This window comes from Protopterus annectens, chromosome 6.part0 (assembly GCF_019279795.1).
Source record: "Protopterus annectens isolate FY-2018-M chromosome 6.part0, PAN1.0, whole genome shotgun sequence".
NCBI classification, from domain to species: Eukaryota; Metazoa; Chordata; order Ceratodontiformes; family Protopteridae; genus Protopterus; species Protopterus annectens.
The window spans coordinates 247,262,623-247,406,801 of record NC_056737.1 but is presented as its reverse complement, the minus strand read 5'-3'; the positions used below and the strand labels follow the sequence as shown (position 1 = coordinate 247,406,801).

Below are 144,179 nucleotides of genomic sequence, written 5' to 3'. Positions count from 1 at the left end.
TTTAAAAATATATACTAGGAAATTAAATTTAAATTGCTTTTTTTCAGAAGAATGATACTATGAACCAGTTAAGGGTTGTACAAGAATGAGTACATTCAACCCTCCAACCCACCCTAGTATTCATTTATTTGAAAATATGTGTATGAATGATATCAGAATGTTGTTAAACAAATCCAAAATTACTACATTTAATTTAACAGAGTGTGAAACAAGACTTTTCCAGAGTATTTGTTCCAATAAATCCATTAGAATTATGAAACCTGATAAGGGGGGAGGTTTGGTGGTCATGGACCAACAAATGTACATAGATAAAATGTTGGGGATTCTATATGGAGACTGTTATTTGGAAAACTCTCTAAATGAGTTTAATATAGCTAACAGAAATATTAATGTCACTTTGAATGATTTATTATTTAAATATCAGATAACACAGGAAGAACATAGCTTTCTAACACAAATGTACCCCAAAACTTGGAATCCCCAAGATACATAAAAGGATGAGAACCCCCCCAAAGCCTATTGTTGATGCAATAGCATGAAAAAGAACACCTTTAGCCAAATTTCTTGATTTTCATTTAAAATCTACTCTTCTTGATTACCAACATATACTCAAGGATTCGTGGGCTTGTTTGAAGAAAATCAAGAAAGAATTATATAGTAATAAATTAATTTTGGCTACCATTGATATAAACGATTTATTTAGCGTAATACCACATGAAGAGCGCCTTTTTTTGGATATATTTATTATCAAAAATGAAGTAGAACAGAACTTTAAAACCACAATATACAGAAAACCCACATATTCTAATACCCTCTTACACTATGAGAGTGGACACCCTGACTTTCAAAAAAGTCACTTGTCAAAGGCCAATGTGTTAGATTGGCATGTATGATCAGTGACATAGAAATGTTCTATGAAGAGAGGGACAAGTTGAGGGTTAGGTTACCACAAAGAGGGTGTCCTAACAATTTTATTGAACCAATTCTTAATGAGGTCATGGAAAAAAAGGGTATGTGGACACTTTTTTCCATTATTAGGGACGGATACATCTGGTATTGTTACCTCTAATATTAACATTTTGAGTGCAGATACAAATATGACCCAAGATTTCAGCAAGGCCCTTATTTTAACTTATAACCTATTATTTTATGATATCAAGGACATATTAAATAAGAATTGGTTTATTTTTAGAGAAGATCAAGAATTGTTAAAAAATGTGGGGGAAAAGCCATGTGTTGTATATATAAAAGATGTTTGTTTTAAAAATTTACTTGAACAAAACACAGAGGGTTATAAAACCTATGGAAAAGGATGGATGACCAAATGTGGTCATTGTACAGAGTTTTCCAGTATTTTTGAAACGGACACCATAGGTTGAATTGTAACAGCACTTTTGTAGTTTATGCAGCCATATGTCAATCCTGTGAAGGATTTTATATAGGGAAGACTAAAAAGGCTTTCAAAGTGCATGTATACCAACACAATTATGATATTAAAAAAGCCAATGAAAAAAATGCATTGGCATTGCACATCAAGGAAAATCCTGATCATAGGTTTAAATTTATTGCCTTTGACCAAGTTGTTCTTAACAACAGGGGGGGTCCACGAGAATTGTTTCTCGAATTGAGAGAATGTATGTGGCAGTTAAGATTTAATGCCAACAACCCCCCTGGGTTGAATGATATTATTTACCTCTCTAGTTATTGAAAACTGAAAGCTGAATTTTATCTTTGATAATTTTGTAATGTTTTAACTTGCAGAGCAAATAAGGAAAGTAGGGGAAAATGTGATCAATGTATGTTTATAATACATCTTTTTATACTGTCTTAATGTATCAACAGTATGCTGGATTAATGTTTGTTATTTATTTATACATATGGGTTACTGTGAAGAACAAACACTATTGTAGTTTGTTTTGTCTTGCAATTTTTTATTATTATTTCTTAATCAAGTTTCACATACATACCTATCAAGTGTACCTCATTATGAGGAACGTACCTCATTTGGGGTCTTAAAAAGTTCATGTTCCTCGAAATTCCTCAAATTCCACAATGAAAGAGTCTGTCACACATTCAGTGTTAGGATTTTTTTAAGTGAAATCCATGGTAAATTGAAATTATTCATATTAGTTCATTAAAGGATCTTCTTTATAAGTAAAACCAGCATATTTTAACCATCCTATGACCTTCCTAGTTGAAGTTGTTAGTACGCCATTAGTATGTGTTCCACATTTTGCCCATTTGTTCCACATTATGAAGGCGAGTGTTCCTCATTTTGGCGATTGAAGGTTGAGAGCTATGTTCACATATATTTCAATGTTTAGTTTTAAAACATAGTGTTGCAATACAACCTGAATCCTGTAGAGGCAATATAGCTTGAGAAACAGTGTTGCAATAGAATTTGAATCCTGTTGAGGAAATTAATTGTGGTCATGTGGTGGTGCCTGGCTTTTAAAAGGAAGTGATGTCAATGTTTTATGTAATCTGTTGAAGTCAAGTGTATCTACTGACGAAAGCGCTCATTAAAAGAGTATTTGTCTTCATATTTGTGGCGGTTTTTCTTATTTTCATTCAACATAGCAGGGTAATAACATCTGTAATAAGTGTATGTAATGCCACTTACAGTACATTTGTCTATGTACTGTCATTACAGTAGCAAGGGGTGTGAGTGAGTGTCATGTCAGGGACATACAAGTATATAAGACCTGTACAGCACTGTTATCTGTGTGAATGTGTTACATACAAGGGTAGTAACCCAGGTTACGTGCTGTCACACTGGTATGTAGTGTATCATGGCAGCACTACTGTTGACAGTGCTTTCCCAGGTAACAGAAGAGTGCTAAATTTAGTACTGACAACAAGCACACCTGCAGGCATAGCTGGACTCTGAGGCCTCACTGTCATGTTCCTTATGTGTGATCTGTGTCACAGTGTATATCCCCTACTGGATAATGATCTGACATGTGGAAAATAACTGTAGACTACCGTTTGTACAGCACATGTCAGTGAGGGCTTCCAACATGTAGTAATGACATACATATTGTTGTCAGATGTCTATCTGTCAACACATTCATCCTACTGCATAGCTACTTGCCAAGCTGATGTCTGTCAGTCCCTGTACAGATGTGCAGATGGCTGGTATCAAGCTTGGATACATACAGGCAACCTATGCTTGACTGACACTGACATGTCTGCCCATCTGTGTTATAACTGGCACATATAGGAGACAACACCCTGTATGCACCACATGCCACGGGTACCTCCACTATACTACCACAGTCAACAGAATATGCTTGGGTACAGGTCTCTATCACAGACACTAGCCATGCGTTGTAATACATGTTGCATACATGTCAACTGGATCACCTCAGTGGCCATTTGCAGAAGGCACCCAGAGGATTGGCTGATGCATGTCACCCTCACCTTGAGGGTCACCACAGTGGTGTCTGTTGATAGATTGCTTGCTGACACATGGCAGGTGGCATGATACCACTGTACACACATTCCCTACACTACCCATCTCTCCATGGACAATAGCCAGGTACACACCTATGACCACCTGCAGTGATGCACCCCAGTACTGACACATTTGTATGTGTGCATTACTGAGGATAGTAGTGTCTGTGTGTAAGCACACCTGTAGTAGGGAATACCATGAGGGAATTCACAACCACTGCAACACCTATTGCCATAGTAAGATGTGGCTGCTGCTGTATCAGACATTACATGTACCCTGTTATGCTCCTCTTCCTAACGGCTACATGAGCCTTGCAATACCAGAACAACAGTGTTGTACAAATGGGTCGATAGGCAAGTGTTACCCATTGAGTTCTGGCAAGTGTATGTGTGCATGTCTGTATATCTGTAGGGTACAGCATTCCGAGGCTACATACTTCTATTACAATATGCATTGTCACACAGTAGTACGGATAGTGTTGTTGCTGCCCATAGATGAGGCATGACAATGCAACTCCCTACTATGCCTGTGGCACATGCATTAGATGCATATCCCTGTAGTATCACTTTTGGGATGTACAATGGGTTGTATCGCAGTCGTTAGCAATGTGTGATGGTGGGTATGTCAGAGTGTCACCATGGATTCCATTGAGCACAATATCCACTGTGGGATGTGGGTGCTGTGTACACTGTCATCACACATTGGTGCACCTGGTATATGTCCCATGCACCACTGTATGGTGACCACTGTCACCATCAACCATACAGGTAAATGATACCACAATCCAACCCACTTATGCATGTGCTGTGTGCAGCCTACCTGTAACACATTGGACACATTGACAAGTTAGCACTGATGGGCCCAGGTCTCTCGGATGTGTGTCTGCCTGCTATGTGTCTGTTAGTGTGTATATGATGGTATGTCACACTGTATATTGTCCATATACAACCATTACATCCCCCATTATCATACTGTACATGTCTGAGGATGTTCTGCATGTAACATGTAACATGTATCCTGGTACACACCTCACCCTAAATGCTGTGTGGTGTGTGCAATGAAACCCACACACTTCAGTAGCACTACATACCTAGGTAGTGGTCTAGTCCCAGTGTTGCTACGTAAGAGTGTGCATGTATGTGGATGGGTCTACATCAGGTTGCTGATTATACATGTCCCAGCAGGTCACCTGTCCATGTGACACAGACAATAACTGTTATACAAACCTGTGACATGTGTTCAACTGTGCCCAGGATATGTCACAGCCATGGTGTCACCACAGTGCCATACCCCTTGTGAAATATGACTGCAGACCATCCTCCTGCTGACACACATACACCTACAACACAAATGGATAACATTATATAGACCACAATCACTCAGTGTTACTAACAGCTATAATGCATCATGGCTGGACAGCTACACTACCTGACATGTATGCATTAAACATAATTCCTGACAACATGTTACACTGTAGTACATTGGTACACTGTAGTACAGTCACTGTATGCATCAGAACCATATTAGCCTGTCCCTGCCTCGATGTTATGGATGGCAGGGATGTGGCACAGGTATCATCATATGCATAGAGTGTGTTATTGGTTTGCCAGAGACTGAGGGTGGGCCATACATTTGACACCATGTGTGTGGGTGATGGGTGTAATTAGTTGAAATGGGCGTGGTGATGTGGTGTGTGTAAGCATGGGGTTGCCCTAGGTGTGTTCGTATAGTGTGTCGGTATGCATGCGCACAGCTCTGCCATGTGGCTGCCCTATACAGGTGTTTTTTGGACAGCTGCAGACCATACCTGGCAGGGTGTGCAGTTCGCTGTCTCCGGGCATGGACACGTGGACTGTGCCTGCCAGGGGTCAATGGGAACATTCAGGTACAGGCCCCGATGTGCTGCTCTCTCCTGATGATGACAGATGTCGGCTGAAACCAGGTCCCTACTGGGACTGGCCAGGCCCATGTGCACATGGCCTGCTGTGGTGTGATGTGGACAGCGCCTCCCCCTGCAGTGCTGAGGCTGGTCCTCCACTATGGGAGCATCTTGGTGTCCTAGCACATCCACGTCGACCTCCAGCTGTTAGTATTGCTGGCCTATGTCCACGTGACCATCGCCGCACTCCCACCACATGTTCAAGCATGGAGAAACCACAGTCAGTGAGTCCCACCATCTCACCCAACTGTCTATCCATGACCTCGGTATAATCATGGAGGGCAACAGACAGTTCATGGAAGTTGTCACTTGCAGATGTGAGAGCAGCCCTCTGCAGCCTCAGGCCCTGTCTGATGTACAGTTCCATACATTCCTTCGCCCCCATGACAGTCTGAAACATGTGCCTGGTGGTTCCAGTTGTGGCACTTCTGCCTGGGGCATGATAACCAGTGGCCCTGCAAGGAGCACCCCGGTACATCAGCCTATGTGGTGCCCTGCTGGACATCCGGCTATGCCTGCTGTGACCAGACACAATAGGCATAGATACCATACTCTCCTGTGCACTGCCACCAACCGCCAACTGTCCCTCTGCTATGGCCACTGGTGATAGGGTATGTATAGACACTGTAACTGTGTGCGGGATTGGGGTGACTAAGAGGTGGATGTCAAATGATGGCAAAGTTTCGGCCCCTAACAACCCTGCCTGTGCCTCAACAGTACTATCATCATCTTCAGTGTCTGTATGTTCACCAACATCAGATTGCATGCAGGCGGGACCCTGACCCACCTTACCACCTATGGGGAAAACAGGAAATTCACTTTAAGACCTGTAAAGCATTGCATAACAGTACACACACACACACACACACACACACACACACACACACACATTCCACCTTAATACCTACCTGTCCCTGATTTTACAGACAGTCCCACATTTATTCACACAAGTTCCCCATCCTGCATCACACTTGGTAACATACACTCATTAATACCACTCATTAACGTATCATTCCTCTAAATGCCTAGACAAGTGATCACAACACAAGACCTGTTACTTCATTACCTCCTTGGCTTGAGTGGAATAGGTGTTACATGGCCTCACTGCTGTCATCCAGTATTCACCCTGTGTATGTCCAGACATTGTGAACATGGCCCCTATATGTTAGGGGCTACAACATGTACTCCATAATGTCATGCACTACAATGTCATATGTAAGTATAGCTCAGTACATGCTAGATCTGCTGCTCAATCTACTTATCATGTGGACAACAGTAATATATGGTTACACTCCCTGGTGTTGTCTAGTAATTCCCCAATGCATCTGTAGTGCTGCATATGTGAGTAGTCATTCACCTCTCTGCTGATTGAAATATTAAGGGAATACCTGGTGTCTACTTCCCCTCTCAATGCATGTTCCATGCTACAGACCTTATTATACTATCAGCTGTCCTGTGATTACATATCAGGCAAGTATTCCTGGTGTCTCATGTGTCAGTCCATGTCCATGTACTGCATGATCCCAAAGGGAAGTACTGCCGTATGAACAACCCCACAATCACACATGTGCATACATGGACACCCACATAAACACACACACATGCACACACGCATCCTACATGCATCAACCCCCCCCCTCAACTTCACCAGATTGCACTTACAGACAAAATACCCCCCCCACAAACACACACACACACACACACACACACACACACACACACACATACAGGTGAGATTGCACAAATATAGTACACACAGTCCTCCCATTGCCCATCTGTCAACATGCATAACATATGGTACTCAACAGCATGCAGTGCAGCTATAGTCAATCCATGCTAGCAACAGTATACATGTGTGGGATGCATGGGCTGTGTTAGTAGGTGATGCCCCTTCCCCCGGAAACACTGCACCTATGTACACAGTATTGATGTGCACCTGTTCTGCACCTTGCCATGTATTCTGCACCAAACCTCACAGGTGTACAAACCATTGCTGAATGTGTATTACTTTGTCAGTTATGTCTGCTCTAATGCTCACAGCTCCCATGTGTTTGAGTGACACATACCTGGGATGATATGTGGACAGATGTCATATGTGAATGCTTGGGGTCTGGTTTACAGATCTCAGCATCAGCGGTGCATGTATGACCAATCCGATACTATTACACTGACAACCGTCAGACCTTACCATGGCTATGGGGAGTGTATGCACCCTAACTAGTATGACGCACTCTTCCTTGATCTGCCATGGGACCACATCACCACATATATTAACAGTATATAAGATTGTAATCTTATATATGTATGTATCTTATATATATATATATAAGGGCTGATTGTAATACCCAGAATCTAATATATATGGCGAATTGCGATTCATGTCCAGCCTTTTATATTGGCCTCACGAAGAGGAGATTTAGAGAACGCATTTATAACCATATATACGACATACGGAAACATCTAGAACTGAATGCATTAGCTAAACACATTAATTCTAATCCAACACATTGTTTTAAATTTAGGATTCTACAAGTAGTACCTATCAGCTCTAGGATGGGAGACAATATTAATCGTCGTCGTCTTCTTTCGGCTTTATCCCGGTTAGGGGTCGCCACAGCGGATCACCTGTCCGCACATTGAATGGCAGTGGAGTTTTACGGTGTCGAGTTGCCAGCCCGGCGCCCAACCTTCCACAGAAGGCACACTCACACGCACACCTAGGGCCAATTTAGAGTGTCCAATCCACCTGCAGCATGTCTTTGGGATGTGGGAGGAAACCGGAGCACCCGGAGGAAACCCACGCAACCACAGGGAGGACATGCAGACTCCGCACAGAAGGCACCCCAGCCGAGGATCGAACCAGAGAACCTCTTGCTGTGAGGCGGCAATGCTAACCACTGCACCACCGTGGCCGCCCTATGGGAGACAGTATTAATAACTTGGCCAAATTGGAGATGGAATGGATTTTGAGGGCGGGAGCACATAGAGAACCTGGCATTAACAGCTATGTTAGTATCAAACCATTCATAAAATGAAATTAAAGTAAAATTATAACATTATATCTTGGGATCCTCTCAAGGAAAGGGATCTACGAGGTTTTGTCTATGGGTGTATTCTGTAATGGTAAATAGAGAAAAGAACAAGCAAATAGAGAGCAAGACAGAAGTAATGATATATATATATATATACATAATAAGCTAATAGAAAAGTGATATTGAAAAGATGGCTTTGCTCTTTGTATATAGTTGAACATATATTGTGGCTGAGGCTTTACTAAATTTATCTAACATAAGATACTATTAAAGTTTGTTTGCCACTGCTACTAGTTATATATTACATCAATTTATATTTAGACAGATTGACTAGATAGTGTTGAATACTGTTTGAATTGAGTAGACATACATTTGAACACCAGAGGGCACTATAATTTGAATTCAAATGTTAATTTCAATTTTAAATCAAGTTGTAATATGAAATACGATGTGAATCATCTGTTTTATTCATTGTTTTATTCATCGTATTTATCCAGCTATTGAATTGTTATAATATAATAACACTTATCTATACGAAGATGAGTTACATAGAGTTAGTTCCACTTTGAATGAGAAGTAGCGACTTTTTATGATTGTCATCTCAGTGATATATTGAAACAAGTCAGATAAATAAGACATGATAGTGTCACTTTTTGTTATATATATTAGATCTATATATATATATTTTTCTGAATAACATACAGATATGACGAAACTACGTCGTATTCTGTTAAATGCAGTCAGTACTCTCATGAACACTAGGTGGCGATATACTTTGAATGTATGAATAATAGGAAGTTTCACTCTAAGTTTCAGTCACTTAAACGAAGAACACTATATGTTTAGTTTTTTAGTTATCTAAATTGATGTTCCACTTCAAGTAGGATAAACGACATTCCACCCCTATATTGGTTTGTAGACGATTCTATGAATTACAAGCGTTTACATCGAGACATTCTCGTCAGTTGCTTAAGGTAGGGTTAGTTGTTTACTTGACTACTTCCTCGTGGAAGCTCACATACTAATGTTTATTCAGGATGGGATTTTTATGATGGGATTTTCATGTATTATATACACATTCATATCAATAAGTGTTGCTCAGTTGTAATATCCATTGGGATTTAAACAAGGTGAATATACATAGATATTTTAAACATTGAACCAACACATGGGTTCATGCACTCAGATAGAATGTTTATAAGGAGATTATTATTGCATGATGTCTATTTGCTATGACGCTTTTTGAACATTTTTGTATGCTTTATACATGATATGATTGATGTGATGTTTTTATGATATGAGTTTTAAAGTAACTAAATGAGTTTGACATAATCTTTTCAAGATTATAAATAGAGATTTTTCAAGATTTGGAAGATTCTCCTATAAGTCTGTGATTAACTCTGTTTATAAATGTTATTAAATGATTAGTATAAACAGATTTTTAGATTTTTATATATATATTTATCAGACATTTTTATTAGAGATTTTCATTAATTATATTATATATGAGGAACGGTTTTTAGTGATATGATCCAATTTTCAGCGCTTTGAAGCATGTAAGAATCTTGAGTCAGTTTGAATATCCACATATTTATTTACTGCGGTCCTAAAAACAATGATGAATTCTTTTGACACTCTAATTAATTGATTGACCAATTGAATACTTAATTATGTAATTATTCAATTCTGATGGGAGTATAAAACAGTTTGGGTTTTGATAGAGTAATTTATATCTGAAGAAGCGTGCTAGAGGCATGCGAAAGCGCTCATTTCTGTCATCTTGTTGAATAAAAGAAACGTTGGAAATATCTCGTGTTCTCGTGGTGTGTCCTGTTAGGTTGGTTTTTGTAATTTTGCTGCTGTTCGTTTGCCACAGGACACTTTGGGAGTAAGAAGCAATTTTGCTATTTTTTGGTACTGTTTGATTTGTTGCTGCTCGCTCCACGCTATGGAGAACACTACCATAGAATTGGACTACAACCCCACTAATCGGGTGGGTTCCCCTGGATTAGAAGCATTTTTACCCAGTAGAGGTAATCCTTTATTGACACTTGACTTTCCTGACACCTCTGATAATATCCATAGAAGAAGCGATACTGAAAATAATATGTATGAATTTTACAATTTGTTGAGAAATCTAGAGAATAATCTGTATAAGATACAAAGACTGTCTTGGCAACGCAAGCACTTACAGGCATGCCTCAACTTCAAGGTCATTCCGAGGGGGATGCGCGTGCTTTGCATGCCTACCTACGGTCAGCAATACCCTGACCTCTTGAAAAAGTGGCAAGATTTGAATTTAGAGCTCAGTAACAAATATATACACTTGCTACTTGAATATTTCGAGCCGATAGAGACAGCACTTCAGGAAGAAATAGATGCTGCGTACCGAGTGATAACGGACAGGTTTCACTCTGATACGTTCAACAGGAAGCTTCAAGATGTATCTGTTCAGGTCAACTTATTTAGCGAAAAGCTTAGAGGCATAAAACAAAAAAAGTTAACAAGAGATGTGCATGATTTCAGAAATGCGAACATTTTTGTTTGGCCCAAGACCAGTGAGAATAATATGACATCTACACAACGTCACTACCGCACAAATCAGAGGCGACCGGAAGACAGTGAAGCAAGCACTTCAGATGGAGGGTTGATGGCTAGAGACACCAGCGATACAAGGGAGGCTCCGAGTCACCGGATGGAAAGATCAAACGTGAATGTAGACGAATCCACACCACCCCCAAATCAACTAGCACTGCAACAACCTGATGATTCCAGGAGAACAGGAACCATTAGGAAATCTGCAGCTACACATACCACTGATGTGAATGCTCCTTTTCCGATAAGAATAAACACTTACTCCAGAGGAAGATCCATGAGTCGTGGCCCCAGGAAACGCAAATTTTCGACGGACAGGGGAGACAGACAGCAGAAGAAGCATTGGAACTGACTTCCATGGTATTTAACTTTTCTGGCCATGTTTTATCTATATCTGACATTTCGCTCTTAAACAGAGGGCTAAACTTTGTACCGTCTCAAAATAGTAAATTAGCTGAAACGTTAATTGATATCAGGCTATTTGCCAGGAAAGTAGCCTTAAAATTGTTTTTTAACAATCAGACACAGCAGATACAGACTAACTACACATTTAAACGAAAAAGTTGTTTTTCTCCAAATTTACCCTCTAACATTGAATGTTTTGTGAAAAGCTGTGAGAGAGACTTATACAGTCTCCACACCACCAGACGTATTAGAAACAGATATTTTAACCTGGAGAAAGACGAATATAAATCTTTTATAAATTTGAGACATAATAAAGATATAGTAATTACTAATGCCGATAAAGGGGGTGGAGTAGTTGTGTTAGATAGAATGAATTACATCAGTATAATAGAAGAGTCTTTAAACAGTAATGAAACATATAAAGAGTTAAAAATAGAAGAAATAATGAAAGTCATTGATACTGTAAGGAATGAATTGTATGACTATTTGATGTGTAGGCAAATAAGTAAAGAGATGTACGATTTTCTTTTGATAGAAGAACCTCTTATACCGACACTTAAAGGTCTGCCAAAAATACATAAGCAGGTGGAACCTATACCCATGCGTCCCATAGTCTCAGGGAGAGACTGGGTGACTTACAACATATCCATATTCCTAGAGAAAATGCTAAGGCCAATTGTCAACGAGGTCACTACCATTCTCAGAGACACACAACATTTATTAACAGATTTAGAGAACTTTGATCAGTTAGAGAAAGATAATGAGAAATTATTACTGGTCACATTGGATGTTCGTGATCTGTTTACTTGTATTCCCAACGAATACGGTGTTCAATCAATAAGAGAGATAATGGTTACACACAGTAACTTCTCTAGAGATAGACAGATCCTTATAGGGCAGCTGTTAGAATTAGTTTTAACATGTAATGTATTTATGTTCCATGAAAAATATTATCTTCAAACATGGGGTGTCGCCATGGGCACCCCATGTGCAAATTCATTTGCGAATTTAGTCATGCACAACTGGGAACAGAAACATATTTTTGAGAGTCACTGGAAAGGGAAAATACGTATATATAGGAGATTTGTGGATGACATTCTTTTGGCATGGGACGGTACTATAGAAGAACTACACAACTTTATAGAATATATAGAGTCCACAACCACATTCCTGAGGTTCACTTATGAACACTCATATAATGAGATTAATTTCTTAGATTTGACCATATATTATGACAAAGATGATAGATTATCCTATAAGATTTACCGAAAAACCTGTTGGAAGAACAACATGTTAGAATATAGAAGCATGCACCCCAGATTTATGTTTCAGGGTATATTGAATGGACAGTTCTGGAGGCTTAGGAGAATATGTAAAAATCCAGCTATACTGAATATTGAAGCTGACAAAATGGAAGAGTTGTTTATAGCTAGAGGCTACAATACTCGAATAGTACAAGCAACAAGACACAGAATTATACCTCAAGAATCAAGAGAAATTGAGTCATATAATAGATTTAATAGGAATAAAGCTATAGACAACACTTTAGCAGGAAGACCAGCTACGACTTATAACCATAGTAACAACAAAGTTAAGGTTATCCTGAAATATACTAATGACATTAATGAGATTAAAAGCATTATAGCAAGACATTGGAACATCCTAACGACAGCAGATGACACTAGGATGATAGTAGGAGAGAGCCCTGGATTTGTATATCGAACATGTGATAATCTGAAAACTATTTTTTCAAGTCAGTTAAAATATAATATGTCTGACGATTTGAGTTCTACACAAACCCCAGGGACATTCCCATGTGAACACTGTAGTATGTGCTCATACATAAATTCGATACAAGAATATCAACATCCTAATGGACATTTTGTGTTCTCTCCTAAGAAACGGGCTGATTGTAATACCCAGAATCTAATATATATGGCGAATTGCGATTCATGTCCAGCCTTTTATATTGGCCTCACGAAGAGGAGATTTAGAGAACGCATTTATAACCATATATACGACATACGGAAACATCTAGAACTGAATGCATTAGCTAAACACATTAATTCTAATCCAACACATTGTTTTAAATTTAGGATTCTACAAGTAGTACCTATCAGCTCTAGGATGGGAGACAATATTAATAACTTGGCCAAATTGGAGATGGAATGGATTTTGAGGGCGGGAGCACATAGAGAACCTGGCATTAACAGCTATGTTAGTATCAAACCATTCATAAAATGAAATTGAAGTAAAATTATAACATTATATCTTGGGATCCTCTCAAGGAAAGGGATCTACGAGGTTTTGTCTATGGGTGTATTCTGTAATGGTAAATAGAGAAAAGAACAAGCAAATAGAGAGCAAGACAGAAGTAATGATATATATATATATATATACATAATAAGCTAATAGAAAAGTGATATTGAAAAGATGGCTTTGCTCTTTGTATATAGTTGAACATATATTGTGGCTGAGGCTTTACTAAATTTATCTAACATAAGATACTATTAAAGTTTGTTTGCCACTGCTACTAGTTATATATTACATCAATTTATATTTAGACAGATCGACTAGATAGTGTTGAATACTGTTTGAATTGAGTAGACATACATTTGAACACCAGAGGGCACTATAATTTGAATTCAAATGTTAATTTCAATTTTAAATCAAGTTGTAATATGAAATACGTTGTGAATCATCTGTTTTATTCATTGTTTTATTCATCGTATTTATCCAGCTATTGAATTGTTATAATATAATAACACTTATCTACACGAAGATGAGTTACATAGAGTTAGTTCCACTTTGAATGAGAAGTAGCGACTTTTTATGATTGTCATCTCAGTGATATATTGAAACAAGTCAGATAAATAAGACATGATAGTGTCACTTTTTGTTATATATATTAGATCTATATATATATATTTTTCTGAATAACATACAGATATGACGAAACTACGTCGTATTCTGTTAAATGCAGTCAGTACTCTCATGAACACTAGGTGGCGATATACTTTGAATGTATGAATAATAGGAAGTTTCACTCTAAGTTTCAGTCACTTAAACGAAGAACACTATATGTTTAGTTTTTTAGTTATCTAAATTGATGTTTCACCTCAAGTAGGATAAACGACATTCCACCCTATATTGGTTTGTAGACGATTCTATGAATTACAAGCGTTTACATCAAGACATTCTCGTCAGTTGCTTAAGGTAGGGTTAGTTGTTTACTTGACTACTTCCCCGTGGAAGCTCACATACTAATGTTTATTCAGGATGGGATTTTTATGATGGGATTTTCATGTATTATATACACATTCATATCAATAAGTGTTGCTCAGTTGTAATATCCATTGGGATTTAAACAAGGTGAATATACATAGATATTTTAAACATTGAACCAACACATGGGTTCATGCACTCAGATAGAATGTTTATAAGGAGATTATTATTGCATGATGTCTATTTGCTATGATGCTTTTTGAACATTTTTGTATGCTTTATACATGATATGATTGATGTGATGTTTTTATGATATGAGTTTTAAAGTAACTAAATGAGTTTGACATAATCTTTTCAAGATTATAAATAGAGATTTTTCAAGATTTGGAAGATTCTCCTATAAGTCTGTGATTAACTCTGTTTATAAATGTTATTAAATGATTAGTATAGACAGATTTTTAGATTTTTATATATATATTTATCAGACATTTTTATTAGAGATTTTCATTAATTATATTATATATGAGGAACGGTTTTTAGTGATATGATCCAATTTTCAGCGCTTTGAAGCATGTAAGAATCTTGAGTCAGTTTGAATATCCACATATTTATTTACTGCGGTCCTAAAAACAATGATGAATTCTTTTGACACTCTAATTAATTGATTGACCAATTGAATACTTAATTATGTAATTATTCAATTCTGATGGGAGTATAAAACAGTTTGGGTTTTGATAGAGTAATTTATATCTGAAGAAGCGTGCTAGAGGCATGCGAAAGCGCTCATTTCTGTCATCTTGTTGAATAAAAGAAACGTTGGAAATATCTCGTGTTCTCGTGGTGTGTCCTGTTAGGTTGGTTTTTGTAACAGTATATAAGCCTGATATGTGACATATGTCCTGTAAATTTGCATGCATTGTCTAAGAAATGTGTTAGGTGTGCAGATCCTGACCTCAATGCATACACTCCATGGGTGCATATATGTGTATGCTCTTATCATGATGGTTTGTTGCACTATTGTTATGTGTACTACAGCAGTCACTATTCCTGGTAGGGGTATACTAGCATGGGCCATCTGCATTTGCCAATATATGGTCCATCTGCCCTACACATGCCCCCCAACTCTGCTTGATTTCAAGGTCTACTCATGTGCACAACTCTTAGAGTTCACACACTGCCGTCACTATTGCTGTGGAGTTATGGTTACATCTGCAACAGTTCCTGAACCTGACTGTGTGGAGATACAGCCATTCTTAGCATCCTTAGGATCCGTGCTGCAGTGCACTGGTGTGTCATGCTGACACACACTCCCCACCTTCAGCCTTTTTGCAGATGCTTGACAAGTATGGCCTACACATGTGTGTCAGTTTGCAGTGTCCCATACACTGAATACCATGTGTAACAACCTAGTCCCAGCTACTAATGTGGACCACAGTATTATGTTATGCCATAGTGTAGATCTATAACAGTTGCCATTGTAATATTGGTATATACACTGTTATTGCACTGTATAAGGGTGATGTTTCACACATGTCCCTACTGTAGGCCATGTGTCCCACCATTATGTTCATCCCTGTGGAGACATTTCGCAATGAAAGGATGTTAGTTATCTTGCAGGTGTCTGACATACCCTTCAGATACCCCATCATGGTCACCACTGTGATGCAGTGCATTTAACAGCAGCAATCCATGAACATGTACAGCATGCATTATGGGTAGGTGTGTTAGATGTGTGCATGGAATATACCATAGCCATTACATGCCCGGTGTATTGGCAAGCATGAACATAAACCATACTCACCAGCTACAGGCTGCTGCCTTGGTGGTATAACAGAAAGACCTACATAAGAACGTGACAGATGTGATGTCACTGGCCACAGCTGTGGTATTGCTACAGGGTGGGTGCAGCATTACAGTACATCAACCGTGCAAGTCTACAATACTACCGCTTATGCACAGTTGTTTATTACTACTACGCAGCAAGAGACGATATATATGACATCTCACATATGCATGAGCTACCTGTACAGATGCAGATGCATACACAACAGTGGTCTACTGATGTGCCCTGTGGCCTTACTTACATGCTCCTCAGCCGGTGTGTGGTTAGCACCCACCTCCACAATGGTCTCTGCCAGTTGTTGGGTGTGCGGGTGGGCAGGTGCCATGAGGTTGGCGAGGAGCTCCTCAATATGTGTCGTGGATGGACGGCATGACCCCGCCATTGCGAGGTAAATGCCCTGAACTACAGCAGCATGCCGATGGGCATTGCAAAGCAGGTCAGTAATATGATGCCAGACCTGCTCATAACTGCAGTTATGCAGGCCGACTTCATTGACCCTGTGGACTAGATCATTCCACAAAGCGGTCCACTCCTGCTGCTCATGGGCGGCCCTGCCAAACAGAACCTGATAATGCTGTATAAGGTGGTTCAAGATTACCTCATTTTCCGCCGCTGAATACCCTGGCAAATGGCCGTGGGACATCTTGCCTGAAAGACATAAAGATTGAAACAGGTCTGAGCAACTCATAGAGCAAGTCTATCATAGTTCTTAATACACATCTCTGTCACCCCACCACCATATCAGTGACAACAAACTGTTCATACAACTCAATAGGTATGGCTACAGCTTACCTACCATTGGGACATATATTATATTGTACCACACATTGTGCTACGTGTTTGTAGCCATGTTCCCTGTGTGGACACTATCATAGCTGGCCTGTTATGGACTATTTCACTGCATGCCATTGTCAGGGCCACTATGGTTCCATATATGCATGTGGTATGCTTGCTATGTGATTGCTGCACATCTGTCTCTCTGTGTTGTTGGGGATATCTATGCATGCTTTTGGACATGTTCCAGGATTGTGTGGACTATTACTACCCACATATGTTCTATAACAGTGACACACAAGCATGTTTAGGGAATAGTTGCCAGCAGAACCACCTCTCCCACCTCATTTGGCCATGTTATCAAGCCACATCACATTTGGGACCCACCCTGGGACTTCATCATCTACTGGTCCAGCACTATCTTCAGGCGGATCCACCTCAGTGGATGTTGTCCCCCCACTGGGGACACACACAGACATGATTCTGTCACTCGAGGTCAGGCCCAGGGTCTGTTCCTTAGGGGGATCCACAGAAACTTGTGGGATGTGCTACAGCACCTAGTGGCACAAAGTACACAATCACAGGGTCCACATGCTCCTCCTGCTCAGCCTCCAGGCCAGGCACATTCAGGGCCATGGAACTGCTGTTGTGACTAGCAATGGGTGGGGGCCTTGTTCCCATTGTTTCCATATGGAGGCTCATGGGGCTTCCACATCGCAGACCACGCACACCATCCAGGATGCTTACCCACCACATATGTCATATACCACCCCTGTAGGCTGTCCCCAATATCACCCAACCTGAACCACCTCCACAAATATACCTGCTATCCTTCCCCATATTCCCATTCACTACTTCACAGACGAGGGCAATGTTGTCCCAACAAGGGGTTCACATGTGACATACCCGTCCATGTTGCACACACTTACAGCTGTATATACCTGTGTGTATTGCTATTTGTGATGTTCCCTCACACATAGCATGCAACATTGTGGTGGTAATATAGGGGACAATTATTTACATACATATGTATGTGTGTGTTTGTATATATGTAGACATACGCATATATATATATATATATATATATATATATATATATGTGTGTGTGTGTGTGTGTGTGTGTGTAGATATATTTGATGTTGTATATATGTGTTTATATATATGTCTACATATGGGTATCTGTATATCTGTAGACGTACATGTATATATATATATATATATATATATATATATATATATATATATATATGGACACAGACATATATATCTATAGATGTACGCATATGTGTATATATATATATATATATATATATATATATATATATATATATATACACAAATGTAGGTATGTGTGTATGGATTCACTTCAGAAGTTCGAAATACTGAAATCTCGAATTTCTGTATCTCGAGCCCAAGAAGTGGAATCCACAAAACAACGAAAACTAAAAACTGTGAAATTCAAAACCTCAAATACCAGAAGTTTTGAATTTCATGGTTTTACTACACACACACATACACACACACACACACACACACACACACACACACACACACACACACACACACACACACACCATCCACCATACAAACACACACAATCACTCTACCTCCGGTATTCGAGGTTTTAAATTTCGCACTTCTCAACTTTCGCTATTATGGGGATTTGGCTTTTTGGGCTCAAAATACTGACATTCGAGATTTCAGTATTTCGAGCTTCTGAACGGGACCCATGTGTGTGTATATATATGTATATATATAAATGTATGTATATATATATTATATATATATATATATATATATATATATATATATATATATATATATATATATATATATAGATAGCTATATAGATAGTTATATATCTATATAGATGTAAATATATATATATATATATATATATCTATATATATATATATATATATATATATATATATATATATATATATATACACATATATACACACATACACACGTGCTATTGTAACCTGATAGTAACTTATTTGCTGAATGTAATGAGACTTTGTTACATTTTATTCATGGAGGAGCTTTTCTCCCCATTTCTCTGCCGAAAATGAGCCAAAAGCTCAGTCAGACTACCACAGTTAACACATGTAAAATAAATAAATACATAAATACATATATACATATACATGTTTAAATACATTTCCTGTACTGTCGAATGACTTTGCTGGATGATATGTTTGTGAAAACATCAGGGTTATATCTATCTGACATGGCTTAGTGGTAAATCACTTTGGGTATGGTGTGTATGGTCCAGGGTTCAAGCTTTGCAGAGGCTGTTTATTTTGTTGCTGGGCAGAACAAGGGCCGCTGGATACAAAGTGATTAAGGCACTTTTAACCAGTTGTAAGCAGGTTTGCGCGGGTTTGCTCAGAGGTAAGCACTGCTAACTTCTGGTTACAGTTTCCTATACTCAGTTAGCTTCTAAATTGCTTTACCTGGGTAGGCATTACTTACCCCCATGCAAACAAGCTTAAACCCTCTTACTGCTGCTTAAAATTGCTTACTACCATTTAGCCCTGTGCTTCTTCTTCTTCTTCTTTCGGCTGCTCCCGTTGGGGGTCGCCACAGTGGACCAACTGTTTCCATTTCTTCCTGTCCTCTGCATCTTGCTGTGTCACACCAGCCACCTGCATGTCCTCTCTCACCACATCCATAAACCTTATCTTAGGCCTTCCTCTTTTCCTGTTACCTGGCAGCTTCTTCCTTAGCATCTTTTTCCCAATATACTCTACATCCCTCCTCAGCACATGTCCAAACCAACGTAATCTTGCCTGTCTGGCTTTGTCTCCAAACCTTCCAACCTGGACTGACCTGCTAATATACTTATTCCTAATCCTGTCCATCCTCGTCACACCCAGTGTAAATCTTAACATCTTCAACTCTGCCACATCAAGCTCTGAATCCTGCCTTTTTGTCAATGCCACTGTCTCCAACCCATATAACATAGCTGGTCTCACTACCCTCTTGGAGACCTTCCCTTTCACTCTTACTGGTACTCATCTGTCACAAATCACTCCTGACACTCTTCTCCATCCACTCCATCCTGCCTGTACTCTCTTCTTCACCTCTCTTCCACATTCACCATTACTCTGAGCTGTTGATCCCAAGTATTTAAACTCATCCACCTTCGCCGCCTCTACTCCCTGCATCCTCACTATTCCTCTATCCTCCCTCTCATTCACACGCACATATTCTGTCTTAGTCCTGCTGACCGTCATTCCTCTTCTCTCTAGAGCATATTTCCACCTCTCCAGGGTCTTTTCCACCTGTCTCCTACTCTCACTACAGATGACAATGTCATCTGCAAACATCATAATCCACGGGGACTCCTGTATGATCTCGTCTGTGAACCTGTCCATCACCATTGCAAATAAGAAAGGGCTCAGATCTGATCCTTGATGTAATCCCACCTCCACCTTAAATGCATCCTTCACTCCCACTGCAGACCTCACCGCTGTCACACTACCCTCGTACATATCCTGTACCACTCTTGCATACTTCTCTGACACTCCCAAATTCCTCATACAATACCACAACTCCTCTCTATGCACCCTGTCATATGCTTTCTCTAAGTCCACTAAGACACAATGCAACTCCTTCTGACCTTCTCTATACTTCTCCATCAACACTCTCAGAGCAAACATTGCATCTGTAGTGCTCTTTCCTGGCATGAAACCATACTGCTGATCACTAATCATCACCTCCCTTCTTAACCTAGATTCCACTACTCTTTCCCATAACTTCATGCTGTGGCTGATCAATTTAATCCCTCTGTAGTTACTACAGCTCTGCACATCACGCTTATATCTAAAAATTGGTATCAAACCACTTTTCTCCATTCCTCAGGCATCCTCTCACTTTCCAAGATTTCATTAAACAATCTAGTTAAAAACTCCACTGCCATTTCACCTAAACACCTCCATGCTTCCACAGGTATGTCATCTGGACCAACAACCTTTCCATTCTCCATCCTCTTCATAGCTATCCTTACTTCTTCCTTGCTAATCCACTGCACTTCATGATTCACTATCTGCACATCATCCAACCTTCTCTCCCTCTCATTCTCTTCATTCATCAGCCCCTCAAAGTACTCTTTCCATCTGCTCAACACACTCTCCTCACTTGTGAGTACATTTCCCTCATTATCTTTTATCACCCTTACCTGCTGCACATCTTTACTAGCTCGGTCCCTCTGTCTAGCCAATCAGTACACATCCTTTTCTCCCTCCTTAGTGTCCAACCTTTTATACAACTCTTCATATGCCTTATCCTTAGCCTTCACACCTCTCTCTTTGTCATGCACCTCATCTCCTTATACTCTTGTCTACTTTCTTCATCTCTCTGACAATCCCACTTCTTCTTCACCAGCCTCTTTCTCTGTATACTCTCCTGTAATTCTTCATTCCACCACCAGGTCTCCTTGTCTTCCTTCCTCTTTCCAGATGTCAAACCAAGCACCTTTCTAGCCATGTGCTAATTTCTTTAAAAGAAATGAAAAAGGGTTGCTAGGAAAGTGGTTAAAAAGGAGCACAAAGAGGGAAGGACGGTAGGAAAAATAGCTAGGGATGTGCAGGAAGGGTGTAGGGAAGGTCCTTAGCTGCCCATTTCTTCTATAGCAACAGCTGTGCATATACACTGAATTTGGAGGTAGATTTGGACACTCATATCCCTGAGAGAGGGGTGAGGACAACAGTAATATGTTGTTAAGCCAATTAGACAGATTACATGTGTCCAGTGGACATGTGTGCAAAATGGACAGCTATGTATGGGGTGAGATTTTGTTGGGGGAACAGATTGCCCTTTTTTTTTCAGGTGAGAGTGGGATGTTGGGGAGGGATAGTAGGTATATTTGGGGAGGTAGGTTGGGTAGGTTAACAGACAAGACAAACAAGATAAATACAGGGGTGGTATATGACACATGTAAGTGGTAAATACCTTGATGGGGAGGGGTGTTGGGAAATAGGAAGCCCATGAGCCCTCTAGTGGAAACAGTGGGAGTGAGGTCCCCACCCATGGGCAGTCACCTCTGCACCTTCACAGCCCAAAAGATGGCTGTGCTGGGGGCTGAGTAGGAGAGCCAGGCCGACCCTCTATTTGTGACACATGGCCCTCAAGCTGGCATAGCAGATCTCTGACCTCCCTGCGGAGCTTGCTACACACCACGACCTGGACCTGGTGATGGATGACAGGTTCCTGTCCATGCCCACTCCCAGGGGGGATGAGCCCCATCCCCTGAGGTGGTTCCACCCGACAGTGGTGCAGGACCAACGGATGAGGAGATCCTGGTTTGGGCCCCAGACATGCTGCTGCCTGGTGCCACAGCCCTATGAGGTGGGACAGGTGGGTCTGCCAGGACCGGCCTTCCTCAAACGTGCTATGGTGTTTAAATTTTATCAACATATGTGGGTTAGTAATAGTCAACACTTTTCAGGATTAGGTATAACAGCATGCATAGATATTCCCATTAACCCAAACACCAGATATGGAACAGTTGCATAGCAAACAGAACACATCCATATATGGGACCACAGTGGTCATTACAACAGCATGCAGGTACATTGATGGCAACATGCTACCAGTGTGGGAATATTTCAACATAGCACATGCATAGAAACAGATTTAAATAATTATTAAACAATAGGACCTATGTCCCAACAGTAGAGGCAAGTCAGCGCATACCAATTGAGTTGTGTATTTAGTTTATTGTTGCAGATATGGTGGGGGATGTCAATTAACAACTAGTATATTCCTGTAGTTTGCATTACTTTCCCAGTCAGTGCTGTAATCTGTACCTTACAAGTATTAGTACACTACCCTATTGCCTTAGTTTGGACAGTGGTATGGCTGTCGACAACTATATACATGAACTGGTTTTACCTACAATAAACACCTTTTACCTGGTATACCTGTGGAGGTATGTTAACACTACTTAACTGTTTCTACACATACTCCCTGATTCCAGGTTGATGTTATGCACATACCTGTCCATCTCTTTTTGCACACACTCTAGGCATGTCTTCACCACATGCAGGTGAACCGGGACATATTTCTACTATTGCCCTCTTAAATCTTTAGTGACTTGTACAATGACAGGTTTGTTTTATTTGACATTTTCCAAATATGTACAGGTCTGACAGTCAGTTATATGACATGGAATGTTGCCTACATGTCAGACATTGACACACTGATATGGCAGGGGGCAGGGTAACAGCCAGCAGATATGGGCCACATAACTGGGCATTCTGGACATTTCTGTACACTTGTGGGGTATGACTCTGCATACAGCTTACTACCACTCCCAGGCTTTGAACCATGGCTGTGTCTGCTAAAAATAAGACACTGTCCATCACAGTTGAGTGTGCTATATAGGTATTGCTGTGTATTTCTTGTCTGATTTCTGTCTATAATTCTCCTGTGGTTTTACATTCTGACCTTGTAATTACAACACTCATATAGGATTTCCTAGACAGTTGTATTATGTAGTACAGTGTGGGTGACAGTGATGAGTAATACCTTATTATTCTGAGCAACTGCAAAACTAACAATGCCATACAATACCAGACTAAACAGTACCAGTACAGGATCAATCTTTTATTTATAGGCACAGTGTTCATATTTGACATACCTGTGGGAGCAATGTTTGTTAGCACTGCATGCATGTTGCCACACAAATTACCAGTTTCCACATTAGTATTATGCACATACGTCTCACTCTGTTACTGTACACACTCTGGTCACAGCTTGACAAAATGCGGTTGGAGATGGGACATAATTGGCTACTTACTCTCATAACATTTTGGGGGGGTTACTAGAGTGACAGGTTTATTGTTATAGATGTTTGACAATCAGTTGTATGTCTTGTTTGCTGTCTAAACATCTGGGATCATCCCACTGATTTGCCAGGGGGACAGGGTGACAGGCAGCAGCTATGGTTCAATTTACTGGACATTCTGGACATTTCTGTACACTTGTGGGGTATGATTCTGCATACAGCCTACTTATCACTCCCAGGATTCTTACAATGGCTGTGTGTGCAAAAAATGCAACAGTTCACATCACAGTTGAGTGTGCTATTTGGATTTTGTTGGCTGTCTTTTCAGAGTTTTCTGTCTAAGTCTCTCTCAGTTGTACTATTTGACCTATTGGGATTACAACAGTTATATACAGACATTCCTACACAATTTATTTATGTAGCACAGTGTGGGTAACACTGCTTGCTACAACAGTACTATTAGTTGATTGCAACTCTACATTACCATATGATACCAGAGTGCACACATGCAGTCCAGCAGTTAGACCTTAATTGTTATGTTATTATGCTTTTATTTACATACAACCTATATGAGACTCTTCCTACCCTATTCTCTGGTGTATGCAGTACATGCCTTAAACAATACAGGTTTTATACAGGCAATTAACTTACTACTACTTTTAGATTTATTTCCTATGACAGTACATTCAAGAGTATTACTAACCTGCCTCACGTCACAACTGCTACAGTCTACAGCCATAGACTTCCTGGTTCATAGCCAGCTCACCTGCCGCTGTGAAAGACATAAGAGGAATATTTAGCCATACCTATCCATAATATACATGAGCTGGCAATTATTAAACAGGTAGTGGACTGATACATACACACATCTGGGACTTCCCCTGTCCTCCAAGCCTCTTGGATTCACTGACCCAAGATATCCCCCTTTCTCCGCTTCAGGTCGGCATAGTGATGCCTGACCTGCTCACCAGTTTGGGGTATGCCAGTGGCACTGGCAAGATGGTCCCAGGCTTCTGCTTTGTATTGAGAACCCTGGTTCTAGCCCTGCTGCAGTCTCTGGTCATGGTCTTTCACAAGGAGTCCTGCCATGACTCTGCACTTCTGGATGCCCCAGCATTGTACCCGAAAGCACACACCTTCTCCCATTCCAGACATAGTGCCTACAAAGGGAAGCTACAACCAGTTATGAGATGTATTCCCACCTGTTGGATTTAAATAGGGCCAGTTTCCTGTACTTTGCCATGATCGGACGGTTTTGAAAAGGCTAAACTATGGGCAAATCTGCTTACCTAAGGTTGGCATTGCTTAAAGGGGTATACCAATGGGCAGACTGAGTTAGCTGGCCTACATACTGCTTACACCTAGTAAGCAGGGCTGTGCAAAGCTTAGTGTTGCTTAAATTTTAATTTGCATACTATTTGCTGTTTGGCATTGATTTATTATTCATTACATGTTATATATGTGTTTGGTATCCATGATTCATGTGTACGTACACTGTATGGGGCCCTTGTGTTTATTAGGGGATTTCAACACTTTATCACAATGACACTTCACATCTGGACTTAATGCAGTAGTCCAGTTCACATATTTATGTTATGTAGTAGGTTGTACAACATAAACTGTAGATACATTCCTTTCGCATGTTAAGTTTAATATTCCTATAGTGAGGATCTGTTTGGTGATACCTCAATCTTATGTATTACTGTGATGGCTTAGTGGTTAACTACTGTGACTATAGTGTACAGGGTCCTGGGATCAAGACCTGCAAGGGCTGTTTATTTTGTTTCTGGACAGAACAGTGGCTGTTGCATACAGAGTGATTAAGGCACTTTTAAGCAATTGTAAGTGGGTTTCCATGGGTTTGCGTGAAGGTAAGCAATGCTAACTTCCGGTTAAATATGCTTACAGAGAGTTGGCTTCAATATTGCTTAACCTGTGTGCGTATTGCTTACCCTCATGCAAATGGGCTTAAATCCACTTACTACTGCTTAAATATGCTTCTTCTTGCTTACTAGTGCTTAAACCCGCTTACCACTGCACTAATTTAGACAGTAATGTCTAATGGTTCTTGGGAAGGTGGTGGATTTGGCAACTGTATGGATTTATTATTCATTACACATTTTACCTTCCTTTTGTATCCTGATTCATGTGTACATGTACTGTATAGGGCTCTTATGATCATCTGAGGACTTTGCAACATTATGACAATGACACCTCACATCTGCATTTAATGCAGTACTCCAGTTCACAAATACATGTTATGTTGTAGGTTATGCAACAAAATAAATTGATCATAAAGTGATTTGGCATGGAAAATGGATTGTACTGGAGTGGGACTCGCACCGGGAATGACTGCTCGTAAGCTGAATGCTCTGCCAACTACACCATTGCTGTACTGCTTCATTTGCATATATCTTGCTTTTTATCCTCTTGTGCCATTTAAGCTGCATTAACCGTAGCTAAGCAATGGGCAACCCCAAACAACTATTGTTAAATTTAATCTGTTTTATAAAAAAAGACTTCTTTATCTTTACTATTTTAGATAGTGCTCTTGTACACTTGGGGGGACGTTGCTGGGGGTATGCATACACCTATGAGCGGTCTCGCTCATTCTTACACATACACTGCTGTTCTTCATTGCAGAGGCGTGTATATTCTGAGAGTTCTGCTCTCAGACATGCCCCCTGCACTTGTACATGCTTTGTGTCAGTTTAAGAGCTCAGGCAGCATGCCTTCATTAATATAGGTTCATAGGTTCATAGGTAAGTACTAGGCTATCTGCCCGAGGGCATCTATAAGCCTAACCAGAATGTGTTGGCTTTCACCACCCCCCCTAGATTAGTTCCCTGTGCGTCGGTCCAGCAGAGCCATTAGTTTCCTGTGCCTCTGTCCAGCAGAGCCACTGCAGTGATCCCCAGGGTAAATTTTCTGTTTCCTATCCACTCATCAAGGTTTCTCTTGAAGAGTGTTAGTGAGGGGCTCTGCCTAATGTAGATTGCAATCCTGTTCCAAAGCATGAAGAGTCTCTGGGATAGGAATCTATCCCTCCAGCATGTCCTATTTATCATTGTGGTGAGGTTTAGATCCCTAGAGCATGTGGCTCTTGGGGATTTGTTTTTTTAGGTGGAGCATGTCCATCAATTCTGAGTTGGACATTGCCTTGTATGTCAGGCAGAGATCACCTATGAGTAAGCGGTATGCAACTGAGTACAGCTGGAGTTTCTTCAGTCGGGCTGCATAGGGCATATGTTTGAGGCCAGTAATCCTCTTGGTGAGGTACTTCTGTGGTCTTTCCAGCTGTTGCAGGTGTCTTGTAAGGTACATCCCAAATGGGGCGTTGTACTCTATGATGGGACTGATGAGTAATGAGTAGAGGGGCACAATAACCTCTTTTGTTCTAGATGTGAACCCTTTTGTGATTAGGTGGGCCACATAGAAGGATTTTCTAAGCACCTTGTCAATATGATTATTAAAGGAGAGATTACTATCTACTTGGGTCCCCAGATCCTTTATTACATTTTCTGTACGTAGGGGACTACCACGTATGTGGTAGTTCACGGGTACTCTGTTTTTTCCAAAGGGGATGACTATGCACTTTTTGGCATTTAGCTTGAGGCCATGATTTTGACACCAGGTATCCATCTTAATGAGACCCTTCTGGAGGATGTCTATATTAGCTGGAGAGCCAATTATGGCCCCCAGTTTGCAGTTGTCTGCAAACTTGTTCAACCATAGTCCTCCTATGCTTGCCTGTACCTCTGAGAAGTATATACCAAACAGGAAGGGTCCCAGGATTGAGCCCTGGGGGACGCCACTTGTAACTGGTTTAGAGTCGGACCTAGAGCATGCAACTCTCACCATGTGGGTTCTATCTATGAGCCATTTGGTAACCCATCTCATGATGTAGGGGTTTATGTTCAGGCTGGTGAGAATGGGGAATGGTGTCGAAAGCCTTTGTGAGGAGTAGGTAGGCTGTGTGGACCACCTTTCCCTCATCTAAATCCTTGGTAACTGTCTCAAAGAAGTCCACCAGGTTTAGGAGGCATGATCTGTCCTTAACAAAGCCAAACTGGGTAGGGTCCAATGTTTGAAGGTTCCCAATGTCTCTGTTAATGAATTCCATGATGATGCGCTCCATAGCCTTGCAGACCAGGCTAGTCAGGCTTATAGGGCGATAGTTCCCAGGGTCCATTGTGGCTCCACCTTTGTGGAGCTGGATAACTGTTGCTGTTCACCACTCTATGGTTACGTAGCCTGTAGAGAGGCTGAGTTTGAACAGTGTGTTTAGATGAGGGGTGAGTTCATTTTGGAGCTTGTGTAAGTCACAGCCTTGGACACCATCTGGTCCCATTGAAGCTGTATTTTTGGCTTTGGATAGGGCTGTTTTAACCTGTGTGTCAGTGATTGTCAGGGCACTACATTCTTCTGGTATGGTTATGGACCCTTTAGGGGGTGAAAGGGGGGTGAAGTTTGCACTAAACCTGTCTGCCAGAATGTAGGCAATATCAGTCTGTTCAGTGTATTTTGTGCCATTCTGCACTAACTCAGAGCAGATCTGAGAGTTTCCACTTAGGTTCTTGACATAGCTAAATAATGCTTTGTGGTTATCTTTGGAGTCCTTGGCAATTTTTCTTTTGAAGCTAGCCTTGGATGATTTTATGAGGGATCATAGTTTCTTGCTGATACTAAGGGATGTCTTGCCTTATTGGGATTTTACTCTTTTCTGCACTAGTTTCCTCCTTCTATTGTATAGCTTGTTTATGGCAGGGGTCCACCAGACTGGTTTCCTTTTTTTGGAGGAGTGAGTCTTGGTTTTGCTTGGGATAGCACAATCTATGCATTTTTGCAGGTGCTCATAGAGTGCCTTTGTAAGAGATTCAGCAGCTTGGATAGCATTGTCCTTTGGCATGGGGCCTGTGAACCTTTCCACCTCAGGCTTAAGTAACATGAAGTTTGCTTTCAAAAAGTTTTTCCAGGTTGTTTCCTTGTTTGGGGGTTAGGGTGGAATGTGGATATCCAGAGTGATTAGTCTATGGTCTGATCTAACCAGTGAGGGTTTGACCTCTGGTGTAGAACACTGGTCACCCATGCTGGTGATGACCAGGTCCAATAGGTTGTCACCTCTTGTGGGGGTGTTGACCAGTTGAGCCAGGGCATTCAAGTTTATAAATTCTAGGAAGTGTTGGGCAAGGGATTTAGTACTTGAGTAGTTCTCCCAGTTAATGTTTGGGTAATTGAAATCACCCAATATTTGGGCATTTGGTAGGACCTTCATATTTTCCAGTGTCTCCAGAAATGCAAAATGGGGGTCCTGGGTCATGGTTGGTGATCTGTAGCAAGCTAGAATTTGAATTGCAGTTTTGCCCATTGTTAGTTGCACATGGATGATCTCTGAGGCATTGTGCTGTGCCACTAACCTGGAGGTGTGGGTATCCTTGATGAATATGGATACACTCCCACCTTTTGTGTTTTGGTTCTGTGGCCGAAAAGTATGGTATGAGTTATAGCCTGGTAATGCTGGGGTGATCTCTGGAGCCTTAAACCAGGTTTCTGTTACTGCACAGATATTGATGTTCTCCATACTGAGGAGTGCCTTGAGTGGATGCATTTTGAGGTTTAGACTTCTGGCGTTGAGTAGCATTACCCTCAGTTTTTGATTACTTGTGCTATTTATAGTGGTGGGTTTGTCTTTTGAGCCTTGCCTAGAAAAGGCACTATGGGGGCGGCAAAAGCCTTGGCCAGTATTCAAAAGCCTAAGAGTGACAGGTTCAAGCCATCTCTTGTGAAGTAACATGGCTTATCGAGCATGTCATGCCAGGTGGACAGATACTGGATCCCCTTTGAATGACACCAGAAACTTAGCCAATTGTTGAAACTGATATTTTTTTCTTTATACTGTAGCATCATTCTTGGTGAGGGCAGGATGCTACCCAGGGTCAGGGTCATATCGGCTTGGGCTACATGATTAGAGAGCTCTTCTATGTCTCTTTTCATGTAGTCAGGTCAATCACACCAACATGGACAATGACAGAGTTGTATTTGTACTTGTTCAGAAGTAACCTGAGAGCTTGTGTTATGTGGCGGATCCTGGCAACTGACAGGCAGCTAACTAACCTTCTCCTTGTCCAGCTTAGTTAGTGGGACATCAGTGTGCCTGACTATAGAGTCGCCTATTACTAGTGTGTTGGGTATGTTATTTTGCCTTAAGGGCTGTGATTGCGTGGCACACTGATTATGTGAAGTATGTGTTTCATGGTTTGTGATGGGGTGTGGAGGTTGCTTGGGTGTTTGCTTTGGAGGGCTCTGTTGCTTTTGCAGATTTTTATTTAGAGCCTCTGAGTATGGTTTTGTGTATTTATGTGTGTTATTTGCCGGAGTTGGTTTAGTAGGTCTATGTGAGACTGGTAGTGTGTTGCAAGTATTTTCCTTCTCCTCTTGACTGTCAGTTCCAGTCTTGGGTAGAGAGAGCTTTGCCTCCAGTTTGGCTGTATAATTGCATCTCTCGCATATATTAGTGTTTGGTGGTAGGAGGAGAGGGTTGTCTGTGTACATGAGGCAGTTGTAACATTGCCTCAAAATGCCCATATTCACCAGTTGGACTGGAGAGTACACCTGAAACTGCCCTTTGGACATGTCTGAATAGGTAAAGTGAGCTGTTTTACTGATTAGCTGGTAGAGACGAATAGAGAGCCTTGTCCTTCTGGACAGAATAGGGGGTCTAGTGCTAGGGTTAATTAGTGCTTGCTATGAGTATTGAGCAAGTGCTGAGCTGTGAAATGACTGGTTTGAGTGCTTAAGTTGAAAGTTTGTCTAGTTCCAAGGGAAAAATTGAAGAGCAGACTTCGTGGAGCCGGGAATAGTTTAACCCTACTTAATTGGCACTGCCCAGCACGCAAAACCATGCCAATGTGGTTTTTATAGCAGGGAAATGAAAGAGATAGAAATTAGCCCAAAATGGCCAATAAACTGCTAACGTCTGGGCTACAGCAAACAAGGCACACAAATTTCAGAAAGAAACAGATCAAATAAGCAGGCAAAATAAGCTTTAACCAGAAATTCCCAGCTCAGAAGGGTAGAATCTATCCTCTCCTCCCATAAGAGTGCAGACTACAAACCTTCTTAATGTAAAATAACTGGCCTGAAGTCAAAGTGCTTAAACCAGAACTGATGCGCTTTTAGAATAACAAACACTGAGCCTTCAATCAGCAATTCCCAACTTAGAAGGATGTAAGCTACCTGTCCTGCCACAACAATGCAGTCCGCAAACCTTCTTAATGTAAAACAACTGGTCTGAAGCCCAAGTGCTTAAACCAAAAGGCTTAGAATAACAGTTACAATTTAATCAGGCTACTACCAAGCAGTAATAACTGCAGCAGAATAATACAATTGAGTACTTTTAAGAAGAAGCACAAGCAAAATAAGGTAATAAAGTGGGAAGAACACAATTACAGTAAAAGCAGATGAATAAAGTGCAATTTTTTATATAACAATAGAAAATGAGCAAACTGATTTAAACAAATTACCCAATTAACCACTAAGAAAACTCAAAACAAACCCCTGTTCCAGCAGTCTTCAATTTGACAAATTCTAACCGTACACTCCTGCCATAATGGTGCAGGGGAACTTTCTCCAAAAAAGATGGCCTGGATCAGTGCTCAAGTTATACAAACAAAGCTAGATTCAGCAGGCCTGAATCTAGTCAAAGATGTACCAATATCAGCAAAAACAGTTCAAATGAGCAGGCACAGTAAGCCTTTAACCAAAAGTTCACAGCTCAGAAGGGTAGAATTTAGCCTCTCCTCCCAGAAGAGTGCAGACCACAAACCTTCTTAATGTAAAATAACTGGCCTGGAGCCCAAGCGCTTAAACCAGAACTAATAGACTTTTAGAATAACAGACACTGAGCTTTCAATCAGCATGGCGCGCTGCTGTCCTGCTCCTAAATGGCCACTTCTGTGCTGGACTAGGTAGTCCTGCACGGAAGGATAGTGAATATGGGGATTATGTATATTAATTTACATACAGATCATATCTTTAGCCATCAGAACTGTATTATCTGCATCATGAAGGTTTCTATGTATTTTAAATGGGACATGAATATCTGATTCTAGAAGTATTTAGTTCACTGTACTTTGTTTATTACTAATCAAGCTTGCTGAAGTACCATTCACTTAAAGTTTAATTCTTACTTTACCATTTTTATTGCGGCCAGAAAAAGGCCCTTGTGGTCGTTAGCCTAGTACATACTTTTGAACCTATGAACCTATTAATTTTACCCTCCTTACCTATGCCTTATCTGTCATACCTAATATCTGCTTGTCAGATATATTGCATATCAACTGTTTGCTTAGTAATGTTTTATACTTGGAATTTAATATCATGTATAATGTCACTATGTAAGAAATGCATTTTCTTTCTTTGTATAGTGTCAATCAGAACAATTATCAGGTTGTATCTAGATGCCTTAAGAACTATGTGTGTAAAATATATTTGCAAAAAAAAAAATTGTTTTTCATGAGTTTCTTAAATGTACTTGTTGGAATTTTTCACTCTGGGCTTCCAGTATAAATAGCCTTTGCCCAGTCAGACTTTCCCATTCAACAAAGACAAATTAATAAATGCATTTCTAAATTATATTTTATTGTGTGTGTGTGTGTGTGTGTGTGTGTGTGTGTGTGTGTGTGTGTATGTGTATATATATATATATATATATATATATATATATATATATATATATATATATATATAAAATATATATCTGTATATATATATATATATATATATATATATATATATATATATATATATATATAAAATGTAAGCTGTGAAGCACATTACTCTGTGCTCTAAATATGCAACCGCATTATATTAACAGATTCATATGTATACAATATATCCTGCAGATGGTATACACATACTGTAATAGGCTCATTCTCTTTTTCACAGATTGCTTAATCATGTTCTGCTGTATGTGTCAACATCATCATTTAATCAATATGCATTTCAGCCACAGCTTATGTTTAAATAGTTATGGTGCCTGAAATGGCACTGGAAATGGTACTGTAGTCTCCTTGTTACTGTTTGTAACTGGTAGACACGGGTGATTAACAATGACCATATATGTCACAGTGTTTCTCCACTGATAATTGTCAATGACTGCTAAACAAACTGCTATAACAGTGCAGTCAGAAGTGTTATAGTTTCAGTTAGGTAAATCCTATAATTCACAATCTCTGCCTTATTTCCAGTTAATCATAAATTATTTAAATCTACTATTGTAATGGAGATTTCCCCTGTGCAAACTTTTCTTTGGCAAGCAGCCTGGCCAATTTTCTTGTCAGATACTTCCTGTCTGATAATTAAATATACTTCTATGACAAAAGTCCTGGTTTATTATTGTCACTTCCGAGGCATTGTCTGCAGTGTCTGTATTATGCTGCTCCTCTCTTTGCCTTGCCTTATTATATAAGAGGGCTTCCTCCAATTAAAAAAGTTCTTCTTTTCCTTTCCTATGAATTGAAACACGAGTTTTGTTTCAATGACCTTTAAGTTTCAATGTTTTCTCTAGAGTCTGTCATATCTATCAAAGTGGTGTACAATATAGTTCTATTTAGAGGTTAGTATTCTGCTTAAAATGTGTATTTTTGCCCATCCCCTGCATTTGCCTAATATGTCACATTATTTTTCTACATAAAAATATTATTATTCCATGAAAATATCTGCAATACGATACACACATTTTTGAAAAAGTCTTGATACTATTATAAATAGGTATTTATTTATTGTAAAAGACCATCGCCTTGGACCAAATAATCCAGACCCCCACCAGGGGGTGCCCTATGCTGACTGCCTTAAGAAACTCCAGCTCTACAACATTGTATATCACCTACTCAGAGGTGATCTCTGCCTAACATACAAAGTCATGTCAAACCCAGAGCTGTTGGACATGCTACACTTAGAAAAATCCCAATCCCTGTGCACCACATGCTCCAGATAACTTAATCCAATCACCACAATAAGCAGAACTTGCTGGAGGGATAGGTTCCTGTTCCAGAGACTTCCCATACTCTGGAACAAGCTGCTCATTCATGCCAAACAGACAAACCTCATTGGCCCTGTTTAAGAAAAATCTGGACAACTGGATGGGGAATAGGAAATTTACCCCAGGTATCACTTCTGTGGCCCTGCTCGACAGGGGCATAGGTAAATACATTTCTGGGTAGCTAAAGCAAGGGAATCCTTATGCCTAGGCTTATATAAGCCCTGGGGTCATTAGCCTAGTACCTACCTATAAACTTTTGAACCAGCTACACTGTTTAATCTGAATAGACACTTTATGGCACTTTTTTAGTTATTCCATTTCATTATTATGATTTTGCTGTTACAGCAACAGTGTCCAGACCATGGAATGTTTCATAACATCTGTACCATTTATATTAAGACTACTTTCTTAAAAAGTACAGATTTCTCCTACACAGTGTTTTGTGGGCGCTGTCAGATTTGTGATGGTTTCCTTTAATTAAACAAATGTATTCATGCTTTTCTGCACTCGTAATTCAGGTGAATTAATATTGAATCTTTAATTGCTGAGTCTTTTCAGAAGACATACCCCAAGAATACTAGTTGTTCTTGGTTGTTTTTGTTCTTTGTATGTAAAATCCTGTGTCTCCTAAATGTTCAATATTTATACAGGAAATGTTCAGAAAATGTTTCTGGCACAAAATCCATTGGACTGGGCTCCTCTTCTCAAAGACAAAGGGGCATCTGCATTTTGAATTTTAATAAAAAAAATGTAATATTATTCCAGCCTATTTAAAGAATGAAAATATATTTTTTAGACAAAAACACACACTTCTATGACTGAAATCAAACAAATATTATATATTTATGTTGTCAATAGCTTTTCTTTTAATTTACTTTGAAGAAAATTGAAAGCTAAACATTTTGTTTTCAGCAGAGCTTTTTGTAAATTTTGTACCCTGTCAATATACAGAGGCTTTTCTGGACTGGATTTCACCCTAAATTTTAATTACAATTTCTTTCTAACGATCCTCAATTTTATGGAATGTGAAAGATATGCTCTCTGGGCTATTTCACTTTCATTTTGTTTTCTTCTGCTGAGTAGCTCTTAGGAAAAGTAATTAACAGAATCCCATATATGTGCATTCCTGTGTATTTTAGTCAGGAAAATAGAAACATTAAATATTATTTTTTCCTATAAATGAATGTCATTTTTCGTTATCACTTCATAAGAACACACCAGTGATGGGATTAAGATGTCAGGTTGAAAAGGATGTAAAATTTACACTTTAGAAAAAAACAAATGGCAAAACCAAAATACCCAAATGACTATATAAGATTAATTTAACTTTAGAAAATCTTGCTAATAGTATAACCTAAGATATCAAATACAGACAAATCAAGACGAAGTTAGAAGACAAAAATGGAAAGCAGTTTAGATCCAGTTAGACTCATTCACATTTGCTGAACAGTGAAACAAATGAAAGTGAGAAGACTGTGCCTATTAGTCGAGTTCAAAATGGAAAACTATAAATCGTCATTGAGCTAACAAATTCAACATGTCAAACTATTGCGTCCTCTTGCTGCAATCTTTCTTAGCATATTTCTGTTGCTGCTTGTGAATGAAATATCACCATTTTAACCTTTCTTTTTATACCAGAAACTCACAATATCTCCATTCTTGATTTCCTTTCTAAGTAATATTCCCTGTTTTTTTTTTTTTTTTGCTATTATTTTCATAAAATATTGTTTTCTTCATTATGTGAGATTTAACACATAGAAGTTTTTTGTCCTACCTACAGATAGGTTCATAGGTTCATAGATTAGTACTAGACTAACTGCCCTTGTGGGCCATTTTAAGCCTAGCCATTACCCCTTGTGAGACTCAAACCTTGCACCTTGTGTTTGTAAGGCAAACACCTTAACCATTAGGCCGCCCTCCCAACCCCCAAGTGCAGACTGAAAAGCTGTTTATCTGATTGAGCTCAATCCATCACTGTTGAGCATTCTGATCACTGTCTTCTACAGAAAATCACTTCAAATGTGGTTTCTAAGTATGCATCAGCAGTGATTCCATTCTGCTCTGTTTTGCCTTCACTTTTTGTTTGTGTTATGATGGAGTTTGTGTATATAAGTTCAAGGACTGTGAGAAGATTCGCCACCCACACAAGGGGTACAAAGGAGCCTGTTATCCCTCAGCAAATGCTTATTTTAAATTTTTGTCTCTAGTTAATTCTTTGACAGTCTAATTTACAGTTGTTTCCTTTCCTTTTTCTGAGTTAATCTTTGGGAACTCATCAAGGAGGCAAATTCCATCTAATATTTGTAGAAAGTCAGATCAGACTTTTATTTGGCTACTAAAAAAGTGACAATGAGGTGGAAGGGGAAGTGTTTTATATTTTAAAGGCAGTAGTTTCTTCAAAGTATACTGCTCTGAAGACTTTTTCCACAAGTGAACGGTAGAAACGAGCCACAGGTATGAGTCCAGTTTGACGGAATTAATATTTTAGTTGTAATGAAGGCCAAACTATATAGTGTTTTGCTTTTTGGCTTTTTGCAAACAAAGACAACATGAATGAAATGCAGTGCTGCTCATAGGATGTTAATGTCTCCAACAGGTAATGAAACACACTTTATTGTAAACAATATGAAAGGTTAACCACTTCATCCAACTCTCTTTAACATGGACTTCTTCAGAACCAACATTAAAATCAAAGTTACTAAACTTCCCTAGATATATATAACAATTTAATGAATTAAAATTTGAGTTTCTGGTAGTTATCATAAAGGGAAATATCCCAAAATAAAATAAAGCAATCCTTAATCCATTATGAACATATTACTTACATATTTTCTTTAAATAATAATAAAGAAATAATTCGACAAGCTTTATAATATTGCACCAAGCTTCACACGAATGAAGCTGAATCAGGTTATACTTTTATGTTAGTCTTTCTAGTATCTGAAATTAATTGTAATGTCTCAGTACACTAAGATTTATTAATTACACAGTCCTCCCAACAATGCATCCAGAAACTTATTTGCCCATATCCATGCTAACAAAGCAGAGGATAATTGGTATTCCTTATTGGTCCCCATAAAAGATACAGGTATACTTTTGGATTGAATAACCTGTTCCTGTGTGATATTATAGTTTTTATTCTTAACAATCTGTTCTTCCATTCCTTTATTGTTAGTTGCTTTTTTAAATCAAAGTGTAGGTTAGTTGAGGATGTTTGGACTGTTATTTGATTATCCTGAATTAAATTATGATAGATATTAATAAAACTTTCTCACTGGCTTGATTGGTAACCATATCTGGTACTAAGACAGGTTTTCTAGGTGACGTTTTATTAGTTTCATCAATATTAAAATAGCACTATATTAGTTCCAAAGAGAAAAACACCCTTGATGTTTTAAGCTTTACGTAAAGGTGTATGGTATTGTATAATGCTAGCTATTTCCTTTACAGTTATATCCCTGTTCAGAGGAGAGGTTTTAAATGTACTTATTGAATAGAGTCCAAACAGTAGGAATATTAAATATCTGATCACTACATTTCTGATATAAGCTAACTAATGACTTAATTTATGATGGTTAATATATTTTTGTTTTGTCCCTTTTTATATATAGCATTACAAGAAAGAACCAGATATTTGAAGTCCAGAATATTCTGGTAATGAAGATAGCTCTTGTTTCTCTCAAAAATATTTCCCCTTTGTTCATTAATGTCATATATTGGGGAATCAGTTTGTCTAATATATCAAATATTTGTTATGGAAGAAACCTCAATTTTATGATATGAATTCTTCTCACAAGAGAAATGTATAGACTAATTCTGAGTTACATCTGTATAATAGTTTATAATTTCATAACACTGTAGTATAGGAACTTGTATTTTATTTTAAAGAGACCAACTTCCAAAAATTGAGAGATTCTATAACTGCAAAATTGGTATAGAAATGTGCGGTGAGTCTGACATTAAAGAGTCTGACTTTTGTTTGACTACCTTATAGCCCATAATTAGACTTGTTTCAATATTTATTTGAATAAAAGACTGTACTGGCATACCCAAGGGTCCAGTTCTTGGGCCACACCTCTGTGACATTTACTTCTTATAGGTCAAACCTAATGTTAACGGTTTATGCCTGACCAAATTGCAGATGACTATAAACTTGGTGCCATCATAAACTCTCCAACAGGGCCTTTCCCAAACAAATAGCTGGTGTCATAAGCATGGACTAAAACTAAATGCCAAAAAAGGTATAATATTCTCCTTTAGCAAGAATGTTGCACCCTGTAATTCTCACATTCGCAACACACCCATGAAAATTAATCTGGTAGTTAGGGACCTGAAACCTACATGGACAATAAAACTGTCTTTCAATCAGCATGTATCCACTGTTGTAAGGAAGACCTTTTTCATTGGTCAGCATATTAGTAAGGGTATAGTCCATGGATGTGATCATTTTGTTATATACAGGACTTATTAGGGCAATCATTGATTATAATGCACCCTTCGGTATGTACTTGTGCAAACACTTAATACAGCTTGCACAACCACAAGAAAATCTAGAACCTAAATCATAAAACCTACACTTAGGGTTTCAAAGTATAATACATGCTACTGATAGGAGATCTCTGCCTCATATAATAGTCTCAATAGACAGTGTACAATGGTGATATAAACGCCTGCTCAAGAAATCTTAATCTCTTTGTACAACATAAATAGAGCATGTTGGTGGGATAGATATATATATCACAAAGAATACCACTTCTTTGGAATCATCTTCTTCTCCACATAAAACAAAGTACTTCCCTTAATCTATTTAGATTTAATCTGGATGAATGGATGGGAAACCCAAAATTCATCCCTGGTTTACAATCCTTGTCCCTATGGAGAGGGGTAACATGTAAATGTTCTGCCAGCTCTGGGTTATTCATTCTTACATTACAAAGACTAAAAATGTCATGGGAATTCAAGGCTGGGCTTCTGAAGATCATGAATCAATAGCCTAGTAATTACCCATGAACCTATGAAATGGCTGAAAGTTAAAAGTAAATCCTATGCATAAACAAGACATTGGTTTTGTGGAAACTTAGGCTTAATAGGATAAATCGTAGTATTCTTCTCTAGCATTCTTTCTTTTTGTCTAGTTTTGTTTTATATCCCATACCCCATCATTAGCCTCCCGAGCTGTCCCTTAATTGACCCATTTATTCCTCCTCCTCTAGGGCAACAGTCAGCCATTCCCCAGTCTGGCCCTATTCATTCTCTAACTGAGCAGATGCTTACCAGCTCATTTGTTGTCCTTCAGTGTATTCATTCACATTAAACTCCATTCCCTCCTCAGTAGACTACAATGGGGAGGAAACCCATTTAAGATGCTGCTTAGGATGTCCATACATATGCTTGCAAGTCCTCTTCAATGTGCTTTTAAAATATGCCTCAGCAAACTGATAGGTGTTACAAGCAAACCCTCAACTAAATACCACTGCTGGAGTCAGTGGTGCAGCAGACTACACACACACACACACACACACACACACACACACACACACACACACACACACACACACACAAACATGGGTGACCCAGTGTCAGTTGCTATCTTCTAACACCCATGATTTGGTCCTTAAAGATCCTTGGGTGCTGGTAGAACCTAGGTCAGCTGTGTCATAATCCAAGTTTTATCCTCTATAGCACTAGTGCAATGGTCTGTTTTTGGTCTTAGCAAGGCTTCATTTGAAATTATGAAAAAAAAGTTGAAGCATAAAAAACTGTATTCTACTCCAGTTTGAGAAAAGCTGTTTGAGATCCTTCCACTCAAAGAAAGGAAAGCCTCAGTTTGGGAAAATGTTTCATAAAATTAATTATCTCTTCGGAGAAGTGGAACGTATAAAGAACATTATATACACATTTCCAATTAATTAAAACAAAGACTTTGTGGGCATATTTTGCAGAAAGAACAACATTATGTTTCAAAGAAGCCTTTAGCATCTTGATCTGTAATATAATATTTTCAAGCATTTGCTGAACCTACTTTTGTCCATGAGCCAAAAGAAATGTGTAGACTAATGCTGCATTGCATCTGTCTAGTTGTATTTTGTATAAAGATAAAAGTATTGTAAGAATTTGGGTTATGAGAAAATTATTGACAAATGAAGGTAGAAATTTGTAGTCTGAATGTATTTGTGATTTTCAACTGCAACCTTTCTTGCTTCAGCAAAGTAACCAATTTCCAAATGAGAATTTTATAGACAAAGATTAAGAAAGGGGGCCAGTTGTTTAGAAAAAGATATTAATGTCTGCTGCAACATTTCCAGGCCCCAGAGCATTGTTAAATTTTAATTTTGATATTAATTGTTCTATAAATGCTAAGTGAACTTGGAAATCCATCACCACTAGAAAGTATATTTGAATATAATTTAGAAATTATTAGATTTTATGATCTTTTTGTTATAATTTTGATTTAAAAAACTGTTTGTTTATTTATTTACATTTGCCTGACTGGGCCAGTAGTCCATTTTCAGTGAAGACCTAGGGAGAAAAGTTCCAACAAGTAATTAACAGAAATAACAGAAGAAAAATCCATTAGAGTATTACATACAAGATAAGAATACAAATATCTGATTAAAAGTTATCAGGAAGCTAGTTCACAATATTCAAGTGAGTATACAAATCATGATAACAAGAGTAAACAAGCATTTTACTTTTTTATTTATTTTTTTTACATAATTGTTAGGTTAGGAGAAGGGGAACAAACAGACAAATAAAGCCAGCAGTTTCATAGGAGAGTATTAGTTGGTATGCAAACAAAGTTGGTGTAGTCAGAGTACGAGAACATCAAGTGGGTATAAATTAGCATTGAACTGTGCAGGAGCATAGCCAGTGATTAGTGAGGTGTTCTTTTAGGAGTAGTTTGAATTTCTGACTGCCTGGATTATTTAGGATGTGTTGGGGAAGTAAGTTCCAGATTTTGGATATTTTATTAGAGTAAAGAGAGTCTGCATAGTAGTTATGAGATCTCATTACCATTGGAATTAATTTGTTAGATGATCTAAGGGACTTGAGGTTTGTATTACTTTGAACTAGTCAATGAGAGCAGGGCAGTTGTTGGGAATGGATGACACTGTGGGCAATGGTGAGTTGGTTGATGGATAATAGGTTAGGTAGTTCAATCAAGTTGAGTTGGTGAAGTGCGGAGCTATAATGAGATTTATGAGGATGGCTTACAGCAAACTTAGCTATTTTGTTATAACAGGTCTCTAGGTTAGTCAGATCAGACTTGCACAACTTGGTAAAGATTTGGGAGCAATAAAGGAGGGCGAATAGTAGGCAGGATCTGGCTGTGGATAGTCTGGCATGGTTGATTAGATATTTTTTGGCCCTATAGATGGAGCCAAGTTTGATGTGAACTTTTTTAATTGTTAGCGATATATATTTGTTGAATTTTAGGCAGTTGTCTATTGTTACATCTAGAAGTGTAGTTTGAATGACTGTTTCAATTTTTGTTTGAAAAATGCTAGTAATCCTATTTGTTTTCTATAATCATGAAAATAATTACTAACTTTTATGAATACTATGCAGTGCTTTTTATTCTGCATTACAGAGCAATCCAACACCCAAACCTAATGAACTTGCTGCATATCAATAAATGATCTGCATGTTATGGTAGTAGCTCCGATTCAGGAAACATTTATCTATCTATCTATCTATCTATCTATCTATCTATCTATCTATCTATCTATCTATCTATCTATCTATCTGTCTATCTATCTATCTATCTATCTATCTATATGTCTATCTATCTATCTGTCTATCTAGCTATCTGTCTTTCTTTAATTATTTCCTCCTTTGTTTACTAGTCACACTGGAGTTTAGCCCTTTTTCAGCACAGGCCTAGGGATAAAAGCTCCACATTCAAAGCAGTCATATAAAAACCTTAATTTCTGCATATAAAAAGCAACTTATTATAGAAAGTCTGCAGCTGATACATCACACAGCAAAAACTGACATTTACAATAAATAAGGTAGATTATTATGACAAACAATATTGATGTACAATTGTCAACATAGTGGACTGTTTTGTCTTAGAAGGAAAATAAAGTACATGATGCGATAGTAAGTACATTTACGTTTTTTAGTAAATGTGCAGATTAGCTGATAATGAGGTCTTACCTCATCATGACTAACATGTTTCTGAATTGCAAATGGACATATCACACTGGAAGGGCCTTTCTATTACGAGCTAGATGTCTCATGCTAGAAACTTAAATTAATTCATGGTATTGTTTAAACTTTAAATCTATATGAGTATATATTTCACAGTCTGGATTCTTAAACCTCCAGCAATCAATGATTTAAAACATCTTCATGTAGTTGTACTAAAGATATATATATAAATATATATATATATATATATATATATATATATATATATATATATATATATATATATATATATATATATATATAAATATATATATATATATATATATATATATATATATATATATATATATATATATATATATATATATATAAGCATTATGAGATGTATTTGCAACTTGTTCTGTAAAGTTCCAAATTCAAGATTGTATTAACATCCGGGATAGCAGCTATCAGGAATACTTGGGGCAATATAGAGAGCATACATTGTGACTAAAGTGTAATACTTGTCATGCATCTCAAAAATTATTTCTAAAGTACTGTCCTCAAATAAAATAAATATATATATATATATATATATATATATATATATATATATATATATGTGTGTGTGTGTGTGTGTGTGTGTGTGTGTGTGTGTGTGTGTGTGTGTGTGTGTGTGTGTGTGTGTGTGTATACATATATATATATATATATATATATATATATATATATATATATATATATATATATATATATATATGAGTCTACTTCTAATGAACAAAAACCCACTAACATGAATCCCTGAAGACTGAGACAATGTCACCGAAATCAAATTTGAATGAACTCTTGGATCACCAATAAAGAACTCCAGAATAATGAACCTTGCCCCTTTCTCCACTGCATATATATATATATATATATATGGGTCTACTTTCATTGACTGAAAACTCATTTTACTATATTTCAATTCACCCTCAAAAAATCGCTGAAAGCTCAAATCACTGAAAACTCATTTCACTGAATCACAATTCATGGAATGTAATTATTGTTGGGCAAATAAAACGTATATGCCCTTTTCCCCAGTGTAGTATGATCCTGAAGTTAGTATATACAGTTAAGGAGGATGTGGGGAGCACATTTTATATTTATGAATCTCATGTCACTGAAAGCTAACAATATAAAACCAAAGTAGGCTGGGGGCTATGCCACCCACATCTCCAATGTGGGGGGCTGTGCCCCCCACACCCCCCCCAACTATATATACTAACTCCTGGATCACACTACAGTAGGGAAAAGGGCATATACATTTTATATGCTCAACAGTACTTACATTCAGTGAAATGTGATTCGGTGAATGAAAGTAGACCCATATATATATATATATATATATATATATATATATATATATATATAGGTTCATAGATTAGTACTAAGCTAACTGCCCTTGCAAGCCTTTTTAATACTAGCCATTATCTCATTTGAGAATCAAACCCTGCACCTTGTGTTTGTAAGGCAAACACCTTACCCATTAGGCCACTCTCCCTGTATATATGGGTCTACTTTACATGGTTGACATTTCAGAAAGTCGACTTTCATAAGGCCGAGACCATATGATCGACTTTCAGAATGCTGACTATGTAAAGTAAACATAAACACACAACAAACACTTACCTTAAACTGTTAGCAGGGCGCTCCGCCCCCGTAGCGAGCTCTGTCCCCCACACCTCCTGTAACTTAAATATACCAACTTCAAGATCGCACTACGGTGCGGAAGTGGGAAAGTTTCCTATTCCGCACTGTGCGGAGATAGTGGTTCCCCATGGTCGGCTTTTCAAAAGTTGATAATATTGTCTCGGCCATATGAAAGTCGACTTTATGAAAAGTCGACCATGTGAAGGGGATCCATATATATATATATATATATATATATATATATATATATATATATATATATATGGATTCACTTTATATCCTCGAAATACTGAAATATCAAAATTCAGTATTTCGAAGCTATAAAGTCGAATTTTTGAAACCACGAAAATTCAGAACCACGAAATTCAAAATCTCACACACTGGAGATTTTGAATTTCGTGCTTCTACTACACACACACACACACACACACACACACACACACACACACACACCATCCTCCCCACACAAAAACACAAGCTCTCTACTATATAAAAGAAAAGGGATGCAAGTCCCCTCACGCCCCCTACTTAAATATTCTCACTCCGAGGTCGCACTACACACAAATACACACAAAACACCACCGCACAAGCTACATTCTTCTCAGAGATACACATCACAGCAACAAAACACACTGATACACACCACAGCCCCTAGCCAAAACCCTTAACACACACACACACATACCTGAATCCATAACCACAGCGAAACCCAAGAAGCATGAAATTCAAAACCACCAATAATCGAGGTTTTGAATTTCATGCTTCTGAGATTTTCACTGTTCTCAGGACTCCACTTTATGGGCTCGAAATACTGAATTTTGATATTTCATTATTTCGAGTTTATAAAGTGAATCCATATATATATATATATATATATATATATATATATATATATATATATATAAATATATATATATATATATATGTCTACTTCTGTTCAACTAAAACATGTTTTTTTCGAAAAACAGAAGTACAAATCCATTTCAGCGAAGTGCACTACTTAACCAAAAGTGCACTTTCATGAACATTGGTTCACCAAACCGGACATAAAAAAAAAAAAACACTGCAAAAATGTTTTCATACCCCCACACACACACACACCCGTTACTTATATATACTAACTCTCAAAATTGTACTACAGTGGGAGAAACGGGTATATTTCCTTACCTTCCTTATTGAGCTACAGTGGTGCAGTTTGATTTTTTTTATGTCTGGTTCGGTGAACCGTGTTTCCAAAAGTGTACTTCACAAAAGTGCACATTTGTTTCAATAGGTTTGTACTTTTGTTTTTTGAAAAAATGTGTTTTCGTTGAACAAAAGTAGACCCATATATATATATATATATATATATATATATCTACATATACACACACACACATGCACACACACACACACACACACACACACACACACACACACACACACACACACACACAAACAAACACCTGTGTCTGTGTGGTTAATATTAAAATTAATAGCTCTTTTGTTTTAGGTTATGAGCATGCAGTTTTAATAAATGTTTTACTTTGTTGGTCCAGTCCATTGTAAACATCAAATATCTGTATTTATTTTTTATCAAATAATGAAATAAATTAGCACTTCCTGCTTTGTTACTCAATACATTTACATGATATTGTTGCAGCTAATGTTTCACACATAATTCAGTCTTTCGATTATTCTTCCAGGAAGCACTTCAGACCATAACTTCATTGAATTTAAGATACATAATCTATCTTTACCTACATTAGTGGCAAATGATATAGCTAGATTAATACTAGTTGTAATACAAGTTAATTAGTACTGTATGGTCAGATGCAGTGAAAATAGGGTAAGCTCTTTGCTTATGCAATTTTGGAAAAACTCCTGAAGACTAGCATGCAGCAAACTGCCTCTCATAAATATAATGGAGTTAGAAATAAAATGTACTGTTGTTGGAATCAGTACCCACAAAGATTGGACAAATATCTAATACTTACTACCCTTCCCATATTGCCCTCATACTAATATCCATATTGCACTCTCTCTTCCCCTCATATTAATTAGCCTGCCTTACCTTTTCTATGTCTCCGCTCCTCCGCCTATATTTCTACTAACTATACTTCCTCTTATTCCTTCCTACTTCTCTTAAGGATATCGTTTTTCTCTTATTCACTTATGTCAGCATCTATTCTGTAGTATTGCTTTGTAATATTACGTGTATAACTGTCTGCCCTACTCATCATTGTGAAACGTATGTCTGTATTCTACTGTGCAACACTGCTTTGAACTTTTGTACGTGTAAAAATCTGTCATGACAATCAGTGTGAATTACAGTACATGTCAATGAATCTCAATGTAATTTTATAACTTTTTTGCAAATTTTTTTGCAAATTTTTTTGTAATTTCCTAATTTACTCTGGAGTTTTTCTCCCCCGGCCTCCACTGAAAATGGGCTTTGACCCATTCAGACTTTCCCAGTAAACAAACATTACATACATACATACATATATACATAAATAAATAAATAAATAAAGTAATACATACAAAATATCCATCAAAACTCAACAGAAGGAGATTAAATAGAAGTAGTATAGATTTGAAATTATAATCAGTAATTACTTGTCACAGTATGATATTACTAAGAAATCATGTACAAATATATTACAATAAATATTAAACAACAATATGTGATTTGTTTGTTGAAGATGTATCATTCGCTAATCCATGATTATTAGCAAATTTAACAAATGTAATCCTTATATGTAGTTCTGATAAAGCCTTTGAAAAAGGGCTAAAACAAAGGTGTTATATTTCTAATAATACTTCTTACCCTTTCATTAACATTGAAAGTATAAAAGTAGTATGTTATATAGCACAACTTAACTAATTGCACCTATTCTAAAACCATTTTTCAATAGGGTACTTTATACTGTAACTAACTTTCCCCAATTCTTGGAAACTTTCCCATGCTACCCCAATAATTTTAAAAAGTGGCAGAGACGAAGTTCATAATTATTACCTGACAAGATGAACGTAAATTATTGGTAAATGCTTTGAGCATTCCATTATAGACATTATCATCCACAGTAATAATCTGGGGTGGTTAGACTTAACATCAGCATGGATTTAGTAAGGGAAAATCAAGCTTACTCAAATTAATTTAATTTTATGAACTGATTTCAATAGCTTTAGATGAAAGTGTGATACCTGGAGTAATTTATTTCGATACAGCTAAATTATTTGCTTTGTTATACTCTATGTTTATTCACAAAGCAATGGTAAGTGCAAATATTAACTCCTGCATAATATGATGGATTGCCTTCTGGCTACATGGAAGATTACTGTCAGTTGTCAAAAGGCTCATGCTCTCATTACTTACTTGTCTCAGTTATTGTCACTTAAGGATCAGTTCTGAGTCCCATGTGATTCAGCAGTGTGTGCTGTAATACCATATATTAAACATATGCAATAAAACTTAAATTCAGATTTGTAATCTCTAAAGAAACTGATGTTATGATTGTCAATACTTATATTCTAGAAATAACATCCTACGCAGACTTTTTCGGTTTCACCTTTAGCACAGATAAGTGTTGCATAATGTATTTCAATAAGCCAAACATTAAACATTAAGTCTTTATAAAGATAAGCATGGTTTGGCATAATGGTTAAGGTCTTCACTTCATAGACAAAGGGTACAGGGTTTGATTTGGATCTTTGGTTATTGGCTATGTTGAAAATGGCCCTACAGGGCAGTTAGTCTAATATTCACCTATAAAGTAAGCTGACATTTGCAAGAAATTGAGTCTACTTATCTGTAATAAATTTTCATTTGGAAAACATGTCGATGCATTGCAAAGTAGCACTTTGAAACAACTAGATGTGATGTTAATAAAAAAACATGTTTCCAGAGATTTTTGTTTGGCACCATTATACAAAACATATATAAGTTATATTCCTGAGTACAATAATTATTTCTGTATATATATATATATATATATATATATATATATATATATTAAGGGTTAATTAAGAAGTTCAGAAAGTGTGTAAAGAAGATTTACTAAAAATTATCTACCTCTATATGGACCACTGTAAAGACTTAAAAGTATATACCATCTACTATCAATATTGGAAAAACTCCCTCCTTAGCCTCAAGAAGCAAATTAGGTCACTAGTGAAAACCTCCAAAGCCAATTATGAATCTAAACTAGGCTCTGAAACAAAGGCTAACCACAAAGCCTTTTTCAGTTACATCAGAAACCTCCATGACAAAGCCCAGGTTTGTTCCAAATTAGTTCTTAACGGTGCCACTTACACTTATCCTGTTGACTTAGCCAACCAGCTAGGAGATTGGTTCAGTGCAAATTTCACCCCCCCCCGTCCCTCCCAAAAGGCCCATTCGACATCCCTGATACTTGCCCTGCACCTCACATCTCTGTAGGTCAAGTGTTAAAGGTCCTATCCAAGGCAAAGAACACAGCTTCCATGGGACCTGATAGTATCCCAGGCTGCATTCTGTAACATCTCCATCAAGAACTAGCCTCACCATTGAACACCCAATTCAACCATAGCCTACGTACAGGCTTCATTCCAGCAGAGTGGAAAACAGCCATTGTCATCCCTTTGCACAAAGGTGGTGCCACTACTGACCCTGGTAACTATTGCCCCATTAGCTTGACAAGTCTGATCTGTAAGGCATTGGAGCATATTATTATGGACCTCATAAACAAGGACATAGGCAATCTCCAAGCACTTGACCCCACCCAGTTTGGATTCGTCAAGGGCAGATCTTGCCTGTTGAACCTGGTTGACTTTTTTGAGACTGTCACCAAGGCACTGGATGAGGGAAAGTCAGAACACACAGCTTACCTTGACTTGGCCAAAGCTTTTGACACAATCCCCCACTCGGGCATCATCGAAAAGCTAACAGAACTTGATGTAAATTGCTATCTCATCAGGTAGGTGGCCAACTGGCTCACTGACAGGACCCACAGGGTCAAAATAGGTGCCATTACCTCTGATAGCAGACCTGTCACAAGTGGTGTCCCTCAGGGATCTGTCCTGGGACCCCTAGTGTTTGGCATCTACTTTTCAGAGGTCCAGACAAAGACAAAAGGCCTGTGGCTGACCAAGTTTGTGGACGACTGTAAGTTGGGTGCTGTCATCAACTCCCCAAATGATGTTAACATACTTCAAGAGGGTCTCACAGCAACAAATGACTGGTGCCAAAGTCATGGCCTTAAGTTAAATGCAAAAAAAATGTATTATCATACCATTCAGCAAAAATATGACCCCTACTTATTACCACATTAGCAGCAACCCCATAAGCACACAACCTGTGGTGAGAGACATGGGTACACAAGTTGACAACAATCTCATATTTGACCATCATCTAGCGGCAGTGGTCAGAAAAGCCTTTTACTTGGTTCATCTCATAATTTTAAGGGATTGCATCCAGAAAAAAGGAGGTTATTATCTCTCTGTACTCCTCCCTCATTAGGCCAATAATTGAGTACAATGCCCCGGTTGGTATGTACCTTTCCATACACCTGCACCAACTGGAAAGGCCACAGAAATACCTCACAAAGAGAATCCATGGCCTCCACCACTTGTCCTATGTGGGCAGGCTCAAATCACTATCACTCTACTCTGTATCATACAGATTGCTCAGAGGTGACCTGTGTCTCACCTACAAGGCAATCTCAGACCCTGCTCTACTAGAGATGCTCCATATCCGTATGTGCAACTCCTCATGTAGTACTCAATCAAAAGGCTTAAATCTAATATGTGACATTAACAGAACCTACTGGAGAGACAGGTTTGTCTGCCAGAGGCTGCCCCATCTCTGGAATAGACTCCCTATACACGTCAAGCAAAGTATGTCTCTGACCTTTTTCAAGCACAACCTTGATGAGTGGATGGGCAACCACAAATTTGTGCCAGGGGTTCAACCTGTGACCCTCATTGACAGGGGTGACAGGTGCTGATTGTGGTTTCTTTTCTGGGGATAAACTCTTGGCTAGGCTTGTAAGGGCACCAGAGCCATTAGCCTAATAATCTCCTATGGTCCTATGATCCTATGATAATATAGCAGAGATAAACTGATATTACCATATAAGGTGTTAAATCCCTGTGTCACAAGATGGGTTGCCAACTGGCTCACTGACAGAACCCACTCTGTGAAAGTAGCAGACTCCAAATCTGACTTCAGAACAGTGACAAGTGGAGTATCACACGGTTTAGTCCTGGGTCCTCTCCTGTTTGGTATCTACTTTTCTGAAGTACAGGCTAACACAGAAGGTCTTTGGCTAATGAAGTTCGCAGATGACTGCAAACTAGGAGCCACAATTGAAACTCCTAAAGATGTGGACATTCTACAAAAGGGCCTCACTGAGACAGATGCCTGGTGTCAAAGCCATGGCCTCAAACTCAGTGTCAAAAAGTTCATTCTCATCCCCTTTGGTAAAAATTCTGTACCCATAAGCTACCACATAGGTGGTAGTCTACTTAACACCGAAAATGTGATGAGACCTTGGGACATAGGTGGATGGTAGTCTCTTCTTTGATAATCACATCGCCACAGTAGTCAGGAAATCCTTCTACATGGCACACCTCATCACAAAAGGTTTCTCATCCAGGAAAAAAGAGGTAATTGTTCCCCTCTACTCATCACTCATTAGACCCATTATAGAGTACAATGCCCCTTTTGGTATGTACCTCTCAAGACATCTACAACAACTGGAAAGGCCGCAGAAATACCTCATAAAGAGGATTACCAGCCTCAAACAAATGCCCTACGCAGACCGTCTCGAAAAACTCCAGCTTTGCTATGTCGCATATCGCCTACTCAGATGTGATTTCTGCCTAACATACAAAGCTATGTCAAACCCAGAGCTGTTGGACATGCTCCACTTAAAGAAATAGCTACACGCTCAAGGGACCTAAACCCTGTCACCACAATAAACAGAACATGCTGGAAGGATAGATTCTTGTCCCAGAGACTTCCCATACTCTGGAACAAACTCCCTATCTATATCAAACAAAGCTCCTCATTAGCACTCTTCAAGAAAAATCTTGATGATTGGATGGGAAATAGGAAATTCACCCCAGGGATCACCTCTGTGGCTCTGCTCGATAGGGGCACAGGAAAATAATTTTCTTTGGTTGCAAAAGCCAGGGTACCTTTTTGGCTAGACTTGTATAGGCCCTAGGGCTGATAGCCTAGTATCTACCTATGAACCTATGAATCTATGAACCATTATTAGAAGCAACATTAAATATTGCCTTATATCAAGGTACATCTCTTAAAAACAATAAATTAAAGTTGCACATGAGATCAATTAGGACTAGGCTTAGGCATTCCTTTATAACTATAAGGGTTCCTGTATAATGGAAGAAATTTCCAGTTTGGGTTAGAATCTCAAGAAATCTGAATAGTTTATAACTTAATATTGATATTTGGGATGTTAACAACACAATGATGCAGAATTGGTGGAACCAGTATACCTTGATTGCCATTTGACCTGAAAACCAACTTTCAAATTATGAACATTTATATCCAATTACTTGTGTAAGTTTTTGTGAAACCTTAGCAGTGCGACCCATGTATAGTGTTAGTTATAAGATGAAGGGTTTAATAAGAGGTGACTGGGGTTTTATAAGAGGTGACTGCTTTTTGATTCCTTCATTTCAGTTAAAATTTTAAGAAAAAATACAAAAATGAAATCCCCTACAGAAGACAAAAAAACACAAAAAAAATGGAAGAAAAAAGTATAGCCTTTTTATCTGGAGCATCTCGGTAGGAACAATATGTTCTAACAATATTATTTTCCATGAGAAAGAATCATGAATGTTGTGCAGTATTGTATACTACCACTGCAAACAGTTATGCAAATATACTTTTTAAGTATTATTTAATTCCTTATAACAACATGCACCATTAATATTTTGTCTTAACCCCTAAATTCACAAAATTATTCTGTTGAAGTTATTACACCAATTCAGTTTAAGTAAAGCAAGAGCCTAAAACTTATTTTTAAAAAAGAAATAGAGCATCTTCCATTTAAAATCTCAACACAAAAAATAACTAGCGATGCATTGTTCTTGCAGTATAGGTAACAACATATTGTTTTACAAAGTCATTTAGGAGACTTTATTGTTATACATTCTTGTATGATTTAGGCTTATTTATTCCTTGTTTATCTTTCTTTTTTTCATAAACCTTCTGAGTAATTGACCAGTTAGCATTGCCCCATAGTCCAGGACCTTTTGGTGTCAGGTTTATATCTGGTGATCACCACACTGTCGCTCGGCTCCCTACTGTAATTTTGAGACCCATAACTGCAAGTTTTGAAATAATGAAAAAAATTCCAATTCAAGAGAATGGTGAATTCTCAAACGGTGTTCTCCTTTTAAGTCATTTTTTTTCAATTATGCAGTCCACCTGCACCAATCCCAAAGTGGAAGGCATAATGCCATCACCCCACCTACTTATAAAAACTAACTCCAATATCACTGCTCCCCAAAGAAAGGGGAAAACTCTTAAGAAACCATGATTTCAAACCTAATACACACTTTCTCTGCTTTCACATATTCTCTCTCATTGTTCCCAGAGTCACAGTTATGAGCCTTGGACTAGTTATCAATTCTAATGCTTTGTAATCAGCCTGAGATTATTCTTATGAGGCTTGTGTCATGTGATTATATTTTCTCACACCTCTCACTGGGCCATGTTCCATATTTCTTGCCCCTTCTGTATTCTGTGTGCAGTGCAGTTTGCCAGTCTACCTTCCTCTATATTTGCTGTTCAGATGCTTGATTCTTCCTGCATGCAGTTTATTAGACCTTTTTTCTGTTCATCTTCCTTCATCTACTCAATTTTAAACCTTTATCTCCTCCTCCTCTTTATTTGCCCTTTCCCAGCCATCACTAAGTCCCTGCTGACTCTGAAGAGGGAAACATGGAAGATTCATTTTTTTTTAACTCAATGAACTCAGCTGAATTGTCCTGCCATGGCCTTCCTACTGCTATCACCCTTGTAACTTAATAGATATGGCTTGCTCCTCCTCTAACCTGCTAAAATGCCTAAAATGTCCTTATTACTTGAGCATAATTATTTTCTCCAACCCATACGTGAATGGAAGAATTAGTTCCCCTTCTGATACCATCTTCAGAATCGATGCCTAAAACCTGTGAAAATGATAAACAGGGATTGGGCCACCTATACCATTTATATTACTATTTTCTATGGTTTTCAGTTTTATTCCATGGTTTAATTCAGAGGTGATGGTTTTATTCTATGGTTTAATTCAGAGGTGATGGTTTTATTCTATGGTTTTATTCAGAGGTGATGGTTTTATTCTATGGTTTTATTCAGAGGTGATGGTTTTATTCTATGGTTTAATTCAGAGGTGATGGTTTTATTCTATAGTTTTCTTCAGAGGTGATGGTTTTATTCTATGGTTTAATTCAGAGGTGATTGTTTTATTCTATGGTTTTATTCAGAGGTGATGGTTTTATTCTATGGTTTTATTCAGAGGTGATGGTTTTATTCTATGGTTTTATTCAGAGGTAATAGTTTTAATACCAGTTTCTTGATCAGACTCATCACCTTGATCCCTTTTGCAGTCTGAGGTTGACAGGGAAACTTGAGGTCTTGTGTAAATGTATCAAGGCTACAGACCTGGATAGCTTAATTCCTTGCTAGCAAGAGAGTTGTGGTGAGAGGGACAAGTTTAGACATTAGGAAAGTGACTACAAGTACCACAGGGATCCATTCTTGGTCCAGTACAGTTCAATTTGTCTGTCGTAGACATACATTAAATACCAGAGAAGAGAATCAGTCTGTTAGCTAATGACATACAGATAGATGCAACAATGGAAGATGCACAGATAATTAGTCCCATCATGTAAACAGTATTTGTACCACATTAACTTAATCACAGTAGAATCTACCTCTATTACATATTGCTACATGTTGCTCTTATGTTTTTAACTTACCTCTTCTTTTACTATCCCCTTGCTTTGATTTGTATATAATTGTATTCTGTTACAAATGCATGATACATTTTTATGTTAAGTAGATTAAATATTTTTATTAGGCATCATCCCACTTACTTGGAAAACAAATTAAAAATGAATAAATAAATAAACTAACTTATTACTACATCTGTTAGGTGGAGTTATGCTAAATAATGCAATATATCTTACTTATATGATTTCTATAAACTGACAACCTGCTTTATAATAGTGTTCAGTAGTGAAGGTAAAAAAAAAAAAATCTGCCTGATGACCACAACTCACTAGTGTAATAACCCTGCAAGATTAATACATGCTTGCAGAGTGCACTTCATTGCACAGTTTGGCCAGTGCACATATAAAAGAAATTGCAAATACAAAAAAAAAAAGTAAAAGATAAGCATTAGCTATATTATCTAGCAGATTCATAACAGTTCCATTCGGAGACAAAATTGCCAGCATTCCAAGCTAAGCAATTTAAATGCAGCATTGTTCTGAATGAACAGAAAGAACAGCATTTCATTCATGTGTCCATGAAATAAGCATTGCTGTTGAAGTATTATTGGTAGCATAGAAATGAGTGCTATGAGTACTGTGAAAGTTTAAAAATCTACATTATGTTTAATTTCAGCTATGAACCACTTGATAGAGAATAGCTGCTGATTTTGCCTATTTTTGCAAGTGTCTGTCATTTATATGTACTAAGTCCAATTGTGCCCACATGAGTTGAAAGATGGTTATCTGACTTTGTTAGAGTTACTCGACATGTTAGTAAAAATATTAAAAGCACATTGCAGGTCAGTAAGATCTATTTTTCATTAAATCTCATTATCTGAAATCCTGTACAATATTATCTGCTGTACAGAGCATTTAACAATTCTTCTGTTTTATAAGTAGGTCAGGGTCTTTTATAAAATTCCTACTTGATAACAAGGCCACTAAACTAGCTATTCAGAACTGCACACTCTAATTAAGCAGATGACAGCGTCCTTAAGACATGACCCTGTTAAGAATATAATTCAGTTAGACATTTCAAAATATAGCATGCACTTTCAGATCATTCTAAATCTAGTAACAACTGCCAAGGAGAATTTCAGCTGCTGTATTTTTTGACATCATTCTTTAAACATTTTACCTATCAACTTATTTTTTTCTTAATATTGCCAAATAATATATAACCAACTTTTTCTGCATTTGAGAAATAAAGCAAGACACCAGTACTTTAATTTATAAAGAAAAATAATAATGTTGTGTTTTCCAGTACGGAACACCAGATCTGAAGTTCTGAATATGAGTTTCACAGTGTTTTTAATATAGTGTGTGATGCAAGAAAGTCAAGCAGCTTTCTGATACTTTTAAAATGACTTCTGACACTATCCAGCATGCTGAAGTTCTTATGGTAGTATTTTTACCTTTTTGGGGTGGTAGTTCTGTGGCATAGAAGTTTTTGTACTCTCCCAGGTAACATCATGTTTAATTAACAACACAGATGCTGAAAGAGCTGGCCAGGAGGAAATGACAGTAAGCAGGTAGAGGCAGATCAGATGCAGAGGTTGTTAATATAGTCCTACTTCAAAAGCTCCACCAAACGAAAGACCCTGGATTGCAGCTTTTATAACAAAGAACCCTGAGTAGTAAGAAATCATCAAGAAGTGCATATGCAGTCTGCCCATCATCATAGGTATAAGGAAATGTGCGGGAATTCATTAAGATTTATTTAAGTGCCTAACCCTAAGTATTTTATAAACAAATGATGTATAAATAATGGCCAGTAGTAACAAGATTTGAATAACAATAAAAAATGGATTCAAGCAAGATGAAAAAACATTTTTTTAATGTCTAAAATTATGGTTAATCCCCAAATATCGGTTCCAACAAATAGATTTTATTGGGTTCCCAACTGAAATGTCAGTAATCGAGATGCCAAGTGTCGACATACCCAAAAAAAACCCATCAAAAACACAGGAGAAGAGCGAATCTTGAAGATCCCTCTTCTCCTTAAAACTTTTTTACACCCCTGAACTTATATATATATATATATATATATATATATATATATATATATATATATATATATATACCAACTCCAAGACTGACACACCTCAGAGAAAATGGAATATTCTGAAAAATGGAAATGGCATCTTGGACTTAGTATATGTAAGTCCGTTTTTGTCCGCCATTCGTTCTCTGCATTTTGGGACTCACTGTAACAGGTTCGAACATTTCAAAGAGTCATCTTTTAATGGACTCTTTAACATCACTGGACACTGGGGATTCCTTCAGCTGGATAGGTAATATGTTCCAAAGTTGAGGTTGTTAGAAAGCAAAAGATTAACTCTGAAATTTCAAGCCTCATCTTTGAAACCACTAACAATCACAGGATGGCTGTAACGAAGTTTGTGTTCCTATGCTTTTTTCATTCTTACGGTCTCTCTTTCTCTTTCTCTCTCTCTCTCTCTCTGTGTAATCAGCAGTACATGGAAGAGGTAAAGCTTTACATACTACAATGAATTAAGCTAAAATTTCTCTGGTCATAACCAAGTACTTGTATGTTTTCCAAATGCATGAAATGCATGTCAACATTCACCTGATGAGCTTTCCTTCCCACCCCCTCCCCAATGATTTTTTGACTTCTACTTATCAAATACATAACAACTTGGTTATATTCAGAGACCTAGTCATAGCCCTCTGTAGCTCATTCAGAGTTACAAATGTTTTTGTGATGATATTTGATTCCTTAGACAGTATTTACATGAGTTATGTCATGGAAACTCTTGACAAAGTTACTTCCCCTGCATATCTCTCAGCTTTCTCTAAGTTTGGAGGATATGTCTACCCTCATAAAATTTCTGATTTCGTGAAATTACTGATGATTAGTGTCTGTTAATAATACTGCGGTGGTGGTGCTGCGGTAGCAGTGTCGCCTCATAGCAAGACGTTGTCCTGTTCGATTCTCAGCTAATGTGTCTTCTGTGTGGAGGCATACGATACGTGAATGGGGAGAAAACCAAAAATAATGAGGAGGATAAAGCACCAAAAACAGGGAACATTTTTAAATATTGCTCTTATAAGCTTAGAAAATTGTCAAAATTAAAGGTCTTGTGTTATCGTGCATTTTCTGAAGGATATAAAGTCTGCAACTCAAATGCCTTTCATTATTTAATGAATTCAGTCATCACTGATTTGCCACAAAAATCCAGAAAAACACAAATTTTATGAGGAACAGACCTAAAATATGAGTCAAAAATCTGGAAACTGTGAAAATCTGGACAGTTGAGAGGTATGCATTCTAGTTATACCTTTTCCTTCAATGAGTGTACATGCATGTAGCATCTAATTAATTTACTGATAAATAGTCTTTCCCTTGCAGTCCATTCACTCAGCTATTTCCTTAACACATTCCTTGTCTGCACATTAAATACAACTGAATACATGGACTTCAGTTCAACCATCAAGAGTCTTTTTCTTTCTCAGTAACCTTATATCACTAACATTTCTTAGTCTTATGATATTTTCTCAAATCAGCTGCAGTAGAGTTTAGATATGCCATACTCTATGACCCCCTCACACTCTAAATTTACTTACCTCATTGCAAATCCTATTGGGGCCAACTGGTTTAAATGTTACCATTTTACAGATGCTGTAGAGCATTTTCACCATCTGACACTCAAGTCCTTAACTCTAGTTTGCCAACAAATGCTTATTTTAAGAAGATTCCATATCTATGATCCCCATTATCTTGGGGTGAAATCTGATCACAAAATACCAGATGATACCTAGCACGGAAGATTTTTCTGTGAAATTATACCCTGAGAGATGTGTAGAAATAGTTATAACCTCAAGAGTGAACCTAAACAGTCATGCTCATTCATAGAGAGAGGAAGCCCTAACTATGACTCAGTCAATGTATATTTAGCTAGAGGACCAGGTGCTGATGGGCCTGGGCATGGGAGGATGAACTTGAGTAGCTGACAGTAGCTTGTGCATCTTAGTGGAAGGGCTGAGGTTAGGCATGGCACATTAGCAACGTATTCCAGCCAGTAGCCACTCAGTCATTAAAGATGCAGGCCAGGTTTGTGCTGCAAAAGTAACACATGTATCACTGCCTTGGGAATTTAGACGTGTGGGAGTGCAGACTTCCTTCCTCAGCCAAGCAATAATCACAACTCCATAACCACCTATGGGAAGATTTAAGGCAGGGATTTCCTTGGAGACATGATACAGCCTACTATGTGTTCCTCAGTTGTTGCCACACAGGGGAAACAGACTGGTTGATAAGGCTTTTCTGGAACAGCAACAAATCGGTCATAGGAACTTCACCCAAAAGGAGTAATGTTTGACTCTCTCCTCTGTAGCAATGAATGAGTTAATAGGCAAAGGAGGATTGGAGGGGTAAATATTGGGAAGAAGCTTGATAGGTCATAATTATTCCTATACGTTCGGAGAATTGGAAATATTCTGAAATGTCCTTGGAGATGCATGCAATGTAAACGTGAATGTTTGTTTAATTTGTGTGTGTCTGTTAACACACATATGAGCAAGTGTGTCTGTGTGTGTGTGTGTGTGTGTGTGTGTGTGTGTGTGTGTGTGTGTGTGTGTGTGTGTGTGTAAGTACATGTGTGTGTCTATGCATGCATGTATTCTTCAGCTGACTGCTGCACCATTTAGGATGAGTTTCCATGCCTTGCACACACTGACTTCTGAGAATACATCTGGCTCCTTCGTGACTCTCTGATGGATTAAGTGGTAAAGGACAATTTAGTTTAGGGTTACCTGTTTTGAATGGATATTTTAAAGCTGCATAGTTAACGTTCATATACCTAGCACAAGCAGAAGGTTAAAAATCAAAATGGAAAGGGATGATAATGAAACAATGGATAAGTTTGAGAAATAAGCAATGAGTAGGATTTTGGATACAGATCTGTACGAAGGATAACAACAACCATACAAAGTATTGTTTTCATAAGGATGACTGCAAGTAGAATAAAGGGAAAAAGTCAAGAGGGGAGTGGAATTTACTGGAGAAAATTTGAAAAGGAGTCAAGGTATTAGGAATAAATCACTAAAGAGGGAAAGATAGCAGAATAGGATGAGACGAAGCAGAGGTTTGGGCTGCTGGTTAGAGACTCCTTTCTGTTCCAGGTGTTGAAATCACAGTGTACGCAAAGGAACATGAAAGGGGAGTGGTAATTGAAATACCAGCTCAGGTAGACTTTTAAATGAAGTCTAGAAGAGAAGCTGCTGTTAAAAAAGGAGATGAATGAAGGGACTAAAACAAATAATGCAATTTGTCTATCTAAAAAAGTAGAATGTTAATGCAGGACAGAGAAGAAAAAAACATGAAAATAATGGTGGCAACATAAATCACCACAATGACCTGAACATTTCACAATGCTTCGCAATCATAATAAAAAGCAGATCAACAAAGACAAAAAACTGTGCTATAATAACTTTCAGGAATAATAGCAAACACAACATTAAAAAATTCTGAACAGCCATTAAAGAAAGTTTGCATCCCAGCCATAAATTTACCCCCAACCCCTCTCCCAAAAATTCATCACTCAAAACCACAATACAGTTTAACTCTTAGTTTGTAGATAGTATAGCATCTCTAATCATGGATCCCAAACATCTAATCCTAACCCTGCCCAGCAACCATGTATCACCACATCCACTTTCACCTTCAAATCTGTGCCCCATCCTATATAAGACTGCTCTTAAACAAACTCAAACCATACTCTACTTCAGCTGATGACCTTCCGAGTGAAAACCTTAAAATAGCAGCTGATAGCATTGCCTGCCCTGTCTCGGTCCTTAAAAATAGATCAGTCCAGGAATCCCGTGTTCCCTCTCTCTGGAAAAAAGTCACACGTTACCCCTCTGCACAAAGGAGGAAATTCAACAGACATTACTATCTTTAGACTTTTTCATATTATGTCTAAATTTATCTTTTCCATATTATGTCTAAATTGATGTAATTATTTTATAGTAATCATATCCCCTCAGTCCAAAATACTTGAAAAATGTATTCAAAAACAGTTGCTACAGTTCTCCTGTAGAAAAAAAACTCCTCTCCCCCACACAACATGGCTTCCTTCCTTCCCATAGTATTAATACTGCACTTCTAACTACCTCTCCTTCACACAACATAGCTTCCTTCCTTCCCATAGTATTAATACTGCACTTCTAACTACCTCTCCTTCACACAACATAGCTTCCTTCCTTCCCATAGTATTAATACTGCACTTCTAACTATATAGATACTGTTGCTAAAGCTAGAGATAATGGCAAACTAGTATTTTCCTTATTTCCAGACTTGTCTAAAGCTTTTGACATAGTTTGTCACAGCAAACTTCTACTTCAAATCTCCTCATTAGGACTCTCCCAGATCACCCTTCTATGGCTAAAAAGCTACCTATCTAATAGGTATCAGTCAGTAAAATGGCACTCCCACCCTCACTCAATTTCTCTAAGTCACCACTGGTGTAGCACAAGGTTCTATCCTTGGTCCTCTCCTCTTCAACATTCTCATCATCAGACTCTATATATATCCCCACAACAAGCCACCCTAATACAGAACACTTATTTGCACATCTGACAATGTGGGACACCTCCAAAAAATACTCAGGGAAGCTTTAACAGCAAGGAAACTTGGCTTTGTAACTCAGAACTCATGCTCAGTCTTTAAAAAAACAAGCTACTACTTTTTCCCAAATCCCTCTCTCATGAAAAAACAAAATTTAAAGTCCTGTCTCTTAGTAATACAACCATTGAAGTCAATTCTCATAGCACATTATTAGATTATAGTGAATGATAGCTAGTTTATCACTTGACATTCAGCAGTAATTTCCTTAGAGAGATGAGCTCATGATGGAAGATGGAATCATCATAAAAGGTCCAAAAGTGGTAATTCTGAAAGCATTACAACAGAAATATATCAGAAATTTGCATTGTGGTCACCCATGTATTGATTCAACCAAAAAAAAGGTCAAGAGACATTGTATTTTAACCTTCTGTGTTTAAAGATATAGAGAAGGAAACTCTAACATATTCAATTTGCAATAGCACCAAACCGCATCAACAAAAAGAACCACTTCAGCTACACCAAATTCCTGAATTACCATGGTCAATGGTTGCTACAGATATTTTCAAATGGAGTGGTCAACATTACTTGGTGCTAGTAGACTCTTACTCAGATTGGTTTGAAATTGACCTACTGCCTAACTAGATGCCAAGCACAGTTATTGCAAAATTGAAGAGACATTTTTCTGTCCATGGTAGTCCGCATAAAGTCATGTCTGACAATGGTGCACAGATTACTATTCAGCAGTTCAAGAAATTTGCTAAGTCTTGGGACTTTCATATCACCAGTAGTCCTGAGTATCCACAGACCAATGGTTTAGCTGAATGTGCAGTTCATTGTGCAAAGTACTTGTTGGAGAAATCCAAAGGAGATGGTACCGATATTTTTCTTAACTTACTCAATCCCAGAAGCATTCCTCAAGACAACTTCCTAGGTTCACCTGCTCAAAGTTTGATGTCCAGACAAACACAAACAACTCTTCTTATCAGTAAACAATTGTTAGTACCAAATGCAAGGAATAATAGAGTGGTCAAGGCTCAACTTTCAAGAAAACATCAGTCACAAAAGTTGTACTATGATAAGACCAGTAAATCCCTTCGACCATTGTTACAAGGAGAAGTTGTCAGAATGCAGACATCCAAAGGTTATAATCATGTAGAAATCATGAAGGACATTTGCGAGGAACCGAGATCATACATCATACAGTCTGAAGAAATGGATTACCGAAAGAACTGTAGACACGTGTTACCTGTCTCAGAACCGGCATCACAGTGGATTACCTGTGCTAGTGACTCTAATTTCCATAGTGATTTGTCAGCTGTTTGAATTCAAAATGACAGTGTACTTTTGTCAAACAACTCTGATGCAGACCCAGATGTTCCAGTATCATGCAATGAATCCCCAGATACTATTGCTAAATGCAGTCAGGATTTCTATGTAACTAGTTTGGGTAGAATTTGCAAACCCAATCCTAAATATGTACCATTACCAGAAAGGCTCATCCAGACTCTGCTACACTTTGCTGTGAAGGAAAGGTTAGTTTGCTGTTATTTTTTGTATTTCTGTATTGCCTTTCTATATTTTGAATACTGTAGTTTGTTTTCTTTATCTTGTGTTTTGCTTGCATTCTGTTTGAACAGCATATTAAAACTTCAAAAGAGACCACAGCTCTCTCTGTTCTGAGTCAGGCAGAATTTTTCCCTCCCACCCATTTAAGTTGTCTTGTTAAATACCACTGTCTTTCTAGTTGCCCGCCTCTTATGTTAATCTGACCATATATCTCATTTCTCTCTACTTTCACTGGCTTATGTGAGTAATCACAAAACCATCACTTTTGAAATCCCACCCTTCAATTATTTAAATTTATTGGCCATCCTACAGTATTTCATAGTACCAAAATACAAAAGTAACCACCCTTTCAGTCCATCTTGCTGTTTTAAAAATAGTAACTCTCCACTAAACCTTAACTTTTTAAACAGGTAAAACTCAAGTTACCTACTTTCATATCTAACTTCTCTAGTGCACACTGCAGAGTGCATTCTTTTCAATCTTACCTTTAAGCATCCCTGTTACTAGCACTTTCTCTAATACCTAAAAGATCATCTCTACTTGACTCCAAGTAGACTTTTCTCTATCTGTTAAACCTAGCACTTGCTCCTACAGTACTTATTACCTTGATACGGCACTCTTATAGATAGCACCCCAAAAGGCAAACCCCCATTTCTCGGTCACCCACATCCCCGGAATCTCTTTTAAAGTTTTTGTCTAGTCCTTCTAGCATGTCGAGGATCATTTGCTAGTGTCCTCTCCTGCTCAGCTGGTGAACCTGGGAATATTGAGGCAATGTTACAATTGCCTCATGTACACAGACAACCCTCTCCTCCTCCCACAAAACACAAATACATGCGAGAGATGCAACTATACGGCCAAACTGGAGGCTGAGCTCTCTCAACATAGGACTGGCAAGACCAGTCAGGAGGAGAAGGTTACCACACACACTATAGACCCAGTCTCACATAGTACCATCACAACCTCAAATCATACACATAAACACACAAAGACATACTCGGCTCTGATCAAAAATCTACCAAAACAGCAGAGGCCACCAAAGCAGACACCCAAACAACCACCACCTCAGAACACAACACCTGCAACACATAGACCTCACAGTCAGAGTGTCAAACAGTCACAGCCCTTAAGGCCAAACACAATGCCAGACACACTAGTCATTGGTGACTCCATAGTCAGACACACTGACGTCCCGCCCACCAGACCGAGTAAGGAGAAGGTCACAGTAAGCTGCCTGTCGGGCGCTAGAATCCGCCACATAACGCAAGCACTCAGGTCTCTCAACAGCAGGTACAAATACGACTCATTCATTGTCCACACTGGTGTAAACGACCTGAGACGTACCTCCTTGGACTACATGAAAAGAGACATTGAGGAGCTCTCTGATTATGTAGCCCAGGCAGGTATGACCCTGACCTTAAGCAGTATCCTACCTTCACCAAGAATGATGCCACAATACAGAGATAAGATGATCAGCTTTAACAATTGGCTTAAACTCTGGTGTCATTCAAAGGGCATCCAATGTCTGTCTGCCTGGGATGACATGCTGGACAAGCCACGCTGCCATGAAGGGACGGCTTGCACCTGTCACCCTGGGATTCCGGATATTGGCAAAGGCTCTTGCCACCCCATAGTGCCGTTTTTAGGCAAGGCTCAAATTCTAAACCTACCACCCTAGAACACAAAAAAGGAAAAAAACTAAGGGTAATGCTGCTCAATGCCAGAAGTCTAAATCTCAAAATGCATGCACTCGAGGCCCTTCTCAGTATGGAGAACATCGATGTCTATGCAGTGACAGAAACCTGGTTCAAGGCTCCTGAGAGCACCCCAGCACTATCAGGTTTTACCTCTTATCATGCGTTCCGGCCCCAAAATCTGGACAATACCAAGAAAGGAGGGGGGGTATCCATATTCATCAAAGACACCCACACCTCAAGACTGGTGGACACGCACGATGCATCGGAGACCATCCAGGTGCAATTAACCATAGGCAAGACTGCTCTGCAAATTGTAGCATGTTACAGGCCACCCTCACAAACTCAGGAACCTCACATGGCCTTCCTGAAAACACTAGAGAGGATAAATGTATCACCAAACACCATCATACTAGGTGACTTCAATTACCCTAATATAGACTGGGAACACTACTCAAGCCCAAACACCCTAGCCCAAAAGTTCCTGGAATTCATAAACTCAAATGCCATGGAACAACTAGTCACCATCCCCACAAGAGGAGAAAACATACTTGATCTCATCATCACGAACATGGGAGCACAATGTTTAACACCGAAGTATACCCCTCACTGGTGAGATCAGATCACAAACTAATCTCGCTGGAGGTCCTCATCCCACCCCACCTGAAATAAAAAGACCACAGTAAAGAACTTCGAAAGCCGACTTCACACTTCTAAAGACTAGTGTGGTCTCCTTTAAGGCCCCGAGCCGTGAAAACAGTACTCAAGCCGCTGAATCACTTACAAATGCCTTCTACCAGCACCTGCAGGACTGCATGGATAAGGCAATCCCAAGCAAAACAAAGACTCTTTGTACCAAAGGCAAGCGTCCAGTCTGGTGGACCCCAGCCATAAACAAACTCTACAACAAAAGGAGGAAGCTACTACAAGATAGAGCAAAATCCTTAAAAGGTAAGACACCCTTGATCACTATAAGTAAAAACTAAGAGCTCTCATAAAATCATCCAAAGCAAATTTTGAGAGAAAAATAGCTAAAGACTCAAAAGACAATCATAAGGCCTTCTTTAGCTATATTAGAAACCTGGGAGGAAACTCCCAGATATGCTCAGAACTAGTTCAAAATGATGTGAAGATTACTGATCCTACAGACATTGCCAACATACTGGCTGACAGGTTCAGTGCAAACTTCTCCCCTCCCCCAAAAGGAGAGATATCTATACCAAGCGATTGCAGCCCCCAAACATCTCCAACGCCCAAGTGAGAACTGCTCTCTCCAAAGCAAAACACAGCATCCATGGGACCTGATGGTGTCCCGGCTGTGTGCTCCACGAACTCAATGAGGAATTAAACCCACAGCTAGGACAGCTGTTTAATCATAGTCTTACCTCTGGATACGCAATACCCAGGAGTGGCGCACTGCAACTGTGGTCCCACTTCACAAAGGCGGTGCCTCCACCGACCCTGGAAATTACCGGCCCATTAGCTTGACAAGCCTTATCTGCAAAGCCATGGAGGATCATAATGGACCTCATAAATAAAGACATAGGGAATTTACAGACTTTGGATCCATCCCAGTTTGGCTTTGTCAAAGGCAGATCATGCCTTCTAAACTTGGTTGACTTTTTCGAAACAGTCACCAAAGCCATTGATGAGGGAAAGGCAGTCCATACAGCCTACTTCGATCTGGCAAAGGCCTTCGATACAATACCCCACTCGGGTATCATTGAAAAACTCATCAGCTTAAATGTTAACCCATACATCACAAGATGGGTTGCAAACTGGCTGAGTGACAGAACCCACAGGGTCAGAGTTGCTGGCGCCATGTCAGACCCAAAGCCTGTCACAAGTGGTGTACCACAGGGCTCAGTCCTGGGCCCACTCTTGTTTGGCATCTACTTTTCCGAAGTACAAGCAAACACAGGAGGGTTATGGCTGACAAAGTTTGCAGATGACTGCAAACTGGGCCATAGTAGAAAACACATCTGACACAGATATCCTTCAGAAGGGTCTCACAGAAATGGATAACTGGTGCCAGAGCCATGGCCTAAAGTTAAATGCCAAAAATGCATAGTCATACCCTTCGGGAAAAACAAGGTTACCCCTAGCTACCAAATAGGTGGCAATCCACTGAGCACAGAAGAAGTTATCAGGGACCTGGGGACCCAGGTTGATAGTAGTCTGTCATTCGACACCCATGTAGCTAAAGTAGTTAGGAAGACCTTCTACATTGCCCACCTTATCATGAAGGGATTCTCATCTAGATCAAGGGAGGTCATAGTCTCCCTATACTCATCACTCATCAGACCAATGATTGAGTACAATGCCCCATTCGAATGTATCTGACCCGACACTTGCAGCAGCTGGAGAGGCCACAAAAGTTCCTCACCAAAAGGATAAAGGGTCTCAAACATCTGTCCTATGCTGCCCGACTGAAAGAACTCCAGCTCTATTCAGTCGCTTACCGCTTGCTCAGAGGTGACCTTTGCCTAACATACAAGGCCATGTCAAACCCAGATTTGATGAATATGCTTCACCTCAAAAAATCTAGATCCGTCAGAGCCACAAGGGCGGGAGACTTAAACCTTGACACGGCTATTAATAGGATGTGCTGGAGGGATAGATTCATCACCCAAAGACTCCCTATGCTGTGGAATAAAATCCCGGTATATGTGAGGCAGAGCACCTCGCTGGCCTTGTTCAAGAGAAATCTTGACCAATGGATGGGAGATCGCAGATATACCCCATGGATTACCTCAGTGTCACTGCTCAACAGAGGCACAGCAAAATAATGGGTATAGTTCCCCATACTAAAGGGGTGGCGTAAGCCACAAAACTATGGGCTAGGCTTGTAAATGCCCTCGGGCAGATAGCCTAGTATGAACCTATGAACCTATGAACCTATGTAGCGACTTGGGTTTGAAATCAGTTGCTTTGCTGAAATGGAATCATCATAAAAGGTCCAAAAGTGGTAATTCTGAAAGCATTACAACAGAAATATATCAGAAATTTGCATTGTGGTCACCCATGTATTGATTCAACCAAAGAAAAGTTCAAGAGACATTGTATTTTAACCTTCTGTGTCTAAAGATATAGAGAAGGAAACTCTAACATATTCAATTTGCAATAGCACCAAACCGCATCAACAAAAAGAACCACTTCAGCTACACCAAATTCCTGAATTACCATGGTCAATGGTTGCTACAGATATTTTCAAATGGAGTGGTCAACATTACTTGGTGCTAGTAGACTCTTACTCAGATTGGTTTGAAATTGACCTACTGCCTAACTAGATGCCAAGCACAGTTATTGCAAAATTGAAGAGACATTTTTCTGTCCATGGTACTCCGCATAAAGTCATGTCTGACAATGGTGCACAGTTTACTATTCAGCAGTTCAAGAAATTTGCTAAGTCTTGGGACTTTCATATCACCAGTAGTCCTGAGTATCCACAGACCAATGGTTTAGCTGAATGTGCAGTTCATTGTGCAAAGTACTTGTTGGAGAAATCCAAAGGAGATGGTACCGATATTTTTCTTAACTTACTCAATCCCAGAAACATTCCACAAGACAACTTCCTAGGTTCACCTGCTCAAAGTTTGATGTCCAGACAAACACAAACAACTCTTCTTATCAGTAAACAATTGTTAGTACCAAATGCAAGGAATAATAGAGTGGTCAAGGCTCAACTTTCAAGAAAACATCAGTCACAAAAGTTGTACTATGATAAGACCAGTAAATTCCTTCGACCATTGTTACAAGGAGAAGTTGTCCGAATGCAGACATCCAAAGGTTATAATCATGTAGAAATCATGAAGGACATTTGCGAGGAACCGAGATCATACATCATACAGTCTGAAGAAATGGATTACCGAAAGAACTGTAGACACGTGTTACCTGTCTCAGAACCGGCATCACAGTGGATTACCTGTGCTAGTGACTCTAATTTCCATAGTGATTTGTCAGCTGTTTGAATTCAAAATGACAGTGTACTTTTGTCAAACAACTCTGATGCAGACCCAGATGCAATGAATCCCCAGATACTATTGCTAAATGCAGTCAGGATTTCTATGTAACTAGTTTGGGTAGAATTTGCAAACCCAATCCTAAATATGTAGCGACTTGGGTTTGAAATCAGTTGCTTTGCTGAAATGTTGAAATAATGTCTAGCTCTTAAATATGCCTTTGTTCTTATATTTTGCAATGTTGAACAAAATTAAAGAGGGAGGATATAGATCAGTGTCTATATTATACCTACTCAGCCACTATAGCTAGACAGCACATGCATATCAGTTACTGAGCACATGCAAGATCAGTGCCATTTTCTGTAGTCAGTCGGCATGAATTTAACTTAAATGGAGATTCACAAGTGTGTCTGTTAGAAGTAATAAGTCAGTCAGTAAGTATATGAACTACAAAGTATATATACAAGTTACAGATCCAGATGTGTGTATGCATAATAAATGACTTGAGGGCATACCCAGCCTGAGTATCTCATTTGAATACACAAGACATGCAACAATTTTCAGAAAAACATCACTGGTTGTCTACCTTATGCTGTATAGTGTGTGACCTAATGGCAGGTAACACAGACTGCAAGATCTCCTATATGTGCATGCTTGTCAGAATAAGTAAAATATATGCATTTTACTATGACAAAATGACAGAAAATATTCTTTCTGGGACAAGAGCATTATTTTTGGTTCTCATTTCTTAAAAAAACTATAATGATTTGATTCAGCTGTATACTGAGCTCTCAACTTGAAAAATTGCAAATTGTCTGTATGTTTGTGGCAAAATAAACATGACACACATGCATACATTTTCATCAAGAATTGTAGGATTATATCCCTGAAACAAATTAAAATATTATAACAAATTTCTGATAATGATTTATTATGACCCTCAGCTGGAAAAATGTACTTAGCTGGAAATTCCAAGTATAAAGATATATGAACAGCAGCTTTATTGTTTTGTAACATATTTTATTGTGTACCGGTTTAATCAGGGAAGCAGACATAAGTCCATTCACAAAAAAATCCCATATTCCATATTCCATATTTGTCAGACATGTATAGGAGTCTTACTTGTGATATAATAAGAACTTACTAACAGATATAGCATTGATTATTACTATATTTTGAACAAAGAGAAGCCTTGTACTACACTAGAATTGGAAATCAAGTATAATGCAAAATATTCTGTGACAGTGAAGGCTTATGAACTGAACACCTGCATTGGTACATATGTGTTAAAGGCAGTCAGTTTCCCTCGGATATTTCATAACAAAACTTTCAGGTTGTAACAAATGAGAATTCAGTAAATGCAAAGCACCTAATATTGCTTATCTAATCTTATGCATTTCACTACAGTTCTGTTCTAAAACTGACCATACCAGTTTAGTGATTTCAAATAATAGCATTTTGGCCCTTGCTATAAATGAAAACAAATCCCTAGTACAATAGAAAATGTTGATTCTGACACCACATTAGCTCAACTAAAATGTATCCTGCACAATTACCACCGTCTGTATACAGAGCAGATGTTAAATACAATGCTGTCAGTAGAAACAGAGTATAATGCAAAATGTTATGCTGCATCATTAAGAAACAGTGAAGGTCTGTGAGTGACCCTCTACATTTGGTCTCTATGCATATGTCATCTGGCCTTTAGGATTTCAGTCTAGAACTTTAAGAAAGTAACAATAGGGTTTTCACATATAAACTGCAATTAAGACTGCTATTCTGTGCTTAGACATTTTCAAAGGAACTGAATGATGATTTTTCCAGACAACCTTAAAGCTGCTTCAAAATGTGGCATTTTATAATTGAGAAAACAGTTTTTTTCTTTTGAAATATCTTATATTTTCTTCAGCTGTAATGAGAAAGCTACATCAAAACTGTATGCTGTACATTGAACAGAAGTTATACACAAAACCCAAAATGGAAATCGAGTTTAACACAAACTGTCAGACAGTAAGAATGACATTGAAGGCAAATTAAGCCCTGTATTCTATAGCTATGTATCAATGAATATATAACTTCCAGATCTCATTGCAAAACTTTCATGCAGTAATAATAGAGTGTTCAGTAACAGAATACATCTATGATTACGCTTAGGGATTTTAGTGTAGTTCAGCAATGAATGTTCTGTCATTACTTTAGTGGCTATAAACCACAGCAGTCAAGCAGTTATTTTACAACTGAAAAGAATCTTTTTTTTTTTTTTGAGAAATGTCTATGATTTTACTTCAGGCATAATTTATTTTTATTATTTATTTATTTATTTTACATTTGTTGACCGGGAAAAATCTGACTGGATACATGTCTATTTTCAGCGGAGGCCCGGGTAGTAGTTTAGTATAATGGCATCTAATTGCACAAACATGCCAATGTTTTACCCAGTATCTTAATCATAACTTCACCATTTGGGATGCATGGCTGCACTTACTAAAGACCCTAGTTGTCATTAGCTTAGTACACACCTATGAATCTGTAAACCTATATATCATACTTTCAAATGGAAAATGTAGTCAGCATCTGTTTGTGAGACTGTACATCAGTTTCACCATAACAGTTAATTCTAAAACTTATAGGAGAATTATAATGGGATACTCTGGTAAAAAACATACACAAAACACACTCAGTATTGCCATTCTACTCTTAAGGATTTCACCATATATCAGTCCAGATATACTTAGTAACATATTGCCTTTATTGGTACACATAGTTTAAACCTCACATTATATGCAGTAATAGAAATACTGCCTTGTTTGGTGAAATATTTTAGATTTTTTCTTTTTTTTTGGGGGGGGGGTGTAATTATAGATTAGTGAATATATATTCTAATTGTTAATTTCACCATGCTTCCTGAGCAGATACATTCCCTCTAAGTGGAAACCACATGAAAACCAGACATAATGCCAGGCTTATGCTATTAAAAGTCCTCTTACTACTGCATTTAGTACTTCTGTATGAGGCCATATAATACTGTATGACTACTCATAATATAAATATTAGGGGTCATAATAAAATATTCATATACAAAACACATTTGACTGCATTTCCAATGACAAGGATTTCACTGTATCTCATTTCAGACATATACAGCAGTATAGTACCTTTGTTGACACCTGGAATTTAAACCTCATATTGTATACAGTATTTTTTTATTTTTTTGTGTGATGTCACTAAAAGTCATCTAAACAATGCATTTGGTAAATTTTTATGAGATCATATGATGTCAATTCCCATATGACAGTTTGAAATAAAAGTGTAAAGTGGTTATAACTGGACACTTGGGTGCAAAGTAAAGACAGGACTGTCATTCTGCCTTTAAGAATTTTACTGCTCAGTCCTGATTTACACAGTAGCTCCTTGCCTTATTTATTTATTTAGTTAGTCAGTTAATCAGTTACTGCGGTAGTGCACTGATCTCAGTGGACCACTTGCAAGTGCAGCCTGGGTGAATAGCATCAGATAGAAGATGAACAAAATACATTTTCAGATACACTGATATGATAAAGACATATACATATTTAGATATGCAAAAACATTGTACAATATTCACGTCAAGAAGCAGTTTACAATGTCAAAACATGGACGGAAAAATAGAATTAAGCTTAGAGATTTTTGTATAAGATACAGCCATAATGACTCATGATATATGTTACAGAGATAGCAGCATATCATTATACAGAGAGGTATGAAGACATTTAAAGAGGTGAATGTGAATAGTTGCAGGAAAGGATACCATGGGGAGAAGACAGACAAATGGGGAGAGGGGCACTCAGAGGGAAGAGGAATAGAAAGAATAGTAAGTCTGAGAGGTGTGATGAGAAGAGGAAGGTAAGATGAATGAGAGGAAATAAGTGAGGGATGACAAGATGAGGTAAGGAAGGATGTAATAGAGATAAAGGGGTGTGAGAGATTTGCAGGATTAATGTAATTTGACCTGAGTGAGTGCATCTGCACTTTGCTTGGCTGAAGAGGTTTCTCTTGTTGTCTGAAGCCAGAGTACTTTTGGATGTTTCTGATTGAGACAGGAAAGGAGTCCCGTAGTTTAGGTGCAAGGATGGAGAATGCAGTGCCAGTTTAGTTTTTGGAACTAGTTGAGTGTGTTTAGATTGAGAGATATTCTTGAGATTAAACATGGGTGTTTTCCCAAAAGGTTTATGAGTGATAGCAGAATATGTTTCTAGAGAAAGAGCTTTGTAAATGAATGACTGTAGTAGAAGATAGACTCTGGAATGTATTAGGAGCCATGTAGCTCTGGCAAGAGTTTCACAGTGGTGTCCATCAATGGGTAAATTAATAATGAACTGGCAGATTTTATTAGAGACAGTTTGCAAGGTGATGGCATTTTTCTTTGCCTCTGCAACTATTATGGGTAATCCATATATGAGCTGAGATAAGAGTATTCCTTTGCCTATGGTAGCTTTGGCTAACTTGGACAGAAGAGCTTGTTTGCCCACAACAGTAGTGTGCTGATCTTTTTGCATGTGTTTTGAATGTGTAGTTAAAAGTTAAAATATTGGTTGAGCCAAATGCCTAAGTATTTGATGTACGTGGTTGTTTCTATAGTGGTCCTGTTAACATATTTATTATTAAGGGAGCTGGGTGCTTTAGCTGTTTTTCTCTTGGTTTCAAAGAGCATTGGTTTTATTTTGAGGGACTGAGTATAAGTTTCTTGCCTATTACCCATTGGTTGAGGGTTTGGACATCATCTTGGAGCTGTGTTTGTATGACCAAGTGATATTTTTTTGACCTGTAGAAAACAATGCCATCTGCATAAAGCTTTACAGGCATCTGTGTGTGATCAGATAGGAGTTTGTTGATTAATACAGAAAATAGCAGATAGGCTGAAGTGGAGCCCTGGGTGACTCCTTTCATAAAAGGAGCTGTTTCAGAGGTGGTACTGCCTACTTTCACCTTGAAGGATCTATTAGTGAATAAATATACAAACCAAGGTTTTGCATCACCACTAATACCTATTTCAATTAGTTTCTCAAATAGTAAGTTATGGTCATTTAGATCTCAGACCTTTTGCCAGGTCAATAAGGACAGCTCATGCCTTTGTCCATACTGGATATGATGTTATCTCTGAGGGATCTGTCTGCCTTTGTCAGTGCATGGAGTTTGTGTCACCCTACATACAGTAACATGGGTCTATATCAGAATCGTGAAAGACAATACATGTTCATCGACACATATACATCGAAGAACAAGAACAGCGAAGTACCAAAAGAGTGAAATGGAGAATGCTGAATGGATTTTCTTGGCCAGCAGGGTGATCGTGGAGATGAGGAAATGAATCCTTTTCCCCACTGTAGTGCGGTCTCGGAGTTGGTATATATAAGTAGCAGGGGTGTGGGGGATGCAGGGTAGCTTGCCCCCCGCAAAAACATTTGAAAAAGTGTTTTAGGTAAGGTTTGTACAGTTAGGTTTACCTTACCTGTATGGTGCTGTTACTTTTGGGAATGCATTCAGCGTTCTCCATTTCACTTTTTTGGTACTTCGCTGTTCTCGTTCTTCGACATTTATGTGTCGATGAACATGCTTTTGCGATTATAATATAGACCCCAGCAACATATATTTTTCCTTGTCTGGTAATTCTCTTAACTTCTGATATAATGACAATTAAGCATAATTTTTTCTACACATTAGTTGTGCCATGCCTCTCGAGCACAAGTCACAATTCCATGTGTTTTTTTCTGTTAATTTTTTTCTGTAATAACATTTTAGATGTAAAATATAAGAATCACTACCTTTAAATAATTTTCATACATTCTCTTTCAGTGTTATGTACCTATTTTGAGAGGATGCATGACCTCTGCCTGTGAGGAGTCTCAGAAAGATAACACTCTTAACAATGTATTACAACTGCTGCTCTCAGACTCATACACTATCTGTCAGTGAGCCATAGAAATCATTTAAGAGTTATCCCTTTGGTTTTGCTCACAGCATGTTCTGCAAAATGATAGCTACTTCCTGCATATACTGTAGCAGACTCATTGAGAAGGAAGTGGAAGACATGGACATTGTAATGTATTTCATCTTGTTGCTCTCAGGAACATAGATCACTCCCTTGGCAAGTCATATCAATGATAAATCAATAATGATCACATAAATGCCTTTTCTTTGATAACTTATAACATTAAATCTATCTAGATATCACCTCATTATTGACCAGCCTGGCTACATTATTTGCATGCTATTATTCCTTGAACTACCTTTATCTTCATAGATTTTTTTTCCATTTCTTTTAAATGTTTTTCTTATATTCTGTATAGTTAAGGCATTAATTTAATATCATCAACACATGAAAGCTGAAGAGGGTGTGTGTTTTATCTGTGCAAAAAAGACCCCTCTACACACGGTGCTGACATATTCTAATTCTAATTACATAACCTCTGAAAAAGAATAAATATTTTGTTTCTGTAAAAAAGTTCTCTCTTTAACACTAAGTTTGTGGTTAGAATATGTTAGTGGAGGGCCATGGTCCTCCACCTAGAATGGATGAAGGAAATCTTGCCAATTGTAAAAACATGGATAAATATATTCCACTCCTTATTGTTTTGGAGTACTCTCTTTAGGACAAATGATTTCAGGCATGCTTTGGTCAAAATAATGTGTAATGATACCATGGTTTGTATTTCTTCCTCACATCACTTCATTGTCCAGTTCATTTCCTGGCTGGGACATCATCCGTGTGATGGTTGCATATTCACTATTTGTTTTCTACTGGCTGTTCCTGTTTTTTTCCCAATATCCTAAAGGCATGGTTCCTAGGATGTGCAGGTGAGTGTGTGGGTGTCGGTGTCGTGCGACAGATGGGCATCCTATCAGCAATTCATTTCTCAATTTGGTTTCACTGTGTGATGTGATATGCTGTGGCACTCTCTGTCATGAAACAAATGTTGTTGAAGTTGGCACTGGAGGATACATGAATGAAAGCACATAGCGGTCTGAGGAGTAATTCTTGAAACAACTTATATTGAAGTTTTAAGAGAACACATTTTATGAAAATTACAAAGCCACAAGACTAACAAAATTTGCTAATCCCATAGAAAAGAATTTCATGTGTCACACAAACTAGACACGCAATGTATTTGATTTTATCTTTTTTTTTCTGTCATTGGAATCCAATAACTTCCTTGATTGTCCACTGAACAGGTCTCCTCATAGTGTATGTTGCTTTTACTGAATGAGTTTTCTCCTGTTGGGTTTTAAATGTATTATTTGGATAATTTTCTGTGTCTTCCATGCAATTTTTCTGATACTACTGCAGTGAAATAAGAGTTAAGGCAATATATTTTACTTTGCAATTCATTTACAGATATTATAGTGAGGGATGACTGAATATATTTGACTTGGTTAGTTTATGTTTTTAGTTAGTTTAAATATATTTAGAGTAGCAGTGATTTACTGGCAGTGCCATTTTCCATTTGCCAGTTGTGTTTCATATTCCCTTTTTATGTTTTTGACAGAGCTAATACTGTGATAAATTCTTGATGAATTTGATAGAATGGGGATAAATGCTTGATGCTGTTAGTATAATGGTGATAAATGCTTGATGGCATGGGTAAAATCAGAGATGTAGCTAGGATGGAGTGAACTGGGAAGCCACCCCAGGTGCAAGGTGTAGGGGGCTTGATTGGGAGATGCTGACAGATTGGTAGTACAGTATTGTTGCTTTTCATTTCCATACCCAGCATTTTTTTAGTTTGTTTGCTTGTTTTCTCCTTGAAGAGTCCAAAAAGGAATCTGGTTTGCTGATTGTTTTGGAGGTGAGGAGAGCTGGTCTAATAGCGGAACATACTTTTGTTTTTTCTTTTTTCTTTCAAGTGTTAGACTTTATTTAATTTAATTACTTAGTCGGTTAGTTATACAACTTGTTAACTAGGATAGAGGATAGATTTCATTGGACCAATTTCAGCCTCAGCCCAGAATGTGAACATACATCAACTGGAAACAATTAAATAATGTAGGAAATAAAAGAATGCACTAAAAATAAAGGAATAATTAATATTCAATAGAAAAAAATATTTAAGGAGGTAGTCAATAGAAGCCACTATGTACAATATTTATATCAGTTAGTGTAGTGACATGTTAGGAGTTAGAGAAGATATGCTATGAGAGCAAGAAGACTAGGTCATGTGACCTGAAGCAGAGTATTTACAAGCAGATTGTGCTTTGAAATGTTTAAGTTGTGCCCAAAAGGAGGAGTAGTTAGAGAGGTCCTTAATATTTGAGGGAGGATTCCACCAGAGCTTGGGTCCAAGGGCAGAATGGGAGTGGTTTGAGCACTGAAGTCTAGTTTTAGGTGCTTGTAAGAAAGGCCCTTGGTAAGTACCACATCTAAGGCTGTATGATGGACACTATCTATGTAAGCTAGGTGAAAGAGAAGGGAAAGAGTGTTTTTTCAGGAGCCAGAAGACATGGGAGTCAAGGTGTAGATTGGCTCATTGCTGAACCTGCAGCTATTTGGCTTTGTCTTGTGTAAGTGGTGTTCATACTTTGGGGAAAGGGAAGATTGTTTGGATAGTGGTAGTTTCTTTTGGAGGCAGATACTGCAAGAGGTAGGCAGGACTGAAGTTGGGCTAGAAGAATCCCTTTGCCAATAGCATTTCTTGTTGGATGAGAGAGGAAAGTGGAGATAAGGATTGTCCAGAAGAGTAGGGAGTTTATCTTCCTCCAGATGTTTTTGAGGTGACTATGGAAGTTAAGTGAGGGATCAAGCCAGAATCCTATGCTCCTGATGGTGTGAACCTGCTCAATGACACTGCCAAGTTGGTAAAGAATTAGAAGAGTATTATGGTTCTTTTACACTTTAGGGGTGGTTCTGATGAGCATAGTTTTAGTCTTTGGGGAGTTAAGTAATATTTCCTTTTGCTACTGAGTCAGTTAATAAAGGAGAGGAAACCTTTTTGCAGGTCATGTTGAATTGAATGGGTGGTGTGGTTGGAGTGGAAGATAACCATGTCATCAGTGTATAGCTAGGTTGTAAGCTGGGGAAGGGTGAGTGTAAGTTTATTCATAAAAATGGAGAAAAGAAGATTGGGCCAGTATGGTACCTTGAGGGACTTGTTTAAGTACCGGTGGCTGATGTATTGTTGTTAAAACGTACTGAGAAATGTCGGTTAGATAGATAATTCTAGAACCGGGGAATAGTGTAGGGCTGATCCCAGTGTCAGTGAAGTGGTTAAATAGGATTGGGTGGTCAACCAAGTCAAAAGTTCTGGCAAGATCTATAAAAATGGCTCCAGTAAGGGGGCCTATATCCATAATTAAAAGGGTATAATCAGTGAAGGCCCAAAGTGTAGTGGAAGTACTATGGCTGGACCAGAAACCATGCTGCTTGGAAAAGAGAAGTCAGTACTGAATTATGTAGCTGAGGGGCACCAGATCAGAGAACTTCATTGGGTGCTAAATGGGCATGCTATACCTCTGAGTAGTATAGTGATAAATGCCAGGAAATGTCAATAGAATGGTGATAAATACTTAATAGCCTGGGTACACTAGTGATAAATGGTTGATGTCATGGGTTGAATGGTTTTAAATGGTTGATGGCATGGTTAGAATGGTGATAAATGTTGGATAGTGTGAAATGAATGGTGATAAATGCATGATGATGTGAGTAGAATGGTGATAAAGGCCTGGGTAAACTAATGATAAATGGTCAATGTCTTCGGCTGAATGATTTTAAATGGTTGGTGGCTTGGTTAGAATGGTGATACATGCTTGATAGTGTTGGTAGACAGGTGATAAATGTTCGATGATATGGCTAAAATGGTGATAAATGTTTGGCAAAGTCACAAAAATGGTGATAAATACTTTAATAGCCTGGGTAAACTAGTGATAAATGGTCAATGTATTGGGTTGAATTGTTTTAAATGGTTGATGGCTTGGGTACAATGGTGATAATTGCTTGATAGTGTTGGTAGACAGGTGATAAATGCTCAATGATATGGCTAAAATGGTGATAAATGCTTGGCAAAGTCACTACAATGGTGATAAATACTTAATAACCTGGGTAAATAAGTGATAAACAGTCAATCTCTTGGTTTGAATGGTTTTACATGATTGATGGCATGGCTAGCATGGTGATAAATGATTGACAGTAAGTGTAGAAGGGTGATAAAAGATTGATGGCTTGACTAGAATGGTAATAAATTAATGAATGGTGGTCTGGGTAAAATGGTGATAAATGCTTGATAACACTCATAGAATGGTGATAAAAATAACCATATTTAACTCTCATAAATGGCTTTCCTACAGGTAGTAGAAACTGAATTTATCACTGCTCTTCCTGATCCCATTCCCAGCGGTTTGTTTCCCTAACTGTGCTTGCTGTTCTCATACATTTGTGAGACTCCAATAAAGTATTCATCCTATTAGGGTGTTACCCTTTTCCTCAAGATTATCCACCAGAGGAGTATGTATATTTAAACAAGTGATGTAAGGGCAGCAAAATCTCTCATGTGGAAGTACAGTCATCCCCTGCAAAAAACAATGTTTTAAAATTTTATTTTGGAGATGTATTTGTAATTAGTCAGTTTACTTTTGGAGAATTGTGTACTGGTCATTAGAAACTGGACCATTTTATCAGCATTGACTAGTAAATAGATTCAAACATGCATTCAGATAATTCCTGCTAAAATGGATGAAATACTTAAGGTACTGGCATGAACTACAACTTACAGCAGAACAAACCAATCTGCTTTTACATGAAGTAAACTAGAAATGATGAAGGTCAACCAGGAATGTACCATCACTGTCCCAGAAAGCTGCATTATGAAAGGAGTGCATACGGAGTGATCATTCAGGATGAAATAGGTAACCAGATAAGACAGATCTCTATTTGATATGTGGGTGTATGCTAGTTTCATTATTAGGTCACTGTGTAACTGGAGTGCCAGAACCATACCTCTCAACTGTCCAGATTTTTGCTTCATATTTTTGGTTTGTTCCTCATAAATCATTCGAGACTGACATTTGAGTTTCTGACTTCATGCCCTTAAGAAAATGCATGCTTATATTCTAGCAACTTTCTAAGTTTGTAAAAGCAGTATATCTCAAATATGTCCCTGATTTTAGAGCTTTGTCCCTCCATTATGTTTAGCTTTCTAAATATTGTTTTTTTTTTGTGAAAAGAGGTTGAGAGATATGGCCAGAACTGTTTTTATCATTTTTGCCCATCTTTTAGACAATCTACAAAATAAGCTATTAAGTGCTTTAAAGTTAAAAAAAACTTGGAGTATTGTCTGCAAATGACTTAGCCATCCAGCATGAAGGAATGTCCCAAATGAATAACTAGTACCCAAATCATGGAATGAAACCAAATGCCAGAAAATGCATTATTATATCCTGAACTACCACATTGATTATATGCCCCTAAGACTGACCCAGCAGTTTGGGATTTGGCAAGTTATGTGAACAGTTACCTACTTTTAACTCACATGTTCATTGTTGAAAGAAAATCATTCCTTATGTATTGGAGATATATGAATGACTTTAAAATATTTTTTAAACTCTCATGCTACAAGTGTGAATCCAAGCACTATAATGCATGTTTATATTACCTCATGTATACTCTACTGCTTGTAAACATTTTTATGGTGTATGTAATATTTTGTAGTAGAGCTTTTCTCCCTGGGCATCTGCTGAAAAAGGACGTAAGCTCAGTCAGACATTCCAGCTTAACAAATGTCAAATAAATAAATAAATACTGCACCACTTATAAAAAAAGGATTATAGCTAGATCTAGGGATGTCACTGTCACCCTTTTTCAGGCCTCATTACGTCAATCACTGAGTATAATGCTCCATTTGGCATGTATCTGTCCAGATCTATGCAACAACTGCAACACCGACAGATACAGCTTACTAAAAGGATATAATGCAAAAAAACATATCCTACATGGACCGACTCACACTCCTGTCATTATACTCAGTATCCTACAGACTGCTAAGAGGTGACCTGTGACTGGCCTATAAGGTATCCTCTGACCCATTACTGATGGATTTACTGCACATCAGCAAGTCAGATTACATCAGGAATACTCTGTCTAGGGATCTAAACCTCTTCTGCAACATCCACAGAACGGTTTGGAGGGATAGGTATAGCTCACAGAGGATGCTGCTGCTCTGCAACAGACTCCATAACCACATAAAACAAAGCTCAACTCTGTCCATATATATTCAAGGGCAACTTGGATCTATGGATGGGAAACAGAAAAATTACCCCAAGACTGCCTGCTGTGCTACTAATGGACAGATACAGCTGCTAAATGCTTTATCCCATGCAGGTCCCCTCAAATTATCTATGGTATGGTCCAAGTTATTTTCATTAGGAGTAATATGTAATTATTGACCATGGGATGGGTAGGGTCAACCTTTAACCAAATAAGACAAGTTAATTCGAGCACAAAATAGGTTTAAAATGACCCTCAAAGGCAGCTAGCCAATACTTACCTATGAACCTATGAACTGAATACTAAAAGAAACAATGTAAAAATATTTGGATATTTTGCATTTTATCCTGTACAAGACTAACATTTATAATTCTGGCAGCTATCAGCTTCAGTACACTGGATATCAACATATTGTCATTAAGTCTTGGGTGATAATGATTTCAGTTTGTTCCCACCTCAGACACTACTCCAGCTGATGTATTCTTTAACTTAAAGCTGTATACAAGAACATTGAATCTGACATCTTTTAAGAATACACTCAGAGTAACAAAAATGTCTGAACTGAAAAAAGAAGAGTCTATTTAACCCTCCCCCAACCACCACCATTCAGCTGTACCAATGTATGAAAAATCATGTAAAAGACACATCAGGATTTCCTAAAAATGGAAATGATATGATATAATAGACCTCTGGGTCTTGGCTCTTCAGAAGGTGGACCTATTACTGGAGTTCCTTGCCCCTCCCCCCTTCAGAAAGCTTACTAATAGTAGTGTGTCGTGGGAAAAGTTCCATTTTCAAATCCTCTCTCTCCCTTGTCCCCCCCTCAGTTATTGGATCTCTCACATAGTGTACACGCCAGGCAAGTATCACTATTTTGCTTGTTAATACCATAAAATATGCATTACATGGAACTGAATATTATGTGCTACCGATAACCTGGCAAGATAACGTGCTCACTTTGTTTCATGTGTAACGTTATGTTATTTGAATTTCATTCCATTCCATGTGTAGCGTTAGTGTGAATGATTTCCCTTATTGTAGTTGTACGCAATAACGCAATGACAAATCACTTGTACTGTTAACAAGAAGCAGTGTTGCATATGTTAGGGTACCTACCTAGTCGTGAAGCTAATTGCTGAGGAATTGCTGTTTCGCTAACTGCACATTCTGCCTGCTTTTGATTGTTTATTTAGTTATATAACCTGTTTGAATTAGTGTAGTAAACTGTGGTCTGTTGTTTCTGCTAACATGTTGAATAGTGTACTAATTTAATTCCAATGCAGGAACCCTGTCATAAACTGCATGACAATGTCATGCAATTAGCTCCAGAATTCAGACTGGTAGCAACCGTTAACCTCTCTACCTTAACTGAGACATATTTTGGTTACAATAGCTTCTAATGATTGTTTTAGCTAATTATCTCTTCTCCATTTTATACTTCACTCACTCACACTCTCCACACTGCCATTTTTTCTCTAGTGTGAATTTGCCTCCCTGCCATACATCTTCATGCATACTCTAACCTCTCACACTGTAATTCATAACCCCTACTATTTCCTCATCTCCATCATCCCCTTAATTCCTCACTATATATTATTTATCTCTTTCAGCATTCCAGCCCTTTCATCCTTTCTGACTCATCTGAACCTCCCGGTTATACTTCAACCGCATTCTAGACAATTGGAGGAAAGTCAGCATAGCAGTGAACACCCTGCTTGCTTTTACAAACCATGGCATGTATTAGTGTGAAACCATCTCTCACTGGTTTAACTCAATTATTTCTATACTTCTATTGTATAGCTTATTCTGTTGTCTAACAAGCTAGACTGTTGTGTCTTGCTCACAGTGCATGAGGGTTCCAATACAGTAGTTGCCTCCTTCCCTTTCCTCCCCTACCCCCTATTATTGCTACATACTCTGTAACCATTTTTTAGAAGAGCAGTCTAAGTGCAGTCCCAGTCTAGTTATGTTGTTGTAGTGCTCAGCTTCCAGAGCACTCCTAAGGACACTCCATTTGTGTGTTCCACCCACCCCCACCCCACTTTGACTAAGTACAACTCTACCTGCAATTTAAAGTTTTCTCAGGCAAAGCTATCTGCAAAACAGCATATTGCCAGCAAAACCATAGTCTTACGAATTACCCAGATGTATTGCTGATTATTTTTCCATTAGGACCTCTGGGTATTGGCTCTGCCTAGCTCTGCTTGCCCTCACTATGTTCGGGCTCACTCTGCTCCCCTACCCTACTCCTAATTTCCACCCACCCCCACTACGTCTATTCTTTTTTGATACTGACCACACCCACTCTCCTCCTCACCCAATCATACTCACTAACCCATCCTCCAGACACACTTCCATATTCCCTCCCCTAGGATTAGTACAACCCAATTTCCTCTAACACTGCATCATTACATTCCCTACTACCCTCCTCCTATTTTCTTCAATAAAAATCTGTTATCATCTCTCCTTCTAATTTATAACATCATGCTACTAATTCACATATCTCTTTTCATATTTTTATCTTTGACTCTCTTTACCTCCTATCACACCTACTCACATGAACCTCCTACCTATTATGATACCTTTCACTTACTTACCATACCAGCCCTTATTATGCTGCAATCTCCTCTTCGATTGTCAATACTACCTCCATTGAATATGTCTCATTTAAATTATCATCCTATCACCACTCACACACAATCTCCCTAACATATGATATATATTATTCATTGCTCTATAATCCGTATTGCCTCAAAACTTTCTTGCTGTGGTGATATCCATCCAAACCCTGGACTCTCAACCTCCTTAATGTTCCCTACCCCCCCAACTTCCCATCCACTCCAACAACTTACTAAACCTCCCTAGGAAACCAACTGATCTACTTTTACTCAATATAAACATTAGAAGTATCACCAAGAAAATTCACAAATTACATGCCGGTATCTCATTATACTCACCAGATGTAGTGGTGTTAACTGAGACATGGCTGAAACTCCACATCGTTGACAATGAAATAATCCTTCCAGGATACAACTGACAAAAAAGTGGTGGCATTGCCATTCTATTTAAAAGTCATCTTATAGTGGAGAATATGAACTTACAATATCCTAACCTAGACAATGCAGAGCTAATTTATACCCAACTTAAACTTAACCCCAAAAAACAAATAAACATTATAGGCTGATACTTGACACCTAGAATAATATTTGCACTCTTGAGAACCTACTCCATTGTTCATGTTACTCACTCCAAAATGAAACTATTATCCTAGGAGATTTTAACATAGATTGGGCTTACATGTAACTCTCATGCCCCTACTAATCATATCAACCTTCATGGTTTTACTCAAACCATTCATTCACCTACTATAACTGATAAAGTATCAATTAGGGAATCTGTCCTTGATTGGATACTTATTAATAGGCCAGTCCTCTCATCTCATATAGGTTGCCTCCCTGACAGTCTAAGTGACCATCTGCCAAGCTTTCTGCTAAGACAGTAGTCTCATCAGACCAAAGTACAGTCTACCAAAAAATGATAAACAAAAAGTACTTTAACCCCCAACAACTTTATTTCTGACCTAAAAATATGTAATTGGACACCATTAAAACATCTAGATCCAGACAAAGCTATCAAACACTTCAGTACTACCTTCCTAAACATTTTAAACCTTCATGCCCTGCCATAATCATCAGAATCAAAGCTAACCTCTCACCATGGCTAAGAAAAATACTACATCTCTCCTCAAAGCCAGAGACAAAGCCTGGGACCACTGGCACAAAATCAGGTCCCAAGATACTAAGCAAACTTACAAAGAGCTCCAGAATAAATGTAAGAAACTAGTTAAACTTGATAAAATTAATTACTACTACAACCTACAAATAAAATATCAAAACAACCCACAAAAGTTCTGGGCTACCATCAACAAAAGTCTTCTACCTTTAAAAACTAGCACACTCTCACCAACCCCAGTAGATACATCAGACAGCATAGCCACTCAATTCAACAAATTCTTTACTGAAACAATTCTTGCCTTATCTAAACAGCAAAATAACCAATACAATCTCTCCCCCATAGAAACCTGTGATTCACCCAACACATTTCACTTCCATCCTCTCCCTACTGATATGATAAGACAATATCTTAAGAAACTTAAGCCCACTACACTGCCATCTGACAAATTACCTGCCGAATTTCTAAAAATAGCTGCCGATGCCATTGCATACCCAATATCCATACTTATTAATAGATCTTTGTATGAAGACCTTGTTCCTGAAGCCTGGAAAATATCCCATATCATCCCTCTTTAAAAAGGAGGCAATGCTACAGAACTGACAAACTACCGACCAACAGCTATTCTATCCCCTATAGCCAAAATTATGAAAAGGTATATACATACCGAAATTATGGACTACTAACAATCCCACAAACTCCTCTCTAAAACTCAACATGGATTTCACCCCTTTCACAGTACCACCACAGCCCTAATGTCCTTTACCAATACAGTCAACTTCCACAGAAACAACGGCAAATATGTATTAGCTACCTTCCTACACCTGTCTAAGGCCTTTGATATGGTCAGTCATAGTATACTTATCAAGGCCCTTACTGACCTAGGACTTAGTCAATCCTCCATAACCTGGTTCCAAAACTATTTAACTGGCCACCAGCAAGCAGTTTTGTGGGAGCAAGAATTTTCCCCTCTCCTTCCAGTCACCTTTAGAGTACCCCAAGGGTCAACACTTGGCCCATTACTTTTCTCTATATATACTAACAATCTTCATACTTCTATTTCATGCAACTTCATGCAACTGTCATTCAATATGCAGACAACTCCACATTAATATGTGCAGCTTCCTCTTTACATGAACTCCACATTCTTACTCAAGAATCTTTTCTCTCTGTTGAAACATGCTTAACACGTTTCAACTTATTCTTAACCCTTCTAAAACTAAACTTCTCTTTAAACCTACTTGATCCACCTCTGCAGACCCCACCTTTAACATCACATCTAACAATAAAACTATTATTTCTCCCACTGCACACACCAAACATTTTAGACTCAAGATTGATAATAAATTGAGATTTGACATACATGTTGCCCAGACCATTAAGAAAGTACATAAAAACTGGGCACGCTTTACAGAAACAGGCAGTATTTTACCAAACACACAAAATCCACCATAACATGCACTCATCTGATCTCCACACTTCTCTACACTTCCCCTATTCTTACTAACCTCAAAAAGACAGACCTAGCTAAACTAGATGCCTGTTATAACAAAATAGCTAAGTGTGCCTCAGATGCCCCATACAGACCACACCACTGCACATCTCTAAATCAGCTTAACTGGCTAGAGTTTCCCCAACTCTTACACCTCAATCAACTTACTTTTGCTCATAAAATCCTTTACCAACCAGATAAAACCCCTTCACTGCAACATCTGCTTCATCCCTACTCTAGTAATAGAACGCTCTGCTCCAGTAATAGATTCCTTCTTGAAGTAACTAACGTCGGTAACACAGCAGGAGAATCACTCTTCTCTAACAGCATTTCTAAAATATGGAACTCACTACCAACAAATATATCTTCCATCTCTTCACTAACTCAGTTTAAGAAAGCATTAAGAACTCACCTCCATGCTACCTGGTTATGCTCCTGTACATCTTCTGGCTAGTATTACCTTTCCTATAATATAGTCTGTTATCACCAATTTGAGCATTTATTACTCATATGTTAATGTATCTATTGCAGTCACCTATGACTTTTGCCTTGTAAATTAGATTATACTGTTTGACAATTTATTTTCTGTTTCATTTGTATGCATATTCTCTTTGTAAGTTGTCTTTTGTCTTATTTTTTTCAAATATTGTATTATCGATGTTTGATTTATAATCAACTTGTGATACACCATTGATTCTCAATTTTATCTCAAATGTTATGTTATTTGTGGAGCTTTTCTCTCCGGGCCTCCACTGAAAAAGGACCTGTGTCCAGTGGACTTTCCCGGTTATCAAATGTAAAATAAATAAATAGTAAAAATAATAATCTGAACCCGGAAGAAATTGACTTATTACAAAAGTTAGTCAACAACTGATCCATTAGACTTATGATGCCTGATAAAGATGTGTGTGATGGGTTCGTCAAAGGGGAATTATAGGTTCATAGGTTCATAGGTTACTAGGCTAGTGGCCCTAGGGCCTTTACAAGCCTAGCCAGGTTATACCCATTTTCCATAATTGACCTTGGTTAGAGGGTCATTATTCTTAGAGCAAGTCTATCCTCAGCACTGACTCCCCCTGTCAATTCTACAGACAAATTCAGGGGTGGCAAAAGGGATAGTGTCTGCCCTCAGCTATGCTAACATGGTGTTGTGGACTTGAGAGAAGGACCACATTTTTAATTCTTCATTTGCTGATCGTTGGCTTAGTTACTCCTGGTTCCTGAATGACATATGCATATTGTGGCCTGCATGATGGACAAGTTAAATGAATTTTTAAAATATATCAAATATGTTTTCTCTTTTTGTCACTCACACACCTTTTTCCCCATGATGAAGTTAATTTCATATATGTCACGTTAAAAAGCACTAGGTTGGAAAAAAATGTTGTTCAAACCTGTGCAGTAAATGAGCTTTCTCCAACTTGTATCTTCATCATGAGAGTAACTACCCACACCTATAAGAAAGCAGTCTGGTGAAGGGCCAGTATTTTAGACTGAAATGTATGACTTCTGATTATGATACCTTTATCAAAGATGATATGTTTTTAGACCATGGTTACCCTACAATCCCTTTAAAACCACTCAAAATGAAATAACAAATGCTTTTGGCTCAATATATATATCTATATCCATATATATATATATATATATATATATATATATATATATATATATATATATATATCAATCTTGGCAAAAGGGAATGAATATGCTGTTCGTAAGAAGACCGAGGAACTACAAGTTTTAACAACAACAGATGCCCTACGTAGACCGTCTCAAAAAACTCCAGCTTTACTCCATCGGATATCACCTACTCAGAGGTGATCTCTGCCTAACATACAAAGCTATGTTAAACCCTGAGCTGTTGTACATGTTCCACTTAAAGAAATCCCAATCCCTCTGAGTTACATACTCTAGGGACCTAAACCTTGTCACCAGAATAAACAGAACATGCTGCAGGGATAGATTCCTGTCCCAGAGACTTCCCATACTCTGGAACAAACTACCTATCTATATCAAACAAAGCTCCTCATTAGCACTCTTCAAGAAAAATCTTGATGATTGGATGGGAAATAGGAAATTCACCCCGGGGATCACCTCTGTAGCTTTGCTAGACAGGGGCACAGGAAAATAATTTTCTTGGGTGGTGAAAGCCAGAGTACCTTTTTGCCTAGGCTTATAAAGGCCCTAGGGCCAATAGCCTAGTATCTACCTATGAACCTATGAGAACACAAGCACTCAGGTCACTCCAAATCAAGTACAAATATGACTCAGTCATTGTCCATGCTGGTGTGAATGACCTGAGACGTACCTCCCTGGACTACATGAAAAGAGACACAGAGGAGCTTGCTGATCATGTAGCCCAGGCCGGTATGACCCTGACCTTGAGAAGCATCTTACCCTCACCAAGAATGATGCCACAGTATAAAGACAAAATGATCAATTTTAACAATAGGCTAAAGTATTGGTGTCATTCAAAGGGGATCCAGTGTCTGTCAGCCTGGGATGACATGCTCGACAAGTCACATTGCTTCGTTAGGGACGGCTTGCAAATGTCACCCCTGGGCGTTCAAATACTGGCAAAGGCTCTTGCCACCCCCATAGTGCCTTTTTTAGGCAAGGCTCAAAAGACAAACCCACCTCCATAGACAACACAAGGAAAAAGAAACTAAGGGTAATGCTGCTCAACGCCAGAAGTCTAAACCTCAAGATGCACGCACTCAAGGCTTTCCTCAGTATGGAGAATATTAATATCTGTGCAGTAACAGAAACCTGGATCAAGGTTCCCAAGAGCACCCCAGCACTACCAGGTTATACCTCATACCATGCTTTTTGGCCCCAAAACTCGGACCGAACCACAAAAGGAGGGGGAGTATCCATATTCATCAAAGATACCCACACCTCCAGGTTAGTGGCACTGCATGAAGCATCGGAGACCATCCATGTGCAACTAATAGTGGGTAAAACTGCCTTTCAGTTTGTAGCCTGCTACAGACCACCCTCCCAAACTCAGGTACCCCACTCAGCTTTCCTGAGAACACTGGAGAATATGAAGGTCTCTCCAAACACCATTATATTGGGTGACTTCAACTACCCAAACGTAGACTGGGAGCACTACTCAAGCCCCAACACCCTCGCCCAACGGTTCCTAGAATTTATAAACTCAAATGCTATGGAACAACTGGTCACCACTCCCACAAGAGGGGAAAACATATTGGACCTGATCATCACCAACATGGGGACTCTATGTTCCATACCAGAGGTATAACCCTCATTGGTAAGATCTGACCATAAATTAATCTCACTGGACATCCATATCCCATCCCCACCCCCAGCCAAGGAAACCACGGTAAAGAACTTCTCAAAAAGCAAACTTCACACTTCTCAAAACCGAGGTGGAATCCTTCAAAGCCCCCAGGCCAGTGGAAAATACGGCCCAAACCTCAGAATCCTTTACAAACACATTCTATGGACACCTACAAGAATGCATGGATCGTGCTATCCCAAATAAAATCAAGACTCACTCCTCCAAAGGCAGGAGACCTGTCTGGTGGACCCCAGCCATAAATAAGATATACAACAGAAGGAGGAAGCTACTACATGATAGAGCAAAGTCCCAAAAAGGGAAAGCATCTCTGATCAGTACTAGCAAAAAACTACAATCCCTCATAAAATCATCTAAGGCCAGCTTCGAAAGAAAAATTGCACAAGATGCTAAAGATAATCACAGGGCCTTCTTTATTTATGTCAGGAACCTGGGTGGCAACTCCTAGATATGCTCTGAGTTAGTGCAAAATGACAAAAAATACACTGAACCCACAGACATTGCCAACATCCTGGCAGACAGGTTCAGTGCAAACTCCCCCCCCCCAAAAGAGCAAATGTCTATCCCAACAGAGTGTAGCCTCCCTGACATCACAGAAGCACAGGTGAGAGCTGCCCTCTCCAAAGCAAAAAACACAGCATCAATGGGACCAGACGGTGTCCCGGGCTGCATCTTGCACCTCCAAGAAGAACTGAACCCTCACATAAAGTCATTGTTCAGTCTCAGCCTTACTACAGGATATGCACCCAAGGAATGGCGTACAGCAACAGTGGTCCCACTCCACAAAGGTGGTGCCACAACGGACCCCGGAAACTATCGCCCTATAAGCCTGACTAGCCTGGTCTGCAAAGCTATGGAGTGTATCATCATGGAACTCATAAACAAAGACATTGGGAACCTCCAAACACTGGATCCTACCCAATTCAGCTTTGTTAAGGGCAGATCTTGCCTCTTGAACCTGGTTGACTTCTTTGAAACAGTCACCAAGGCCATAGATGAAGGGAAGGTAGTCCACACAGCCTACCTGGACCTCGCAAAAGCCTTTGACACAATACCCCACTCGGGCATCATAAATAAGCTCACCAGCTTAAATATCAACCCCTATGTCACAAGATGGGTTGCAAACTGGCTCAGGGATAGAACCCACATGGTCAGAATTGCAGGTGCCATGTCAGACTCTAAACCAGTTACAAGTGGCATCCCACAAGGCTCAGTCCTGGGACCTCTCTTGTTCAGTATATATTTCTCTGAGGTACAGGCTAACATGGGAAGACTATGGCTGACCAAGTTCGCAGATGACTGCAAACTGGGTGCCATAATCGACTCACCGACTGACACAAGCATCCTCCAAAAGGGTCTCACAGAGATGGATAACTGGTGCCAGAGCCATGGCCTAAAGCTAAATGCCAAAAAGTCCATAGTCATCCCCTTTGGGAAAAACAAAGTGCCCACAAATTACCACATAGGTGGTAATCCATTAAGTACAGAAGAAGTAATTAGGGATTTGGGGACCCAAGTAGATAGCAATCTCTCCTTTGACAATCACATTGTCAAAGTGGTTAGAAAGACCTTCTATATAGCCCACCTTATCACGAAAGGGTTCACATCTAGATCAGGAGAGGTCATTGTGCCCCTCTACTCATCACTTAGCAGGCCCATAATTGAGTACAATGCCCCGTTTGGGATGTACCTTACCCGACACCTTCAGCAACTGGAAAGACCCAAAAAGTACCTCACAAAGAGAATCAAGGGGCTCAAACAGATGCCCTATGCAGTTACGCTAAAGAAACTCCAGCTCTACTCAGTTACTTACCACCTACTCAGAGGCAATCTGTGCCTGACGTATAAAGCCATGTCCAACCCAGAATTAATGGACATGCTCCACCTCAGGAAATCCAAATATCTTAGAGCTACATGCTCCAGGGACTTAAACCTCAGCACAGAAATAAATAGAACATGCTGGAGGGACAGATTCATATCCCAGAGGCTCCTCTGACTCTGGAACAAAATCCCAATCCATGTTAGGCAGAGCCCCTCAATGACCTTCTTCAAGAGAAATCTTGACGAGTGGATGGGAGATCGTAGGTTTACCCCTGGGATCTCTTCTGTGTCCCTACTAGACAGAGGCACAGTAAATTAACCTTAAAAGGGCTATCTTCTGTGACCTACTATACAGAGGCACAGTCAACTAAATCTAAAAGGGTGGCGAAAGCCAAACACACTCTGGCTAGGCTTATAAATGCCCTAGGGCAGATAGCCTAGTATCAACCTATGAACCTATGAACCTATGAACACAATGATATTAAAATGCAATTTCTGTGAAGAGATAAACTAGTGAACAAACATTGGAATATATTTTCCCACTTTTCACAAGAGTACATTTGGGGGATCAACCGCTGAGAGTTTTGAAAAAGGGTTAGGAAGCATCACCAGGGCTAACAAAAAGTAGGGAACATGCAAGTGTGGGTTTTGCCACCAGTGGAAATATATTTTGGAAGGCAGCAAAATTATTATTACTACCCACAAGAAAACCCACATGTCCAGTAAATATTTTAATTGTGGAATAACATATCTTATATATGTGTCCAACTGTTTGCCGTGTCACTTTTTTACATAGGAAAAACTGAAAAAAACACTTAGGAGGTAAATTTACAAGCACATGCATGATGCTGATAGCAAAAAAAGGTACAAACACACTTTGAATTCTCTTATATGTAAGACTGCAAGTTTCAACTTTTTTGTATTGGACAATGTTCACCTTAATACCAGAGCCAATCTCTGTAAAACCAGTATCAAGTACAGGGATCTAACTTGGCAGCTAAACATAGACACTGGTACCCCTCCAGGACTTAATGACAAAATATCAATATCCAGTGTACCTTAATATTCTTAAAGTATCTCTCAATCTAAGTTGCAACATTTTGGAACAAAAAAAGCCTGTATGGATTTAAAACCTACAAGGTATTTTAACTAAAGAAGAGTACTTTGAGTAATATGTTCAGGATCCTAAGAACCCTGGAATACAGTGAATGTGTGTGTGTGTGTGTGTGTGTGTGTGTGTGTGTGTGTGTGTGTGTGTGTGTGTGTGTGTGTGTGTGTGTGTGTGTATGTGTGTAAGGTAATATCCCACATCGTTGTGATAAGTCACTGAAGATAGATAGCTATATATACCTACATAGGTGCATACACTTACACACACACACACACACACACACACACACACACACACACACACACACACACACACACACACACACACACACACACAAAGGTTAATCGCCTTTCATCAAGAAGTCTTTTTATTAATGAGAAAAAACCAGCACAGGTGATCAAAAATCAGCAGATCAAACATTACACTTTTTTTATGTTTTCTAGATTGGGGAACAACAGGGATCAGGGAATTTTCCCTTTGTCTGCTGTAGTACAATCTCAGACTTGGTATATATGTAATTAACAAGTGGTATGGGAGATGCAAGGAGGCTTACCCCCTTGAAACAAAAACATGTTTTTTTGAGCATTTGTGCTTGATCATCTGTGGGTTTTTCCAGTTTGACTAAGTGTTATAAATCACACACACACACACACACACACACACACACACACACACACACACACACACACACACACACAAGTTTGACAGTTCATTGACCATCACTCCTTAATGAGCCAATAGACCAAACAAAATTCATCAGCTGTCAATATGTTGAAAAACAAAACTAAAGTGTTTTTACCCCTTACACCCTGCAACTCATATATATGTGTGCGTATATATATTCCAATGTGTAACAGTGTAGGAAGGGTAAAAATGCCTTATCTGCACTGCTCCATAATCCCATACACAAGCAACACCTCTAAAACACACCAAGCACCCCAAAAAGTAACACCCTCAATCCATTACCACCCCCAACACAATGAAACACGAGAAACCCCTTATATTCTGCACTGTTATAGGGAAAACAATAAACATTATTTGATCATACTACAGTGGCCCACCATATATGCATGGTTCTATCAGCCATTCCCAAACACCAGTTTCACTGATACTAAGAATACCAACCTCAATGCACTAAATTGCATAATTCATCAAAAATTTTTAACATGAATCCTACAAGAACAGATCCATGCTTCCTCACCCCTTTGCTGTTAATGAGTTGTTATTCAATAGTTTATAGCCAATTAGCCAATATTCAGTGCATCAACCAAAACATCTAGTTGGTGATGCATGTCTCTCTCTCTCTCTCTCTCTCTCTCTCTATATATATATATATATATATATATATATATATATATATATATATATATATATATATATATATATATATATATATGTATATATATGAATTAAAGACCTTATATGCGAAAATGACTTTGTAACTTTCAAAAAATAAAAAAGAGAAACAACACTGAGTAGAAACTGTTGTTAAGAGCTTTCATTCTGTAACACTGTCAGAACTTCATCAGACTTAATACTGTAAAGTAAAACTGTGCAATTAGTAATATAGCAAGTTCACACTGTTTAAAAATGGTTGACAACTTCAAAACCCAAAAGAAACAAATCAGAACAGAAATTAGCCCATTAGCTGCCTAGAAACAACCAGCTATAAATACAGTAGCTAATCAAAAAGAAATGGTCTGATGAAGAGTTTTTTAACCTGAAAGCGCTTATGTTTTATAATAAAAGATTACGTCCAGTTTGGACTCTGTTCCATTTGTTTTTGGATTTATTCTAATCAAAAAGAGAGGGACGTGTCCAAATTGGCTCATACCAACCAGTGCAATGCACCTTTGAGATTCAAGTTCTCAATCAGCCCTGGAACCATCTCAGCATTTAAAAGCAACTGCCAACGGAATTCTTTTAGCTGCAGAAAAGTGTCAAAGTCACCAAAAAATGGATCAATCTGTTCTAAAACTAGAAATTTGAAACGAATAAAGTCATGACATCTAGTACTGTCACTCCCTAATGCATTGGTTTCATCCTTCTTCCTAATAGCAGCCAAATGTTCCTTAACTCATTCAGAAAGCCTTCTGATTGTTTTCCATTTGTAAAATGCAGCACAGGTGTTACAGACCGCTGCATAAACTACTGTGGAGGAATGGCAATCAAAATGTCTTTTAAAAGAGATGAGGAAATTACAATGTACAAATTTATATACATTCCCTATGCACATTACAGAGCACACTATACATTTTCCACAATTAAACATGCCACAACCATTTCCTTTACTGAGTTGGCTTAATAAGTAGTGTGGATCATTATTTTCAAATGAAGCTTTTAAAGTGGTGTTTTTTTATATGTAAACACAGTTTCTGACCCTAAAGGGTTGCTCAAAGTATTGTGGGCTTTAATAATATTCCAGTTCTTACAGATAACATTCCTGAGGGCTGCCATGTCCCTCCAGATGGGTAAAGGGAAAGTGCAGTTTCTATCAGTATTTTGTCCAATGTGGTCTATTTTATGCTTGTTTTCAAACCCATATAGCAGGGTGGGTTTGTGTTTATTGTATCTTTTTAAGGTCACTTCACTGTAAATGTTTTGTGCAAGCTGTCATGGGTAATATCTACTGAAGAACATTTGAGATAGAAATTCACATTCTGTATGAAAGATCTCTTCATCACTGATAATTCTGGAAAGTCTGATAAACCGTCCCTTGACATTTTTCTTAACAAAAAAGGATATTAAAGTCTAGGAAGTTGTTTCTGTAGATGCTTTTTCTAACCACGTTGGAACTGAGTGTTCCAGAAATTTCATTCACTGATAAAGTGGCGTCTAAGAAAGGGACTTCTGATCTGCAGCCTGAAACTACAAAGTTCAGATAGGAAATGCTGTTGGAAAGTTCATCGATAAAAATGTCCAAATCAGTTTTAGGCCCTTCCCATACAAAAAAAATTGTCAATAAAATGCCTGTAGAGGCGAATACTACTGAAGCCTGGAAGAAAAATGAGAGTCTCCAACTCCCATGTGCTTAACACCAGGTTAGCGAAGGCTGGGGCCATTTTAGAACCCATTGCTCTACCTTTGACCTGTTGGTATGTCTTATTATTGAAATTTAAAAAATTGTTTTTCAGACCTGCTGTTGTTAGACTAATCACTGTCAGCTCTGCTCTTTATGAACCCTGCGTACTTATAAAGAAAAAACTCCAAGGCTTTAAGTCCTTCTTGTTGAGGTATGTTAGTGTATAGAACAACAATATCCATTATAACCAGGGTGCATTTGGAGAAATCAATCCTTGATTTGTAAAGTTCATCCAAGAAACCCCATGAGTCTTTAACATAAAACTGAGTAGACTGTACTAGCAAGTTCAAAGCTCCATCAATATATCAGAAATATTTTCAGTTTTAGTGCGCTTATTAGAGATGATAAGTCTGAACAGTGGGTCAGTATCATTTTTGTGAATTTTTGGAATACCAAAAAGTTTCCATAGATTAGGATTCATAACTAACAGGTATTGGTATTCCTCCAGAGAAATATGTTGGCTAGTTTATAAGTTTTTCAATAAATCATCAATGCTAGCAAAATGGGAATAAATATAATCCAAGGTGACTTCTCTGTAAAACTGATTGTCCACTAGCACGTTTTCAATTTTTTGTGTGTACACTTTCTGCTCCATTAGCACTAACCCCATGCCCTTATCTGCTTTCATTATCTGTAATTGCCTGTCATGTTTAAACTCAGTTAGTGCTTGACTTTCCTGTGGTGTCAGGTTAAACCATCTGTTGTTACTCGGTAATGTTAAAAGCTCCCTTATGTCATATTCGCAAACTCTCAAAAAAGTGTATAAGGTTCTGTTTAAAACTGGATCAAAAAGACTCTTCTTTTTAAATCCTGCAGTGTAGCTAGTGATATCTTCTTGAGTGACATCTTCACTATCATCTTCCTCATGAAAATACAGTTTCAAATTCAATTTTCTTAAAAATAATCTTGTCCAATAAAATATTAGTAATGTTTGCTCTTTGTGAGGGAATAAAAGTGAACCCTTTATTCAATGTAAGTGTTCTGGTATCAATTGTCTATTTGTTAAATTAAACGCAGCACTAGAAAGTAGTGCTTGTCTATCATCCTTCTTCATTTCCTTGTCGAGCTCCTTGCGGTCATTCTTATCTCTGTGAAAGTCAGTATGTGCATTCCATGTCCTCCCACCCTCCTCTGTCCATTCCCTCTTACATTTCTGCCAGCCTTCTGCCCCATGTTCAGCCCATTCCATTGATCTAGGGCTAAAAAAGATTGTTGTGCTACTAAAGGACTTTGTACAATGTCTGTATTAAGAGAAGTATCAGTTGTGCTAGTTCCTGTATTCAGCAAACTGCATTGCTCTTGGGATATAAATGGTTGTTGTGCTTCTAAAGGACTCAGTACAATATCTGTAATGCGAGAAGCTGTAGCAGTGCAATGTCTTTGCTCTGTATTATCCTCTATGTCCTGGTGATTACCCTGGGTCTGGGGGGAGGTGCTTGCTGACCAACCCTTCTTGTATGCTTTGAACTTTTATGCCAATTTCTATCCTTGTTGATACTATAAGCCACACCGCACTGATATTGCTTTAAGTCACAATTTTTTTTGAGCCTTTTTCTATGAGTGATAGCAGCGACCTACCTACTAATTCTGGGGGCTATGTTGTTAAATAAGTGGTGGAAAAATATGAAATCTTGATGTAGTGTAATAATGTTATGAAGCCCTTCTGTTTCTTTTCTTAAAACATCTGTTCTTCGCTGATTATGTCTAATAAGAGAGTTTATTACTGTGATTCCTGCATCATTGTAAATCTTGGTTAATTCTTTGAAGAAAGTGGAATCTTGAGCTGTCCCATTTAGAAACTTGAACACTCTAAGGCCTTGTGGTACTATGTTGTAGTGGACGCATGTGTTCAAGTAAAACATGTCATATTCAATATTCTTATACAACGCAATCTTTCTTTCAAGGTAAACAATGAGAGACTTACATTTGTTGCTGTTAAGATGTTCAACATGGTCACAACCCCCCATCACTAATAGTGGGTATAACCGTATCTTCTTCAAGAAATGGATTGGAGCTATTATTGGCACCAACAAGCCTAAGAATGGTGTTTGAACACTTCCTATTGAAAAGATCTTCTTGTTGCTGTGTGTCCAGTGAAAAAAAACTGGTCTATCGGTTGCTAAATTGAAAATCCTTGGTCGTGGATGTATTACTTGCTGCACAAAGTCTGTCGGCAAAGCAGTATGTCCACTATCATTTAACACGCTTGGGCTGAAACTACTTAAACTGTTGTTGCATTTAAAGAGTATAAATTGAGCTTTTTTAGTAGTGTCTGCAAACTCATTCAATAAAGATAGTAAATCTGGCGGTATTATGTGGAATGTAAAATCTAGAAATGACTGGCTACTAGAGCCCTGTTCCACTCTCTGCATTTCTTCCATTGAATAAACTGGAATAAAACTAATGTATAAAAAGCAGACTATTAAATACGAGGAAAAGACCTTATATGTGAAAATGACTTCTTAACTTTCAAAAAATAAAAAAGAGAAACGACACTGAGGCAAAACTGTTGTTAAGAGCTTTCATTATGTAACGTTGCCAGAACTTCATTAGAACTAATACTCTAAAGTAAAACTGTGTAATAAGTAATATAACAAGTGCACACTGTTTAAAAATGGTTGACAACCTCAAAACCCAATAGAAACAAATCAAAACAGAAATTAGCCCAGTAGCTGCCTAGAAACAACCAGCTGTAAATACAGTAGCTAATCAAAAAGAGAAGGATGTGCCCAAATTGGCTCATACCAACCAGTACAATGCACATTTGAGATTCAAGTTCTCAATCAGCCCTGGAACAATCTCAGCATTTAAAAGCCACTGCCAGCTTAGTTCTTTTAACTGTAGAAAAGTGACAAAGTCACCAAAAAATGGATCAATATGTTCTAAAATTAGAAATCTGAAGCCAGTAAAGTCATGTGCCTCCCTCACGCATTGGTTTCATCCTTCTTCCTAATAGCAGCCAAATGTTCCTTAACTCGATCAGAAAGCCTTCTGATCATTTTCCCAATGTAAAATGCAGCACAGGTGTTACAGTATTAGTTCTGATGAAGTTCTGACAACGTTACAGAATGAAAGCACTTAACAACAGTTTCACCACGGTGGCGTTTTTCTTTTTTCTTTTTTGAAAGCTACAAAGTCATTTTTGCATGTGTGTGAGTGTGTGTGTGTGTGTGTGTGTGTGTGTGTGTGTGTGTGTGTGTGTGTGTGTGTGTGTGTGTGTGTGTATACAAGTGCATATCTCCCAGGCACTGACCATCAAGCAACCTCCCTTATTAGGAACAGATCCACCCTCATGGTAGTACGGAACAAAAAGAACTTCAAAGCTAATGACCTAATCTATGCACTAAAATGCAGTAACTGGACTCCCCTAACTCAGCTACCTCTAGATGAAGCTGTGCAATACTTTAACTCAACTTTCCTTAAAATCCTAAATGAGCATGCACCCTCCCAAACCATTAGAGTCAAAACTAACTACGCCCCTTGGCTAACAAAAGAGACAAAAACTATAATGAAAGATAGGGACAAAGCCTGGTTACAATTTCATAAACACAAAACCACTTCCTTGAAACAAAACTATTTAGAAATCCGCAACAAAGCCAAAAAACAAATTAAACTAGACAAAACTAATTACTATAAAAGTTTCACACAAAAGTAAAGATCAACCAGCTAGTAAACGTGAACCATTGCAAAAAACAATAACAGCAAAAGTCAAGAAAACAGCAACTGTGACACAAAGTATAGCTCCAATTCTCATAAAATACAGCTTCCAAATGTGTGCACAAATGAACACTGTTCTTTGATGATCCTGCCCATTGAAGGTGTGTAATTGAAAGAACAGTGTTCATTTGTTGAACGAGAATTTGAATGTAATGGGTGTTAATAGTTAAATGAGGGTATTTAAAGACTTTTTCTGTCAGTTAGTAGTATGTATATGGTCTGAGGAAGCCGCAGTTAGTGGTGAAAGCACTTACCTATTAATAAAGGAATATTTGCTTGTACCGTGTGAAATTTGGAAGCTGTATTTTATGAGAATTGGAGTTATACTTCGTGTCACAGTTGCTGTTTTCTTGACTTTTGCTATTATTGTTTTTTTTTTGCAACGGTTCATGTTTACCATCTGGTTGTTCTTTACTTTTGTGTAGAACTTATTTGATCTTACAATCAGTTGGGGGATGACTGAAAGAAACACTCAGAACAGTATTGAATTGGATTACAATCCACTAAAGCAAATGGAGGTTAAAAGACACCATAGGTTTTCTGAGATGCTGAATAGCACAGAGAACCCTTTAATGATGGAGTCGGCTTTGAATGAGGAGACTTTAAGTGTTGATCACTATAAACCTAGACTTCTTACCAATAATATTGAAAATGAAGCATTCAAATTAAAAAGGCTACAAATGCAAAGGTTTCATTCTGAAGCTTGCATACAGCATAAAGTAATTCCTCAGGGCCTAAGACTGTTAAAAATGCCCACATATGGCTCACAGTATCCTGAACTATTGAGCAAATGGCAGAAAATTAATTTAGAAGCAAGCTTCAGTTATCTGAAACTAATGAATGAATTTTTTAAACCACATGAAGAAACTTTAACATCTAGTTTAGAACAGCAACAACAGACATTATATGAGCAGTTTCCAGCTTCAATTGCTGATAAATCTATGTGTGCAGTTGTAGATAATGTTAGTACTTATGAACGTAAACTGAGTCAACATAAATGCAAAAATTTAGATAGAGACATAATGGACTTTAAGAAAGGCTATGTGTTTTCATGGCCAAGACCCCAGACAGATATGCTTCCTGCACAAAGGTATGTAAACAACAAGATGAGACCCTATATGGATAACAATATAAATAACTCACATTTAGATAGTAATGATATTTCAACACAAGGCATGAATGATATTATGGGCCCAAAAACTTGATATACATCCAGATGACACAGTAAGCCCTGGGAACCATGCAACAGCTAACCATGCTAATGTACTTAATGAGCCTATCACTAAAGAAGACCCTATAATACAACAACTTAATGAGATACCACCAGGGCAACCAGTAGTGAGGAGGAAAGAGAACATGCAAACTACTTCACAAGCTTTTCCATTTTTTCCACTCCCCATTCGGCAGGAGAGGAGGAGACAACAATACAGGTCCAAGAGCAGTGGCAGAATGAAGCAGAAAGAACAACACAGAGAGATGGAGTACCCCACATTAAAGAAAATGTGGAACCAGAATTTAACATTGTTTGAAATATATCAAACAAACAATTAACTGGGGCTGAGCTTTCAATACTACAGAGAGTCCTCTCTTTTATTCCAGCCCAAGAGGCAGATATTCCAGACACAATTATAGATCTAAAAATGTTTTAAGAAATGTCATGCTTAAATTAAGCTTTCCAAATGAGGTGATAAAAATAATTATACATTTCAAAAACCAAGTGCATAAATGCGAGTGAACCATCCTATTTTAGAGGCTTTTAACAAAATATGTGAAGATGATTTATATCATACTTTGGGTGAACATAAAAAAGGATATAAATATATGAATTTAACTAAGCTAGAGAAAAGAGCTTTAGAAGATCTTAAGAGAAATACGCAAATTATCAGGCCTGCAGACAAAGGGGGCATGACTGTAGTCATGGAATGCATACTATTTTGAATCATTAAGTAAAATGTTGTCAGATTCTAAGACATACAGAGCTATTACAATGAACAATATTCAAGATAGACTTAAAGTAATTAAAATTATGATTAATGACTTTATGGGTAGTCATGGTATTTCAATGGAACTGACTCAATTTTTAACAGTAGATAGCCCAATAATACCTTAGTTCCAAGGACAACCAAAAATACATAAGGACCCTAAGTGTCCACCCTTTAGGCCTATAGTTGCAGGCAGAGAGTGGATGGCAGAGCCATTCTCTATTTTTGTAGAGAAAAAGGTTAGACCTATATTGGACAAATCAAAAGTAGTATTAAAGGACTCTAAGCAGTTCCTGGAAAGTTTATATCAATATAATACTGAATTACAAGAACATCAGGGTAGTTATTTAGTTACACGATGTTGTTTCATTGTTCACTTCAATTCCAAACTGTGAAGGCAATGAATACTTGTATAGATTTCTTACCAAAAATAGCATGTATGTAGATAATCTTATAGATCTTATATGTAGGTTTATGGATTTAGTCTTGGAGAACAACATCTTTGTACTCGATGGACTGTACTATTTGCAATGCGAAGGCGTAGCTATGGGCACATGTTGTGCCAATAGCTATGCCAATGCAGTCATGGCACAGTGGGGAGGGGAGCTCATGTTTCCTCTTCATTTATATCAGATAAATGTTATATTTTATCACCGTTTTGTGGATGATATTTTTCTGATCTGGGGAGGCACCCTTCCAGAGCTAGGAGAATTTGTATATATGATCCAAGAAATTATGAGCTTTCTAAAGTTCACAGTAAATTATTCACTCACAGGTTTGGCATTTTTGGACATATTTGTCTACATGGGAAATGAGGGACAATTTGAAACTAAGGTATATAGGAAAGAGTGCTATAGTAATACATTTTTGCACAGGTCAAGCATGCACCCCAAAAGGACTTTTAAGAACATCGTTAAAGGACAAGATATGAGGGTTTCATGACTGAGTAACCAGGAATCCACTCTTAAGGAAGGATTAACTGAATTAGAGAATAATTTAAATCATAGCAAGTACAAGGCTAACGAAGTAGTCCCTATGCTACAGGAAGTTAGAATGATGAGGAATGATAGGGCAAAACCATATTTTTCGGAAACAGTAAGTAATGAGTTGAATTAGAATACAGCAAATAGTACAAAACAAGTTGTCAATATATCTATTCTTTACACAAATGATGTAAAAAAAAGGTTAGAGAAGTGTTTTATAAGCACTGGTCACAGTTAATGACAGATGATAAAATAAGGGAAATGGTAGGTGAATACCCTAGGTTCTGTTTTAAAAGTAGGAAAACTCTCAAGCGTATGTTATGCTATCCAAGAGAAGTTTTTGAAATGGATAAGGGGACCCAGAGAGGAACTGGAGCCTGTGAACACTGTCATATGTGCCTATTTATAAAGAATAACTCTGAATTTATGCATCCAAGTATGGGAGATAGATATAGATTAGATACTCTAGTGACATGTGATAGTAAAAATATAGTATATGTAGCACAATGCAGCTGTTGATCACATTTTTATGTTGCAAAACCAGCAGGACGTTCAGAGAACATATGAGAGAACGTATTAATAGCATTAGAAATAGAGACTTAGTCAGCGCATTATCTAAATATATAGAAAGAAGTGGTCAGTATCATGACTTTAAGTTCATGTCATTAGAGGAAGTAAAAATTGGACAAAGAATGGGAAATATTAGAAATTTAACAGAGCAAAGTGAGTTAAGGTGGATATTGAAATTGAGGGCAGAGATAGGCCTTGGTTTAAATGGTAAAGTTTCTATAAAAAGTGCCTTAGAAGCATGAGGTCTACATAAGAATTAATATATATGTTTAGGTTTTGTGAGCATAATATGTATATATTTTTAAAGTTCTATTAGTAGATTTTTGTACATACATGGACTTATGTCACTGTACATACCCCTATATAGGGTCTTTACACCTTGATTTCGATAGATCTAGTTAGATCTATCCTGATGTCATGGTCCAATAAGGATTCGTATTATTATATTTAAGAGAAAAAAGCATAAGTGAACCTTAATGCTTCATGACTTATAAGTTGACAATGTATATGTATATCTATCTGTCTATATATATATATATATATATATATATATATATATATATATATATATATATATATAGGAGCGCTACAGAATCCTGAAAGCTCAAAATCCTGAAGACCAAAATCCCGAGACCAAAATCCTGAAAGTTCAAAATCCTGAAAACTCAAAATACTGAAAACGCAAAATCCTGAAAACACACAGGATACTTATTCCCACACAAGTACATACAAAAAGAAATAAAACACAAACTATATTACTGTTTTGCAAGTTTTGCAAGTATAAGCAGGGGGGCAAGCCCCCATGCACCCCCGCATGTATTGTAGTGAAGTGCAGTCTCAGAGTTGATATATTTAAGTAGCAGGGGGTGTGGGGGACGCAGCCCCCCACATGGGGGGTGCATATAATTGAAGAGTAATATGTTTCTGTATGTACTTGCAGTGGAATATAGTAAGTGTTTGTATCCTGTGTGTTTTCAGGATTTTAAGTTTTCAGTATTTTGAATTTTCAGGATTTTGAACTTTCAGGATTTTGGTCTCAGGATTTTGGTTTTCAGGATTTTGGGCTTTCAGGATTCTGTAGTGCTCCTATATATATATATATATATATATATATATATATATATATATATATATATATATATATATATATATATATATATATATATATATATATATATATATATATATATATATATATATATATATATATATATATATAGTTTTATATATATATATATATATATATATATATATATGCATACACTTGTGTGTGGGAGCCTATATAATGCTAGTTATGAAATACATGTTGTTGCATTTTATTTTAATTTTCAGTTTCTTATTTTGAATCCAACATTAGTATATAAGTCCATCTTCTTGGCCAGATACGTTTTCTGATATATATGATGCTGTTTTATGTTAACTTTTTCAGTCTTGCATTAGAATGTATTGAAACTTTATCTCTATTAATGGTTCAATTTATATTATGGTTGTTATGAGTGCTTAGAGATAGTGCTTTATTATTATCTCTAGGGAACTTTAGCTTTGACTCTATTTTGAAAAGGTTATATGCATATATTAATAGTAATGTATGATTCTGACTGTGGCTATCATGGAAATATTTAGTCATTATTCCATGAGTTTTTGAGTTCGTTTGCTTTTTAGAAAGAATTTTTTTTTTTATGTGTGAGCCTGTTATCATGTAGAATGGGTAAAGTCGATTTTTTTGTAGTATGCGCGAATGAAAAATAGCGTATGTAATTTGCATTTGTTTGCTCTGAAAATAGGATTGCTTAGATGGGGTCCGTTGACATAGCAACAGTATACCTCCTAGACTTGGCATTCCGATGTCATGTAGATGCGCATAGATGTATAGCGAAAGGATGATCCTACTGTAACTAGTAGAGGAATCACCGGGAAAGCTCTGTAAATAAACTATTAATGGACTACCTAGTCGATTAAGATTCAAAGGACTTAGTTGGTGATGTATAAATATGTAAGAAGTTTTCACTTTAGATTGATTGTGCTTCTTTGTGTAATAACGTTTTTACATAACGTACACTAAATCTACTGTGATTACAAGACTTGGATTTAAATGAGGCTATCGAAGGAATAGTTTAATTTTATTTGTTTTAAGTTCAGGATGATGTGACATTCGTGAATGTACGTTATGTTGGAATGAGTGATTAAGCATACATAATGAACTAGATATACTTGCTTATTTTGCTAACTGCTTGCCCTAAATGGTTTGTGAATATGGTGATAGTGCAGAGCATAGGTATGATGTGCTTACACTATATAGTTAGCGTAAAATTAAAAGAGCGGGTATTATTTTAACTTTTTACTATTTTTTATTTCTTAAAAGCACACAATGATGAGCTATACAACGTTGATCAATAGAACGCACTCATATCATGATGCAGTTGTGTAAAAACAAAGTATTCAAATATAATGAAAAACTAATGTTTACATTTACTTTTAGTTATGTTGAGCTAATGAAATTTATATCATATAGGGGAATGTGCAATATGTTGAATAATGTGAGACCATGTAGCATGATTATATCTAAGGAATGATTTTTAGAAGTTTTGAAATGTTTTTTAATTAAATGCTATATAACATATGGTTATAGTAAATTTGTTTGTGTCTTTCGGCTTTTCCCGGTTAGGGGTCACCACAGCGGAACTCTGGTCTGCTAATGATTGGCAGTTGCTTTTTACGTACCGGCTTGCCAGGCCTGACGCACAACCTTCAACGAAGGTATGCCCATTCACGTATGTCTCCACGCAGAAGACGCTCTAGCTAAGAATTGAACAAGACAGCGTCTTACTGTGAGGTGACAACGATACCGCAGCACCACCACCGCGGGTTATATGGTTATAGTAAATATGCTTTTAAATTATGTAAAGGTTCAATTGATGATCCAGCCCATTGAAGGTGTGTAATTGAAAGAACAGTGTTCATTTGTTGAATGAGAATTTGAATGTAATGGGTGTTAATAGTTAAATGAGGGTATTTAAAGACTGTTTTTGTCAGTTAGTAGTACGTATATGGTCTGAGGAAGCCACAGTTAGTGGTGAAAGCGCTTACCTATTAATAAAGGAATATTTGCTTGTACCGTGTGAAATTTGGAAGCTGTATTTTATGAGAATTGGAACTATACTTCATGTCACAGTTGCTGTTTTCTTGACTTTTGATAATTACTGTAAAAACCATGCAAGAAACATTTGCTCATAACCCTCAAAAATTCTAGGCCACAATAAATAGTTTACTGCACCCTGGAAAATGTATCACTCATACCCTGTATTACCAAATAACCATGATAACACCCCCACACAATTCAAAAAATTATTTACCGAAACAGTCCAAGCCATAGCCAACACCCAAAATTGTATTACTAACCCCATACCAAAAGTCACCCATACCCACCTCAATAGACAAAACAATTCCTATAGCTTTTCCCTGCACCCAGAGTCTACTAAAACTATTACTAAACTCCTGAAAAAAATTAAACCAACCACACTGGCATCAGACAAACTTCTAGCTGACTTCCTTCAGATAACAGCTGAGGTCCCATATCCATTCTCATAAATAGGTCAATATTTGAATGTATAATACCCACCTTGCGGAAAATATCACATATTATTCCACTCCACAAAGGAGGTAAATCCCAAGAGCTCACCAACTACTGCCCAATAGCAATTCTATCACCTTTATCAAAAATATTAGAGAGAGTAGTTCACTCTCAACTAATGCAGTACCTCCTGAAAAATAACCTACTATCCAATTCTCAGCATGGCTTTAGACCTTCCCATAGCACCACCACAGCACTACTCTCATTTACCAATATAGTCAATCACCATAGAAACAATGGACATTTCATATCCTCCATATTCCTGGACTTATCTAAAGCCTTTGACATGGTAAACCATAGCATGCTTCTCGAAACTCAATCTACCCTTAACATAAACTCCTCCACTACATCAAGGTTTAGTAGCTACCTATCAGGCCATCAGCAAGCAGTGCTATGGCATGACCAGTTGTCCTCCTTACTACCAGTATCCATAGTTGTCCTTCAAGGATCCATTCTTGGTCCTTTGCTGTTCTCCCTATTTACAAACCAGATAGCTGCATCGTCACTCTCTGCTGCAGTAGTGCAATACGGAGCTAACATTATATGTGCTGCCCCCACCTTAAATGAACTACAAACCATAACTCAAAATAACTTTGCATTAGCTGAAGCATGGTTCACTAACTTCAAATTTATTCTTAATCCCAAAAAAAAAAAAAACAACCTAATTCTCTTCGGCCCTGCTAGACCTCCTCATCTAAGCAGTGATTTCACCATAATCTCCAAAGATAACATCAAAATCACCCCAACAACCTACACAAAACTGCTAGGTTTAGTAATCGATAATAACCACAGATTTGACATTCACATAGCCCAAACAATCAAGAAAGTAAACAAAAAACGTAGTCTCCTTTATAGGAACAAACAATCCATGACCAAGAATACCAAATCCACAATTGCAAGAACTCATCTCTTATCCATCCTCCTTTATGCCTCCCCTATACTGACAAATCTTTGCCACACCGAAATTAACAAAATGGAGTCTTGTTACAACAAGATTGCCAAGTTCGCATCTAAGGCTTCTCATAGATCCCATCACTGTCTTACCCTCAAGCAGCTCAAGTGGCTTGAGCTGCCCCAACTACTGCTACTTTATCAACTCTCAACAGCACACAAACTGTACTACCTGCCTGACAAAACCCCAGCACTAGAGTATCTAATTCAGCCTTACACAACCACAGAACCTTAAGATCTAGTAATCAAAACCTTATAAATGTCATCAAACACAAAAATGAGGGCAGTAAATCTCTCTTTGCCTGCACTATAGCCAGAATCTGGAACTCACTCCCAAACCATATAACTTCTACAACCTCTGCCTTCTAATTTAAAAAACTCCTCAAAACCCACTATTCAAACAACTGGCTTTGCTCTTGTGACTCCCCAGGTTAAACTACACCACTGCACTGTTGAATGAATTCTGCTAAGGATCACCTGTTTCCTCCTTTAGTTCCCCAGGTATACCTGTTCTACCCCAATCATAAGGGCTTTGCAGAACGAACTCCTATCGTACTACACTAAAAAAAAAAAATTTACTTTTTTTCAATTATTGTACTTTTTTCAGTCTTATAATGTACTGTATATAGTCCTTACAACAAGAAATTGTTAAACTCTGCTTATTACATCCTGACATGTATTCTTATGTACTGTATACATTCCTTTCAGCAACAGGTTGTTAATATCTGCATATTGCATGCTGAAATGTATTCTTAGATGTAAGCTCAAATCCTCACTTATGTACTGTACTATATTTGGAACTTTTCTCCCCAGGCCTCCGCTGAAAATTGGACCTGTGTCCAGTCGGACTTTCCTGGTTATGAAATGTAAAATAAAATAAAATAAAAAAAAGATAAAAAAAAATACATACATATATATATATATATATATATATATATATATATATATATACACACACACACACACACACACACACACACACACACACACACACACATACATATATATATATATATATATATATATATATATATATGCGTATACTTATATATGCACACACATAGGTGTACTGAATTTAATTCATCTAAATATCATTGTTCACAATGTCGACCAGAAATTGTTGATGTTGCAAATACTGGCATGCTACTACACATATGCTTACTAACAGCTATGACTCATGCAAAATTAAAACTAAAAAAAAAAATACTAAAAAAATAAACATTAAAACAACACATTTTGCAGGGGTAAGCCTCCCTGCTAAATATATATACTAACTCTTGAGATTGCACAATGTCAGGAAAAGGGCATGTTTCACAACCTTGAGAATTACGTAATCTCACACACCTGTCAACCCAGTTTAGTTGACTACAAAACATATGTATGGACAAGTAAATACAGATAAACACATAGTAAGTTGTATCATAATTAAGCTTTGGTAGTTATCTCCCTTTGTATAATGTTGTTATAACATCTATTTCTTACTGTGAAATAAATTTCTTCATGCTTAAACACAATAGTTTATACTGTATGTTTTCATTCAGTCTAATAAGTCATTTTCTTCCTCTTATGTTGGATTCCAGTTTAAGACATTCAAATTCCAATGTCAGATTTAATTTTTTAACATATCCAGACTGGCTAAATTGCAGTAAATGAGGCTGCAGATTATCCAGTTCATCTACTATTTGTTTTATATCTTAAATTACATTCTTTGAGCATGCCTTTAAGCAAACGTAAAATGGTCAAACAGAATATAAAACTCTTCTCCTTTCAACTTAAAATTTCTCAGTGCTCCAAGAATTCAGCATGCATAAGTTATCATTGAAACAAATTATGTGTTTGTAAACTGAGATCATATCCTTAGTATTCGATATAATGGTAATCTTACAACAAATATTTTCCAGTTGAAATAATGACAATTTTGATTTTTGGCCTTTCTGATTATTGCCTCATTTCTGAAGAATGAATCATAACTTCTAAGTAGTCTGTGTGCAAAATGGATTGGATGAACTGAATAGGCATATGCTGTTCTCCTACACATTCTGAAACGTATTTTTAGATTTCTTTCTAACGCAAATTCTGTTAACTTGCATTCCTAGCTCATAAGCCAAATATGTCATATGTGGTTCTTTAAAACCAATTTCAAGATCGGACTGGAGGTAGGTTTACTATCAAGGATAAGAATAACAGACTCACATCAAGAAAATAACACATTCATTTCTTTAGACCATTTCAAAAAAGCAGCATTAAATTTGTTAGACTTTCACACATGTAATCATTTAAAAAAGTGTGTTGATCAAGCCTTTAATTTCTCAAACTATGCAGGTATATGTTTGTGTGCATATGTGTGTGTGTGTGTGTGTGTGTGTGTGTGTGTGTGTGTGTGTGTGTGTGTGTGTGTGTGTGTGTGTGTGTGTGTGTACGTCTTTCTATCTATTTCTCTGTGTGTGTGTGTGTGTGTGTGTGTGTATAAAAGTGTATTGTCAGTCATCAAAAGAAGACATTACTGCCATTCAATTTGCTGGTAAAATCCTGAAGACTGCACAAATCATCAAACATCCATCAAACCCCCAAAATCTTCATACCCCTGCAACTTACATACATCACCACCAAGGTCACACATCAGTGGAGGAAATTGAAGACCCTCTAAACCCCATTGTAAAGCAATCTTGCATTAGCTCCATCCCAGCATGTCCCACGATCTGTAAAAAAAAAAAACACTCACTCAATGAAAAAAAATTGAATATAAATATATATATATATATATATATATATATATATATATATATATATATATATATATAAGGACTGTGGGTTTGGAGGTACATTCATTCAATCAAATGTTTTCTTTGGAGGGTTGTTTTAATGAACTATGGTTCGTTGCAGATGTCGGCTGCTTTGTGTGTGAAATCACTATACAGTGAGGAGTGAGAATTTTCCCTTTTCCCATTGTTTTGCTATTTCTGAGTTGGAATATATAATTAACAGGAGGTGTGGGGTGCGGGGGGGGGGGTTGCCACCCTGGAATAACAATTTTTGTATTTAGTTTTGCTTGCACCTACATTCATGCTTTGCACAAGTGTACTAGCTTGTTGATCAATTTGGTCTCTACTGTGTGTGGTCGATGTATTGTATGCCTATGTAGCTGGTTGACACAATCCTATATGTACCTATATATATATATATATATATATATATATATATATATATATAGTTTTCAGACATTTCCTTAAATGCAAAGCTTGTCAATAGCTATCTTGAATATCACAAGCTATTGAATGTGCTCTTTTTCTACTGCAAGAAGAAAGGAAGCAAGTTACTTTGCATGATTTAAAGGTGTTTCCCCTGTGGCTGCATTTCTGTCTCCATGGTTAGTATACATAAGTTAGAGAGTGGGGGGGGGAGCGTCCCCCAACATAAAATATGTATCCTTGTGATTATTTGTCTCTTTTGCTTTGCTGATTACAAAAGAACACTATGTTTTCTTTCATGACCTGTTCACTTTTCTGCTTGCTTTGCTTTTGACTATGTGTTCTCAAAATGAAAATGTTACAGTGATATGCCGTAGAAGGTTAATTGGCTTGCCAGCTGATTTAACATTTGTGGACAAGAAAATGGATTTCTCTAATTCATTGCCCAATCCAGAAAAAAATTATTGCTCCCTCAGACAAATTTTAGAAACATTTAGGTACATGTTAGATATATAAATATCTATTACGGAAGGATGCATTCTATCAATTCGTAAAAAAATTTCTTTTTTCCCCTGCACAAGGGTGGCAGCTTTCAGTTGCTCAAAGCAATTACTGTCCATTTGCCCTAATTTCCCTACCTTTAAAAGTATGAGAAGAATGTGTGCACTACCCACTTCTTCCATTTTTAACTGATCAAATGTCACTACCAATGCTCAGCATGGTTTCAAGCATTTTCATTGTACTGAAACTGCTTTCTTGTATCTGCAGGAGTAAGGGCATTGGCAGCTAGACAATGGTAAATACATTGGTCCTGTCTTGATTGATCTTTCCAAAGCCATTGACACTGTTTGCCATCATAGACATTTATCTGCTATTGATGTAATTGGTCTTGCAGTGATGATGTTACCTGCATTGTATAACCATTTCTAACATTTCCAGTCTTCTAGAATCTATACTTCTGTTGCTAGTCTTCAGTCACAGCTATTCCATTATAGTTTATTACTTCTCTTTGGTAAATTCTGAGTTGTCTATAATGTGTGTATTTTATAATTCACCCTGTATGGTTATTATATCACAATTATTGCAGAATTTGAAATATAATGTACCTTTGTCTGTTATATCTGTCAGCTACACTAATGTATATAAATTTGAACTTTTTTGTCAGCTCATTTTATAACTTCTCCTCAGTATCTGTATGAAATATTTAATGGGTGTTTTCTTTCTGGAGTATTTCTTCCCAAATGTCCACTGTGGATGTGAATTCAAAAACAAAAGGAAGGAAAAAATGAGAATGAATCAATGTTGACATGGTTCGTAGGTTCATAGGTGTTTACTAGAATAATGACCACAAGGGCCTTTTTAAGCCTAGCCATGCATCCCAAATCTCTGACAAGTTCTGATACCCTTGATAAATGTAAGCATGGGCCTGGGAGATGAACCATTTACAGGTTACCTGTGTCCATTACAGACATAGGTACCAAACCAGGGATGTATTTCCTGTTCCCCATCCGATTGCCCAAGTTACACTTGAACTGGGTTAGGGAGGAACTCTGCTTCACATGGATGGAGAACCTGTTCCATAGATGGGGTAGTCTTTGGGATACATACCTATCTCTCCAGCAGGTCCTATTTATATCACAGACAAGGTTTAAGCCTTTAGAATGGGTAACTCTGGTGCTGTTTGTTTTGAGGATATGCAGGAGGTCCATCAGAGTGGGGTCTGAGTGCCCTGTATGCCAGGCATAGATCTCCCCTCAAAAGCCTGTAGGAGACAGAATACAGGGATAAGGCCTTGAGACGGTCTGCATAAGACATTTTACTTATGCTCTATATTCCTTTACTGAGGAATCTGTGTGGACATTCCAGTTGTTGGATGTGCCTGGTTAGGTACATACCAAAGGGGGCACTGTACTCAATGATAAGTCTGATGAATGTCGAATACAGTAGAACAATGACTTCCTTGGACTTAGATGCCATGGCTTTGTTTATAGGTTGCGCAACATAGAATGATTTCCTCACCACTGTAGGCACGTGATGGTCAAAGTCTAGATGACTATGTGTGTCCGTAAGTCCCTGGCTACTGGGTCATCTCTAAGGGGTGTGTTGTCAATATGATAGTTACCAGGGATAGATGACTTCTCAAAGGATACTATTATGCATTTCTTGGCATTTAGTTTTAGTCCATGGCTCTGACCCCAGTTGTTTGTCTGTGTCAGCCCCTCCTGGAGAACATCTGTGTCAGTGTGAGATTCAATGACAGCTCCTAATTTGCAATCATCTGCAAATTTAGTCAGCCAGAGACCACTGACATTGGCCTTGACTTTTGAGAAGTAAATGCTAAAAAGGAGTGGTCCAAGGACTGATCCCTGAGGGACTCCACTTATGACTGGCCTCTTTGTAGAAGTAACCACACAGCTGAAAATACGGAACACACCTTTTACTGCAAAACACTCAGTAAAAATCAAAGTTAGTGCTTTCGTAAGGTACACAGACCAGAATTCATCAGGTCTGTGTACCTTACGAAAGCGCTAACTTTGATTTTTACTGAGTGTTTTGCAGTAAACAGTGTGTTCTGTATTTTCAGCTGTGTGGTTCTTCTTTTTCTCAGTTGGTTCCTATTGTCAGTTGTTCATCTTTGTAGAAGTGCCCTCCCCAACTCTAACTTCCTGCATCCTGTCTGTGAGACAGCTGGCGATCAACTGGGTGACATACGGGTTTGTACCTAATCTCTTTAGTTTGTCAGCAAAGCCAGAGGCTTTGTGTCAAATGCCTTGCCCAGCTCAAGGTAGGCAGTGTGAACAATTTTGCCCTCATCCATTGCTTCAGTGACCTTCTCAAAGAAGTCCACCAAGTTGAGTAGGCATGATCTGCCCTTGATGAAAACAAACTGGGTTGGGTCCAGTGTATGGAGGTTTACTATATCTCTGTTGATCATCTCCATGATAATTGTTTCCATAGCTTTACATATAAGACTAGTGAGACTTATAGGTCTGTAGTTTCCAGGGTCTATAGATGGTCCACCTTTGTGAAAAGGGATGACTGTTGCCTTTCTCCATTCATGAGGCACGAAGCCTGTTTGGAGGCTATAGGTAAATAGTAATTCCACAGGATCTGACAGGTTATATCTCATGCTATTCAGAAGGCATCCTGGGATATTGTCTGGACCCATTGATGCAGTGTTCTTGGTCTTAGAGGTCTTGTTTAGTTTGATGAGTGTGCTTTTATCCTGCTGGGTGCTGCACCTCCTAATTTTTGCCATGATTTTCTTCCTCCTCTTATACAGCCTATTGATTTTGTGATTCCACCAGGGTGGCTTGTTTTTTTGGTTAGTTCTGTAGTTCTTCCTGGTGGGTACAGCTGCCTCTGTGTATCTATTGATATGCTTGTACATGGTATCTGTAAACAGTTCTGCATAGGCAGCAGTTTTCTCAGGGTTTATGGGGGCTTATAATTTTGCCAGGCTGTCACTTAATAGCAGGAAGTTAGCCTTAGAATAGTTTCTGAATATTCCATATTTAGCTGGGGGCCTATGTTTTATTTTTACTTCAAAGGAGAATATTTTGTGGTCTGATCTTACCAAGAAAGGCATTACAGTAAGAGGTGTGCAGCAGTCTCCCATATTAGTGAGGACCAGATCCAGTATGGGTGCACCCCTGGTTGGTGTATTGTCTATCTGGTCCAGGGAGTTTGTGTTTACAAAATCCAGGAATCTCCATTTGAACATGGAGAAGTTTAAGTGCATTGCCCTGTTTGACCAGCATTGAAGTATATTTATTTTTGATGTAAATAGAGGCACCTCCACCTTTAGTCCCTGCCTGTAAAGTAGCTGGCCTAAATGTGTGAAAGGCATTATAACCTTGCACTGTTGGTGTGCTCTCTGTGGCTTTAAACCATGTCTCAGTGACTGCACAGACATCAGCATTCTCTAGGGTGAAGAGAGCTTCTAGGAAGTGGAGTTTTTTGTTTAGACTCCTAGCATTGCACAGTAATACCTTTATATTTTCATGGTTTCAGTTTTGCATTGCCTAAGAAAGGCACTATGGGGGAAGACAATGTTTTAGCTAATATTCAAAAGCCTAGAGGGGAGAGGTGCAGACCATCCCTGGCAAAGCAGTGTGGTCTGTTGACCATCTCCTTCCATGCTAACAAATACTGCACCCCCTTAGGATGATACCAGAAACTATGCCAGTTTTTAAAGTCAATCATTTTTTGCTCGTATTGTGACCTCATCTTTGGAGAAAGTAAAATGCTGCTCAATGCTAGGCTCATACCAGCCTGAGACACATATTCCGAGAGCTCCTTGATGTTTCTCTTTACATATTTTAGGGAGGTACGTCTCAGGTCATTTACTCCCACATGGTCTATGACTGACTAATATTGATAACTGCGGTTCAATGACCTGAGTGTTTGTGTAATGAGGGGTCCTAGCCCCTAATAAATAACTGACCGTAACTTTCTCCTTACTCAGCCTGTTGAAAGGGACATCATCGTGTCTCACACTGGAGTCTCCAATGATTAGAATGTTGGATTGTGTGTTGACTTGTGTTATGGGCTTAGAGGTAGAGGGTCCATGAGATGTAGCTCTATGTGTTGATGTGGGTGTTGTTTTGAAAGAGTGCATTTGGGGCTGCTGAAGGTATTTGATATGTGTACTTCGTCTAGGAGGTCTTTGTGGTTTAGGAAAGTTTCATGAAAGTGCCTCAGCATATGTGGGTCAATATGTCTGCTTTGAATTGTGCCTGATGGGTGCAGCATGTGTACTACTGACAACCTTATTGACATTAGGAGTAGTTTTATGTGAGAGCTTTGCCTCCAGTGACATTGCGTAACTACATCTCTCACATACCATATCACTTTGTTTGAGAATTAACTGGTTGTCAGTAAACATAAGGCAATTTCTACATTCCCTCAAGATGCCCATAACCACCAAGCCAGTAACAGAGACAGTAGGAAAGTTCATATCCATGGCAACAGACCCTTCTTTATTTTTTTGACAGTTGGAGTGAGAATATCAGTCACTATCGGGAGTATCCAGTTTGCAACTATGTGAACAGTGCTTGTCACTGCAGACTTGTTGTCCTGTGTGCAACTAGATACTGGAGAAATTTCAATTGTGCTTTGACAGAAAAAATGTCACTCAAGGTGCCTGAGTCTGTACAAAGCACTGCCAAACACTTGAGGGGAAAGTAATACATAAACCCTGAAAATGTAAGGATGAAGTATTTAGGGAGATATTCTGAAGTTAGAAACAAATCAAGCAGTACTTACTGAAAACAAAGATTTAGCTTGTCAAGAATGATGAAAAGAATGGAGTCGCATGAATGGCTACTGCCTGGCTACTACTAATGCTGGTCTCAGAACAGCTTCACTTTGTTGGGATACAATACTTCTTTGCTTCTTTTCTCACCAGAAGAAAAATCTTAGCACCAATCCCAAGAAGAGAAGCAGGCCACAGCCTGTTTGGCAATCCACAGTCTTGTCCTAGATGCAGCAAGGGTCTGTAGGCTTGTAGCCTTTTTCTTATAGATGCCTTGAATAGCAACCAGACCAATCAGCAAAGTTAAGCACAGACACTCACTCTCCAGCCAGAACAGTCAGGAATCAATGCACTCTGCTCTTTTTCTCACCAGGACCATAATATAAGCAAGCACAGATTCCAAGCTGTCACCTATAAAGCAGTTACTAGGCTTTCTGGTGTTAACTGTTTTTCATTACTTCAGAAACTATTACAGTATTGCAGGCCAGGGCTACTAAAAAGCATAATGCTGGATGAACTAGAGAACATTTATGGGTAAAGTTGTCAACTGATGTAGCCACTTAGGGTGTTTACCTTATTAAAGATATTTTGCTATTCTCTGCTTATTGTGGGGAATGCTTTGTCATTTGTCATTATTAATTTGCTTGTGGACATTAATGGGATTGAAGTGGACTGCGAAATAAGGAGGGTATTCTCAAATTTTTTTTATAGAAATGGCCTACAAATGCATAAGTCACATGGAAGGTATATTTTATATTTTTGTATATCTTTGGGCTAAATCCTTGTTCATTTTCAAAACCATTTGTCAGAGCCTGACTGAGGCTCCTATTTCATTTGTGTTCACTTCCTCTTCCTTCCTATTCTGCTTTTTTAGTGGCAAACTCTAACCAAAAGATGATGCATATAATAATAATAATAATAATAATAGTATGTGCAGTGCTGCCCTTACATACAGGCAGATGAGAAGACGACAACAGAAATGGTACACCATAACTCATATAGGGATTTTATTTTTGGCTATGTACCTCTACCAAGTGACTTAATGCAGGTAACCCCATCCCTGTTCATAACATGGAGGAAATCTTGACAGGCTTAAAAAGAATATGTTTATTTCTACCGTAGCCTTCAAAATAGTCTATGGTTAGCCTTATTATACCAGAAAGTTATGAGTTGACCCCTTTTGTCATAGAATATGGTATCTTTGAATTCTTTATTATCAACTTTGTCCATAGTAGCCAAAGACTCTATAAAATGTCTTTAAGATGCTAATCTTTCTGGTTCTACTACAGCTGCCACTGAGTCATTGAGGAAACAATTTGTCTGGCTTCATTCTCAGAGATTCCACAGGAAGTCAAATTTCAGATTATTATTCTCTCTTGGATGAAGTAGTATTGTTTGACCTTTCATCAGCTACGGTCCTTAAAAGAATTCATTAAAACAGGAGGTTTCTTCAGGAGACAGTTTTTTTTTTTCTCTACATAACAAATTAACAGAGATGTTCAAAGAAGTGAAAGTCCTCCTAAATCAAAGGCTTTTAAAAACAGGCAAGCTATACAATCTTCCTTTTGCTCCCCCCTTCTCAAACTGGCATCCTGAAAATTCCAAAAATAAAAGTTTTAATTTCCATTTGTAGCAGCACATAAGGCCAGACTGTTTGGTTGTAAGAGTCCTAATAGAGGGATGCATCTGCCGTGTTATTCCTTTGCTTTTTTTTCAATGGAGTCTACTTCTTCGAACCAATCCTTTCTGTTCACTTCTGTCTTAGCATTCTATCTCAGGAGGTATTAAATCTTGACCCCCTCAGCTCAAGTAGGCGAGGATTATATTCATGTCTTTCCTAATCAGAAAAAAGTAAACTGCACTCCTACCCTGCATCCCAGTTCTCAGAGATTTCAGAATTTATGTTTATTATATTTCACTTTGTGTAATCATAAGCTCTAAGAGTGTTCATAAAATACTTGACACCCATGATAGTAGATTGGGCAAGCTCTCCCAACCCCCCTGAACGTTTATATGCCAGCTCTGACATCACCATACTAAGAGAAAAGAAAATATTCTAAGAAATGACAGTGCTGGAATTAATATATGTAAGTCTGGATTTTCTGCCATTCAGTCGCCACATTATAGGACTCAGCAATCTGAGTTGCAATAGCTCAAACTATTTCCAGATTGGACTGTAGGCAAACCAGAATGCTGAGATGTCTGATAGTGATTCAGTTCTACATGATGCGACACAATTCCTAGAGAAAGACACTGTTACTTAGATATTCAGTAATCTTTATCACGACCCTATATTGGCCAACATAATGGCAGAGTCACAGAAAATTGGAACATTACCTGATAGTGATACAATACAAGGTGTTAATGCTGTACCAACTGTGACTGTTAAGTATCAAGACTTGGTAGATTAATAAATAGGCTATCCAGATGAAATTACTCAGAAACATTTAATGATAAAGACTGTATTATAAAGCTGCAGTGAATATTGCAAACTCTTGTCATATTCTATTCATTACATTTGAAATTCTGTTTGTGCATTATCTTTGCATGTCAGTACAAATGATTGTATATATCATGTGAAGTCCCTTGTATACATATTATATTGGATTATACAAGTAATCAATGACTGCATGATTGACAACTGTTCTGTCAAGTCTGTTTGGTCAGCAGAACAGCAGTCTGCAGGTACTGGTGTGAGGCTGTAATAGTGGAGATGTGAAATATGCACTTTCTCTGCTATTATGTGATCTCATAGTTATTATACTTAAGTATCAGAGGCTGTGTGAAATCAAGACAATGATTTGAGAGATTTATACTCTAGTTTCATTTTTGAAGCATGTATTTTGCAGTACTATCAATGTGTGTTTGTGCTGATCACTTATTAATAAATGGTGCTCTGATGTTTTGTGCAGAGATTATTTTATATATATATATATATATATATATATATATATATATATATATATATATATATATATATATATATATATATATATATATATATGGGTCCCCTTCAGTAGATCGAACATATAACAAATTCGAACCTCATATGGCAGAGACCATATGTTCGAACTTGTAAATGTTCGATCAGACTGAATGGAGATCTCCATACAGTGCGGAACGGGAAGATTTCCCTTTTCCACAATGTAGTGCGATCTCAGAGTTGGTATATTTAAGTAAGGGAGGTGTGGGGGTCGCCCCCCCATGTGGGGGGGGGGTGCAGGGGGGCATAGCCCCCCCTGCTACAGATGTTTAATTTTGTTTTTTGTTGTTTTTTTTCTTTTTTTACTTCAGTGCTCAAACTATTACAAGTTCGAACATATGGTAATATGTTTGATCTGCTGAAGTAAATCCATATATATATATATATATATAAATATATATATATATGTGTGTGTGTGTGTGTGTGTGTGTGTGTGTGTGTGTGTGTGTGTGTGTGTGCGCGTGCGTATGTGGTTGTGTGCATGTGTGTGTGTGTGTGTGTGTGTGTGTGTGTGTGTGTGTACATATATATATATATATATATATATATATATATATATAGAGAGAGAGAGAGAGACAGTTGAATATAAATATAAATGGCAAGCCTTTCACTATAATGGGAGAGTTAATTCATAAGGGTAAGTGCACAGGCAAGATGTTGGGTGATGTTGTCTTGCTCTTTATTTACTACCATGATAGCAAAAGCAAGTTCAGATTCACTTACTGGCTCTGGCTGTTTGTAGCTTATTTACAAATCCGTAATACTGCAACATGAAACTGAAGTCAATAAGAAAGTTGCAACTAGGACCCCTTTAAAGATGGCTATAAATCATGTATTCATTTTAGAAGTCTTTCCACCCAGTGATAGTGCATTGAAGTACATCATACCGGCAAATAAAGAGGTAAACAGGAACACTCATAAAACAGCAAAACCTCTTGTGTAGTTCCACAGAGTCAAGTCAAATTCATGCTTCCAAAATGCAAAACTTTAAATCCAGATCATTTGAGCAGCTGAGTTTATTGACTAAATCACAAAGAATAAAAATACTGTTAAGTGCTTTCATCCTTCAACAACAAGCAAGGGGACTTCATCAGAACAGCCATTACACTTCAGTTTAAGCCATTATTGGGTAGTAGGGAGATGTCCAACAAAGCCGATAAGAAAGAGCATTCTGCAAAAATGGGGATGGTGATTCCGTATGCATTAAATAGTAAGGTAATCAAAGAAATAGTAATTAGGAAGTGGACTATTTTTAAGGGCAATGTGGAGGTTATGAAATATTTAGGTGGGGAGCCCAAATTTATTTACAAGATGGGTAAAAATTGTAAATCACTGTTTGAACAAAGCATTATTAGAGATATTTTACCCAACAAAGGGACCACTAGTTGTGGAGCCTGCAACCAATGTCAGTACATATTAAGGCATAACACCTTTGTTTTAGAAGGTATATCCTTTGAAATTAGGTTGAAAAGGGGTAGTTGTAACACAAGAGGTGTTGTATACATTGGGATATGTGCTGGATGTGGGCATTACTATGTTGGTAAGAGAGAAAGACTTTTTAAAAAAAGAATATATGAACATGTATATGCTATACAGAGAGCCAACACTAATAATGCCCTATTTAGACACAGTACTGAATGCCCACATTTTTCTAAATTCAAATTTGGTATTTTAGAGGTGGTCCCCAAGCACCCTAGAGGTGGTTGGTGGGAAATGAACATAGAATTAGTTGAATTACAATGGCAAATGGGGTTGAATGCAGTTAAGGCACCTGGCATCAGTGATAATATCTCCTTATTACCAGTACTTAAAAAGAGGGCACTAAAATTATAAATCATTACACCACCTTATGTAAACATATGCAATTTTGTTTTTCTGGTGCATCCCATCTATTATCGCTGTTTTATAATATAATATATTTTATAACATATTTTATTAATATATTATACATTTCAACATTGTGTTAACATTTTATTTTTACATCTTAGCATATGCTTCTTTTATTATGTTTTTAGTAATATTTTATAGTAGCATACTTTTTAAGTGATTTTCTACTGTGTGCATTCAAATTTGTGGGTGATGTTTCTTGTAAAAAGCACTGGTCACTTTAAATGTTGTTATGGGTGTAACAACCAGTTAATTGATTCAGTATAAAAGGAAGGTTCTGAAGTGTAATGGCTGTTCTGATGAAGTCCCCTTGCTTGTTGTTGAAGGATGAAAGCACTTAACAGTATTTTTATTCTTTGTGATTTAGTCAATAAACTCAGCTGTTCAAATTATCTGAATTTAAAGTTTTGCATTTTGGAAGCATGAATTCGACTTGACTCTGTGGAACTACACAAGAGGTTTTGCTGTTTTATGAATGACAGTGCATTGTAAAACCACTTAACAACAGGCAAAAGCAAACACACGTAGGCATGCATTCTCACAGTTGCACAGAAAGTTACACTGCAGAATTGTAATTCAAGGTGGAATTTAGTACACTTTAAAATAATTGAAGCATTTCATTTAAGAAGTGAAGGAATACTTAAAAAGTTTCTTTTCATTGTTTATTATTAGACATATTTTAATACTGGGCACAAAATGAGGGTGATGTCAGTCCATTTAAATTAACAGTTTTAACCTGGCAAACCAAGTTTTGGCACTGTTTCTATGCCTTCAAACCTCTTAGGATCAATACCCTGAGTGCAGTCACCAATTTAGAATATTAAATGCCTTGAGCAAATCTGTAACACTTATGAACTACAGGTTATACAGATGTTTAAGGCTGTATCAACTCACATTTCTTTAAACAACATGTGCATGTATTTGGGTATCGCTAACAATGTACAATATCCTTTCCAAATGAAATTATGACAGTCCTTTACTAAGCATTAAAAAATGGAATGCAGTACTCCAGGTGAGCTGTGAGGTTCTCCATAAGGTTTATTTAAAACTGCGTTCCAATTTCTAAGTCATTGCGCAATATTTTATTTACTTTACCCACTTCAGTTTATAGACAAACTAATGCAGAATTAATATATTTAGCCTTGGGGCTTTTTTAATCTTTGTACAATGTGATGACCCACCTAGAGCCCGTGTGTCACCCCAGACCATTTCTGCCTACAGTAACCCCTACATTAAAATGGCTTCTTAGCTATAATGAATGAATGAATGACCTGCTGGGGTCCTGGCTGTCAGTCATCTACTCCATACCATAATGAGTGTCATTCTGATTTGCGTGACAGAACTCCTGGTGGCTTTTTGTGGCACACTGAAGTGCTCTCAATAGTCAACAAGAATTAATCTTCCAGTGTTTGACAGTTAGAATAGTGAATGACACCCCTGGGAAAACTGTCTCAGCAATGACATTTCACAGTGGCACTGTATGATCTTGGTAAAACAAAAGGGCTGTCTAAGGAAGGGTATGAATTCCAGGAAAAAACTGAAATACAAAAAAAAACTTACTTGAGGTAATATACCTAAAGTGAAAAAGTGCTGCATGATTTTTTTTATCATCTGTAACAGTGGACTAGTTGAATTACTAAGATTGGCATCAGAGTAAGAAAAAGTTATCTAGTTTTCCAGAAACTGGTAAAATGGTGGTGCGGAGAATCAACCTTAGAGAGTCACATGGTAACAGTTCCATCAGATTGATTGTGTACTATGATTAGCTAGACTAGAACTTTGTAAGGTTTTCTTTATAGTTTCTGTGGAGCAATGGAAGACAAGGATTTCTTCATGGAGGCTGATATTAAAAAAAAAAAAAAAATGGTCCTTTCAAATACTGATTGCAACATACTTTGCTTCAGTCATAAAAAAATATAAGTATTTAATTTTCAAAACAGCATTTTCTGCAGGGACAAAATGCATAGGTGTGACAGTGCATTTCATCTCGGGTCTATTTCACATTGTCGTAAGCTGACAATATCGAGTCTGATATTGTCGGCACGACAATATCGAAAGTGAAGAATATCGTGCAAGTAAACGGAAATCTCCGTAAGGGGAGATTTCCGTTTACCTCAATGCAGTGTTGTCTCAGAGTTGGTATATTTAAGTACGGGGGTGGGGGGTGCAGCCCCCCACGTGGGGGGTGCAGGGGGGCATGACCCCCTGCCTATGCCATTTAGTTTTTTTTTATTTGTTTTTTTTACATTATTCAATGTTTTACTTAATGGATCAATAAAGTTTGACCTTTATTGATTCGATTAAGTAAACTTTCGATAACGTGATATAGACGCTCTCATCTCTTTCCATAAAAAATATCCATAACCACAAGAAGTCTTATTTTAGCCTTGCATACTTGCAATTATATTCATATTCATATTATCTAACATGGAGATAAGATGAAATTAAATATAGAAAGACTATAGTAACTGGTGTCACTGATTTATGACTAAGGACTCAACATCTGACAGTCATTTTAACTATGCATGTATAGAGTTATATTCTGTATTCTAGCCTGCAAGACTATTGCAAGAAAAATGGAGCCAAGACATTTTTGTGATACAAAAAACAAATGACAGAGCTCTGAAAAACAATACTCTACCTGCAGAATGGCTGCTACCTATTTTATCTGTGTTTCACAGACCATGATGAACAGAGAACTTTAAACCATGTATGAATAAGAGCCATACGATATACCAGTCTGTGGGGAAGTAAGAAACAATATATATTAACACACGCATATATATATATATATATATATATATATATATATATATATATATATATATATATATATAAACATAGATACAAGCAAAGATAAATTGGAAAAGGTATTCTTCATAACATGACCTGAAGGAAAATAAGTAATATTAAGGAGCAATGAACAGAATCATGGAAATGTAGAGTAATAGGCAATGGAGGAAAAAAGTAGAAAGCTGTTATTCCCCTGAGTAAACAGTTAATGAAACTAGAGTAGATAATTGTGTATGGTTCTACTCTGTTAATATAAAACATGGAAGGTAACCTAGAGAAACCCAACCAGAACATTGCATGGTCCTTATCAGAAACAATATCAACAGAGTAGAGAAGTTTAACACAATATATCCAGGTACAGCAAAGGTGAGTGAGAGATAGACATAATAAAACACTTCAAGTAGCTTGTTGGAATCAATAGACTTCTAGCAGGAAATGTCTTTCGTTAAAAAAGGAATGAGTAAGTAGAGGTCTAGCATTCTAGCTCTGAGGTAAGATCTCTGCAATACAATTTGGGGATCAATACTGGCTACTGCCTGTCAGGAGAACGTATGTTATGCTTGCACTTCCATGGACTTTTCTAGGTATTCTGGTCACAAATTCCTCACAGGCATATGGTGGATGACTTGGGTGACTTGCTCAAATAAATTGCCCATTGTGTGTGTGTGTGTGTGTGTGTGTGTGTGTGTGTGTGTGTGTGTGTGTGTGTGTGTGTGTGTGTGTGTGTATTTACTGACAGTAGGTGTAAAGGTTAAGGTTGTGAACTGTAATTGCTAAGGTACAGAAATTGATTCTGTCAGCCCTCATTTGCCTCCTACATGACCTTGAGCAAGTCACTTAATGAGACATTGCTCTCGGATTGCCTCTTAAAAGGTACTGTGTGTCCAGAGGGGCAATCTGTTTAACAAACATGATTATTTCATATATATATATATATATATATATATATATATATATATATATATATATATATATATATATATATATATATTTTATATACATATAAAGTTTGCAAAGCTTCATGAAAATGAATAACAATAATAATTTCTCCTTAAAGCAGTTGTTTCTGACTTTAACAACAATCATGATTTGCATTTTTTTCTGTTTCAACTTCTCTTTCTGTTCCTTCCTTTTCAACTTCCTTCTTTTGAATGTTAACTTTTATACAGAACCAAGGATTGTCATAGCTTGATCCAAACATTTACTAGATGTTTTAGCCAGCTCTAGCGCAATCTCTTTCCTACAATGTACGTTTGCTAGACTGACATGAAAGTGTTCTTAAACATAGCTGCTAAAAAAATAACTGAACAATAGCACAAAATGTTGGCCAAGTCTAAATTAGTAGTATGAAAGCAAATAAGATGGATGGGGTAAAGCACAGAGGAAAAACAGCGTAGTACTTTCAAAAGGTAGGGGATGACATTAAAAAGAATATTATGTAGATTGTAACATTCCAGTCACTTGTTTCTGTATGAAGCTGTGTACGTGTTACATTCCATATATACAAATTTTAGTTCCATGTAATATGTTTGCTTATGGTATGATGCTAAGTAGGGGAATTTGTCATCCAGGCTTTATTGTTGACACTGGCACCAGATATTTCTGTCTAGAAGTTTTTCCATATTTATGAAAATGAATAAAAACTGTTATTGCTTCTACACATTCACTGTAATTATATTAGCCCTCTTTCTTCGCTTGTTATATAAATATCTACTACCCTGAACTGCATAGCTTTGGCAGCATGCTTGGTGTGGAGGTACAGTTGGTTAATGTGGCAGGAGGTGAAGCAGATATGCGGGCATTTTATTTGTCAGAAGGGGTTTATTTTCCATATAAAAGGTTTAAAATGAATGGAACCCATACATTGCATATTACAAAACTATATATTTTCCACTGAAAACCTAAAATCTCCATACCCACTGGAATCTAAACTTCTGAAACAGTAATATTTTACAGAAGGGTGAAATAAATTGTATTTACATGAGGCAGTAATGAACATGATTGCAAGTTTTGTAAAGGGAATGTGATTCATGTCTCACATGACATGAAGCATGTAAATTAGATGTTAAAAGCCACTTTATTAATCAAGCCAAATAAAATACGTTCCTTAATGAAAGTTAAATGCCAGCCCATATCAATAGATTTTATTTACCTGTGTTTTAGCCAACTAAACCAAGCAGACTAAATCTGATATTCTAAAGTCCTAGTATGACTAGGTGGGCTCTCTAAAAAAAAAAAACTTTGGCTTAGGAGACCCAAAAATAAATAACTGTGTTTTGTGACAGACTGCAAAACATAGTTAAAATCTAATTTCCCCTTCTGAAATTAAACCACAATATTTGAAATTCATCTAGGTAAGTGATTCAGGGTGCAGACAAAAAAGCTGCTACATTTTTGAAGGAAGCAAAAACAAATAAATTACACCATGTTAAGAAAATTTCTTTACAATCAATGTACATTCGCTAAGCAATATTTCTGGCCATAAGTTTTGTTCCACCTAATATTTCATCGCATCTACTTATGCAAGTGGTGCAGAGCAGAGAAAATGGAAACTATTCTGCATGGTCAAAAAAAGCTGAAAAATGTTGTTTTATCTAAATTTGTTTTCTCTAGGGTATCTTCATAAAACAGTTTTTCATTATCTGCTCATAACACATGCCCTTTACGGGCATCTTTATCTATGCTTTCTCAAAAAATGTGGGACTGCTGAACTATTCAAATTGTTTAGAGAAAGTTCTGTGCATCAGTTAGTTAACAGAAGCGTAAACAATGAACATGATGAAGCTCCATCCCTTTCAGCTTGTCCAAATATTAATATGCTGTAAAAACTACAATTAAATTGTTCTTTTACATGGAGACAAGCCATCTTCATATTCACTGAGCTTATATATACTAACTCCATGGTCACACAAATACAAACAAAAGAGTAAATTTATGACATAAATCACTGCTGGTACAGCTTTAGAAACTGCAGTAACAGTAATTCTCTATGGAAAGTGGTGGTTGGGTTCTGATTCCCAAATCTAAATATGACCTCCCAATTCTGTGCAATCATTCCACATGCAACAGGTATAAACTTCAAACTCTTGAAAATAAAAATTTTAGGTTTGTCCTTCTGGGTGATCAAAGTTTGTATTTTTGCCACGTTTTACAAACTTGCAAATGGCTCCCTATCCTCATTTGGGTCACGCTCCATCTGGGTTCCCTCCATTTTGAAATCCTGAACTAAAGCTTACTGCCCATAATCGAGGTATATCTTCTCATTAGTACTCCCTCAGACATACTCAGGTGGACAGCATCACCTTAACTAGCCTTCCCTTCAAAACTGTAATTGGGGAAACAGTTTTCTCAAGGGTAAGTCCTTTTATCAGTAAACACCTATCTGCTGAGGTAAAACACTTTTAGACATTATTAGAATACAGAAAAATTTCATAATAATCAGCTGCACTTACTTTCGAGACACTGGCTAAGCAAGATGGCATATAGGAGTGACTTCTTCCTTTGGTTGTATAGCTATGAAGATTGCAGCGTTCCAGTTGTAACTCAAATTGCTTAATATATACCTGTCTAATGCATTCACAGAAAGTTTTTTTTCTGTTCATTACCTGCATTTAATACCACTGTAAATATATAATATTACTTAGTATATTGATATGGGTTCAGTCTGTCTTGTTGTTATGTCCGTTACATTAAACATTTTGTTAAGAAGATTTTTTTCAAACTGTCCATTCATTGCAGGATGCTTTGATTTGTTTTCTAGAATTTATACACAGTGGAGAGTAGGATTTTGCCCTTTTCCCACTGCCTTTCCAATTTCTGAGCTGGTATATATAATTAAGAATGGGTGTGAGGGTACAAGAGAGCTTGCCTCCTGCATAAGACATTGACCACTATAGAGCATGAAAAGCATCCTTCCTGAGGATATTGTTATATAGTACCATGTGTATAAGCATTTCCAATTGATCTTCAGTCTTTCATTTATACAAACCTCATCTCTCTGCACATCATCTGTTTTGTCTTAGCTCCTTTGTCACCAACTCAATTTCTTTATATATTAGTATTATTATTATTATTGTTATTATTATGCACTCCAACCTTTCCATGATCAGTTATCTCTTTTATGCTTCTTTCCTTTGAAAAACTGCCATGCATCTATATAGCTCATTATATTATTCCTGGATGTTGCTGTTAAAATAGCTGGGTAAATGACTTACAGGGAAACCTTGTTCATTAAGATTGCTATTAAAATAATCCAATTCTTTGTGACATCAATATAAAGCTGCAGAAAAGTTTTTCACATGTGTGATAGTGCCTTGCTGCCAAAGTAAACCTCTATTTTTTTCTGATATGTTGAATGATCCAGTATCTTGTGAGGAAGGAACTGAGGACCATGAACACATGACTGGGAATTGTCTGAATCCATCTTATTCCTTTCAACCCTGTGAATCCATTCTTTTCTGAAAACAAAATTAGGGTTGCCAACTTTTCATGCCGAAAATTCTGGACATATACATGAAAGCAAAATGCGTGCAGAATAGTGGTGTGCATTAAACTCCCCTCGAGCTGATTCTCATACAATATTACTGTGCTCAATCAAGTACATTCTTGTGTTCTTCAATGTCGATGACAGTGTCTCTTAATTCTGGACAGTTGGCAACTTGTTCAGCCCTGATCTGACCATTTTTACCACAAAATCTGTAACGTCCTTGGTGTTAGTAATCTTTCTCTGGGACACCAAAAATTTTCAAAATACATTAACAGTTTCTGTTTTCTAATTCAACCACTTTCAGTTGCAGCATATATACTTTCTTCTGTAGCTCTTTGTCAATTGTCTGCTTCTTCAGTTATCTCCATTTGTATTTGCTTACTCTCTTTTACAGTAATAGAAATCTGCCTTTGTTTCTTGAGTATGTTGCACTGTGGAATGACAGGCCTTCATATTGTGTGCAATCATAGAAAGGTGCTCAAATAACAATATCTTTTCTTCTGAATTAGTATGCTAAAATGGAAAGGCGCTCATTTCCACTGGGTTTAGTACTCTTTCTATTTTGCCTTTAGTTTGTTTTATTCAGCTCTTTTGTATTTGCTATTATTATAGGAAAAACGTCATGTTAATTGGGAGAAAGATAAACATGTCATCCCTAGATGAGCCATTCCACCCTAACTATTTAATTACTACAAGTTTTCTTTTTTTCGTAGTAATTTGTATTGATTTTCCATTTGGAGATCTTCTGCCCATGAAACCATACAGTAAAGATATGTTTTTAAACTTTCACAAAATGAAAAGGTGTGGTTTTATCTAACACTATTCTCCTATTTTAGTCATTCCATTAAGGGCAAAGATTTAACAATATTGTTCATTATTGGGGCCAGTTCAAGTTAAACTAAGATAGACTCATTTGTTTTTATTGATCGTTCATACTCCTGTAAAGAAAAACAGGGTCATTCTTTAACTGAAACACATTAGGTAATGGCATTGTTTCTCACTGAGTATTGAACATTTTAAAATCTTCAAAACATATTTATACAAATAATTTAATATTTTATAATCATTTGCTACAGTAAAGATATTTGCAGCCGAAAGTTTCTTCACATTCTGTAACACCCTTTTTTATATTTTGCAATAAAGATCAAAGGTCAACACATCACCTGTAGCAGTTATGATTGGTGTACTCTCTTAAATGGTTAGATGCTTTGGTGGAATAGGACAATGATGGATTTAGTGAGTGGTACAGCAAACTGTGCAGCTCCAAACTGATTTACATTTCTACTTATCTAGGAATGTTCTTCATCAGGAGATTGAACAGGCGTTTTCAAAGGCAAATGAGAGTGGTATCAGTGTTATTTATGGGAATAAGGAAATGTTGCCATGACATATTGATGACTTCTGATATCAATATTGATTTACATAGGAACAGAGAAGGACATGTCTGTACATGCTGGACTTCATGGCATCTGAGGGAGAGGATGACTGGTACACCTTCACATGAAGGTATTATTTAAGGAAATGTCAGTTTTACTTTTTACCTGTAACTGTTTCTGTACCTCTTAATGCAGTGAGAAAGTTGGTGAGGTAATGCTAGCAGCCACTAATAACACAGGAGAGAAAGAGTGGGAATTTACTCCTTGTTAAAAAGGGACAGGCCATGGAATGGTCTTATAACAGCATTATTAATTTAACTCAGAAGTATAACATTTGTCATTGCAATATTGTTTAACAGAGGTGTAGAATGTGAACCTACCTCTACTGTTGACAAAGGTAAAATATTGTTAGATATTTTAAGAATACTACTTTAATTTGCAATGCTTTTTGCACAACATGTTCAAGATGTCTAATGGCTTTTTAATCAGTGTCAAACATCAAGCAGATTTGTCTGATTATAGAACAGATTTTATTTATTTATTTATTTACATTTGTTTACTGGGAAAGTCCAGCCAGGAACAAAACTTTTCCAGTGGAGGCCCAGAGAGAAAAGCTCCATGATTACATTAAATATAAATATCAATTTTATACAAAAGATTAGAATTTAAAAAAAATGATAGAATCCAGCCACTCAGAGAGTATTCGCATACAATTTAATAGATCATGCTAAGTGCTTGTGGCTAGTATAAAGGCTTCATCAGAACTTAAAACAACTAACGAATTGCACTCACTTAAAAACACCTAAAACATGATGTCACAAATAACATGATTTAAGAACATCAACATTTGAATAAAAAGTTTCCTACATAATTTAAAGCACGTAATAGGTATAAAATACATAAAAATGTATATGCATACATTTTACTTCAACTCACACCACTACCTAATCTCAAAAACATGAACACAAAGTTCTTATCATATAAAAGTATATACCTTGCAAGGCTCAAACTGATATATGAAAAATATATTTACTGCATAAAATAATTCTTTACACTTTCAAAGCTAGCATCCTTAATCAATTTGCAATTGAGATATAATCATTAATGCCTGGTTCTCTAGACCCATTTAGTTGCAACTGCCAATATAATTCTTTATTTTGGTGCAGTGGTTAGCATTGCCGCCTCACAGCAAGAGGTTCTCCGGTTCGATCCTCGGCTGGGGTGCCTTCTGTCTGTCTGCATGTCCTCCCTCTGTGTGGCGTGGGTTTCCACGTGCTCAGTTTCCTCCCACATCCCAAAGACATGCTGCAGGTGGATTGGACACTCTAAATTGGCCCTAGGTGTGCGTGTGAGTGTGCCTTCTGTGGAAGGTCGACACCATAAAACTCCACTGCCATTCAATGTGCGGACAAGGTGATCGAAGAAGAAGATTTTTCAGTATCATTTGCCATGCCCCTCCCTTCTCATTTATTGCCACCTTATCAACTATGAAATACAAAAATCTTTTAAAATCTTTACATGTCAAAGAATGTCTGAACAGGGTATTTTTGTTATAAACTCTTGTAACAAAATAATAACGTTCATATATTCAGTCCCTAAGCCTCCATTCAGCTCTCCCCAAATATGAATAAAACATGCTGGAGGGATAGATTCATAACACAGAGGTTACCCGTACTCTGGAACAAAATCCCAGTTCATGTGAGACAGAGCCCTTCATTGGCACTGTTCAAGAAAAATCTCGATGCATGGATGGGAGAGAGTCACCTCAGTGTCACTACTAGACAGAGGTATAGTTTACTAAATAATGGGGTCCCACATGTGTCACTACTAGAGAGCTAACTGTATAATAAGGGGTGGCGTAAGCCACATCATTGTTGGTGCCCCAGGGCAGATAGCCTAGTACACTACTATGAAACTATGAAACTATGAAACATAATAAGCAGGATATGAAAGACATTTACTTCACCTTTATTTTCACAGTTAAAGGCACCAGGGCATGGGATTGTTCTATCATATCCTTCAATCATAATATTTGTCCAGTCATTAATAAACCTACAATAATTACAGTGGTCACACTTCATCATTTGAACCTAGCTGAACTGAGGTGGGCTACCAGCCACAACTCTGAGCTGAGATACCATACAACTAGAGGCTTTTGAGTTTCCAGAAAACCATAAGCTGCCTGTTTTTTATTTATTTATTTTTTTTGCTTATTTATACTATTTACTGTACTTTGTATTGTGTTCTACCTATTTAATACTATATTTTAATAGTGTAAACTAAACTGCACTGTTTGTACTGCATTTGTCTGCCTTACTGTGCCTGTTAAATTATATTCTGTTGCTTTTTTCACTCTTTGCAAAGCTTTTTTTGCTATTTTCACTGTTTGCAAAGTAATTGTTGTTGTTTTTCACTGTTTGAAAAGCATCTGTTCTGTTTGTTCTGTTCTGCCACCAAGCAGGGTGTTAAATAACTGATTTGTTTGCTGTTTAAAACATTTTTTATTGTCTTCTAGCTATTTTTCTGCTCTTTAAAACATTTTTTTATTGTTTCCAGACTGAATAAGTGTACCTTGCAGCTGTAGCATATTTCAGATACAGGTTTGCTGCATCTGGGTCTCTTCGTAGTGGTTGTTGTACTCTGAGCACATTTAACAAGTCATCTTTGATTGGATGGGGCCATTCTGCATCCTAGTGAGAGTAGGTTGCTGACTGAAGCTTGTCTGATGAAGGGTGATTGGTCTAAGGTGTGGAGTAATTGCCCTCATTCGTTCTTTTGAATTTTTTTCAAAGTCTGTATAGGTATTTCACTTCTGGTATTTAAGCCTTGTATTTGGCATTCGAAAGACATGTGTAAATGGGCGTGCCTTCGTTGAAGGTTGGACGTCGAACTGGCACCTCGGCATTCGTGAAAATCTACTGCCAATCATTAGTGGACCGGAGTTCCGCTGTGGCGACCCCTAACCGGGAAAAGCCAAAAGACAGACATTTGAGCAGGTTTTTGCTTGTTTGAACCAAGCTGAACTGAGGTGGGTTAACAGCCACAACTCTAAGCTGAGATACCAGAAGACTAAAGGCTTCTGAACTTCCACAAAACCATAAATTGCCTGATTTTCACTTGATTATACTATTTACTTCACTTTGTATTGTGTTCTGCCTATTTAATACTATATTCTAATACTTTAATCTAAACTGCACTGTTTGTACTGCATTTGTCTGTCTTACTGTGCCTGTTAAATTATATTCTGTTGCTTTTTTTACTGTTTGTAAAGCTTTTTATTTTTGCTATTTTCACTGTTTGCAAAGTAATTGTTATTACTTTTCACTGTTTACAAAGCATCTGTTCTGTTTGTTCTGTTTTCTCACCAAGCAGGGTTTTAACTGATTTGTTTGCTGTTCAAAACATTATTAAGTGTCTCCTGGCTATTTTTCTGCTCTTTAAAACATTTTTAGTGTTTCCAGACTGAATTAGTGTAGCTAGTAGCTGTAGCATAGTTCAGATACAGGTTTGCTACATCTGGGTCTTTGTAGTGGTTGTTGTGTTCTGAGCACATTTTCCAAGCCATCTTTGATTGGATGGGGCCATTCTGCACCCTAGTGAGAGTAGGTTGCTGATTGGAGCCTGTCTGATGAAGGATGATTGGTCTAGGGTGTGGAGTAAGCACCCTCATTCATTCTTTTGAATTTTTCAAGTTTGTCTAAGTTGTTAGCTTCTGGTATTTAACCCCTGCATTTGAGCCGATTTCTGCTTGTTTACGCGTTGCACAGCACCACACACTGCCACTCAATTGTGTGCCATAGTTGGACAGATAATTTTGGCAATTTTCCCCTTAGATAAAGCTGTAGTACATTAGTGTAGTCCTCATCTCATTTCCAGTTTAAAAAGTATTCCTAGTGAGCATTGACCTATTAAACCACAGCCAAAAAACCCAGTCAGAAATATCCATCCACAGAGTACCGCCTAGGTCAGTCCTGAAATCATCTCTTTTGTGATAATAGCTCTTCAGACCAAGCATTATGGACAATTGGACTACACTTGTTTCTCCTGCCAGCCTTGTTGATTAGGGTCTCCTGAGGCAGTGTAGCAACTGCCTCATGTGCACTGACAACCCTCTACTAATAACTCACTGTATTACAGAGTCCAAGAGATGCATCTATATGAAGAATCTTGAATCCCTGCTCTCTCTCACACGAAACAGTAACACAGAAGAGGTTTTCAACTCACAAACCACTACTTATGCACATAGTACCACTACTCATACACAACACATAAATCAACTTACACAGAGGTTCTCTCAAAAAACTTATTGAAATACCAGAGACTTCCAAAACACAAGACCATTACCATTAACACAATTCCACAACACCCAAGACACATAGCAACTCCAGTGTCTCACCTACCAAGCCCTTAAGGCGTAACACTAATAAAACAAATGTTCTCATCATTGGAGACTCCATAGTGAGACACACAGATATCCCACTCACCGGGCTAGATAATGAGAAAGTCAGGATCAGCTGTCTGCCTCGTGCCAGGATTCATCAGATCACACAACAACTCAGGTCTCTCGGCAACAAGTACCATTATGACTCTATCATAGCTCATATTGGAGTGAACGACCTGAGATGTACTTCACTGGACTATGTAAAGACGGTCATTGATCTCTCTTAGAATATGTCCCAGGCAAGTATGTCCTAGCCTTGAGCATATTACCCTCACCTAGAATGATGTCACAGTATAAACAAAAATGATCAATTTCAATAATTGGCTAGGTTTTTGGTGTCATTCAAAGGGGATCCAATTTCTCTCAGCCTGGGATGACATGGTCGACTAACCTTGTTGCTTTGCCAGAGACAGTTTGCACCTACCACCAACAGGCTTTTGGCTGCTGGAAAAGGCTCTTGCCTCCTCCATAGTGCCTTCTTTAGACAAGGTCTCAAAAACAAAATTAGCGATGTGAAAATTGCCAGTAATAACAAAATAAGGGTTATGCTGCTAAATGCTAGGAGTTTAAACCAAAAACAGCACACCCTGGAAGCACGTCTATCACTGGATGATGTAGATGTCTGCGCAGTCACAAAAACCTAGTTCAAGGCCTCAGAGACTACCCCGGCCTTGCAAGGCTACAATGCATTCCACACCTTCAGACCACAAAACGAACATGTAAGAACCAAAGGAGGCAGTGTTTCTATCTATTAACACACCTCCCAACTAATTAGACTGGACAACTCCATGGAGTTACTCCAAGTTCAGATTAATGTGGGTAAGACCCCCATTCAAGTCATAGCTAATTAAAGACCCCACTCCATGAATCATGATGCGCATGAGGCCTACTTGCCCAAACTGGAGTCAATCCAAATATAGACAAACAATCTGGTCATAGGGGTTTCAATTATCCCACCATTAACTGGGAAACCTACTCCAGCCCTAACTCACTTGCACAAAAGTTCCTTGACCTTGTTACTTCAAATGCCCTGGAGCAAATTATTCAAACCCAACAAGAGGAACAAATATGCTAGATCTGGTTCTCACTAACACGAGAAACAGATGCGCCACCGCAACTGTCAGACCCTCATTAATTAAATCTGATCACAAGTCAGTCTCCTTCAACTGGAACTCACACCAGAACTCACAAAGGGTGTAGTAAAACTAAAATATTTTCATAAAGGCAAACTATACCCTCCTAGGGGAAGGTATAAATGCATTCTAAGTCCCACTCCCAGTTAGAAGTGATAACTACACCAAAGTTTACACTCAAGCCCTATACAATAGGGAAGGCTGTTCCAGACAGAATCAAAGCCAGACCCCAAGAAAAAAACAAGCTACTCTGATAGATATCCAGCATCAACACACTTTACAACAAACACAAAAATTTGCTGTCTAAAAAAACTAAGGTGAGGCCCTAGCAATGGAAAAGCACCCTCCTCAACCTCAACAGGCAAATAAGACAACATGTCAAATCCTCCAAAGGTAACTTTGAGAAACACTTAGCAAACACAAGCAAGGATAACCATAAGGCCTTTTACAGCAATGTATGTAGCCTAAAATGTAGGACCCAAGTGTGTGCCAAACTGGTGACTAACGGTATCACACACACTGATCCCACAGAGATAGCAAACCTGCTAGCAGACAGATTTGGTGAAAATATTTCTCCTTTATCCCCTCCAAACCTATCACAAACCTTGGCCCCAGTTCCCCCCTCCACCCTACATATCTGAAGAGCAAATCATTAAAGCCTTTTCTAAGGCAAAAAATCCAGTCTCTATGGGACCAGACGGCATCCAAGGCTGCTTTCTAAGCAAACAGAAACATGAAACAGCATCACCATTAAGTACCCTGTTCAATCATAGCTTAACCACCAGCTTTGCTCCTGCAGAATGGAGAACAGTGACAGTAATTCCCCTCCACAAAGGTGGCTTAGCAACAGACCCCAGGAATTATAGACCATAAATTTGACCAGCTTCATCTGTAAGGCCATGGAACAAATCATCATGGACCTCATAAATAAAGACATAGGTGACCTCCAAACCCTGGATCTGACCCAATTTGGCATCATCAAGGGCAGATCTTGCCTGTGCAACCTGGTGGATTTCTTTGAAAATGTGACTAGGGCCATTGACAAAGGCAAATTTGTGTACACAGAATGCCTCAACTTGGCAAAGGCCTTTGCCACAATCCCACACTCAGGCATTACTGAAAAACTTAGCAAGCTAAATGTAAACCCCTTTGTTGTAAGATGGGTTGCCAACTGGCTCACAAACCGGTCACACACACTATCACAAGAGTAGTGCTGGGCCCCCTACTGTTTGGTATACACTTCTCAGAAGTTCAGGCCACAACTAAGGGGCTGTGGCTGACCATGTTTGAGGATGACTGCAAACTGGATGCATATATTGAATCCCCAAATGGTGTCAGTGTACTTCAGGAAGGTTTTATGCAGACCGAAGACTGGTGCCTTAGTCACGGTCTCAAACTAAATGCAAAGAAATGCATTATCATTCCCTTCAGTAAAAACAATGTCCCTTCACACTATCAAATTAACAATACCCTATGTGCCAATGAAGTGGTAAGGGATCTGGGATCACAGGTAGACTGTAACCTTAACTTTGACCACCATGTATCTACTCTAGTGAAGAAGGTTTTCTACATAGCACACTTGATTACCAAAGGCATCCACTCTAGAGAAAAGGAAGTTATAACCCCCCCCATACTCTTCACTAATCAGGTCCATAATTGAGTTTAATGCCCCTTTGAAATACGAAGCACAAAAACCAAGTGAACCAAGTAAATAATGTCACTAGCTGAATGCGAGATGAAAAAGACAAAGGTAATAGCGTAATCAGTAGTTTAATATCCGCTTTCGTCAATGGACTTCATCAGAATACAAAAGCAACACAGTTTAAAACATTTAAATACTCAAACAGTTGACGTACAAATTAATCAATCAGACCGCAATTAATTGAATTGTTAAAACAAATAAAAAACAGAAAACTCTGTTCATTTTAAAGTAAAAAAATCCAAGGAAACAAGTCCCTTGTTAACCTGTAATTTCCTGTGCTTTAAAAAACATTTAATGTTGATATAATCGTTTAAACCAGGAGACTTGTCTGCATTAAGTTTTATTTGCCACATGGTTTCACGCTGCTCTAAAAAATTCTTAAAATCTCCTGCTCTAAGGTCAGGGTGCACCACTTCTAAGACAGAAAATAAAAATTTTTTATATGAACTACAAACCTTTGTGTGTTTGTAAAGAGCATTATTCTCGTCCTTAGTCCTAATACTATAAAGGTGCTCCCTGATTCTGATGTACAAACAACGGGTGGTCATACCTATATAAAAGGCAAAACAACCTGAACATTGACTGATGTAAACCACCCCCTTTGTTTTACAATTGACATACCCAGGAACCTTAAAAGTATTGTCAATTGTTTCTATTTTAATGTATGGTCCCTCTGAAATAAATCGGCACATGTTGCAACTATGGCAGCAGTGCATTCCAGTCTTCTTGGTATTAGTATTCGAAACTGCCATAGTTTTGCTTTCCAAAATCCCTTTCAAATTGTGATGGTTCCTAAAAACAAACGAGGGACCCCCACCCAAGGTCTTTTTCATCTCTTCATTACCCTCAATGATTTTCCAGTTATCAATAATTACTTGTCTAATCAATGAACTATCAGAGCTAGTCTCAAGGGAACACATGATATGTGTATTAACATCATTTCCATTGTCTCCCTCTTTGACATTTCCAGTTGTTAAAATAGGAAAGTCCATGATTGGTCTGAAAATACTTGGGCGTTTCCGTAAAATTTCATTCATTGTCAAACTCAACTTATTGATTTCATACCCCCTCTCACAAAATAGGGAAACAATAATACTGAATTCCTCAAGTAAGTCATTCTGTTTAGATGTCATCCTACTTGCCCTTATAAACTGTCCACGCGGAATATTTTTAATGACATGCCGGGGATGGTTACTGGAATGGTGTAAATACCCATTTGTAAAGGTCTCTTTGCGATGGATCTTACTGTGTAACCGTCTATCATCATCATCCCAGTATAATAGGACATCCAAAAAATTCACCCTCATTCCCACACCACCCATGGTGAACTTCAAAAAATCAGAGGATGTATTAAAATCTACAAATAACTCATTGACTGTGGCTGAATCACCTTCAATTACAAAAAATAAATGCCCCTTTTCTAATGTACCGTGCAAAACACCTGCAGCAATTGGACAGACCTCAAAAGTTTCTAACAAAGATCAAGGGACTCCAGCACTTGCCTTATGCATACCAACTAAACTCCCTGTCACTATACTCTGTGTCATATAGACTCCTTAGGGGAGACTTGTGCCTGGCTTACAGACAAGTCTCCGAAACAAACCTAATGGATTTGCTGCACATACGTAAATCAAATGGGACTAGAGCTACCTATTCCATAAGCCTATATATAGCCTGCAACATGAATAAGACATGCAGGAGGGACAGATTCATCTTCCAGTGACTGACACATCTTTGGAATGGACTGCCAATTCATGTGAAGCACAGCACCTCTATGGCATTGTTCAAAAGGAACCTGGACGAGTGGATGGAGCACTGTAAATTCTTACTGGGGATAGCACCTACAACCCACTCCTGGTGTTGACTAGTGTATCTCTGGTATTACATTGGGATGAAAGGCTAGGCTTGAAATGGCCTTTGGGTCGATAACCTAGTAACCTCCTATGATCCTATAATCCTATTCTATTTGTGTGTCATTGTTCTGATTTTTATTTTACAAAACTTGTTTGATATTTTTACCTTTACTGAATACAATTACAGGTTCATTGCCCACTTTTGTTTTCATTTCATCATTAAAATATTTATTCAAAGAAGATTTTTAGAAAATAATGATCCTAATAGCAGTTGTATCTATCATGCATGGCAAACCTAGAGAAAACGATCTATTACATTTTGTACTATGGGGATTTGAATTATTATTTTTTAAACATCCCATCATCTTTAATTGAGAAGGAGGTCAAGTTTTACAGGATGGGTTTAATCTGTGACATGTGATTGGATTGAGCATAGTCAGGGGAGTAGCCATTTTATATCATGTAATGGTGTAGTGGTAGGAAATGGGAGCAGGGAACTGGAGCAAAGTCAGGAGGAGTAGGTTACACCAAGTGAGAAGTAAGGGACTTAACAGTGGCAGAAGAAAAAATATCTATTTAATTCAAACATTAATGTGGGTTTTGTGATGAAAGGAGATACTGCCAGTACAGCTAGCTGGAATTTTGTAAATAATTATATGTCATTGGTGAATATTGAAATGATTTATTCAAGATGCTTGTGTTACAAATATATTAGAAATGTTATTTAAATGTATGTCATGTGTATATCAAACTGCTTTGAACAGATGTTTGTGTTGAAAAGGTATTTGTAAAAGTGCAGTGTTTAAAATGTATCCACAGTGAGACCTCTTGGAAGAGCATAGAAATGTATATGCACTATTGTAACTGTTTAAATGTATATATTTTAACACTGGAAACTGGGATACAGGAGATTAACCTCAGTCTAGTAAGCTTTAGAAAAATATCTGAAATTAAATTACTTTATAGACTACACCATAGAGTTTTCAATGCAACTAGAGACACACAGTCTGTGCTAGGAAGCTTTCTGTATTGTCATTGGAGTAAACTAATTGCTACATTTGAAGCATGAAGGAATGCAATTGTTTTATGACTTCCAGCATCTGCCAAAGATCTGGAGAAAATCCCTTGTCTGTATATTTTTACAGGTAGATGCTAAATGCCAGCTTCTAGCAAAGGGGGTTTTGGCCTAGGAACTAGAAGTCAGATTACCAGAAATGATGTCATTCTGCAAGCTATCCCAGCAGTAATATTTTAGATTTTTATTTGAGAAGTCTCTTAGTGACACAGAGATTCTGCATTATGTCTTTGACCTGACAAGAACCACTCACCACAACATATGACTTGCTCTAGTAGTAAGTTATTAGGTTATAGTATAATTCTCTTAGATTCAGTCAGGAATATAGTAAAGCTTAGTTTAGATATTATTTTTCTTTATTTATTTGAGACTGTCATTCAGTGTTGTTTTAAATATTTCCTGTGGTTCTGACCTCTGATGTCACTGTGAATATATATTTAGCATTGTCCTGTTCTTTTATTATTTATTATTAAATATATTTAAACCTTTCATTCTGGCTGATCTGTGTAGAGATATTTAAGTTTTGACAGTACTTGCATATTTATTTGGTGATACTGTGGGCCACTCCTAATAGCCTTGCTCTTCGTCAAACTACCATTTGTATTATTATCAATATTACACAGTAAAATTGAACATCCTTTGTTAAGGGCCTTAAAGTAGCTGATAAGGGGTTGTGGTGGCAGTGGTAACTACCTTACAGTCTGGGCAAAATGGGGCATAGCTAGTAAACCTGTGCCAGCCTTTCCCAGGTATGTGTATGTGTGTGTGCACAAATCAAAATCTCTGAGTGTGTATGTCAGCTACTTGGGCAGGAACACGAGTCTCTGTGTGCTCTTAAGGGAAATTGTACTTGATGCAGAGAGGTGCATCTGGAAATACTGTGTGTGCACATGTTATTCTGTCAGTGAATGCCCCCCCTCACAGGTGCCAGCGGTGAGGATTGAGGCTCCTTGATTACTGGCCCAGAGATGGGATATTCATGTCACATATTGGTTGGCAGTGGTGGGTCATCACAGGCTTTGTGCAGTGGCAGTATCATAACCAATGAGGCTTATCTGAGGTATGATTATTGCTAATTGAAAATTAATGTGGGTATAATCTAAAAGTCATCCACTATAACTTTCAAAAAATGTATGAACTTTAAGCCATTACTGTATGAATTGATTTTAAAATAAGTGCAGCTGAGTTATTGATTGCCTATAACATTGCAGAAAACACAGCGGAAGTTGAGAGAAAATTGCCTACAGCAGTTATTAAAAAGATAAATGGGGCAGAGCATAGTTTGCCAACCACCATCACCTGTAAATGCCAAGGGTTAGGTTACTAGAAAGTTTCTTATTATCCTTCAGTTGCAGTCACTTTATTATCTTACCAGGACACTTCATTCACTGTAGTTCTTTTAGGCTAACTATTCCCAGATGGCAAGGGTGCTTTGTGTTTGGAATGCTCAGTGGAAGTATTGTAGAGGGATGAAGTCACATGGCAATGTGGTTTGTAACACAGAGAGGTAGCTGCTATTATAAAAATTGCCACTACGGCGCTACTGTTTCTAGTATTATTCTTCACTTTAGCTCTTTTTTATTTTGTAATGAGGATGTATTTATTCTGCTTTACAACTACATTGCAATTGCTTTTAATCTGCCTCTGTCATACAGATGGACTGCTACTTTGATGACCTGGGATTGATTATCTACTTATACTCTAGAGCAGCCTGCAGTGAACAGAGGGGTATGAGTGGGCCACTCAGGCTTAGCCATAGACAGTTCAATCTATCACCATAATGACACATGTCAGAGGTCAGGCATTACAGTGAGGCAGCAAAAAAAAAAAAAAAGGGCCAGAATGTACCCCAACTAAACAATGCCTTTTTTTACATATTGTAGGTGGGTTTGACACATGCATGGAAGCACGCATGTGCCATGGGAATGGAGTTGTGTTATGCTGATCCAGGCTACATTGGGGGAATGGAAATATAAGCCAGCAGAAAACCATGTAATTGTGTCCTCATGATGGTCATTCCAGTGACTGAATGTTGTAAATAAGCGGGTGCTAATACCTGGTAGTCATCGGGAGAAAATGCAAATGAAAAGGCTGTACCTCAAAGGTGCATAGGTATATACTAAGCAAATGATCTGACGAAGTCTGTAAGGCAAAAGCACTAATCCGAATAATGTTTATTTAAATGAATACTGACTCAGGAAAACTTATTTTCAAAGATTTGAAGCGATCTGATACAAAAACCTTGGAATTTCCTGTCAGAAGCTATGGTTCACTCTCCTTCCTGAATCAACGCTCGCGCTACTCACTTTAATATTTATTCTGTTTGTCCTGGCTGTGGCCTCTCAGTTCCCCAGTGTTGGTTTAGCTTGAAATGAAACGTTTGCTGTTATTTCTTTACATATGTAAGACTCTATGCAGACAATCAATGTGGCATTGGGGAAAAGGCAACAATGGAGAAGGAAAGGTTAAAACATTAGGGGTGGCAAGTAATACCTGGAGGAACAAGAAGGCAAAGCAATAGTTTAGTCTTGGCAAGAGCATTTTTAGAGCACAACTAGAAATGTAGAAAAGAGACTGTTTTGTAAATACTTAAGGCATTCTGCCCAGCACTAGAAACCTTTTTACAAACAGTTCCAAGTCACAGAACTACATTTAAAAATAATACTTTTAAATTGTATATAATTAATTTTGAAAAATAATTGTTACATTGGTGTAAATAGGACACATTACATGCCTTGTATATAGCTCACGTGATGCTGATAAGTGTGTCCATGAAATGTCTACGGACCCTGTGAGATTAATAAGTGAAGGAAAAACATGAATAAATCTCATCTCTGTCCATTAATTGATACAAACAATTCCTATACAGTTCATTTGGACTAACAATGTTAAGCAGTGAGAACTCATACTTGAGTTTTACTTTATCGTCTTTTATTTCAGTAAACTTCTTGTAAAATATAAAGCATTAAGCAACAGTTTTTTTGTGTAAAAAGTATATAACCTGGGCAGACTGGAACTGTAGTACCGATTAAAAGAATGCAAGAACTATTATATCACTGATATGTCTGTATCTATAAGGATTCATGTTTAATTTTGTAATACAGTTCAGTGCATTGTGATGTATTACAGTATCTGGCAAACCTGGTCAAAGGGAATCCTACTTCAGAAGCTTCTTTAAAATAGTGCATCAAAGCCATATAACATGGACGTCTGTGAGGAGAGTGCTGATAAAAGATGTCAGATGGAATCCAGTGTTAAGGGAAAGACTGTTAGGTCATTTTTTCTATGTCCAAGTGCCAGCAAAAACAGCTCGGTTAAATGCATGCTAAAACTGTTCTAAATACTTACATTAGGAAATGAAGTCATTAAGAGTTTATATGATTTAAAAATTGCACACAGCTTGAGAGCCATTATTTTCTTATAATACTCAACAAGCATATTTTTAATCTTCATGATAATGCTAATGATATACATCATTAACCTCCATTTAATTTTTTTAGCTTTTTGTAACACCAATAACAAAGACCATTAACCTTTATTCTGTTTAACTTTTAATTAACCATTGTAGTTAAGTAAATATTATATTAAAAAAATTAAATATCACTTTGTTAAACTAGGTTTCTTCTCAGGAGGGAGGAGTTGTTTCTAATGTGCCAAATTAATGTCAGATTTGCTCTGTGATTGCTAAATGGGGAACAACAATAAACAAATGCACTAAATGAGCATTATCAAATGATGTCTGATTGCATTAGTACAGCATCCTTTCTTTTTTCTTCCAAGCCTTTATTTTTTTATATTTAAACAGTACAAAAATAACAAGAGTTTTATCATCAGTAGTTAAGAAACTTTATGAAATATGACTACCTTGTGAGAAAATAACATTCATTTTTTAATTATTTATTGCTTTTGCTTACTGGGAAAGTCCAACTGGGCACAGGCCCCATTTTCAGCAGAGGCCCAGGGAGAAATGCCCCATTTTACAGAATGACTAAATATACATACACAGACAATGTTTCACAGCGTGCAAATACAAACACACAAGTGCACACAAACTTCCAGTCACAGACACACATATACACCCACGCAGATAGAAAAATAGATAGTTGGACAGACAGAAAGACAGGTAGCTAGGTAGATTTACAGGAAAAAGTCAATGTTGGGGAGATTATAAGAGATTATAGCATTATGCTACTTTGCTTATTCTCCACCCTCTTTGTACATCATTATAAATATTCCTCACACTTTATTTTTGAGTAACTAATGGCTAAAGAAGGATAGTATACAAAAGGTAAAAGCTTCACAACAGTGAATGTCACTAAGTGCAAAACTGCATTGTTTTTGAATGAAGTTGCTTTAGGTATAAGTTTCCTATCCCTGGATCTGAGAGATGGAGTGCAGATGCCTTTGTCTGAATTTAAAAATCTCAGTTCAAATTTCACTTTGAATTCATTCACACAATTGACATGGAACCTTAAAGGAGATGGCGCTATGAAATCTGAAAGTCTTTTCTCATTCTTAACAACTCACCTTAATTTACTTTTATTCTTTAAAGATTCTATTTTATTTTATTTTTTGTAGCTCGTTCTATCTTTATTTATTGAAGCAATTAAGCATAAACATTGTTCCCAAAATGACTGTGTAGATTCTTTTGTATTACTTAAATTGTTCCACCATATCACCCATCTGTCTCCTTTCTTCAAAATGCTTATTTCATTGCCCTGTTATGTACTGCCTTCATCCTGTCTATATATTGCCAAATATGGATTCCCTACCCATACTAAACTGTAAACTAGATGAGGTTATGACTCATAAAGTGTTCTTCTTTGTTTATCTGTTCCCATTGAAAACCACTGCCAGTACACTTTTAATGCACTGGCAGTGACTGAAAGTTTTGGAGCTTTTCAGTTTTCTCTAAGGTTGTGTGACTGTGGAGTTAATATATATAAATAATGGTGCTGCCATTGGTGAAGCCCCCACCCATACGGACATTATAATTGCTTTTCCCCTTGCAAAAAAAAAATTTTTGTTATTTGTATATAGTTGATTTTAACCAGTTGATTTTGCTGATTCAGCTGAGTACAACTGAATCAGATATTGCGGACACAGCAAATGTGATACCTACAAGAACTGTAGACAGTTCTACAAATGGGGGTCTTACAACTGTCTACAGAGAGAGTAATAGCTTCTTAGCAGCTGACCTCTCCTCTGGAATGCTTTGTCACATGACATCATATTATCCAACAATAGGCATGCAGTGTGACAAAGCATTCCAGAGGAGAGGTCAGCTTCTTAGCAGCTGACCTCTCCTCTGGAATGCTTTGTCACACTGCATGCCTACTGTTGGATAATATGATGTCATGTGATACTATATAGGTACCCAGTAGCCCCTGCATACTTTCATTTTTGTTACTACTACCTCCACAAAATGTACATACAGTTTGCTCATGATTAGATCCCAGATGCAATGTGATGCATTTGCCTGCATTGGATTGAAACTTCCATAATGACAACATTCCTTCACTCTTTTCAAGAATTGGACTTAACCTGCCATAATGAAGACCATTCCTTCAGTCTTTTCAAGTATTTTTAAATCATTTTTATACTGTCATTTTTATACTTCTTTATCGTGTGTTGTATATCTG

At 37.7% G+C, this 144,179-nt stretch overlaps 1 non-coding gene across 1 annotated transcript; it reads left to right on the top strand.

Moving 5' to 3' along the window:
- The first annotated feature begins 139,552 nt into the window (after window positions 1-139,552).
- Window positions 139,553-139,689, top strand: LOC122805091. Its single transcript, XR_006365306.1, has one exon. It is a non-coding gene; the product is annotated as a U4 spliceosomal RNA (small nuclear RNA).
- Window positions 139,690-144,179: the final 4,490 nt, after the last annotated feature.